Source organism: Nothobranchius furzeri, chromosome 18 (genome assembly GCF_043380555.1).
Source record: "Nothobranchius furzeri strain GRZ-AD chromosome 18, NfurGRZ-RIMD1, whole genome shotgun sequence".
Lineage (NCBI taxonomy): Eukaryota > Metazoa > Chordata > Actinopteri > Cyprinodontiformes > Nothobranchiidae > Nothobranchius > Nothobranchius furzeri.
In genome coordinates, this window is record NC_091758.1 from 10,197,478 (window position 1) to 10,341,656 (window position 144,179).

The following is a 144,179-nucleotide window of genomic DNA, read 5'->3' on the forward strand; positions in this document are numbered from 1 at the left end:
TTAATCTGTGCTTGAATTATTAAGGTTCATTAATCTGTGCTTGAATTACTGAAGTTTGATATGACAAGTGAATCATCTACACTCAGACACAAGGTTCATTAGAGATAAATTAAAGTTAAGTTAAACGTTATGACACATAGATATTTTCTTAGCCACAAATCAGAGCATCTTGTATCTGAAAGAGGCGTGACGTTCTGAGGTTTGCTTGTTAACACCCCTTAACATGGCACGTACCGATTGGCCAAGAAATCATAATATGAGCATTTTAAAACAGAGCTCACTTGACGGTGAGTCAGTTCTAGAGGAAGCTACAGACAGGCCATCCGGAGCAAACCCTCTTTAACCCAGAGCTCTCGACAAGCTAAAAGCTGCCTACAGCTGACAGCAAAACAGTTCCTTCAGCTATTCAGAAACAGCTGTTCTAGACGCAAACAATTTCATCTATCTGTTGTGATCCGGGAGACGACTCTGGACCGACTTGATCGTACTGCGGCCTTTTCTACGAACTCCGGTACCTTGGGGTCACCCGACCCCCCTCCCCGACATCTCGGATCCGAAAGGGAGTCTCCTCAGGGGTACGTAGAATGCAGCCAGATTGCGTCTGATGCTGTTTCGATAAGAACCAACTTCATAGTTTGTAGCAAACCAAATTCCTTTTCATACCCAGAACTCAGTTCTTCTAGATACAAGGTTCTGATAAACACACACCATTCAATCACCATACATCACATCCCATCCTCTTAGATTCATCCATCACAGTAGCCTTGGTTAACTTGTCATGTTTTTATTTGTTTGGAAAATGAATTTCTTATATTTTATAAACCTGACTCTGTCTGAATTTAGACAAATTGTGTTTGATCCCTGGAAAAGCAAAGAATCCTAGAATCTTCTGACTAAACATCCAAAGACTAATAAGGTTGATATTCTATATTTATATAGAATATCGAGCTGCTTGGTCAAAAGTAAAGGTAATATATTAAGCTAAAAAGCAGCAACATTTACCCCGTACAAGACCAAAGTTTGCTTTGCAGAATGAGTGAAAGATGACCTGTTGCTATAAACCCAATTCTTGACTTGATTTTAGAAAGTAATGGATTAATGAGAACGTCAAATGAAAGTGTGCTTTCAAGCCAGATACCCAGAAACTTATAGGAACTGACGAGCTGTAGTTCTTCACCATCCAGGGAAACAATACTAGGGTGGCAGGTTGACTGCGGTAAGTTACGGTTGAAGATGAGCTTTGTTTTACTTGTAATTCTCTACTGCCTCTTGGAGGGTACAGATGCTTTTCTTTCTCCACCCTTATCTTCCCAAGGCTCTATCCTGGCTAAACAACAGTTACACAAGAGCATGGCACAACACAGTAGAGCCACCTCTTCAGGTCAAGACTCTGCAGTCGCCGTACACCTGAAAGACAAGCGACACACTTTGAAGATGAGGAAGTACACATTCGGGACAGAGAAGATGGTTTGAGAGAGGAGTAACAGAAGCTATCTGTGTCAAAGGTTAAAAACCTACTTTAAATGGGGGCGGGGGACTTGGGTTTCACCTTTCCAGCACCTGTAATGCAGCTTTGACTCTTGTCCCTAAAGCCGGGTGGATACTGTGTGACTCGTTCACTCGTAGCGTTCAGGTTCAGCTGAAACTGTACGACTTCCTTGCAGAGCAACACGTCAGACCTACAAATATGCTAAAAATAGCTGTTTTTATACAGCACTCCAGACTTTTTTGTGTTGATGTCTTCTTTTGTATTCTGTTGTCCTTCAGGAGTGCTGCAGGAGGACACACAGTGATTTATGGGGGTTGGAGCAGTAAGACGAAAGAAAGAAAGAAAGAAAGAAAGAAAGAAAGAAAGAAAGAAAGAAAGAAAGAAAGAAAGAAAGAAAGAAAGAAAGAAAGAAAGAAAGAAAGAGTAGCGTCCACAAATGGTCAGTTTTTCATCTACAGTTGACCTCTTCAGTGTCGGGTCATATGGAGACATAAGTCTTAACTGGAACCTTTAATCTGCAAGAAAGATACTGTTGCTTGACCAAGGTCCCTCTCAAGTTTCCTCTCATCTTTATCTGCTTTGCTTCACAAAACAAGAAGAATGAACTTTTATAATAATGAACCGTTATAATAACGAATACTGGATGATGCCATGAAATACGTAAATAATCATATGGTTGAATGAATAATAATGGCTGAAGAATAATAATGTTTTGATGAATCTGTACTTAAATTACTGAAGTTGAAATGAATATTATGTTATAATCAGTGAAGTTTGATTTAACAAGTGAATCACTATCTACTGACAGCTCACACACTCAGACACATGACGATGACAAGGTTAAAGTAATCTCATCATGTAGGGATGGGTACCTTTGACATTTGAATCGATTCGGTACTAATTCCCGGTACCTATGAATCGATACCGGTACTTAACGGTACCAATTTTCGATACCGATTTCGATTTCGATTGTAGTTTTATACGCTGATAATTAAACTGAAGCAAACATCTTTACTGTGAACTAAATTTACTGTGTATCTTCATTCCTTTTGCCGCCCTTTTTCATTTGATTTTTCCTACTGGGAAGTTAGAATTTCCAAGGAGAAAGCGAATGCACCATTAGCTGATAACAATGGTGGCAATGGAAGCTAATTTATCAAGCTAACGTTATCTTTAACAGTTTGTTAAGCTGCTGGAGCAGATTAAAACGATGATGCCTCACACTTAGATCGTTGTCGCTGGTTTCATCTTCACCCAATCACCTGTCGCATTTAGTAAAGTGAAGCCAAACTTTAGAGCGCGTTCATTTTCTAGCCAGAAATTCTGAGTTCCGAGGAGAAAGCGAACGCACCATTAGCGGAACGGAAGCTAACATATCAAGCTAATGTTATCTTAAACATTTTATTTACCAACCGGAGCAGATTAAGGTGAGGATGTCTCACTTAGATCGTTGTCGCTGGTTTCATCATCACCCAGTTACCCATCACATTTAGTGAAGCGGACCCAACCTTTAGCGTTCGTTCTTTCTACCATGCTGCTCTGTTTACAACTCGCTCACAGCGACCGACGACATAACGCTCTTGCGCATGCGCAGCTGTCTAGGCAAGTTCTCGTTATGAAGGATGGGTACCGAAATGAGGCACCGTTTCAAATCACGTGAATCGGTGCTCGGTCGGTACTATGGAATTTGGTCGGTACCTTAAAATGTACCGAATTCGGTACCCATCGCTAATCTCATGACACATTGCTTTCTGTTCCACAAATCAGAGCTCCTGTATCTGATGCACGGTGTGGTTTCTGGGGTTTGTTGGCAAAACCCATTTACATGCCACATTCTGATTTGTCAGTAAGTCAAAATATGGCAATTGTTAAAACAGAACTCACTTCCTCGTGAGTCAGTTGAGCTTAACTCTGGACTGGCCACCGGAGGAAACCTCTTCTCCCATCGCATCTTTTTACAAGCTGTCAAAACCTGTTGCACGCTACAGCTGACCACAAACGGTTCCTTCAGAATAAAGCTGACACAGCTCCAACTCCTCAAGAGTCCTTCCATAGACGCAAATAACTACCTGTTGTGACCTGGAGACATCTCAAGACCAGTCTAAAGGTGCTGCAGTTTCTCCTACGGACTTTGGTACCTTTGGAGTCCACGGACTTCCTGACATTCCGGATCTACAACTGGGGGTCTCGGAAAGGGTTTGTAGACATGACAGCGTGCGTCTGATGCCGTTTTATTAGAAATCAACGTTCTAGTTTAATGCAGACCAAATTCAATCCCACTCAGAACTGAGTTTCTTCAGATACGAGGGTTCTGATAACATCACATTCACACATCATCACACCTCACATTCCATCCACTGAGATTCATCCATTACATAAAGTGTTTCCTAGTTGTCATGTTTTCAATTGTTTAGAAAATAAATGTCTTACGTTTTATAAACATGACTCTGTCAGAATTAATACGAAGTGTGTTACGATCCCTGAATATACAAAGAATCCTAATTCTTCTGGTTAAACATTCAAAGATCAATAAGGTTGATACTCTATATTTAAATAGAATCATCACACCTTATTGATCATAATCAAAACCCAAAATACATCTGTAATCTAACTCTACAAAAGTAAATAAATCTTTTATCAGTTTAATTTGACATAAACACGCTTTCTTGACAATCCTTGTCATTGTGTGTGAAAAATAAGTGCATAAATAAAAATGACTGGCGTGTGTTAATAGGGAAATAGCTGGAAAGCTGTCTTGATGCATGTTTGTGCATGCACCATGAGCAGTTCTGGTACTTTTTGGGCCGCAGCTGTTCGCTGCACCGCTTCAACAGTGTGATCCCCTCATGAGGGATGAGCAAAATATCAAACATGCCAGAAATTGGTGCGAGCTTACAACTGCCGATTGGTAGCTGGTCCCATGGTGTTAATCGCCTCGCGTAACCCCCTGTATATTATACAACATTTGACCCGATCTTGTAGATTCTCGCACGAGGGGAAAATCGGCTCAAAAAAAGTGAAAAGACCTGCATGCATATAAAATGATGTCGTCTGCCTATAAATGTGTATGAGAACTGTCAACAGCATGAACAATGTTTTTAATAAATATTTGGAATAAGGCTGGGCCCAGTATCAACCCTTGAGGCACACCCATAGACAAAGGCAGAGGAGCAGATTGGTAACCCTCTGTTCTCACTGTTTGCGTACAGCCTAAGATATTACTTCTGAACCATGCCCCGGATGCCGGAGAAAGTCCTGTATGTTTGAGTCTGCTAAGTAAGATATTACGATCCACAGAGTCAAGTCAACAAACTCAGCCACACAATGTTCCTTATTGTCAATGGCACGTATGATGTCATTTAGCACTTTGAGCGTTGCAGAGACACATCCATGGTTAGTTCTGAAGCTGGACTGCATGGTAGGGATGCACCGATCAGGTTTTTTGCTGCCGATCACTGATACCGATATCAAAGAATGCTGATCAGCGATACCGATCACGTGGATTGGCCAGAAATTTTCTACAACATTATAATGAGTGGTACAAACTACATAATCTGGGAATAAAGGAAATGTAACCTAATCTAAAATGGTCTGTATTAAGGTTGTCACGGTGTGAAAATTTAACCTCAGTTATTTTGACCAAAATTATCACGGTTTTCGGTATTATCGCGGTATTTTTTTTAAACGTGCTACATTTTCCCACAATTGAATAAACCCTGTATGTCAGGAAATATTGTCCTCAGTTTGTGTCTAAATTTTGCCTAAAATGTGTTATTTTGTAATTATGTTGTTTATTTGTTTACATTTTTTCCCTTTGGTCTTTAAATACCAATATTTGCCCGTAACTTCTTATTTTATGTCTGTTTGATGTCATCATTTTAAAAATATTAGACCACATGATACTCAGTACTCAAGTAGCCTTCTAATCAGATACTTTTTTTTTTACCCTTACTTGAGTAATAAACCCTATATCAGGAAAATATTGTCCTCGGTTTGTGTCCTTCCAGTGAGCTTTGCAGATGTGGGAAAATGTCATCAGGCAGTAATCGTTGTTAAATTCATAATTATTCTCGGAGAGAGACCAACTCTTATCTGCCCCTGGGAGCCCCATAATGCATAGCGTCATTTCAACATGGCGGTGTCCGTGACACGGTTCATATGCAGGTAGCGGCGCTGCGGCTGCTTTATATAGCGACTCGTTGCATTCTCCCTCAACCCAAATCCTCGGATCACTTATTTTAACTAAAACGCTAACGTTAGCTTGCCTTGCGTTGACTGTAGAGTTGTGGGTGATGGTCACGCAGATGTGTCATGAGATTTGAAGCGTTGCTGCCTTTCACAGACTCTTTTTCCGCACGTGCTGCAAACAGGATAGCCATCTTCTATAAACTCCCTCAGCATTCTTCAAATATCTAAAATATGTATGCCTGTACTTCCGACTTTATCTTCTTTGAGGGATAATAAATGTCCTCCTGAGCGCTGCCGTCTCCTCCTTTGGCCATTATTTCAGCTTTAGCTTCAAGAAAGTTTTGGTTGTAAACAACAAAGCGCGCATGTGCCGCCGGCAACTTCAGCAGATGATACGGTGGCTGGTAAGGGTCACCGCGCCTACACCGCAGCCACGGTAAACCCACAAAGATAATATAGTTTTTTAAAAAACAAGACGGTTATTATTATTGTCAATTCTTTTTTTTACCGGGGTTTACTGCTACACTGGTTACCATGATAACCCTACCTGATCGGTTTGCTTTGATCTGTTTTGAAAACTCTGATCAAAACCGATAGGGGCGCTATCGGCCGATTACGATCAAATGCCGATCCATCGGTGCATCCCTACTGCATGGGGGTGATAATCCTGCTGGATTACAGACAGTGAGTTAGCTGTTTGTTGACTAAAGCCCGGTCACACCGGAGGCAGATGCGTAGCTCCGTGCCCGAGATTTTGAGAAGTCAAGTGGTCACACAGGACGCGCCACGCCGCTAAGTGCTTCTTGGAAACTTGTGTGATAGTCCCAACATCACGCAGAACTTGAGAACAAGAAGCGGGAAGCAACTCTATTATTTATACATGATCAGACTTGCCGTCGTGTTTTGTGAGACTCAAATTCATTAAAAATGGGTAAGTACTCTACGCTATCTATAGAATATTTTGAGATCAAAGTTATTAAAAAGATTAAAGTTATGCCATAGCTGTGCCATGAAGCCATGCCACGTCATGATGTCTGTCGTAAAGTACTTCACAGCCGCCGCGCCACCTGAGACAGATCTGGTGCCTATCTGCAGCGCCTCGGCGCGGCGCTTCCCGTGTGCCCACTTTCATTACCTATAATGGCTACAATGGCACACCTCCAGTGTGCCCCAGGCTTAACTTTTCAACAACTTTAGAAAGGCTAGCCAAGATAGAGATAGGCCTATAACAGCTGTAGCGTTAAGAATGTCATCTGCATGCCTAAAGTTCATCAGGCATTACACTATCGAGACATCTTCATTTGACCAATAAACGGTGTGCCTTCCAAACCGGCTGCAAGTCACAAGACGACTCCAGGAGAAGACATGTGCCCAGACCTTATTAAAATAATCATATTCTTTCTATACAATTGTTTTCTCACTTCACAGGTAATAACAATCACAGAGTGTTTCATCTAAGGTGAATTAAATTTTTAAGACTTGATTTCTGGATTGTAATGATTGAGTCAAAACAACTGTTTGTTGTTGAAATACATTATTTTATATCTTAAATACACCAAATGAATCTACTTAATGAGTTAATGATGATTTTATTATCCGTCATGTCACATATTATTATCAGTTTATTAACAATGACATTTATATCACACTTAGACCACGATAGTACGTGAAATAGTAAACCCGGACTCCTGTAGGACTTTTTTATTGGACTTGGTGAGGTTTTATGACACGGACATGTTGGACATGGACCTGGTTATTAACACGGTGCTCCTCCTAAGGGGAAGAGCCCTGCAACGGGCCAGCCGTTATTTAGATCAGAATCCTATTGAGGAGTTAGTTTTTTGGGACTTCGCTGAGGATCGCAGGACGCTTGCAGCAGCCCACAGTTTCCCTCCTTCTCTGAGGATTTTAATTTGTCAGCAAGCGCTGTTGTAAGAGCTGCCTTCTCTGCATCTAAGAAGCACCACACCTCCCCGTCTCAGACCGTCAGAACTGGAGTCATCTCATTTTCCCCTGTCCACATTGGTGCCGTTTCAGCATTTCGGATGGGCTCAACCACCACACCCTCATCTGGTCGTGACAGCGCCGCCGGATCTTCTCCGGTGGGCTGTAACCCCTCCTCCTCGACTGAAATTGGCACCATCTCTGTTTCTCCGATGGGCCGAACCACCAAACCTTCACCAGATCCAGTTGGCGTTGCCGGCGTCATTTCCACATCTCCTAAGAGCCACTCCCGAGGTCGACGTCGCCGCCATCACCAGCAGTCTCCTGAGGCCAGAGTTGTGCCGCCTACCCCAGAGGCCCCTGCTCTTCTGCCCGAGCCAGATCTCCTAAAGCCATCTGCTATCAGAGTTGTGCCACCTATTCTAGAGGCCCCTGCTCTGCAACCCACGTCTGAGTTCCATCTGCCATCACCACATCCAGCTTCAGCGGTGGTCCCGGAGGACGCATCGCATCCTGCCTTGGCGGTGGTCCAAGAGGACTCATCGCATCCTGCCTCGGCAGTGGTCCAAGAGGACGCATCGCATTCTGCTTCGGCGGTGGTCCAGGGGGACGCATCGCATCCTGCTTCGGCGGTGGTCCAAGAGGATGCATTGCATCCTGCTTCGGCGGTGGAGGACGCACAGGCTCCGGTCCAGCCCGTCCAAGAGGCTCCGTTCCAGCCCGTCCAAAAGGCTCCAGTCCAAGGGTCGATGCCTCCAGTCCAAGGGTCGACGCCTCCAGTCCAGGGGTCGACGCCTCCAGTCCAAGGGTCGGCGCCTCCAGTCCAAAGGTCGACGCCTCCATTCCAGGGGTCGACGTCTCCAGTCCAAGGGTCGACGCCTCCAGTCCAAGGGCCGACGCCTCCAGTCCAAGGGTCGGCGCCTCCAGGCCAAGGGTCGACACCTCCAGGCCAAGGGTCGACGCCCCCAGGCCAGAAGTCGATGCCTCCAGGCCAAGGGTCGACGCCCCCAGGCCAAGGATCGACGCCCCCAGGCCAGAAGTCGACACCCCCAGGGCAGAAGTTGACGCCCCCAGGCCAGAAGTCGACACCTCCTGTCTCGAAGTTGATGCCTCCTGTCTCGAAGTTGACGCCTCCTGTCTCAAAGTCGACGGCCCCGTCTCAAGTCTCGACATCGTCGTCTCAAGTCTCGACGTCCTCGTCTCAAGTCTCGACGTCCTGGTCTCAAGTTTCGACGTCCTCGTCCCAAGTCTCGACGTCCTCGTCCCAAGTTTCCCCACAAGTGTTCCAGTTCCCACAAGCGTTCCAGTTCCCACAAGCGTTCCAGTCCCCACAAGTGTTCCAGTCTCCACAAGTGTTCCAGTCTCCACAAGTGTTCCAGTCTCCACAAGTGTTCCAGTCACTGTCCCAGTCTCAAGTGTTCCAGTCACTGTCCCAGTCTCAAGTGTTCCAGTCACTGTCCCAGTCTCAAGTGTTCCAGTCACTGTCCCAGTCTCGAGTGTTATAGTCACTGTCCCAGTCTCAAGTGTTCCAGTCACAGTCCCAGTCTCGAGTGTTCCAGTCACAGTCCCAGTCTCGAGTGTTCCAGTCACAGTCACAGTCCCGAGTGTTCCAGTCACAGTCCCAGTCCCGAGTGTTCCAGTCCCAGTCCCAGTCCCGAGTGTTCCAGTCACAGTCCCAAGTGTTCCAGTCACAGTCCCAGTCCCCTGTGTTCCATTCTCCTGAGTCCCTTCCTCCTCCTCCTCCTCCACCAAAGCCCCCGATCCCTAGAGTTTCCTGTTTCCGCCTCCTGGTTCCCCGTCGCCAGCCCCCAAGACTTCCCTGTTCCCGCCTCCTGGTTCCTTGTTGCCGGCCCCCCAGAGTATCCTATTCCAGCCTCCTGGTCCCCCGTCGCCAGCCCCCTAGACTTCCCTGGTCCCGCCTCCTGGTTCCCTGTCGCCGGCCTCCCGGGGTCTCCTGTTCCCTCCTCGCCCGCCCTTGTTGGGTTGTGTTTTGTTCGTTCCCTCCTCTCCCTCCCTCTGGTTTTCTCGTGTCCTGTGTTGACTTGTCTTGTGCTTGTTGTTGTTTGTTCGTGTTCAGGCGTCTGGTATCTGCCCCTGTCATGGTCTGCGTCTGTGTCTTCCTTCATATGTCTCCTGATGTTTCTCCATCCCTCTCTAGATTCCCTTCTGTGTCTCATAGCGCCCTCGTGTGTCTTTTGTCTGCATCTCAGTTAAAGTTTCATGTTGTTACCCTTATAAGATCATTCCTCCCGGGTCAGCTCCAGCCTCTTAGTCCTCAGCTCAGTGTATGTGAGTGTGAGTTTTTGTGTGTCAGTGTGTTTATGTGTGAGTCCTTCCCTCAGACTTTAGGTTTAGTTTTTGTGTTTTAGGTTTATCTGTCCTCCTTTGGTTCTGTTTCCCCCATTTAGATAAATTATTGTCGCCTGTCTTCCCTCCAGCCCTCACCCCACACACCTGCTGCCATTTTCCCTAATTACTCCTCCCTGTGTATTTAAGCCCTGTCTTGTCTCTGTCTTGTGTCGGTCCATTGTTTGTAATGCTGTCAGTCTCTTCTCTCTTGGATCATTAGGGTTTTTTGGTCTTCTCGAGTTCTCTAAGGTTTTTGGATTTCCAGATTGTTATCTGGTTTTTGTAGTTTGGCTCCCAGCCTTGGATTTACTTTTTTTTTGGCTCACCTTTAAATGAAGGATTTTACTTTACATCATCCCCTGCCTCGTGTCATCCTGGGTACTGCATTTTGGGTCCTACCAACACCGTATTGTGACAGTAGTCAAGGGACATTTGACCCTTGAATACCCCAGAAGACCAAAGTTCAAGACTGGATCTGTTCAAGATGGTTGGATCTTCCTAGAGATCTCATCACTGGTACAGTAGGCTCTGCAAACTGGCGTTGGATAGTTATGATTAATTGATCACTAATCAAACATCACTGATTTCAGCCATATTATTTCAGACTTCACATATTTCCTAAGACACTTAATTAGACTCGTGATAACGCCCACGATCATGTTTCATGAAAGGACAAACTCCGCCGCTGTCTTCGTTGTTTATAAGAAACTGAGCATCATTGTGTGTGACGTCCGCGACGCTGTTGTTTTTTAGCTGTAGTCAAAAATGGCGTCTGGCGACAGCACAAACATCTTTCTTTAAAAGGAATGCTTTTAGCATTTCTACTTGTGGTTTTAAAGACATTCAAGTCATTTAGTACAGAGGAAAGAGCCGCAGCGAACTCCACCTCATTCGCCAAGTTTATGACAAACTCAGCGTTATGGTGTGTGACGTATGCTACTCAGCTCTGATTGGCTCATTTAGAAATCTCAGGGGGTGGGGTTGTTAGAATAGGAGAGTTCCCAGACCCTTTCCCTGTGCAGAATTAAACAGAGGAGGAGTCTGGCAGGCCAAGCTAGTGCGATGTGAGTCTTGGGGTGACGGGACGTGATCATTATTGCCAGGCAAACATAAAGTATTTAGAAATAATTACAAACTGAGGAAAAGTTAAAACATGCACAAACAAAGAATATTAAAGTTGGACTTACAAGCGCAATGGAATGATCATTAAGTCTGCATTGGGGTGGGAATCGAAAACAAGTTGTTGTTGAGAACCGGTTCCTATTGTTTAAATTACTAGGAATAGTTTGCCATTTTTGCTAACGATTCCCTAACCATTCCAACCGGCGCTAATGACGTCACCAAGCACGTTATACAGCTTATACAATTAGGCCTATTCAGCAAGAAACGTGGCACCTAAGCAGCACAAGTGCTCGAACGTTTGGCTGTATTTCATGAAAAAGGATGACAACAGGGCAACTTGCAAAACTTGCAAAGTAGATACTTCATCAAAGAGAGGAAACACTACAGACATGCAACAGAATGTGTGAGTGAAATATGTGATAATTTAAAGGGATATTCCACCTCAAAGAGAATTTTTGTCAATTACCACATTTTCCAGAGATCCATTAGTGAGAAAAAAATTGTTTTGTAACCAGTGCAGTAATTCTCCTGGTTTGGCAGCTGTTTGTCTGCTTTAGCTTAGCATAAACAATGGAAGTGAATGGGAACTAGTAGCATTTTTGTTGTAAATGACTTAATAATGATAACAATTATGCTCGGTGAGCTCAATAATCATGTCGACTGCAAATGAAAATTAAGAAGTAACACGGTGTACTGGCAGGAGCCGATTTAGACTTGGGACTACAGTGGTGTGAAAAACTATTTGCTCCCTTCCTGATTTCTTATTCTTTTGCATGTTCGTCACACAAAATGTTTCTGATCATCAAACACATTTAACCGTTAGTCAAAGATAACACAAGTAAACACAAAATGCAGTTTTGAAATGATGGTTTTTATTATTTAGGGAGAGAACTAAATCCAAACCTACATTGCCCTGTGTGAAAAAGTAATTGCCCCCCCCTTGTTAAAAAATAACCCAACTGTGGTGTTTCACACCTGAGTTCAATTTCTGTAGCCACCCCCAAGCCTGATTACTGCCACACCTGTTTCAATCAAGAAATCACTTAAATATGAGCTGCCTGACACAGAGAAGTAGACCAAAAGCACCTCAGAAGCTAGACATCACGCCAAGATCCAAAGAAATTCAAGAACAAATGAGAACAAAAGTAATTGAGATCTATCAGTCTGGTAAAGGTTATGAAGCCATTTCTAAAGCTTTGGGACTCCAGCGAACCACAGTGAGAGCCATTATCCACAAATGGCAACAACATGGAACAGTGGTGAACCTTCCCAGGAGTGGGCGGCCGACCAAAATTACCCCAAGAGCGCAGAGACAACTCATCCGAGAGGTCCCAGAAGACCCCAGGACAACTTCTAAAGAACTGCAGGCCTCACTTGTCTCAGTTAAGGTCGGTGTTCACGACTCCACCATAAGGAAGAGACTGGGCAAAAATGGCCTGCATGGCCGATTTCCAAGGTGCAAACCACTGTTAAGCAAAAAGAACATTAGGACTCGTCTCAATTTTGCTAAGAAACATCTCAATGCTTGCCAAGACTTTTGGGAAAAGACCTTGTGGACTGATGAGACAAAAGTAGAACTTGTTGGAAGGCAAATGTCCCGTTACATCTGGCGTAGAAGTAACACAGCATTTCAGACAAAGAACATCATACAACAGTAAAACATGGTGGTGGTAGTGTGATGGTCTGGGGTTGTTTTGCTGCTTCAGGAACTGGAAGACTTGCTGTGATAGATGGAACCATGAATTCTAATGTCTACCAAAACATCCTGAAGGAGAACGTCCGGCCATCTGTTCGTCAACTAAAGCTGAAGCCATCTTGGGTGCTGCAGCAGGACAATGACCCAAAACACACCAGCAAATCCACCTCTGGATGGCTGAAGAACAACAAAATGAAGACTTTGGAGTGGCCTAGTCAAAGTCCTGACCTGAATCCTACTGAGATGCTATGGCATGACCTTAAAAAGGCGGTTCATGCTGGAAAACCCTCAAATAAAGCTGAATTACAATGATTCTGCAAAGATGAGCGGGCCAAAATTCCTCCAGAGCGCTGTAAAAGACTCGTAACAAGTTATCACCAACGCTTGATTGCAGTTATTGCTGCTAAGGGAGGCCCAACCAGTTATTAGGTTCAGGGGGCAATTACTATTTCACACAGGGCAACGTAGGTTTGGATTTAATTCTCTCCCTAAATAATAAAAACCATCATTTCAAAACTGCATTTTGTGTTTACTTGTGTTATCTTTGACTAACGGTTAAATGTGTTTGATGATCAGAAACATTTTGTGTGTCAAACATGCAAAAGAATAAGAAATCAGGAAGGGGCAAATAGTTTTTCACACCAGTGTATATCACGACAAAGCACCACTGTAAGCCGCTGCTGCACGGTGCATGGATATAACTCAGTGGTCCAAAACACAAGAGCCGCTTGGCTTCTGTAAACAAAGATACATGCTCGATTAGTGAGAAAAAATCATTTTGTAACCAGTGCTGTAATTCTGCTGGTTTGGCAGCTGTTGGTCTGCTTTAGCTTAGCATAAACAATGGAAGTGAATGGGAACTAGTAGCATTTTTGTTGCAAATGACTTGCAGAACTTTTGCAAACATTTTAAGACTTTTAGGAAAATCCTACATGAATGCTGTTCACAGTTTGATTGTAACAAAACCCCAATTCTACTCAAATCATCCCTGTTTTATTATTTTATTATTGCAGGTACAGCCTCCTCTGTAATGGCTGTTTATTGCACTCCCCTGCTCCATGAAGTCTTGAAACTTTTTTTGCGACATTCTTCGTAAAAACATTTGATCCCAGCAGCCGTTTGGCCTGTGTGTGCATGTGAGTCCCTGTCAAGCAGCCCAAACTGGGCAAACATCCAGAGAAAGTTCCTCTCAAGAAAATAAACTATTTGGTGTGTCAGCCATGTTTTATTCTGACACCTTTGGTCTGGCCTGGTCATGACTGACTCGAATCGCTTGGTGAAACCTGAGTCAACGTCAACTCTGAATCCCAAAACAAGAGGTGAGGGTGCATCCTTCGCCAAAGCCGATACATCTGTGGGATGTTTCTGTGGCAGCAAACCGTGACTCTCACCATTCTGCCATGCTTCAACTTGCCAAGGGGTTTTAGAAAACGTAGACACAATCTTTCCCTCTTCATTTGTTCTAACATTACTAACAATATAAAGCACAAGTCTTCTAATCCCAGAAGTGATCAGTATACGTGTTCAGAATCACTGTGAAACAACCTTTTTAGTCATTTTTGTGTTTATTAAGATTGATGAGCTGTAGCAGCCATCTCAGACCGGCTTGTCTCCCAAACCACTGCTGAGTTAGAAAAAGTTCCTCAAATGTCACCCACAGACTAAAGGGGTATATGTTAACATGTGTGTGTGTGTGTGTGTGTGTGTGTGTGTGTGTGTGTGTGTGTGTGTGTGTGTGTGTGTGTGTGTGTGTGTGTGTGTGTGTGTGTGTGTCTTCTCCATCCCCAGTGAGTCATGTTAAAAGGGAGTTTTCCTCTCCACTATCGCTGCATGCTTGCTTAGTATGAGGATTGCTGCAAAGACTCTGACACTAGTCAGTGACTCGATGCGACCTGCTGCGTTCCTCATATAGGAAGCTTTTTTGCTGGCTGGCATGATGGACTGAACTCAATTAGAATGTTTTACTTTGTGAAGTGCCTTGAGACCACTCTCGTGAGTTGGCGTTATACAAAAGAACTGGACTGAATTGAGTTGCATCTGTGTAGCATTCAGAACTGGTGATGTGGATGACTCTCACTTGCTAACACCCCACGTTTTAGCTCCCTAACCCTTACCTCTAGTAGCCATTGTTCCATGTGCTGTGGTTGACTGGTTCAAGCAGACATCTGGACTCAAATAGACCAGTTAGTTTCCTCCCAGTGTAGATTTTCTGGGAGTTTCATTCAAATATTCTTACCTTTCAGCTGACGGGGATAAAATCATATATGTATATTTTTAAATGAAAGAGCTCTTTGGTAAAAATCTGGTTGTTTAGAGGCAGGATGGGAATGTTCACTCCCACTGAAAAGGGGAAGTGGTCTGTTTGCCTCCACAACACCTTCACTTGACCTCCAGTTTAGAGCAGCTGCATGATATGGCACCTTCATGTCAGCATGCGCCAGACTGCTGGTTCATTCTAACAGAGGTTTTAGTTAGCGGCACACGTGGGAGTTTTATTTTAAATAATTTACTTCTGAATTGCTTGTGTGCACAGGTTTCCTCTAAAATTAACTTCACCCGCTCTGAAACCCACCCAGGTGCCTTATGGCTCAACTTGACCAGCAGGTTCTGTGCAACTAATTAACCTTTTATCTTCCTTCAGTTTAACGGCGTGAGCACCGTTTCACATCCTCTTTATCTCCTCTGATAAGAGATGTCATAAAGAATAAAACCCAAGAAATGTGTGTCGGTGTACAGGCATGTGAAAGGGTCACATGTTCACAAGCGAGAGCTAGTGACAAAACGTGTGTGTGTGTATGCGCGTGCGGGCGTGTGTGTGTGTTTGTGTGTGTGCGTGTGTTTGTGCGTGTGGGCGCGTGAGTGTGCGTGTGTGTGTCCATGTGCGTGCGGGCGTGTGTGCATATGTGTGTGTGTATGTGCGTGCGGGCGTGTGTGCATGTGTGTGTGTGTGTGTGTGTGTGTGTGTGTGTGTGTGTGTCTATGTGCGTGCGGGCGTGTGTGCATATGTGTGTGTGTGTGTGTGTTTGTGTTTGTGTGTGTGTGTGTGTGTGTGTGTGTCTATGTGCGTGCGGGCGCGCATGTGTGTGTGCGTGTGTGCGTGCGTGCGCGCGTGTGTGTGTGTGTGTTTGTGCGTGCGGGCGTGTGTGTGTATGTGTGTGTGTGTGTGCGTGCGTGCGTGCATGTGTGTGTGTGTGTTTGTGCGTGCGGGTGTGTGTGTGTGTGTGTGTGTGTGTGTGTGTGTGTGTGTGTGTGTGTGTGTGTGTGTGTGTGTGTGTGTGTGTGCGTGTGCGTGTGTGGGCGCATGTGTGTGCGTGCGGGCGTGTGTGTGTGTGTGTGTGTGTGTGTGTGTGTGTGTGTGTGTGTGCGTGCGGGCGTGTGGCAAGCATCTGCCTCCCTGGATAAAAACACCTGCTGCTGGGTGTCACAGACCACCTGTCGGACTTCGTCCTGCAGCTGACTAACATGTCTGTAGAGCTGATCCAGATCCAACAGAAGTCCGAGCTGCAGGATGAAGGTTTGTGTGAAAACAGATGATTGTGTTATTAGATAAGCCACAATCTCAGGCAATTCTGATACTAGAGTGAAACATGAAAATGGCACAACATCTTCTCTTCAGAAAGTGAAAGTTACACTGAGTCACGGGAAAACTTGAAACAGTTAAATGCATTTCCTTTGCATGTAAACACACTCATTTGGGATGGTATGGGGATAACCTAAACAGCAAGTCACCCCCTAATCGACTTTGGTTTCTGATAAATTGTACAAATGAGTGTTTACTCGAGCTGTAGACTTGTGTAGTCATTGTATTAGTTTTTCAGTGCTTATTTATTAAAATTTTAATAATCAGCCTAAACCCATCAGTGTGGCGCCCTCTTCTTGGTAAAATAAGTAGCACAGTGTGACATTAGCCCTTACCATATGATGTCAGCTGCACTGGCGCTGCGGGGTATAACAGTAGCTGAGTCTCGGCCTCAGCTACTCCTCTGTGGTGAGTTGGAATAGGAAGAGAGTGTTAGCTTGGAACCAATGGCCTCGGGCAAGTCATGGACCATCAGTAAAGCCTGGTTTATGCTTCTCCGTCAGCTCCGCAAGGGACAGACACGCACGGATTGAGGGAAGCGTTTTGCTCTCATACTTCTCCGTCTCCTGGAGAGTGTTGCAAAGCAATTCCCCGGCAGGACAACAGAGGGCGTAGCGCTGTTCTGTGGTATCCTGTCATGTATCGGTCCAAGATAGTGTGTTTATATTGTGTTTTTTGTGTATATAAGAGACTTTTAACACGGACATATTTGTCTCTCATTCTCCCACCTCCTCATGCGCTCCCCACCTCTAAACCCACGTTTCCTGTCATTTCCGTCCACAAATAAAACGCTTGCTGCGCATCTTTTCACTCCTCCAGTCACGGGGGAATTAAACGTTCATATTTTTTAGTTTTTTCGCGAGGTATTCTTCAAGCTTCTCCATGTCTGCCGCTAGTTATCCTCAGCTCTCTTTGCAATGGCGTTGTTGTAAACAACAGCGGTGTCCTGACCAATCACAAGCTTGCGTAATCTGTCTCGTTCGACGGATGTTTAAAACAGTGGGCTCGACTCCGTACGTACTTGCGTGCCTGCCGGAGCCCTACGCAAGGACGGATAATGGCGCTGCGTGTCTCCGCACTGACGCAGACGCAGAAGCATAAATCAGGCTTAAGTAACGATACGGCTTAGGGCCGCTTGCCTCCTCAAAGGGCGCTCACACACCTGAGTGAGTACGGTCAGGGGAGGATAACGTCAGTGTGGCCTCACACGATCAGTGTATTGTGCACATGTATTTCCAATGGTGTTCTTAGGAATGCGGAAATCCCCGAGCATGCGGGTGACGTTTAAGAAGAAAGTCCACGGTGTTCCCCTTAAGAAAAACAGAGGCGGGTGTGAGCTGCGCTGCTTTTAGACACTCTGAACCACATTATTTTAGTAATTTGCTCCCTGTTCTCTCAGTGCCGTGCACGTCAGAGACGTTCACGGCTCAGAGCGGGAGCTCTGTGCCAGAGTCAGAGATGTTTCTTTAACAGTGTCCAGGGTGAAAAGTAATCGTGCGTGCATGCACCCCCGCTGGCTGATTCTGTTCGCCAAACGGAAACAGTAGGAGTGAATTTCAGCCACTTAGTCCGTCTGTGAGTCACCTCAGTCCCAGTTGGACTTCCGAAAAAGAAGTCTGAAAAAGCAAAAACTAAATAGAAAAAATGAAACAAAGTTCTGCTCCTGTACCTGACTGTACTGAGCTTGATGTGCATGCACCATAATAACGTGTCCCTCCCCACTGGTGAAGGAGGTGGAGAAGGGGTTGGCAGAGTGTGTCAGTCGCAGCTTAGCCCTCTCTGCATGTCTTCAACATTCCCACTATCCTAATGGGTGTGACCCCGCCAGGAGAGCTGACCACTGAGCAGGATTGATGGTTTATCCCTTGAGGTCCACGTGGCAGGGGTGAGGAGTGACCACCTCACCCCTGCCACGTGGACCTCAAGGGACCATCAGTCCTGCTCAATGGTCAGCTCTCCTGGCGGGGTCACACCCATTAGGATAGTGGGAGGGTTAAACAGGAAATGTGGGTGGAGGAAGGGGGGTGATTTACTCTTAAAGGCAACAATAGCGTAAAACTGATAATATTATTATTGTAATAAACAGGTGTGCCAAGTACAGTTAGCTTGTTGCTGAAAACATTTTTGGAGACCTTGGAGGGGGGGCTGGAGAGCACTCCTTCCGGTGACTCCCTCGTTCTGCTGGGAGACTTTAACGCTCACGTGGACAACGACAGTGAGACCTGGAGAGGTGTGGTGGGGAGGAACGACCCCCCTGATCTGAATTCGAGCCGTATTTTTGTTATTGGACTGCTCGTCATGGATTGTCCATAATGAACACCATGTTCAGACATGAAGGTGTCCACGTGTGCTCTTGGCACCAGGATACCTTAGGCCGCAGAACGATGATCAACTTTGTTGTCGTTTCATCTGATTTTCGGCCGCATGTCTTGGACACTCGGGTGAAGAAAGCGGCAGAGCTGTCTTCTGACCACTACCTGGTGGTGAGTTGGCTTCGATGGTGGGGGCAGATGCCGGTCAGACCTGGCAGACCCAAACGTGTTGTCTGCTGGGAACGTCTGGTGGAGTCCCCTGTCAGAAGAAGTGTCAATACCCACCTACGACAGAACTTTCAAAACGTTCTTGGACGTGGGCCACGTTCTGGGCTGCCATCGTCGAGGCGGCCGACCGGAGCTGTGATCGCGGGGTTATTGGTGCCCGTCGTGGTGGCAATCCCTGAACCCGCTGGGGAACACCGACGGTTAGGAATGCCGTCAAGCTGAAGAAAGAGTCCTATTGGGTCTTTTTGGCCTATGGGAGTCCAGAGGCAGCTGATGGGTACTGGCTGGCCAAACGGAATGCAGCCCTGGTGGTTGCAGAGGCAAAAACCTGGGCATGTGGTCCCATTGTCTTCATGAGAACGTGATCTCCGGCTCTCACTGAAGCGGTACGCAGCCGAGTGTGAAGCAGCTGGGATGAGAATCAGCTCCTCTAAATCCGAGACCTTGGTCCTGAGTCTGAAAAGTGTACAATACCTTTGTCATGTCAGGGACGAGGTCCTGCCCCAAGTGGAGGAGTTTACGTATCTATGGGTTCTTGTGCAAGAGTGAGGGCAAGCTGGAGCGTGAGATCGACGGGCAGATTGGTGCTGCATCTGCAGTGATGCGGGCGTTGTACCGATCTGTCGTGGTGAAGAGAGAGCTGAGCCTCGACATATATACCACACAATTCATGTCCACAGGCTCGAATTACAAGGTTTTGTCACCAAATGGGAGGCTAACACCACCGCCATTTTGTCACATGTCCTGTCACGCCCAGACAGTCCAAACATGGGAAAAGAGGTGGAGCTGAAGGCGGGGCTGTTACATTTCGAACAGGGTTGGACCAAATGAACCAGCGAAACTACAAGCTAACTTAGCCCAAGAAGCTAAGAAGAGCTACTTAGACCAGGGAACCCCACCTGCATGGCAGACTGTCTTTCGTGCGAGGCTGTAGTCATGCTGGTCACCTGTGGAGATCTATTTTGGACCAGGACACTTTTAGTTATTTATTTAGTTGGATGAACGTCGACCAGGGGCGCCATTTCTTTTGCTAGTTGAGCTAGTTGAAGCCATGCTGTGCATTGCAAACAACAACACCAACAAAAGAGCCTTCTCAGGGGCTACTTTTCTCTTTGTTAAATACACGTTTCACGCAATGTTTCTATGCTTTTGCCATCCAATATAGTGGACCTACGTGATCAGGTGACGTAGGTGCAACGGGTCAATAACGGCTGCTAATTGCATGGCAATACGCTTCGTGGATGTTTGCTTACAAGTCTAAAGGCCCAGTTCATCAGTACATTAAATGACTAAGAAAACATTTCTTTATTCTTGATGAAGCGACTAGATTATTTTACCAAATGCTACCAACATAAATAAGATTTCCTGCCTTTTTAAAATAAAACAGAGTTTTGCATTAGCTTCTGCAAAGCTAACCCTAAATAAAAACTGTATGCACTGAATAAACTTATCTTCCAAAGGGTCCTGATTGTGTCGGGCAGGTTTTCTAAACAAACTGTGCCAGTTTGAATACTTTAGAGAAGGCGTGGGGAACCCTGGTCCTCGAGGGCCGGTATCCTGCACGTCTTTGCTCCAACACTTCTGATTCAGTGGTTGCTTCGCCTGTGCAGCAGCTCATCAGGCTCTGCAGGAGCTTGTTAATCACCTGCTGATTGAAATCAGGTGTGCTGAAGCAGGGTTGAAACTAAAATATAATGGATGGCGGCCCTCGATGGACCAGGGTTCCCCACGCCTGCTTTAGAGGGTTAAATGAGACCCAGAAGTCTGTTCCAAAATCAGAAAACAGAAAAAAAAATCTCCCGTCTGTCTGAAGCACTTTTCGGATTCTTGTGTCTCACAATGTTTTGAGGCCAGTATTAAATGTAAACGCTGCTTTTCCTTCCACGGGCTTTGTGTGATGTTGTGGGATTCTGGGTTTTATCATCCCACAAACAATTTCACCTTACAAGCTCATTGTTCTTTAACGTTAACAAGAATTTTAAATTTTAAAATTTTACAGAAAAATGTAAATATTGTTCATGAAAACACAATAAAACGGCCTAAACCACTGATAGTGTGTGTGTGTGTGTGCGCGCGTGCGTGTGTGTGTGTGTGTGTGTGTGCGTGTGTGTGTGTGTTTGCGTGCGCGCGTGTGCGTGTGTGTGTGTGTGTGTGTTGCCGCTAGAGGGCGATGTTGACCCTGTTTCCTCTGCCTAAGGGGCGCAGCACTGAAACAAGCTCCATGCACTGCCAGGTTAAGGTAGAGGGTGTTTTTGACTTCTTATGAAAATAATGTCTAAAAGAAGTAATTTCTTTAGAAAATGAAATCTTACGCAACGAGAGTCACGGCAACACTTGCACAAACTCATTTATAAGAAACCCTCAGAAATAAATCCACTACGCTGCCGCTCCCGCATCAATCCCTGATTGGCTATCATCGGGGCTGTTCCGCCCAGCTCGCGTGTGATTGGTCCGCTGAGCTGCCATCATCTGAAAAACCCGCTCCTGGCTTGGAGCAGCAGAGACGCACCACTGCTCCTCTCTCCTGCTGCTCAGTGTGAAGAGGAACAGAGGGGAGCTGGCTGCGCGTCCAGACAGCAGCGGCGCAAGTTTCCTTTCCGAGAGCCGCACACACCCCGGGCAGCAGCCCCACATCCTGCGGGAGGAGGACCATCCTGCGTCTCCCTCTGCCTCGTTATCTCCGACCCTGCTGGTGCAAACGGACCTTCTACGTTCCTCTGATGATGAGCAGCTGGAGTCATGTGGAGTAACCCAGGGACGGTGCAGCGCTTCTCGCTGGTGTGTCTTCTCCTGACTCTGTGTGTCGAGGTGAGAACTTCATCCGTCTTCTCTCATCCCCGTCTGGTTACCGGTCCATCAGACGAGCCTTGCGCTCGATTTTGCAAAGTTAAATTCTAATTTTATAGTTTTACAGTCACAACCCTGGAATAAAAGTGCAGTTTTCGTAGATAACTGAGTTTTACAATCATCAGATAGTTTATTTAAAGAATAACTAATAATTATAATGTTCCACTTAATAATAATAATGGCCTAATAATAATAATAATAATAATAATAATAATAATAATAATAATTATTATTATTATTATTATTATTATTATTATTGATGCTGATGTTGATGATGTTGCACATTACTGCACACATTTCCTGATCTGCACGCCTTTCTTTTCGCGGAAAATCCGTGTTTGGATGTTGCTGTAACACATTTCCCAGAACGGTGAGAGCGAAGCAACAAGACAAGAAAATAAAAACGAGATGAAACCAAACGATCCTTTTTGTTTCCATGCAGCTTAGATGTAAAAGTTGTTTTCCAGGCTTGTTGCCACTGACCCCGCTGACCCGCCTCTCCTCTTGCAGGTGTGCCGGTGCAGCGGCTACTTCGAGCTGCAGCTGATTTCGGTGGAAAACCCTAAAGGTCAGCTCCTGAACGGGGACTGCTGCGACGCAGAGAGGAGCGCCGCGGACGGCCTCTGCGGCGCGGACGAGTGCGACACCTACTTCAGAGTGTGTTTAAAGGAATACCAAAAGGAGGTGACGACCAGCGGACCGTGCACCTACGGCTCGGATACTACTAAGGTTATCGCTGGGAATACTTTTCAATTCAAAGGCGGGCCGAGTCGGCACCATGACATCGGGAAGATCGTCTTTCCCTTTGAGTTCGCGTGGCCGGTGAGTGAATCCAGATTTTAGTGGCATAAAAAGTCATTGTCGGATTTTAGGGGTTTGAGGTTGTGTGTTTGGGACAGAAGAACAGACTCAAAGTTGTGCGTTTTGTGGTCGCCGTGGCGCAGTTTGCTGTTTTTCTGCTGCTGGTCTTCCTTCAGTTGTCTCAGAAAACCTTATTTCCGTTTCATCCGTTTGGAAAAAATATAACAGAACCGAGATTTTGGAAACATTTCGTGTTTCTACAGCTGAATCCACGAGCGCGCCTGACGCGTGACTTTTACGCACGGCATGCGGCCGCAGTTGCGTCTCGGTTAGTTTTGTCCAGGGTGAGGAGGGTTTTTCAATCGGTGCTGGTTAAGAGGTGGCAGGTAACTCATTATCTTCCTCAAAGAGAGCAGCTCCTCACGTGCAGAGCCAGCTCCAGTTGGATCCGAGCTGCCAGTCAGAGCTCTGTGAAGGTGTGAGATCCAAGAGCGACCAGCTGGTGAGGAGCAGGACCTGAATGAAACTAGATGTTAGTTACAGCCTGTCGTGTGTTTCCCTTACAGCTTCTGTGTGAACAGGTCTAATTTGGCTCTTAGAACAACCTCAGTTTGGAGAAACATAGATGACTTCAGATGAGCTAAACGGTTTCTAATGTCTTAAAAGGTCTCTAATCTAAAACATAAAGGTGGTAGTAGTCCACGTGTGAGGATTATTCGTACGCTACCTTCAAACTTCTGGTTTGCATTTCATAACAGATCCGTCTGAACAACCAGGAAAGCCAACATTTATGGAAAAGTCGGTTCAAAGTAACATCAGCACAAACTGGTGTGAAGTCTGGAGTTGGTGGAGGATACTGGTGCCATTTAAGTCCAGTCAGAACTCTTTTCTATTTCTCCAAACTGAGGCTGTTCAAACTAATAAACCTTTCATTTCAAGATTGTTTTTTTAAAATTAGACTTATATTTTTGTGTTTTGGGAGATCTGACTCGCAGCTTAGAAACATCACTTTTGACTCCAGGCTCATCAGATGCATCAACAACAACACAATCCCCTTCCACGCATTCATTCAGCAGAATCTCCATCAGGTCAGAATGCACTTTGTGCGCCACGGCAGCTACACCACCGCTCCATTCATCACTCCTCATGGTCAGCTGTCAGCGGAGGGGAAGATGGAAGGAGTAGGTTGGGGCCCTGTGGGCGGATCTGGTTACCACAGACACAGGCGGTGGATATTGGTGTCACCAACTACTCAAACAAGTGAAGATTCTTGGTGAATCTGGGCTGTGGAGGCCTTTACCTCGCGGCCTCTCAGGTTCAAGCGGTGCCTGCTGTCGTTTCATTGTCTCACCCGGTGTGTGTGGGGGGTCAGCGTTTTCCTCTACCTGCCTGGGAGAGGCGGAGGAGTGTGTAAACGAGTGTCAGCCTCCTCTTTTCATGAAGATGTCTAGAGCAGATTCAGATGGATCAATCTGGCACGCTGCTTCTGCTTTCAGCTTTGTGGTTTGACAGATTCATATTTGGATGCAGGGCTTGGGATCGTGTGGTAATGACCCACGCGGCCGCCATTTTGGCGGCTTCCTTGTTATTTCAGACAGCGCGCTCAGTCTCGTTCTTGCGACTTGATTGAATCTATCATTCGTTTGATCGGTTAGGTTACGCATCTACGGTAAATCGTTGCTGCATTGTGGAGTGCAACACGTGATCGCCAGGGACAACGGTGGAAAACGGGCAAACTTCACACCGTTTTCCTGCTTGGAGGCAAAACCGCGGAGACCAAGTATCTCAGAGTCTCGTTGGCTTGCTTGGATCGCAGCTACAAGCTGATCAAACGTCCCCTTCAGAGGGTCCTGGTCGTTGTGTGAAAGTGTATTCTCATAAGTTACAGCTGGCGTACGTTTTTTATACACCGTTTCTTTCCTTCAGCCGTGACACACACACACACACACACACACACACACACACACACACACACACACACACACACACACCGGTAGGCTAATGCGGGCGCGCTGACACACGCCACAGCTTCTCCTGCTACACTTCTATAGGATGACAGTTTGATAGCTTTACTAGAAAAACCATCAGATGAGACGTTTACATCCGCTCACACACACAAGGTCACCGAGCGTGTCCGTTACACAAAGCCATGGTGGCAACAAGTTGTCCCGGGTGCTCCAGTCTTGGGTCTTTCACTTGAATCCTAACAATTTAAAACGATGATTCTGTCCCCGACGTCTTTACGTAGCGTATCCCCGTGTCTTCCACATCCTTTTCAGGATTTTAACATGTTCTTTAACATCTCCTGTCTGCCAAATCTGCTTCCTCTCCGCAATGTACAGTTTGTTTACGCGGTTTGTTTACAATGCTGAAGCTACCAACATGTCCACCACGTCCCAGACGTGGGATCACGAGCCCTCTTAAACTGGGTTTATCCAACTTTAGCTTCAACACTGGAGACGGAGTAGAGTTACAGAAGTTTTTATGAGACGAGCATCAGATCTGCACAAGATCTCTTTTATTCTTCTAAAACTGATCGTCTCTAGCAGGAAATGACCTGCTATCGTTAAAAAAAGACTGCACGAGTAATAGAACACAATCCTGTTAGCGGATCTATGACTCTGGCCCAGAGACTGGAACTTTATTCTGAAGGAACAAACCTTCTTAGCCACCGTGATGGCTTCATGTTTCTGCTAGAGCTGCAGCAGAGCGGCCGCTGCTGGAGGCTGCAGTAGACACGATGGAATAATCAGGCTCCAAAGTACTTCAACAAATACTAGTTTTATCACTAAACACAGTCAGTGACACTCATTGTGACGCACCAGCCGGAGAGATTAAGACCATTCTGAGTTCACCTGGAAACCGGGACTCCTGGACAGAAAACGGTGGTGAGTTTGGTTCCTGTGGGATGTTTTACACGCCGCGACAGTTTGCTGGAATTTTGGATTGTTTTCCCAAAAGCATTTGCGTGAGAGCGAGTGGTGATGTTGGAGGAGGCCTGCTGCATCTCTGCTCTAACTGGCGCTCTGTCGGGCGAAGGGTGGTGACGCAGCAACGTGCAGCTGTGGCCCCCAGTGGCTGCTGGACTGGACTCCTCCGGTCGGCCCCAGAATCTGGGCCAGCGGTCCTGACATGAATTAGCTGCAGAGAAAAACACGTTGTCCTCCCTCCTCGTCTCCGGTCCTCTCCCCTCCGTGTCAGATGTTCGGGTTGTAGTTGCATGCTTTCCTATGGGGGGGGATGATGGGCAGGGAGAGAAAAGAGGAGCAAGCGGGTGAGGAGTACTTTAAGGACTTTTCCTTCTCCCTTTTCTCCATCTCCGTCTCTTCCTCTGGGGTATTTTTAGCGCTGCTGTCCTCCCCTCACCCTTCTGTGAGTAAATGAAGGATCGAGAGTTTTCCTCCCTGTCTGCCCCCCTCCCAGCCTGGCAGCGCTGCAGGAGCAGAGGTGGAGCAGCTGTTGTTTGGAGACCTCCTGCTCCTCCTGCTAGAGTGAACGTTTCAGTGAAACAGCATCAGGAAAACAGGCCATGGTTACAGCCCTCTGATCACCTCTCAGAGGAGTATCAGTGGAATGCTGGACGTCGGTCACTCTCTTGCCTCGTTGTCCTCGGATGCTTGGCTCACGGTGTCCTGCTCCTCTTTCAGGAGCTGCTGGTTGTTGGGCTGAGTGGTTTAAGGACAAGACCTGAGGAGGAAGACAAGCCCACTGGGACAGGGGGGTCACGTTCCATCAGAATCAAGGTTCTTGTTAATCCAGCCTTGAACCCTCCCACCTCCACGTTACGGGACTTCTGAGCACATCAGCAGTTTAGACTCTGACCTGTCACCAGTTTGTTGCAGTTTAGGGCCAACGAGTCCAGAAGATCACTGGAAAATCCGTAAAACCTTTCCTGAACTGGTTCTAAAAACATCTTCATTATTGACGTGTTTTGTTCTGCGATCTGGTTCTGGTTCTGTGCCACCTGTTCAGCTTTGGGTCTAAACACGGGGGCAGCTCCGTTTGCTGCGCTGTGATCTGCATGTTGTGACCATATGAAACACATCTTTCAAACATCTGTTTGTTTTCTCACGCAGCACGAGCAGAATCCGTGCTGCCCGTGGTGACGTGGAGGCGACCGTCTCTCCTACAGCAGCACATCTCACTGATGCTACTTTGGTGAAAAACACAACTTTTAGCCAACTTTGCTGTTTTTTTCCGTCTTTTATGAGCGGTGACGTTAGATGAAGTTAGATGAAGTAGAATAGCAAGTGTCGTAGCTCATCGAGTCCTTCAGATGCAGCTGGTGTGAGGGTGTTTGAAGAGCGTGAACTTTTATCGTTTTCTACTGAACAGAGAAGCGAAACTCGGCCCACCCTAATAAAACGTGTGTTTTTATAGACGTCCGTGTTCTCCGCGTTCTCCCTCCATGAGAACCACCTGTAGCTAAATTTGTTTTGCATTACAAAGCATTTGGCTTGTTAGCTTGTTTTGCGAGCTCTAAGGGCGTCCGGGCATGTTCGCCTTGTCAGTTTGACTTTTTGTCTCAAAGCAAAATGGAAAAAATATAAAAATGTTGCAGTTCCACAATTAACTCCTTCAGCACCGCTAAAAGTTGCTGCGAGCTGAAGTCCTGCTGACACACAAACATCGACGGCCTGTGATGAAGAGGAAAGTACTTGAGTGAAGTACTGTGTAGCCTACGGCAGCGGTGCTTTTGTTACGAATGTGCAGAATATGAAGAGGTACTAAACTGCCATGCTTTTGTTCTTTTTAAACACAGAAACAGTTTTGTTTACCTGTTTTGTTTACCTGTTTTGTAGCTACAGTTTCGCCGACGGCTGCCGGCTTCTTCAGGCTGAGCGTCAGCCTGAAGAAGCCGGCAGCCGTCGGCGAAACTGTAGCTACAAAACAGGTAAACAAAACTGTTTCTGTGTTTAAAAAGAACGAAAGCATGGAATTAGAACCACGACACAGCAAGAACACACCTGAGAGGTACTAAACTGATTTAGGCACAAACAGCCTCCAGAACTTTTAAATGGGTTGTCGAAGCTTGGGCACTTCTCTCTGAACGGTGACACCAACGGTTATGCTTTTTAAACATATTTAAGACGTATTAAAACTGAATTCAGTGTGTGTGTGTGTGGGGGGGGGGGGGGGGGGGGGGCATGCTACCCCAGGCCACTCTCTGGACACACCGCTGCAGTGTTTAGGCTCCATCCTGGAGGAACGTTTGTCATGGTGGTAAAAAACCGAGTTCTTAAATTAAAATCCCTGCGAATGCTTGATTCTCGGTACTCACAAGTACAAACACGGACTTCTCTAATCTCACTGACCACTCCGAGATTGTAACACTGCGAGCTGTATTTGCCCATTCACACACACACCCGTTAGTTAAGTGTCTTGCCAAATGGCACTCCGGCCTATGTTGGGGGAAGCTGGGACGGGACTTTTTTTTACTGACAGATGACCATAATTCTGCCTGAGCCACATGGGGGTGGAATAAACGTTCAGAGCCTTTATGTGCTGCTCATTCGCCCACCATCTTCTGCCGCTAACTGACTTGACAGAAACGTCCTCAGATTTTGCACCAAAACAAACCAAACGTGTGCACTGTGCGGCCAAAACGATAAGTCACCACCTGGATCTAACTAAGCTAATAGGTAGGAGCCTCCTATTGGATAATTACTGCATGGGTGATTATCTTTCAGCTGACAACACATGATCTAACCCAACTGGTGCAATGTTGCTTCTCATTTCTTACAAGCCTGTGGGGGCAGTGCTATGATCTGGGCTTGCTGCAGGTGGTCAGGTCTAGGTTCAGCAACAGGATGTGCTCCAAGAACGAGGTCAGCTGACTACCTGAATTTGCTGAATGACCAGATTATTCCATCTTCCCTGGTGGCACGAGCGTATTCCAAGATGACAACGCCAGGACTCATCGGGATCAGATAGTGAGAGTGGTTCAGGGAGCATGGGACATTTTCACACATGGATCGGCCACCACAGAGTCCAGACCTTAACCCCATTGAGAAACTTTGGGATGTGCTGGAGAAGGCTTTGTGCAGCAGTCAGACTCTACCATCATCAATGCAACATCTTGGTGAGACATGAATGCCCCAGACGAGCTGGTTCCCAAAGTCAGAGACTCTCTTGGTCAGCTTGCTTCTCACACCAAACCTTCTGTCAGGAGTCTTGGTGTGACCTTTGACCCAGCTCTCATCCTGGATTCTCGTGTCAGTTCTCTTGTTCGCTCTTCCTTCTTCCATCTCAGGAACATTGCTAAGCTGAGTCCTATTCTGTCTCGCTCTGAACTTGAGACAGTTCTCCTCAGAGGGGCGACGGTGGCACAGGGGTTAAGTGGTCGCCCCGTAATTGGAAGGTTGCAGGTTCGAGCCCCGCTCAGTCTGTCGCTGTCGTTGTGTCCTTGGGCAAGACATTTAACCCCTCTTGCCTGCTGGTGGTGGTCGGAGGGACCGATGGCGCCAGTGCTCTGCAGCCTCTGTCAGTGCACCCCAGGGCAGCTGTAGCTACATCATAGCTCATCACCACCAGGATGTGAATGTGTGAATGACTGATTGTGTTGTAAAGTGCCTTGGGGGTTCCAGGACTTTAGAAGGTGCTATATTAAATACAGGCCATTTACCATTTGCACCTTCATCTCCTCACGCTTAGACTACTGTAACTCTCTTTTCACGTGTCTGAGCAGAACCTCCCTGAACCGTCTACAGGTGGTTCAGAATGCCTGTGCTCGGCTTCTGACCAAGTCCTCCAAACACACCCACATCACCCCGCTTCTCCTCCAGCTTCACTGGCTGCCAGTCAACTTCAGGGTTCATTTCAAGATCCTGGTTCTGGTCTATAGGGCCTTACATGGACAAGCACCATCTTACATTGGTGATCTTCTTAGTCCCTACACCCCCAGCAGGTCCCTGAGGTCCAGTGATCAAAGCCTACTGGTTGTGCAGCACCAGGCTAAAGGTCAAAGGTGACAGATCATTTGCTGCTGTGGCCCCCAGACTCTGGACCTCTCTCCCCCTGAGCCTGAGATCAGTGGACTCAGTGGTCTCCTTTAAACTCACCTGTTCAGGCTTTGGTGGGACCTTCATCACCTCCCTCTCCTTATTCTGCTCTTCCAAACAGTTCCACCTTTCCCGGGATCCACTGATTTCCCACTTTCCTGTTCGTTTTCTCTCCCTTTCCGTACATTTTTGAATCACATTTTTGTTTGTTTTTGTGAAGCCCCTCATGCTTTCATCTTGAGAAGTGCTGTATAAATCACCCTTTTCTTTCTTTTAATGCATTACTGAATGGAAATATATCTGGTGACGTTGCAGAAGTTCATCGAAACACTGCTGCAGCGAATGTGTGTCGTAATCAGAGCTAAAGGCGGTCCAACGAAATATTAGAGTGTGACCCTTTTTTTTTTTTTTTGTGGCAGCCCGTTTTTTGGGCCGGGTGGTGTAAACGCTCCGGTGGGACTACGCTCAACAAGGACACGCCCTGGATTGTTGCTGTTTTAATACAGTCTTCATCATCATCTTCATTCTGCTGCAAAAAGCGTTAGCATGCACCCTCTCGCAGCTCCAGGGGGATTGGGTGAAGGTTCAGCTGCTTTCTCAACTCAGATGGGACTAAAATCACTGTTGCCCAACATCCTGAAGCTGCTCGCACACACGTCTGGGCCCACAAAGCCCCAACATCACAACTCTTTTGGTGTTTAGTGGAGAAAAAGATGATGAAGGCTGATGGATTCAACACAGAGATCAAACTCAAAGCATGTTTCAGGTCTCTGTCATTTATCTGAGAAATATCCAAGGAGTTAGTCGCAAGAGATGCGCTTGGGTCTGGGAAAAATTCAATTCATGGAGATTTAGAAACAGGATCAGCCATCACTGGTTTAACATCCACAGGTGGAGGTTCAGCTTGAACGTAGAAAGGTTTGCCTGCAAACAGAAGTTCCCGTCTCAGGATGTGCTGAAGGTGCTTTTTGTTCCTACGTCGGTCCTCAGGTGGACCACTGCTGAAGGAGTTGTTCGGGGTTTTCCCGTGACATAAATATCACTTTTCCTCTGAGACTGGAAACAAGGCCGCCTTAAATCTTTTGCTGTTGCATCTTTCAGCAGGAACAATGACATTCTAGCTCAGCCTTTGTGTCTGGATTTTGAGTTGTAGAGAAAATCCAGGAGAGGACGGTGCAGAAACACAGGAACGAACAGAGAGAAACAGATCCAGGTGTGTTGGGCCAAATCTCAGCTGTACATTTGAGAGGATTTAAATAAGTCCCCTCTTGTGCTGCTCTTTGAACAACAACATGATGACATTGGTGTTTATTCCTGCTCCAGACATCAGCGTCTGTGAACTGGTCGCTGCATCCTGTGCAGAATAAATCCATTATCTAACATATTTATGTTTCCTTCTCACATATTTTTAATACGATCGATGTCATTAACACCAGAACCTTTTGGTTGGAGAGCCAACAGATTATATCTCCATCACAACCCCAGACTGAGATTGGTTCGCCAAAGCATGCTTGGTCATAGATGTAGATATAATAGAAGTCCCACTGCTGGAGCAACACATTCTCACACCCTAAGCGTCGGAAACAAACGCTTGGTCAGCCACTCTCCATGTCAGACCCCAGACGCCAAAAGTGCCCTTTTTCGTTACTTATGTGCAAAAAAACAAGAGAACTGACATGAGAATCCAGGGTGAGAGCTGGGTCAAAGGTCATGCCAAGACTCCTGACAGAAGGTTTGGTGTGAGCAAGCTGACCAAGAGAGTCTCTGACTTTGGGAACCAGCTTGTCTGGGGCACAGATGAGGATCTCAGTCTTATCTTCATTCAGCTGAAGAAAGCTCCCAGCCATCCAGGTTTTATTAGAGTCTAAGCAGGTGTGTAACAGCTGCAGCTTAGACATCTCATGGGGCTTAAAGGAGATGTACAGTTGGATGTCATCTGCATAAAGATGGTAAGAGTTGTGCTGAGGAACGGTGGATGTCCCAGCACAGAACCTTGTGGGACACCATGGGTAAGGGAGGTGGTGGAGGACCTAAACTTGGAGACGGCCACAGAAAAGGAGCACTCAGAGAGATAAGAGGAGAACCACTCCAGAGCAGTTCCTGATAGGCCTACCCAGTCTCTCAGCCTCTCCAGTAGCAGGTGATGGTCAACAGTGTCAAAGGCTGCAGTCAGGTCCAGCAGGACCAGAACAGAACAGTCCCCTGCATCACTGTGGGTCAGAAGGTCATTAGAGACCCTAAGAAGAGCTGTTTCAGTAGAATGAGCTCTACGAAAACCTGACTGGAAGCTATCATAGATGTTATGTTCATCAAGAGCAGCTGTGAGTTGTTTAGCCACAACCTTTTCCAAGATCTTGGAGATGAACGGAGGTTTAGAGATGGGTCTGAAGCTGCTGTGGAGAGAGGGGTCGAGACTCGGTTTTTTAAGAAGCGGGTGGATTACAGCGTTCTTAAAGTAAGCAGGGACCTGAAAAGCTTTTTTAACAAAGATGAGGGTAATGTGTCAAGATATGAAGAAAGAAAGAAAGAAAGAAAGAAAGAAAGAAAGAAAGAAAGAAAGAAAGAAAGAAAGAAAGAAAGAAAACATATCACAATCTTTTTATAAAGAGGGTTTCATAGAGTCAACTAGTTTGGTTGGTGTAGGCAAAGGAACAGGAACAAAGCTATCTAGTACGACAGTTCAGGCTGGAGTTCGAATAAGCAGAGATAAAGCTGAAGGAAAGCCAAGTGACTGATCTATTCCTGCCAGCTACACTTAAATGTTTCATGACCAGAGAGAGTTGTTGGAAGAGCTAGATTATCCACTCCACTCATTTCCTTGTCTCCTGCATCAGGCTACATATGGGTGTATGGGGCTCCATGAGGCTGCATGAGGCAGCATGAGGCTACGTGGGGCTGCATAAGGCTGCAAGAGGAGGCATGGGACTGCATGAGGCTACATGCGGCTGCATGAGGCTGCATGGGGCTCCATGATGCAGCATGAGGCTCCATGAGGCGGCATGAAGCTATGTGGGGCTGCATGAGGCTGCACGGGGCTGCATGAGGCTTCATGAGACTGCATGGGGCTGCATGAGGCTGCATGAGGCTTCATGAGACTGCATGGGGCTGCATGAGGCTTCATGAGACTGCATGGGGCTGCATGAGGCTTCATGAGACTGCATGGGGCTGCATGAGGCTTCATGAGGCTGCATGGGGCTGCATGAGGCTACATGAGACTGTATGGGGCTGCATGAGGCTGCATGGGGCTGCATGAGGCTTCATGAGACTGCATGGGGCTGCATGAGGCTTCATGAGACTGCATGGGGCTGCATGAGGCTGCATGAGGCTTCATGAGACTGCATGGGGCTGCATGAGGCTTCATGAGGCTGCATGAGGCTGCATGAGGCTACATGAGACTGTATGGGGCTGCATGAGGCTGCATGGGGCTGCATGAGGCTTCATGAGACTGCATGGGGCTGCATGAGGCTACATGGGGCTGCATGAGACTGCATGGGGCTGCATGAGGCTACATGGGGCTGCATGAGGCTGCATGGGGCTGCATCAGACTGCATGTGGCTGCATGAGGTGGCATGGGGCTGCATGAGACTGCATGGGGTTGCATGAGGCTTCATGAGACTGCATGGGGCTGCATGAGGCTTCATGGGGCTGCATGGGGCTGCATCAGACTGCATGGCGCTGCATGGGGTTGCATGCATGCAGAGCCAGGGGTCCTCAGCATTTCTTTCATTTTTAATGTCTTATGGGGTATGTTTGATTATTAAAGTAAGTAAATTCTTAACCATAATGAGGGTCCCCATAAAGACCAGAGTTAATTAAAATGCAGTTCAGCATTTCCATTTTTTCTCAGTTGCTTGTAGTCCTACCAAGAAAGCGCCATCTTTTCTCCTGCATCCCTGTTGACACCATTCCACCCACGTATCTGTATCTCAGTTTCTCTGAGACATTTGAGTCTGGCTCATCCTGATCGGCTCCTTGTGAGTCATGCAGGGTTTTACAGACACAAGTGGTCTGAAGTTTTATCTGCTGATCTTTAGCAGCCATTTACTCTGTTTATCTCATTATTGAGTTGGTGCTGCAGCCAAACTACTGCACAGTAGCAGACATGCCCAATAAAAGCAAAACAACAGTCAAACAAACAGTTATCAGTGATTGTGGTACGAGGTAAAGTAGTAAATCCACCCAGTCTGGTGGAGGTGCTGCTCTGTGTGTTTCTGAGTATCAGCATCTGATAAACACTTCGATAAAGTGTTAATTAAAAATCCTCAGACTCAAATGTGATCTCCGTTGTGTCTTCATAGCTGCTGGCTGTTTGGGAACAAACAGTACCGTTAGCTCATTATGCAGTAAACCTACTCCCTGTAGGAGAAAATACCTGTTGTTGTCAAACGAACCAACAGGATCTTTTCTCCCATGCATGTGATGAACTGATCCGCTGGCAGAATTCCTCCCTAAAGGAACCAGCATGACCTGGAGTGACAGAAATAGCTTTTCACACGTTTGGTGTGGGAAAAGTGAATTAGGTCATTTCACAATTCTGCAGCTCAGGATGAAGACCTGATTAGATTAGCTTTGATTAGGTTTGCCGGCTGAACCGGGCCTCCGTGGGGAGGATTGGTGCAGCGAGGCCTCCTCAGAGAGAAGTGGTGGTGGTGGAGGGGGCTCTGCTAATAACGTGCTAAATTAACCATCCCATCTCCTCTCTGCCAGGAGCAACATGTTTTATTCATGCTAATAGACTAACAGGTGCAACCTGACAGGTGTCAGCACTGCTGTTTTTCTTCTCGTCTGAAGGAAAGTTGTTAATTGGGTCTTTGGTGCTGCACTGAGTTACAGCTGAAGGTAAATTATCCCAACTTTAGTCCACGTATGTGTTGACGTGCTCATCTGCATGTGGAGAGGAAACAGTCCGCTAATTTCTTGCTGCTGCATCCAGATGTTCTGAATACTTAAAATTTCCATCCATCTCCATATGGTCAGATTAAGGATCGAGTCTCTAAAATGGTTTTACTTCAGGAAGAAGGTTTTGTCTGCACACAGCTCTCCTTAGAGCTCGACTTGATTTCAGAGACCTCCATACTCATCCTCACATAGAGACCCCCACATTTGATAGTCCACCAGATCGCAGTTGGGCCTGAAGATGGTCACACATCTTTTTCCAAGTGTTGCTGTGTTTTGCAGCCTGTGTGAAATGTGTCATGTTGCCGAAGCATGAAGTTAGTCAGGATACAAATGGGGAGGGGTGCATTAAAATGAAGCCCAATCAACCAACAATTCTACAGAAATCGGGTCAATCAAACTAAAAAAAAGGATTTTTGAGACTCAATTGTATTTTAGAAAATACGCAAAGATGGGTAAAGAGATGAAGCTGAGGTTTTACGAAAAATCTGTATTCTGAAGCTGGAGGAGGTTTTTCCGCTAGCCTTTATTTACACAGTATGCTACGGGAAGGTGTTTTGATACACAGTATGCTACGGGAAGGTGCTTTGATACACAGTATGCTACGGGAAGGTGCTTTGATACACAGTATGCTACGGGAAGGTGCTTTGATACACAGTATGCTACGGGACGGTGTTTTGATACACAGTATGCTACGGGATGGTGTTTGATACACAGTATGCTACGGCATGGTGTTTTGATATACAGTATGCTACGGGATGGTGTTTTGATACACAGTATGCTACGGGAAGGTGTTTAACATCATTTGTTTGTTGTGGGTGAGGGCCGATGTTTTAATGAAGTCACACTGGATTAGAAATGTTTCAGCGCTATTTCTCGTTGACTAAATAGGAACCATCTTTATTAGTCCACTATTTAATAACTAATGGTTTAATGTTACCCATGGTAATCAAACATGTGTTCTGTTTAAACTGTTCAGTTGAACAAACTGTAGTGAAACAGTAAAGATAGTGGAAGTGGTCTGAGGATTAAACCCAGTGAGTGGAACAGTGAGCTCCTGCTGGTAGAACACACTCATTCATTCATCGAGCAGGTGAAGGCGTGGAGGAGTGGCTGATTTCACCTAATGAAACTCAAATCTGACTGCCTCACGCACACTCAGAGGAACCTGGAACAGCAGCAGCTGGTTTCTGTGACTTACTTCACCGCTGATATTGAACAGGCCTTATCCTTAACAGCGGGAGTTTTTGGACTGCCCCTATGAGGTAGCTTGCCTTTTGTCGTCAAACAGGTGGTGCTGAGGCCAACTGTAGTCCTCAAAACTACTATTGGGTGTCATGAACTGAACTAGAAGGACCCGTGATGACACCAAACACAGTGAAGCTCCTTTAAAAGTCTTCATTAGACGTGGCGTACCCGATGAGGGCGAGGCTGGAGACAGAGTCGGAGAGGAGGCGTGGGTCAAAAACCAGAACGAGGCGAAGCAGGTTAGTGGAGCAGGCTAGAGAAGAGGTCCAAGACAGGCGAGAGTCCTAGGCAGGGGTCAGGCGTGAAAACGAGGTCCGGAGGCTGTGATCAGACAAGGTGAACGGCTGGAAGATCTACTGACAAAGAGCGCTCAATAATCTGGCAGGGAACTGGTGGCTGGCCAGTGAATATATAGCAGGGGGAGCAGGTGTGTGTAATGAGCTGATGACAGGGTGCAGGTGAAGGTAAATAAGTGGCTGAGGGATTGAGGAGGCAGCAGAGGCAGAGGAGGGTGTAAGCCTGGGAGTCGCGACAACTGGGTCTCTTTTAGCTGGTACTGGGCTTCTGATTAGTCCAGCATTATTTAAATAAAGCACCTGCAAATACAAAAAAAAAACCCACTGTTGGGGTTATTAGGAGCGAACAATTCGTAAGCTTTAACTTACTTTTGGATTCTTCAATAAATTCTGTAAATATGGAACTATTTACTGATTTATTAATTAATTAAGATATTCTTAGATATCTTCGGGGCACCACCCTTTAATTAGAAAGGGAAATGAATCCAAAACTCTTATCAGTCTTTCTTGAAGTTCGTAGAATCCTCGGAGCAGAGACTTCTCTTCGACACAACAAAGCTACTGGAGACGAAAATCTGAATTTTATAACATTTAATTAACAATTTGTCAAATGAATAAACAGTGGAATAGATGAATAATAACCGTGTGATATGATTGAAGATGGATGTGTTTGCATGTGATGGAGGATGTATGAATGGGGTCCTTTGTTCTCACAAAGGAGTAGTGTGTGTGTGTGTGTGTGTGTGTGTGTGTGTGTGCGTGTGTATGGATTCAAAATGGAGTCTTGAATACAAGATGGCTGACCCCTTTGTCTGGCTAAAGTGTGGGTGGCAACTTGCACTTTAACTTCCAAAGCACTTAGAATCAGTAGTAACTTAACCTTAAATCACTCAAAACATTTCAGAAGATCATGAAACAACACAAAAGATTAATCACAAATTAATATCTTTTAGTTTCAGCCTGGCCATGACAGAAACCATTTTAAGATACCAAACAATGATCAATAAGCAGTTTATTCTTTCAAAATGACCCGACGGACGTGTTTGGGACGAAAGAGGAAAACACGAAGCTACTTTTTAAGCAATAGCGCGATTTTATTGCTTATTCTGGACTATAGAGGAAACGGGAGAAGAAAAGGAGAGAAAAAAATGAGTTTTCTGATCACCAAAGCAGCAAGGCGTCCCCCGCTGTTATGACTTGACGGTTCTCCGTTTTTCTCCGCAGTTTCCAGCGTCATCCGTCGGTTTGATGCTTTCTCCGTTGTTTGGCGTTCACGAGTGTTTCTCCACGGGCTGGACAGAGACAGCAAAGTTTCTTTCTGTGCTGAGTTATAACTTACAGCGTGCTTGATGGAGTTGTTGCTTTCCTCCGCAGTTCTGTGTCCTCAAACATCAGCTGGAGGGGAGCAGAAACGAGCAGATCTGATGGGCTTGCAGTTTAGTTTCCAGCCGTTCCGTGGGCTCAACTTGGCACTTAGAGCTTCCGCGTGCTCAAGTTGTCGGAGCGTTGACAAGCGTGTCCTTACCGCCAGGTATCCTGGGCAAAAGAACGAGGTTTCTTTGTCTCTGCTGAAGATTTATGGTCTTAGTTTGCGGGAAAAGCTCCACGGCTTCCCGCACATGCGCAGAACGTGTTTCTGGTACTAGGCGGTGACGTCATCACAATGCTTCCGTGTGCAAAGCATCATGGGAAATGAAGTTTCTTGGCGCTGATGTGATTATTTGCTTTTCAGAGCAATTTAAGCACAGTCATTTTGGGGAAAATCACTGCATAGTAATTTCCTCATGAGGTCAGACCTTCAACATTCCCCCTTTTGGTTTCGGGGATCGCGCCCAAAGCTCGATCGTCGGAAGCACAGATGGGTTTGTTCCTCATGAACGTAGGTCGACTTGATTGTCGGAAGCACAGGTGGGTTTGTCCCTTAGGACGTTGGTCTCCTTGGACGCCTTTGTCTTTGGTCTTTGTCTTGGATCCTGGCGCCTTTGGTCTTTGATCCTGGTCAGGCACAAAGAGGATAGGAAACGGGATAGTCCCCAACGCGCATAACGAGAAGAAGCCACTCACGCAGGTGGTACGCAATGATGATGTCGTCCATGCGAGAGGTAGTAGTGTAGAAGGAGGAAGGTCGGTGGGCGGTTAACTCCACGAGTGGACACAAAGGCATCTCACCGCCGGCCATACAGTTCAGTTTATGGAGCACGCGGTGATGTACGAGGTCCATAGTCCGCAAACGCGCATTGACCTATGTGGTCCCAAGATTCCCCCCTTTTTGGTCCAAAGGGTGGATCAGGACAGTCTTTGGCTAAAACAAGGACCATAAAACTAAGAGGTACTACAATGTGCTGGTGCGTCAGACAGAGTCATTGACAGACTGAGCTGGGCCGGCACATAACCACTAGTTAATATGTGACCAAGTAAGAAACAAAAATACAGAAACCCCCCCAAAAAAAACATATAACATCCAAGAAAATTCATAGCAACCTTGAGGTCTCATAAAATACATTCTTAGGTCATACATTCAGTGTGTAGCTTATAAAGAATGTGACATACTGCAACACTCAGATAAATATGTGAGGTAGACTAAAATGAGAACTACTCTTAGGGTTACAAAATAATAAAGAAAACGTTGCTCACCCCCTTTAGACAGGTGTGGTACATTCACGCTTGGAGTCTCCCAGAACGCGGTCACGAGGCACACCGTAGGTGAGCAAGTGCATCTTATCTTGGAGTTTCTTAACACGCCTGTAGGCGGAATAAGCTATCACGGCCGTGATGAGCCATTCCATCCCCAGGGCGACCAATGTGCAGATTAAAGTCGTATAATTTGTCAATGTAGCGTCTTGGGCGTCAAAGTAAGTTCACGCGGGTTTTGTGTGAACTTAACAAATTTGGTTCCTTCAATCAGTAATTGTTGGTCAATTTCTAAATCGAAGGCAAAGTTATAACCCAGGAAAGCGTCCATGATCTCAAACTCTGAGTCATGCTGTTCGAGGTTGAGGTGATGGAGTGTCAGGTTTCTAGTTCAAAGTGGAAATGCCTACCGTCCTTTCAAATACCAATGTTCAGCATCGACCTAAACCTATAGATGTGAGGTGTCACAATTATGGGAACGTTTAACAGGAAACCGAGTTCTAATTTTTTTTCCAACGTGAATGGGCACTACTTAGGCTGTACGCTAGGTGGATTTGTGAAAGGTGCACAGTAGAGGGGTAGCAGCTGTCAAGCTAACTTTGAGCAGGTCCAGTGGTACCAAGTACGGGGAAATACGACTTTCAACCAAGCTGTCCAGCATGGAACTTACTTCCCTGAGCAGGTCCTACATCAAATCTCTCACCACTCGTGTGTACACAATATCCTGAGGTATGGTTTCAGACAAAGTCTTGATTGCACGTAGAGATTCATTAATCAGAGCCTAGAATAGGTACCAGAGCACCCTGTAAGGTTTTAGTAGGTACATCCTGTTAGCGGTCTAGGAAGGAGTTTCTCTTGGTTAGTGAAAGTGATGGCGGGGGGGTGGGGGGGGGGGGGGGGGCTGGTTCTTTGTCGGTTAGTACATGTTAGTGGGTTAAACGTGCACTTCCCCCCCTTTTCCATTTCCATGCATAGAACTATGTAGCGACTGCGTCTACCTCCTGCGGGGAGTCTGGTCTTTGTACCCGCGGGGATGGTTTGACGTAGGGTTTGATTTGGTTTGCATGCACCCATTTGTAGACAGGCTCCTGTCTCGCTTTGGTGATGCGTAACCTGTATGCAACTGGAGAGAGTTTTGCCACGATCTCAAATGGTCCTGACCAGCAGGGCAGGAACTTCTTAGCTTTGCGTGCCGGTTGGGCGAACCGAAAGTAGAATACTTTGTCACCCACCTCGTATTCGCGGCTGGTTGTCTTTTGGTCGTAGTAGGCCTTAGCGCCTTCTACGTTGGTCTCCAGTTTCTTCTGAGCGTGCGCGAACGTAGCTCTGAGGTGTGTTTTCAAGTCTGCCACATACTGATGAGCGGTATAGGCGGTGGCAACACTGACATCCTCTGGGTGATACAGGAGGTGCAGTGGTAGAGTCATCAGTCTGCCGGTCATCATCTCAAAGGGCGTAACCCCCGTGGATCGCTGTGGAGTGGACCGTATGGCCATCAGGACCAGAGGGAGCTTGACGTCCCAGTCCTTCCCAGTGGAGCAGACGTACTTTTTGAGCATAGAGACGACCGTGCGGTTCATCCGTTCTACCTGTCCGGATGACTGTGGGTGATAGGGGAGGTGGAATCTCACTTCCACTCCCAGAAGTTCAAACAGGGACGTCATTACACTGCATGTGAAATGAGTTCCTCGGTCAGAGTCAATGCAGAGTGGAAGTCCCCATCGACTGAAAACGTGGTTAATCAGCAGTACAGCGGTTGTGACGGCTGTATCGTTTGGCGCTGGAAGGCACTCAACCCACTTTGTGAAACTGCAAGTTACAGTTAGCATATATTTGTTTCCTCTTGCCGATTTGGGAACCGGTCCAACCCAGTCGATCTGCAGGTGGGACCAAGGGAAGGTTATTCCCCTGCGTTGCAGTGGTGCTCTAGCAAGCGGCTGGGAGGGTTGAAACTGGGCACAGATGAGGCAGCCTTGGACATAGCTGTGTACGTCCTTGGACATCGACGGCCAATATGCTACTTCTGTCAGTGACGCGAGGGTAGCTTTTGCTCCGCGGTGACCTCCAACCGGAGTGTCGTGGGCGTAGGCAAGCATCACTCCTCTGTGGTCGAGTGGAACAACCCAGCGCGGCGGGCTGTGATCGTCACGTATGTAAACTAACAAATCGTTTTGTAGTTTCAGATGCGCGAGTTGACGATGCAGGGTTACCAAATCTCGGCTTGCGCCAGTAGGTGGTGACGGTTGTTTAGACATCGGGCCCTTTTGGAGAAGCTCGCGGATGAGCTTCAGGTCAGGATCTTGTTCCTGCATGGTGACTAAGTCCGCGTCCTGTGGTTGTCTGCCTAGAAACACGGGTACCTCAACGGTCCGAGGTTCGTCTGCCTGTTTAGCATGGCGATGAGTTATCGCGCAGACCTCGTGAAGGGCCTTGGGTGGAAGCCACTCGTCTTTGAATTCCCAACAGGTTCCCTGGTCAGCACCGAGCTTAGCAAGGCGGTCAGCTTCGTCATTACCATCTTTCTCCGGACCTATGGTCCTGGAGTGACCTTTGACCTTTTTCCAGTAGACCATTATGCCTTTCTCAGTGGTGAGCAGATCACACGCTAGGAATAACTCCGAGTGTTTCACGTCTCTGTTCCTGGCGTTTTTCATGTGGTTCTCCTTCCACATGGGGAAGTGAGAGATGAAGCTGTGTCTAGCGTAGTTTGAATCAGAGCAAAGGACGATTTGAGTGATGTCCAAGGCTGCCGCCTGCTGGAGGGTTATCAACACTGCAGCAATTTCGGCGTACTGACTAGACTTTTGGCCCAACCGGTAGTGATTTGGTTGCTTAGTGTCACAGTCCACCCAAACGACTCCAACCCCGGCACGGAGCTGGCCTTCGTGAAGGTAGGCGCATCCGTCAGTGTAAACTTTCGGAAGCCCTTGGCAAACATTCTCATCAAAGTAGCGATGATTGGATGCGGTTGGGTAGACTGCGGCAGGTGTGTCCAGGGGGCCCATGACGGAGTCAGAGTCACAGTGCTGGCAGCCTGCTAGCCCTTGTCCTAGCGCTAGCTTGGTGTTCTGACCATACTTGACCTCAATGTTATATCCTTGGAGCACCATCATCCACGTCGCAATGCGGCTGTTTGACACTCTTCCTTCGCGCAGACGCTGGCTGTTTAGGAAGGTAACAGGCTGATGACACGTTTCAATGATCACTTTCTGTCCACCGATGTAACTACGAAAGTGTTCGACGGCCCAGACTGTAGAGAGGAGAGCTCTCTCGCAGTCTGAGAACTGGAGTTCCACCTTGCTCAGAGGCTTGCTGGCGTATGCCACAACTCTCATGTCCTGATCGTGTTTCTGGTTCAAAGCAGCGCTCAGGCAGTGAGAGGAGAAAGTAGCCTCTATGTAGAACTCTTTATCCTTGTCTGGGTAAGCCAGACAGGGTGCGGACGCCAACTTCTGTTTTAGGAACTGGAAGGAGTGTTCTTGGGGTCTGTCCCACACGAAAGGTGTGTCGTTCTGAAGCAGCTCAGTGAGGGGCCTCGCTATTTCAGCGTACTCCTCAATGAACTGCCTGGAGTAGTTGCAGACTCCGAGGAAGCTCCTGAGTTCGGTCAGATTAGCTGGGGCTTTGATGTCCTGAATGGCTCTAATGCGTCCCGCTTGGGGCTCGACTCCATTAGGGCCAACCAGCAGTCCAACATACTCCACTTTGGTTCGACACCACTGTCCCTTGAGAATCGCCAATTTAGCTCCGGCGTCAGCGAGCTGTTGCAGCACGTGACGGAGTTCGGCCAGGTGCTCCTCGAAGGTTCGACTCCTCATCAAGATGTCATCGACATATATGAGGTTCCCTCTGGAAGCAGCATCTGACATGGCTTTGTGGAGGAAGATGTTGAACTCGGCAGGTGAGTTAGAGTAGCCAAAGGGGCAGCGGTTCCAAGTATATTGGCGATTTCCAAAGGAGAAAGCCAGTTTATACTGGTCCGCCGGCTCAACCTTCATGGTCCAGAAGCCGTTGGCTACGTCAACCGTAGAGAAGAAACGAGCATCTCTGACTCTGGCTAGCTCCTGATCTAAATGGATCATAGGCCACCTGGAGAGAGGTACTTGTTTGTTCAGTGCACGATAGTCTATGGTGAGACGCCATTTCCCAGTCGGTTTCAGAACCGGCCAGATGGGAGAGTTGTAAGTGGAGTTACACTCTCTGATGATGTTTTTCTCCTTCAGCTGATCGAGGATCTCCTGGATCGACTCATAAGCAGCGAGGGGAATCTTGTACTGACGTACAAAAGTAGGAGGGGCATTCGGGTTCGTTGGAATGCGAACCGTAGGCAGGTTTGTGAGTCCACAGTCCAGGGAGTCCCTGGATAAGATGGACTGAAACTCATAGAACAGGCTTCTAAGCTCTGCTCTCTGCTCCTCTGACTCCAGCGCATCCGCTTTGTCAAGCTGCTGGCTGACTTCGGCCTCGAAGCCGTCATAAGGTTCAGAGGAGGAGGGTCTCTGGTGTTCCGGGCTTTCAACCGGTGACTCAGAGGGTTGAGTATTTATTGCAAAAACCGTTAGACACTGACCGCCGTCAGTATCTAAGGTTGCACTGCAAATGGGTTCCTCAGGAAGGGCTTCATGCCGCTTGATGGTAATCATTTGTGAAGGGAAAGTACTGAATGTGTCTGCACCAACCTGTCTGTCATTCAAGAACAACGGAAGTTGTCCGATCACGGGGACTGAAAGTTCGAAGTCATGGAATGAGCTATCTATCAGCATGCCCAAGGGCTTTCCTGCCGGCATGTGGATAGGACTCCGGGTCGGATTTTCGACCAACAAGTAGGCAGAACGATTGTTCAGCTCCAAGAGTGGCGTGCCACAGACGGCTAAGTTGAGCTCCAAGAAGTGTGGTGATGGCTGGAAGAAGGCCTGTGTGCCTGGCAGCTTCTGATGCTTCATCAGAGTCAGACGAACAGGCACTCCTTTGACCAGTGGGGGCAGAACCGTGCTGGCCTCAACCACTGCACGGCAGGCCTGTGGAATGGTCTGTCCGGACAGCAAGTGTTCACGGCCTTCTGAGCGAGGCTCAGAGGAAGGTGTGGCCCGGGCCCAAAGGACTTGATTGCAAGTGTCCAGCTGGGCACCTAGTCGAACCAGCAGATCTGCTCCAATGAGTGCAGGTGGATCAAGCTGTGGTATGATGCTGAATGTATGTGTGAGCTGTCTTGCTCCAAGTTGGATAGTCAGAGAGCAGACCTCTGGCGCTTTCAGGAGCCTCTGCGGCCAAGTAGGTGACAAGAGCCGATGGCTACGTGTCACACTGACCAGAAGGGGGTCCTTCTGACGCAGGTGTTCAAACGTCTGCTGGCTGATGGCTGACTTTTCAGACCAAAGAGCAAGGCGAGCATCTGAGATGTGGGTGCAGTTGATGGTAAGACCACCAACTATGTGTGGTGCATATGGCTGCAGGCTGACGTTCTTCAGCGAGCAGAGAAAAGATGAATGTGTGCGGAACGGAGTTCCAGGAGCGGTTTCATGCCTTTGCAGGCGGACATCGTCTGTGGGAGCCGTAGGGAGGGGCATGACCTTGGAACAAGGGTTTTGCGGCTCACTTATGCTGACCTCAAGAATGGAGGATGGTCGGCTGCTATCTGGGTTCCAGGGCTTAGGTGTGTCCACCTGGGCCCACAGTTGACCCTTCTGGCAGTCGATGAGGGGAGCTAGACGTTCAAGCAGGTCCTGACCAATGAGAAGTGGTTCAGTGTCTAGCTGGCAGACATAAAACGGGTGAACCAGAGTCATGTCTTGGAAGGTGATATCCAGCCACGCCCGGTGAGTGATACACTCCCGGGTCTGGGTGTAGCTGGTGATTTTCAGGTCACAAGGTTCAACCTGGACTGGTTTCCCGAGCGACCGCATGGTGTCAGACACGCGATGGAACAATGTGGAGCACATCAGGGTGATTTCTGAGCCGGTATCCAGCAGAGCATCAACTTGTATGCATCCACCTAGATTGGTGCTACAGTACAAACGGCGAGCATGATCATGGTTTGTTAAGTCACCAAGGAACTTCAGAAATTTAGTATCTGGTTTCTCTGGGGGGTAGATTTCAGGAGACTCCTGTGGTCTACCAGTAGTGTTTCCCCAACTGATCAGGTAAGTCCTGGCCACGCTGGGGGGTTGAGCCACGCCTAGTCATGCGGACGTTGGCTCTGAGTCTGGCTTCTTAGAAGCAGACTTTGGTGCAGGGGTCTCATCTGCAGATCTCAGCTGTTCCTTCTGTTTAGCTAGGAACTGCTGAAACATCTCCTGGAGGTCGGCTTTGGTCAAGTACTCACCTGCGGACTTGTGTTCGGGACCTACCTGTGGGCGGCGCTCCTTAAACCTTCCACTGTTCCGACCTGCCTGCCGTTGGTTTTGGTTGGGCCACTTCCTGTCTGATTGTCCAGACCTAGGCGGCCAATCAGCACCCCCCTTCCCCTGTTGAGGAGATTGGGACTGCTCTCGCGGTTTAACAGGTCTAGGTTTAGCAGATTTTGGCTTAGTGGGTGGAGCTTCTGTGCCTTCAAGCTCCAAACGCGGCTCGGCGTCGGGAGCTAGGTGCATGACGCGGTGATGTGCGTCAGGCTTTTGGGGCTTTCCGCCGGCTTCCCAAGCCTGTTGAGCGTATCTCCTAATCTCCTGAGTTGTCAGTTTTTTCATCCGACAATACATTGAGACTTCGGAGCGAACACACTCGTGCAGGTTGTGAATGAACAGGGATCTGAAGGCAGGGTCTTCCTCGAGCCCAGGGCCGTTTCGACCTTGGAAATAAGCACTTTTGAGTCGGCGATAATACTCTCTGGGGGGTTCGTTCCTCCCGTGTTTGATGGAGAAGGCCCCCATTGTAGCTGACGCAGAGTCTGCATACGTGGCGTATTCATCTCTCAACGCTCGGCAGAGCGAGGAGTACCGATCACGAATGTCAGGTGGTAGAGTTTCCATGAAACCGTGCACCGTTCTAGATGTGGTTTTCCAAATTAGCTTGAGCTTTTCCCTTGAAGAGGGTGCTGGAAGATCAAGCAGACAACGTTCTATCTCCCTGAGATAATCGTCGACGTTGGATTCATTGGTGTTAGGATCAAAGCGTTCTATGTCTTTAGCTAGCGATTCAATTTGACGTACACGGAGCCCTGACTCACGGTACGGCGCGTCATCCTCTGACTCTGACCCACGGTCTGTCTCAGAAGGCGCTGGATATCGCTGGTGTGCTCTGGGCTCCCAATGTTGACTCCTGGGGCCCAAATCGGGGTTCGGCATGTTGTGGCGGGCTGCTGGCACGTCACGTGGGTGTCTTGGGAGGTCCTCCTCCCGGGGCACGTCTGCGTAGTGCAGCCTGCGTCTTTCAACTGGGGCTTCTGCGTAATACGCTCTGTCCGGGTACGGACTGGCGTATGATGCTTGGTCATGCAGCTGGTTATCGGCATGCCGAATACCGGAGTAGCTAGGATGGGTGGATGGTTGAGGTGCAGCTTGGGGTGCATAACCCCAATCGGCACCTTGCACCCTTCGTGGACTGGGGGAGCGGTCTAAATAGAGGTGCCGCTCAGCTGGTCGACTTCTCACTGATTGAGAAGGCCGTGAAGATGAGGGTCCAACCTGGGATTCGAGGGTGAACTGCTCTCGGCCCCTAGGTGGTCCTGAATGCCCTATAGTGTGTGTAGGGAACGGGGCCGAAGGTTGGAACAGATGAGCTTCATCTCTCCCCTGCGGCGTGCGTCCGTCCAGAGAGTCCTGGTGTTTCCCCCCTTCCCACTGTCTGTTGTCATCAGCAGAGGGGGGCGGGGTCTCCTCCCCATCTTCCCCAGAATCGGTGCGGGTGTCGTCTTCCTCGATCAGCCTTCCATTTCGCTGTTTTTCAGCTAGCATACTCTGGAGGTTCATGATCTTCTGACCACGTTGGAGTCCTCTCTGATAGAGGATCAGGGCTAACTTAGCTAAGTGAACCTGGATTGGTTTTGTACCATCCGGGTTTTCTATTTGATCGATTACAGCTTCTAGCTCGACGCTACGCTGTTCTTCAGTGAAATCCCTAGAAGGGTAGTCGGGTTCTCGAGCAACCGCGACCAGTTTGGACAATATTTGTCCAGAAAGTAGGCCAGGTTCATAGTCGTGGGCCGCAGCGCCACCTGGTTGCTGGGAGTTGGTCAGTTCACTACTCTGTCCCTCCATTTTAACAACCGAACCAAAAATAGCCTAGTAGAGCTTCTGCAGATAGCTCAAGCTGCACCTTTTGGGCAGCAACTGCTAGCTTTGTAGCAGAAAAACACTAAATTAACCTTTGTGCGCACAGGTTTTAGCGTTTTAAGATTGCACGGAATGCCGTGACTGATGCTTAAAATACTATTCCTTTCAGTATTTTAGCAAAAGCTGGTGCGTTGCCGTAGCAACGTCTTACAACACTTGCAGTGTTAAATATGCTAGTTATTCCTTCAGAATATTAGCAAACAAGGTGTTATCAGTCTTTGAGTGAAGGTTTCAGTTAGTTACAATAGCCACTGTGAGTTAAAGTCGCTAAATTAGCAGTTAATTTTAGCCTAAAAGGGTTAGTCAGAATTACTTACACGCTGCACCTTTAATGAGGAACTGAATTTTAACCTAAAAGGTTAGCCAGAATTAATTACACGTTGCACCTTTAAGGAAAAACTGAATTTTAACCTAAAAGGTTAGCCAGAATTAATTACACGTTGCACCTTTAAGGAAAAGCTGAATTTTAACCTAAAAGGTTAACCAGAATTAATTTACACGTTGCACCTTTAAAGAAGCACTGAGTTACTGGTGAGAGTTCGATGCAGCTTCCTGCTCAGCGAAATCAGCACCACTCTGTTGCTGGTTCAAGGCTGAACAACGGATTATTTTTAATTCAAGCTCTTTGGATTTATTTGTTTGTTTGTGCCGGATAGAAATCTCTGTGTATCCAAGCCTCACACGGGGCACCAATAAAATGTTGGGGTTATTAGGAGCGAACAATTCGTAAGCTTTAACTTACTTTTGGATTCTTCAATAAATTCTGTAAATATGGAACTATTTACTGATTTATTAATTAATTAAGATATTCTTAGATATCTTCGGGGCACCACCCTTTAATTAGAAAGGGAAATGAATCCAAAACTCTTATCAGTCTTTCTTGAAGTTCGTAGAATCCTCGGAGCAGAGACTTCTCTTCGACACAACAAAGCTACTGGAGACGAAAATCTGAATTTTATAACATTTAATTAACAATTTGTCAAATGAATAAACAGTGGAATAGATGAATAATAACCGTGTGATATGATTGAAGATGGATGTGTTTGCATGTGATGGAGGATGTATGAATGGGGTCCTTTGTTCTCACAAAGGAGTAGTGTGTGTGTGTGTGTGTGTGTGTGTGTGTGTGTGTGTGTGTGTGTGTGCGTGTGTATGGATTCAAAATGGAGTCTTGAATACAAGATGGCTGACCCCTTTGTCTGGCTAAAGTGTGGGTGGCAACTTGCACTTTAACTTCCAAAGCACTTAGAATCAGTAGTAACTTAACCTTAAATCACTCAAAACATTTCAGAAGATCATGAAACAACACAAAAGATTAATCACAAATTAATATCTTTTAGTTTCAGCCTGGCCATGACAGAAACCATTTTAAGATACCAAACAATGATCAATAAGCAGTTTATTCTTTCAAAATGACCCGACGGACGTGTTTGGGACGAAAGAGGAAAACACGAAGCTACTTTTTAAGCAATAGCGTGGTTTTATTGCTTATTCTGGACTATAGAGGAAACGGGAGAAGAAAAGGAGAGAAAAAAATGAGTTTTCTGATCACCAAAGCAGCAAGGCGTCCCCCGCTGTTATGACTTGACGGTTCTCCGTTTTTCTCCGCAGTTTCCAGCGTCATCCGTCGGTTTGATGCTTTCTCCGTTGTTTGGCGTTCACGAGTGTTTCTCCACGGGCTGGACAGAGACAGCAAAGTTTCTTTCTGTGCTGAGTTATAACTTACAGCGTGCTTGATGGAGTTGTTGCTTTCCTCCGCAGTTCTGTGTCCTCAAACATCAGCTGGAGGGGAGCAGAAACGAGCAGATCTGATGGGCTTGCAGTTTAGTTTCCAGCCGTTCCGTGGGCTCAACTTGGCACTTAGAGCTTCCGCGTGCTCAAGTTGTCGGAGCGTTGACAAGCGTGTCCTTACCGCCAGGTATCCTGGGCAAAAGAACAAGGTTTCTTTGTCTCTGCTGAAGATTTATGGTCTTAGTTTGCGGGAAAAGCTCCACGGCTTCCCGCACATGCGCAGAACGTGTTTCTGGTACTAGGCGGTGACGTCATCACAATGCTTCCGTGTGCAAAGCATCATGGGAAATGAAGTTTCTTGGCGCTGATGTGATTATTTGCTTTTCAGAGCAATTTAAGCACAGTCATTTTGGGGAAAATCACTGCATAGTAATTTCCTCATGAGGTCAGACCTTCAACACCCACATTCAGCATCACTAAAGACCTGCTGTTTAAGTTTTTCTTGTGCTCCTTCAAAATAAAATCTGCTAATAAAAAAAGCAGCCATGATGCACAGTTATGATCACTGTTGTGGGTGGTGAAGGTTAATAAGAGATGTGGCTGAGGTGAGGTGAGGATTCTGTGGTTTCATGTGAACCAGAGCTCTCAGAAACCTTCTTGCCTGAGGAGATGATGCAGACGTGAAAAGCCTGGATGATCTGCATCTGTCACGGTGCTGGTGCATCACGTCACACCATCACCCAGCAGCTGAGTCTGCCATCCTGCAAGGACACCAACATAAGTCAGTAGTTGCAAACCCTACAAAGTGCAGTTTGGTTTGAGACGTTATTTTAGGTTTCATTCATTTGGTTTGACAGGTTTGGTCTACCTGACCTTTGTTAGAACCTCGCAGAACCTCTGATGTGGTTTGTCATCCCTGTGACAGACGATAAAAAAACTGTAATAGCAGAAGTTAGACTGCGTTCACCATGTCTGCATCATTGTGGAGGTTCAGGAGCTCAGCAGATGTCAGATGTAGGAGGACATCAGGGCTCATACCTAGTGCCCTTTTCTCTTTGACTTCCAGATGTCATGAGGTCTTCTGCACGCTTTTCTTGGGTTGTTCAGCGTCATGGTGTTCCAGACTGGTCAATCTTCCAGTGATGCTTTACTTCATTAGTCTGTTAAACATTAAATGAAAGGCAGACACTTTATATTGTGGGTATTGTAAATTAAATCAGATAAAATCAGCGTTTAATCAGTTTTGTTGGCGTTTGTCAAAAAATACAATTTCTGCCTAGTTTATAGTTCAAGAGCCCTGATGACCATAAAAGTTTGCAGAAGCATTCGGGACTCCCTGTCCTCTGAGCTTGTAGAAGTGTAATGTGGACTTAAGCACCTTGAATGAACCCCAACAATCAGACAAAATCACCTATAAGTACCGTTCTTATTCTCTTTCCTCTCGTTTGCTTCCACTGGTCTCAGTCTCTCATCTCTCTCAGCTTGTTCTCTTCCCTGCAGCCTTCAGTCTCTCTGAGGCACCTCTGGGTCATGGGAACTCAAAGCTGTGCGTTCGACCCCATGCAGTCGACACTTAAGTCCATCTGGGCCTGTTTGCTGATGCTCCTGAACAACGAACACAAGTAAAACGTGCACCTGGAGTTTGTTGACGTGCAGTCCATCTCCTCTGGAAAGTAGGGCATAGTGTAGAGGCATGCTGGGATTAACACGCAGCATGATACAAAACTCCATGACCCTGAACGATCGGTGATGGATTAAAAAGATGGTTTTGTTCAAATAAAAAGACTAAAATCATCTTTTATACTAAAAGGACTGAAGCTGAACAAAAGCCAGCTACGTGTTTCATTACCTGTCTCAAATTCTAATTAACTTTAAGAAACACTTAACTTACACGTCAGTGGGAAAGATGTGTCCTGTGTGCAGCATGGACGCAGTTTTGACTTTAGAAGTGTGTGTGTGTGTGTGTGTGTGTGTGTGTGTGGGGGGGGGGGGGGGGGGGGGGGGGGGGCTAGAGGCTCTTTTATGCAATCTCAGGACTGCAGACCTGTCAGGTACACAGGTGGCAGGAACGACCAATCACACGTTAGCAGTTATCAACAGAGCCAATAGATGAGCTTCTGGATGGTTCTAATGGGAAACGGGTCCTCTTGGACCTAGTGCATACCAGAGTCTGTTTCATTTAGTGTACTGTTGGGTTTGGACTGTGAAACGTGCAGGGGACAAAAACTAACTTTGGAAAAAGTGGAGGGGACATGTCCCCTCTGTCCCCCCCCCAAAAACTACGTTCATGGTGTGTAGTAGGGCGCAGGACCATCGCCCCCCCCCCCCCCCCCCCATCTCCTTCATGTAATCACATGGCTCCACGTCCTTCTGTCTCACACATACATTTATTCTAACCCTAAACTTTGTTTTCTAAGTTCTTTTAATTTCTGGTTATTGAATTTTTCAGCCACGCGTCCAGAATCTCACGCAGACTCTTACTTCCCAAGTGTTCTGCTGGAAACATGATGTTTCAGGATTAAATGTTGCACACCGTTGTTGTTCCGGGACGCGTTTCTAATCCATACTCCACAAATGACCCAAGTAAACACGTTTTCTGGTTTAAACCACAACAACGCCATGGGCACCACCAGAACCCCGTCCAGCTCCCACACTTGCAACCTTCCAAAGCTAAAGAAATGATTACATGATTGAGAATAAATCCCTGCCAAGTAAGGAATGACGAGATTAGCAGATTAGCTCCAGGCCCTGAAACCAGATTATGATGATGAAATGAGATAAAAGACCCAAGAAAACGTGAAATCAGATTGGATTTGGTGGGAAATGTGTTGTTTTTATTCTATAATAAACGAACTAATCCCATCAGAGCTGGATTAAAACTCATCTATTGAGTCAAATATAATAAATGTTTGTTTCTGGTTTCCCGGTGAATGTTTTGCTCTTTGATGATCAGAGGCTTCATTTGGTAACTCGCCCCAAGCACATGGGAGCTAATCAGTGGCAGCAGTGTGGGAACAACACTTATTTTCCCACAGTTCTTCACTGTCAGAATCAGTGTGTGTGTGTGTGTGTGTGTGTGTGTGTGTGTGTGTGTGTGTGTGTGTGTGTGTGTGTGTGTGTGTGTGTGTGTGTGTGTGTGTGTGTGTGTGTGTGTGTGTGTGTGTGTGTGTGTGTGTGTGTGTGTGTGTGTGAAGAGTTTATGAGTGACAGTGGCTTGTATTAGAGTTTCTGTGTTAAAGCCACGTCATACACACATCTTGAAAGGGAAATGTTGGAGTCCCACCAGGTGTGTGTGTGTGTGTGTGTGTGTGGGGGGGGGTCGGGGTGTGTGTGTGTGTGTGTCCCATCTTTGTGTGCAGTGTGATGACCTCTGCCCTTCTCTGTGTTGCAGCAAGACTACACTCTGATAGTGGAGGCGTGGGACAAGGACAATGGCACACACAGCAACGGTAAGCCCCGCCTCCTTTTCTTCCAAGGTGTCCCAAAATTTATTTAATATTAAACTAACGAACAGAAACAAAGTCAGTTCTGCTTAATCCTGGAGCTGGTGTTGGTGTGTCTTCAGTCAGGTCCAACACACACACACACACACACACACACACACACACACACACACACACACACACACACACACACACACACACACACACACACACACACACACACACACACACACACACACACACACACACACACACACCTAACTGAGAATCATTTCTTTACCAACCTTTGGTGTTTTGGGACTGTGGGAAGAAACGGAGCAAAGACACTCGTGCACTGGGACAACATGCACGCTCACTGGGATTTGAACCTAACACCTTTTTGCCAGGTGGCTGCTGCTGCCATGCTGTCCATTCATTCTAGGATGTAGAAAACATCTGGTTACCTGTACGGATTACCTGATCATCACTGAGTTCCTCCATCTGCAGCCTTCAGGCTCGCCCTACGGTCCAACCCAGCGGGTGTCCGTTCGACGGTTCAAGTAGAAAAACGACCAAACCAAGCTGTCCTACGTGAACTAGACTAACACTGGTGATGTTTTTGACAAACAACCAAACATATGTTCAGTCTGTAGGAATTGTTTTTCTGAGAATCTCGTCTTTAAATCTAATCTCATTGTTCAGGAAACACCAGGGCCGCCAGAAGACATGAGGAATGATCGTGTTTACGGCAGACGAGGGGCTCGTTTTAGCTCTCTTCATCTGCTTAACGGGAAAAATCCCAGAAATGTTGTCAGAACTGAACTGTGTGAATTGGAAGACGTTGGAGGTTCTGAGCTTGATTGTACTTTATGCAGCTTCATCCTGTTTACACACGCACGTCTGATTTCCACTAATCCTGGAAGGAAGAAGGTTAATGGAGGATAGATCTATGTGATTAGATCTATGTGATAATCTTGCGTTAGATTTTAGGAGAGGACGTCAGAACAGTGACTCATTTTAGCTTTGCTTATTGCCTGCTTGTGTGGGCATCTGCTACCCTTGGTATACCTGCAGCTGGACTTGAGGTCTACTGGAGACACTTCAGTCCGTGGTCCCTACCAGAGACCACCATGCCCTGCTGGTGACCAGGGCTAATCCCCCCTGCATAATCATTTAGTCAAATAAAGATCCTGCACATTAAGTGAGTTTCTGGTTGCGTGCGGTCACACCCACGTCTTGGCCTGGGAATTCCTGCATATTGAGAATTACTTTCGACAGACGTCACAAAGCAGGCAGCAACCTGCAGCATCCAGTTGGGAGTTTTACTTTTACAGGTGGAGCTCGCATTAGTGAGGTGGTATCATAATTATGGAGAGAGGGAAAGTCACTTACCTGTCCAGGTGCACGCAGGGATCGTTTCCACGAGACGTCCTGCTCAGGTTGTTGTTTTCCCGAGCTTTGAGGGTCATCGTGAGAGTTGTGGGCCGTGATGACAGAGGCCTGCAGGATTTGTATGTGAATAAACACGTGCTGTCTGAAGTTTATTAGCGTGGTCTCACCGCTTCCAACAACACACTCCTGTTTCATCTGAACAACCAGGAGTTCCAGCACTCACCCCGGCTTTCCACCGGAGCCGTCAGCAGCACGTTACTGCAGCAGCACGTCATAGCTGCTGATAGGAACCACTGTGGTCAACAGAACCTTTTCCACCGGAGCTGTCAGCAGCGCGAGTCGGCCGCGTGTCAGGAGCAGCATGTCGCGGCCTTTACGCGCCGGTTCTATTTTCTACGCGCGACGCCTCTGAAACGGGTCAAGTTCGACATTTTTGGGGAAGGAAAGACAGGAAATCGGACGCGGAAACGGAGAGAAGCTCCCGAGATTTTCATAATAAAGAAACGTACTGCCTTCCGGTTGCTTTACTTTTAAAAAATAGTTACTAACTGTGCGTCCCCGTGAGAAGCTATCACCTAGCTAGCGGTCTCCTTTGTTTTTCAGGTCCGTATTGGCGATTATAAAACCGACAGAACATAAAACACAAACCTTTTGGAGCCATGTTGTACTTTTCTCCTGCTTGTTGTTGTGTTTACTGACGAAGTCACTTGTGTGACTTCGTGCTCTGTTGGTGACAGCTGCTCCCCTGCTGCTTCGCGTCTCGTGGGAAGGGCCAAGCAGCAGTTTACGCGAGCAAGACACGCTGCTGCAGTAACATGCTGCTGATGGCTCCGGTGGAAAGAAGGGTTTGCTGACCCAAGGAATTTCATATTAACACTTATGTATGGCTTCCCGAAGGGCCTCTGTTCAGAGAAATAGAGTCCATGTCTGACAGGACTGATGAGCTAACAGCTAGTTGTATCGTAGCATGAATGCTGGCAGTTTCAGACTAGCCATTAACTTATCAGTCCTATGGGATATGAACTGTCCATGATAACCCTAACTCAATGATATTGGTATCATTGTGCTTAAACAGAAGTAGCTTTTGAAGAAGCTCCACCCCTTTGTGACTCAAACATCCAAGCACATGCGGCTGTAGCTTCTCGTGAGCAGGTTGGAAAGGCTGTTGGAGGAAAAGTGTAAACAGAACCCACAGAGGTTGTCTGTGCTTCAGGAAGCCCTCGCCTGCCTTAAACAAAGCCGACGGGACAGGGCTGAAGAATGGAGCTGCTGTCGAACTACGTGAGCCGGTGCATTGTTGGCGTCTGTGAAGCAGAGCGAGATGTGCTGATAATGAGTGCATCTCGTGTGTCTATCAGATAGAGGTAGAGAAAAGAGTCAGCGACGCCGTGCAGATAAACAAGGCTTCTGGAGGCGGTCAGCATCTTTATTCCTGCAGGACGACGATGGACAACAATCACAATGAAACATAAAACACTTTCTAGTAAACCAGAAGCATTTTCATTACCATGAGCTTCTGCTTCTGACCAAAGAACTGAGCTCCATGTTCACCATTAAAGCTGGTTCACTTTCCTTTACAGCAGATGCTGGCTGTTCTCCAGAATCACGAGAAGTTAAACCTGAACACCACCCCTCATGAATATCATCCTAAAGGGATGCGTTGCAACTCTTTCATCATCTTGAGTCGTTTTCTTAGTTTGTTCTAAAATGACCCTTTACAGGGCTAGCCCAGCCCCAGCACTTCCTGTGGCCAGAATGTTTCACCTGAGCCTGGTGGGCCTCTCCGCTGGGACTTAGAGAACATCGAGCTGACCTGGCGCTGCAGCCTGGTTCCAGATTTTTTTCTGCTTGTTTTAGATCATAAACACTGTTTTTTTCATGAAGTGACGAATCACTCCCGTGGACACTGAGGAAGGCTGGGAGACGTTTCAGCTGTTGGATTAAGGTTTTAAAAAGACGAACGCACAGCGAGGAGACAGGTTTTGTTTTCGGTTCTACAAACAGACACTAGAGGGTGCTAAAAGCAATCCTAAACCCCCCTTTGAAGGTCTAAAACTAAGCTAAGAATAAAGTTGAAACTCCCCGAAAACAATTTAAAAAAGTGTTGTTATTCTCTGGAAGAAAATAAATTTTTTTTAAATGTTTATTTACTTTTGTTATCAAGAGCTGTGCCTGGTCGTTTAGCTGTAGAACAAACCCAAACCATCAACCCTCCGCCACCGTTCCGACAGCTGCTGCAGGTCTGTTGGGTTTTCTCAAAGCAAGCTGCCGTGCATTATGGGTAGAAATCTCTGTTTTGGTCTGATCTGGAGATGATTACCAAATTAGTCAAATCTTTTCTTTGTGCAATCAAAGTTTTACAATAATGTTTAGAGATGTGGCGAAGAACTGGTAACCTGTACAAGGAGCAGCCCACCTGCTGGCCCAGGGACTGCTGGAGATGGGCACCTGCCCCTGTGACCCTGCGTGGACAAGCGAGTATAGATAATAAATGGATGGATGTTTAGAAACGGCAATGAAACCGTCCCAGAGACGGGGATGATGTGAACACACACCTGTATGCTCCAGACCGCTACACTGGAAAGCCGGACACGTGTTGATGACTTTCTGCTGCTTAGCTCATTCGTTTCGTAACGTACAACCTGAGACGGTCTACTGCTAAGGTTCGGTGCTACAACGATGAATCAGCTGGACTTTTTTGTTTGAATGAGTGGTTTTTCTGTGCTGATTGACTGCAGCATGAGTGATGTTCTGGCACGGCTCCTCGTTCCAGGTGTAAAAACGACTTCGCCAGGTAGCAACACCTGGTGTTTGATAAAGCAACAGATTTCACAAGAGGCCTTTTGCAGTGAAACTCGTGTCTTGGTGAAAATGCAGCTGAAGTTGCTCATGCCCACATGTCTGATCATAGTTCACAACCAGCTAGAGGAGACAGCCAGAGAAACAAACGTTCTGTTTTTAATCTGGATTATTCTTAATTTCATTATTAGTTATTGAGCAAACGGTGCTGGTAATGAAGTGAAACGACATGCTTGGTCCCGAATAACACACTCGTAATCTACGTGGGAAATGGCTGCAGCTGTTCACAGCTGATGCGAGGTGAAGGTAAAAGCCTTGACTTAAGGTCAAAGGTCAGCATTGTCACAGGCTGCAAGTTGTAAAGGAGTCGTCGAGCCGCAGCCCCCCCAGCGAAGCCCTCCTGTTGCGTCGTAACTGGTCACGAGTATCCAGAAAACCCAAATGATTGGAGTAGCGTGTCGCCTCATCTGTGAAACAGGCTTCAGACAAACACGCTGCTCTTGACACCATCAGCTGCTCGGATCTGAAGCACCTCGTTGTTTATGTAAGCTAGTCTTAAGTGCCCCCCCCCCCCCCCCCCCCCCCCCGGCTCTCCCTAGTAACAACGGTCTCTCTGAGCGTATCTCTTCCACTTCAGAGGGAGCTCATGATTGGTCTATATTTTTATATCTAATTGCTGGAGATGAGCAGCCGTGAGTGAGTGCCTGGGTGGTTCAGGTGGGGGTGTGGGACTGAAATCTGTGGCAGTGTGTTAGCTCGCACTGAGACTGAGGAAATCAGGACAGCGTGAAAACGGAGACTCGCTATCGGAGGTTTTTACGCTTTAGGAAAGAATGCACACAGACACCTAACAGACTATATTAAAATAACATTTCAAATAAGTAAATAATCTAGTTGTTTGATTCTAAAACACATCTGAGTTCATCTAAAGGTCTTAGAAGTGGTAGAATAATGAATTTTGCTCTGTGGAAGAAAACAATTCAGACCCTCCTGTTGTTTTGTTCTTACGTTAGAGAGCAGCTTCACTAATAAAACCACTTTAAATGAATATTCTGTTCTAATGGGTCACTCTGAGTGTCTCATGCAGGCTGAGCATGAGAATAGTCTCCTACACCTATCTCCTGCAGTAGCTTCTGATAGAAAACAGACGGTGAACCTCTAGGTTTAGAAAAGCCTGACAGATCTACGTCACACTGTCACCAACATTCATGGACTCACCCATCTGGACTCACGACGGGGAAGGCTGTTGTTGGTTTAGCGTCCAGGGAGCAACAAAGAACGTCTCTGCTAGCAGATGGTGTCTGTTAGCATTAGCAACTCCACCACACAGCAGAACTCCTCCAGGCGTGTGTTCTAAAACATCAACGTTGCAGAGCAAATGGTCAGTGGTAGAGTTGCTGTTAGCCAGTCAGAGCTTAGATGTCCAAATATCAAGAAACGGGTCTCCAAATCCTGCCGTCTGAAGCTCCTTCCTCTGTCAGCTGACTTAAACGTCCTGAAACAGCGTGGGATTTCCCCCCGGTGAACAGCTTACAAGGCATTCATGCAAAAGATGTAAATTGGCTCCAGGCTCACACTTACTCTCTGATTTAATGTACAATCTAATACAAATTGTAAGGAATAGTCAAAAATTTTGTTTCTTTAAAAATTTGCTCCAATTATTCATTATGGTGCCTTTAATGGTAGCTAGCAAGGATTATTATGAGTAAACTCTATATTGTTGTTATTTATTTTCTTAGTCCGACAGCTTTTCCGCTGGCTCCCTTTTCTTCCACTTTTATTGTATTATTGTAAGTCAGATTTAACAAATGTTGTTTAGACATAAGACACATGACAGGAAGATTCACTCAGTCAAAATAAGGACAGATGCACATGGTGTCCTCTCTGACTTGAGGTCCATTAAGGGTTTTGCATCTTTAATGGGTGCAAATAAAACATTTTCTCATCCATCTTGTGTGCAAAGACCAGGCAAAGGGACATGTGCACCTCAAACTGCACCTAGGACCAAAAAGCATCTCTCTGCTGATGGCACTATGCATGCATTTAAAGGCAAACCTGCCCATGTTTGTGATGGACGTCCACTTAGAGATTGTGCAGTGAGACAACATAACTTTATGGGCCAGTTTATCATCAGCACCATTTGCTTTGTAAATCTGACTGAGAAGGAGCAGAATTTTGGTGCAAATGATGCACAAAAATGGACTAAAAGTAGCTGCTGAGCACAAATCTGAGCTTCTGTGAAGTCACTTTGCTTCTGCTCCTTGTGAACAGGCTAAAGGGGTTTTCCTATGTCACTCTTCCTCGTCTCTTATTATTTCCTTCCTGGCTCCGATGGAGTCCGGACTGAACATCCTGAGAGAGCGAGGGGGCGGTGGAGGACGGAGACAGAAAAGCGTTTCACCAAGCAGGAAAACTGAAAAAGCTTTTTGGTTATCAAGCTCTGGCAGACCTCGCTCCAACACCCTATGTTTGTGTTTTCCTAATTTTCCTATTCTTTTCCCTCTTCTCCACTTTTCCATTTGTATGTAACAAGGGGAAGTTTGACAGGAGGTCACACCCCCCTCTGATCTGTGTTAACAACTGGCATTCTTCAAAAGCTTTATGGATGGTCTAAACACCAGGTTGTTGGAGGTCAAGTCCCACAACTGGAGTCAGCTTGAGTCACTTGTGGCCAAAAAACGGACAAGTTTTATATTGTTTAATGTATTTATTTAAATATTGAGCATATTTTATTATCATTTAGTTTTGTAGGTGCTCCACCGGGATCCCTCGGAGAGCTGCTAATGTTCATCTTGAAAGTGTTTCTTCTCATGTTTGCAGATGACACTATGCTGTATTTGTCTAATTTAAAGTTATTGTTATTTTTTTATTGTTTTAAAGATTTGCTGCTTTTGTTTTTGTGTCCAGATGATGAACTTCTGATCGAGCGAAGCATCCACAAAGGAAAGATTAACCCCGGAGAGGAGAAGCAGGCGGTGGAATTCAAAAGCTTGATTGCCACCATTAAATATACCATCCGCTTACGTTGTAACGAAAACTACTATGGCATCAGGTGCAACACGATGTGTCGTCCCCGCGACGACTACTTTGGTCATTTTGTGTGTGACCAGTTTGGAAAGAGGCACTGTATGGAGGGCTGGAGGGGAGAGGACTGCAACACAGGTGAGGCAAGGCATTCCTTCTTGTGTGTGTTTGAGTCTTTTTCCTTTGAAACTGAAAGAAAACACGAAATCACATTTGTTTCTGCAAATATGTTTTTATGATCAAACTCATCAAAAGAGTGGCAAAAAAGAAACCACATGACATGATGAAGTTGACCAAAAGGGAGCTATTATTCAAAAATAAACTACATGTCAATTATATTTTTTATTAATACTAATTTTGTTGCTTTATTTGCTTATTTGTGAGTCAATGAATTCTGTTTAAAACATAATTCACACTTTTAGCAGCCAAAAAAGATCACAGTGTCTCCAGCTTTTACTTCCTCGCTGCCTTTTCAGAGGAAGCTGACGGAAGTTCATGTGAAGTGTAACTTAGTGAGAATTTCAAGAATGTTGTCACCGTTCAAAGTCCCTTTACTGTCTGCTGGAAACAGGAAGGAAGTCAAGCTTTAGTGAACAAAAACATGTTTTTGACATAAAAGATTTGTATTAATGCATGTACTCTTTTCCTCTGAAGCAATCTGCAAACAGGGCTGCAACCCTTTACACGGGACGTGCAAAAAGCCAGGGGAGTGCAAGTGAGTCAACTCTGTGTGTGTGTGTGTGTGTGTGTGTGTGTGTGTGTGTGTGTGTGTGTGTGTGTGTGTGTGTGTGTGTGTGTGTGTGTGTGTGTGTGTGTGTTGTTGTCCATGCATGTAAAACATGATCCTTTTTAGATGAAACCAGACAAAAGCACCATTTCCTCCATCCCAGGCTTTTAAAATCTCTCACATCTCCACCTTCATTCTCAGCTAATCTCAGATCCAGAGGTCATTGTTCTGCTTCTGGTTCTGAAGCTGGCCCACTTCTGCCCACACACAAAACAAGAGGCTTTCATTCTGCTACTCGTTTCCTTTTTATCGTTCACCAGTGGCATCCCCCACCCATCCACAGTCGCCCTCTAATGTCTGCAGCCCACATCACCTCTTCCTCTCCAGGACCCTGTTATGGCTAGTGGATGCATGTTAAAAAAGGCCAGAAGCTAAAAACCCACACGGCTCTTCTCCATCGTCCTTTGACAGCAGAAAGCTTTGTTCTGGAGAGAGCGCCGTGCTAGCTGGGCCCAATGTAGACGTTGAAATTGTTTCTAAATTACATTTTACTAACAAAGGCAGAATGCACATATGTGTTTACATCAGCAGGTGGTAGAGTTGTTAAATTTAGTTTGACGGAACCATTTGCTTCTTATGCAAACGCCAGAGGCTCTTCTGCCTCTATAGACACCCAAACATAAAAAAATCCATCCTGTCAGAGTTTGGAGACAGGAATCACGCACGCTTCTACGAGCCGTTTGAAAAAGTCACAATGAGAAAAATTCACGTAGAACATCTCCTATTCTGTTGATGTTGGAGGAGCAGCAGCTCTACACTGAGCCCCAGCGCAAATTCAAGCTCCTCACCCACAGACACATAGATGCCCTGTGGACTGGCGCTGCCTACTGGAGCTGTCGTAGTGGCCGTCCGCCATTTTACATGGGTCTCCATTTGCCCCGAGTGCCTTCGTTTCTACTGAGGAAGGTGCTTACTCAACTGAAAACGCATTTTATCGAGCGTTTTCACAAAATCAGACACAAGGCATGATAATTTAAATATAAATATAATCCCATGTAACCGTAGGCTGCACATAGACGGACATAGTTGTCCACTCTGCATTAACTTTGGAAAGTGAGAAGACCCATCCAATATGGCGGTGACGCTGTCATGCTCTCCAGCACCCAACAGGGCATCTAACATGACAGTCCTACATCCTCACCTGTTAGCAGCCTATCAGGGGATGAGTGGGCGTGACCAACTCCAGCTTGCTTTCCTAAAGTGACAGAGCCCTGAAACGGCTCATTCTGGAAGGTACTGAAACTGTCAAGAGTAAAACTGCTGAAAATCTTTTACACGAGAGGGATTTAGAGAAAAGAAATTCATGAACATGTTTTGTGTTGACTGTAATAACTAAAAAAACAAAAGTTATAATGTCGCCTTTAAAGTTTGAAGTGACTTAAAACTAGCCATAGCTCAGCTTTGAGAGGTTTTATTCAGCAGAGCTGTAGCCGATCTTCACGCTCAGTCACGTCACATGATTAGGTCGAACTTTGCTTCCCATCTGAAGATCTTTCGCAGTCGTGTGCAGACGAACATGTCTCAAAAGTTCAGAGACTCAGCAAATACACTAAACCCCCCAGAGCCGAAGGTCTGAGAACGTCAGAACGGTGGAGAGGAGTGAAATGTTTAGGTTTTTATAAGGACGCAGGTTTGATTTAGTCATAGGAGCTCATAAATAATGAGGCTGACATTTCCCATTGGAAATGGCCAGAGGACGGGCAGAGAGGAACACCCAGGAATGTGTCTCAACATGTGATCAGAGGCTTCGTAGCTACGAGGAGCACACACACACACACACACACACACACACACACACACACACACACACACACACACACACACACACACACACACACACGCACACACACACACACACACACACACACACACACAAAAGAAGACAAGAAGAGTCTCTGTGTTAGTGATTTATGGGGGAAAGTCTGAAATAATCCAAACGGACACGAGTTCCAGAAAGATGCTTTCCCAGTGAAGCGAAGAAAGGGAAGAACATTTTCCTTTGGGGTCTTTTAAACTTTGGACATTATTTGTTGTTTTTAGCGTTAGCTAGCCGTTCAATAAGGCAGTTTTTAACATTAAAATCCACAGTTCAAGTGCCCTAAATTTAGGTTTTACCTTTAAATCAATCATCAGAAAATGTGTTCTTTTAGACTAAGCGGCTTTTTGACTAGCAGAATTATTCCAGGAGGTTTTAACTAAACTGGTGTCATTAATGTAAACTCTGTGGAGCGCTCGCTTCAAAAAAGCCAAACAACCATCCTGTATTACTGAGTGGTAAAAATAATGCTCAAAACACTGCTAACTGGCTCTTCTACCAATGAAATCAGATTAGGGTGAAATTACACCAGATAACCAGCAAAGTTAGGGAACATTTACAAAGACAAAGCTGAGAAACCCACAGAGAAAAGCATCTTCTCCTGGCAGAGGAGAACCAGAAATGTGTGTTTAGTGTCTTGTTTCTTCCTCGCAGCGCATTCACATCCTACTCTCCCTCACGTGACACTAAAACTGTAGCTAGGCAACAGCAGGCTAAGTCCGTCTGCTGGATTCGGGCGCGAGACTTTGCTGTAAATAATTCAGTGGTCCCACATGCACACACGGCCTCTCCACAAGCCCCTCCACCTCGGGCCCGGCCCACCGTCCTGTCCTCTGGGTGTGGCGTGTCTGAGGGACGGCGTTAAACTGGCTGTTGTGGGCAGGCGGGGGTATTTTAGGCTCTGGCTGGCCCCCAAAGCCCTCTTCATTGATGGGACGTTGCTGGGTATGCCACCCCCTTGGCTTGTGGCTGCCGTTCTCCCACACAGCAGCCAGACAGACTGTCCACTGGTCCACCGCTGCAGCAGGGCTGACAGTGTGCAGGGCAGCGCCGCCGACCACAGAGCCACACAACACACACACAACAATGCAGAGCCCTGTCACACACACGCGCGCACACACACACGCGTACTTACTGTATGCTCACAGGAGCACACATTTATGTCTTCATGCATTCAGTGAAAGTATGATTTACCTAATTAAATCTGGGAACAAAAGTAGACTTTATTTGTGTTATACGTAGAAATGTGTCCCCAGTTTGAAAAGGGACCATATCACTGAAAGCGTTTTACCATGTGATAATGCTATTTCCTCATGAGAAACACCCCCAAACCTGGTTTTAGCTGCATTCTTGCACTTTCCTGCCTCAGCTTTTGGTCCATGTAGAGATTTTTCATGCATGGAGGAGAAAGTAGCCCACATGCATCACCAGTCTGAAGCTGCTCAGGTCTTGGTTCTGAAACCTGGATATTGTGATTAATTACTGCTGCATTGGGGACAAAACACCGCTGTAAAAACCACACGTCCTGTCTACAAAGACACATGTAATGGCCTGCACAGGAAATGTGTGTCAGCATGTAGTTTTGTGCAGGTTATCCTCCCGGTCACTGCAGTAACCGGTTTTTCTTCTTTTTCAGCTGATTTCAACTCTTTATTGGTAAACTGTTTAAAATATAAGGACTCTTTTGTTTTGTTTTTCACTTTGTTTATTAGCCAGTGTGAGTCCATGTGAGGTGAGCAGAGTGTCAACTGAATTGCTGCTTGGCATGACCGAATTCAAACATCTTTAGAGACATAAAATCCATTAATTTTCACCCATTTATCCGGAGTCGGGTCGTGGGGGCAAAAGCCTGAGCAGGGAGGTCCAGACCCTCTCCCCAGCCACTTGGGTCAGCCCCTCCGGGGGGGATCCTTGGTGTTCCCTGCCCAGCCGAGAGACATAGTCCCTCCGACGTGTCCTAGGTCTTCCTTTAGGTGTCCTCCTGGTTGGACACGCTGGCTAACCTCATCAGGGAGGGGTCCAGGAGGCACCCAAATCAGATGCCCGAGCCATCTCAACGGGTTCCCCTCGATGTGGAGGAGCAGCGGGTCTACTCCGAGCCCCTCCCGAATGACTGAGCTTCTCTCCCTACCTCTAAAGTAGAGCAGCCACCCTGCAGAGAAAACTCATTTTGTCCTCTTGTGTCCACTATCCTCGTTCTTTCGGTCACTACCCAAAGCTCGTGACCGTAGGTGAGGGTAGGAACGTAGATCGACCGGTAAATCGAGAGCTTTGCCTTCCAGCTCAGCTCTCTCTTCACCACGACAGACCGGTACAACGCCCGCATCACTGCAGACGCAGCACATATCCACCTGTCGATCTCACGCTCCAGCTTTCCCTCACTCGTGAACAAGACCCCGAGATACTTAAACTTAATCATTACTAGACAAAGTTATTAAAAACCATTATGGAAGCTCCAAAGAGCCACTTTTGGCTCCAGAACTGCAAGCTTCAGAGCCTTGACCTGAACCCAAACGTGCCAAGCTGAAGAGTCTTAGTGAAACACTCTTCAGGTCCGATCAAAGAGCCTTCTGTCTTGTTTCCAGCTCGCCATCAGCACATAAAACCTCAAGGCAGTAGCACATCACCCCTGTTTGATGGGCATCTGTTTGAGTGTTTTTGAGAGTCGGAGGAGGTGGGGTGGGGGAGCTGAAGAGGGAGGTGGGTCTCTCCCAAAAATAGGCCCAACGGAGAACTGACAGGACAGGTGGGCGAAATTACCACAGGCCTTGGAATAACAGAGTGCTGCCATAAACCAACAGATTAGCTAACCCTTCGCAGGCCGACTAACCCTCGCTCCGCAGAACCATCCGCTCATTCCTGGTCTGACCTCAGCCGAGCGACAGAGGAGTAGGGGGGGGGGGGGGGGGGGGGGGTGCCACAACGAGGGGGCCTGAAATATATTTTGTGTGCCACCATCAGCTTCATTTATAAAAAAGTTGATGCCTCCAAAAACATTATTATTAATAATAAGACGACTTAAATAACAGATAAGCAGTTGTACCGACTGAGACTTTTGTGAGGAAACGTCTGGCAATAGATGGTGATGAACAGGACTGATGAGCTAACAGCTAGTCTAAAACAGCCCAAAACAAGGAGTTTTGTCATCTTCTTACAACAGCCTGTACAGGTTCAACTGGAAAATTAGAAGATGATGTAAACGTTCATTCATTTCAGTGATTGACTGTGTCTGGTGCTGAAGTGCTGCAGAGATCAGAGATGATCTTTTATGGATCAGTGAGGAGAAGTCAGTGTCACAGGGTGGGTTAGGGTTAGGGTCAGGGCCTAACCTTCTGTTCTAACCCTAACCCCACAGATTGTCCGCAGTTAGTGCTTTTCAGCCTCAAGTTTTTGAGGAGAAGCAAGTCAGTCAGCGTGTCCAATGGCATTTAAGTACGTCGTAATGTCCCATGTGTTTTTGCTAACACGGCAACATTCATGAAACATGTCTAAATCCAGCAAACAATCAAAGAAAGAGATGCTTTAGATCATGTTCTTGCTGCTTATTAAAAACTCCATTTCTCCAAACAGAGGCTGTTCAGGGCCTAAAATGGGTGAGATCATGATTATTTGTCATTTCCACACAGAAATGCACGTGCAAATGTCCAAACACTTAGATGGACCATCTTCGTTAGATCTTGTTTGACCTGTGGCTAGAACATTTACCGTTGGTCTGCAGCTGGAAAGAGACAGAAACGTGTAACAGCTCCGTCTTTTGGTTGAGTCCAAACAGACTTGGTGTTAGCATGGTTCATATTAGCTGTTCTGAGATCTGTTTACCAGTGAAACGCCGCCAGTGGCTTCCCTGCTCATGGGTCTAGCTTTGTAGAGCTCTTGTTCCAATTATTCATGCATATCTGTCCTGTACGGCGCGCACACACACCACACACACACACACACACACACACACACACACACACACACACACACACACACACACACACACACACACACACACACACACACACACACACACACACACACACACACACACACACACACACACACACACAGACTTCAGGAATGTCCTCTGGTGGTGTGATGAAGATGTCTCAGCTCTGCAGGGACATCACACACTCCTCTCTGTGGCTCCATGATGTGCAAGGACTGAAGTAATCACAGCTTTATTTTCGTGTTTCCTCGTGGTAAAAAGTCCGGCTGAAGCTGCTAACGCTTTCTCAGATAGCTTGTGATTAAAGGCGTTCTCTGAAAACGAAAACAAGCTAACACCTTTAGCCGCCGTTGGCCTCGCTGAACTCCTGGTTCTGACTATCGGAGGCAGGAAGGATTTTAAATGTCAACCTCACAGAAAAAATATATTTTTAATCAATATTTCTGATAATTATCAGTCACTCTGAGTTTTGCACACAGGCTGAACATGTAAATAGTCTCCTACACCGATCTCCTGCATTAGCTTCTGGCAGAAAACAGACGGTGAAACTCTGGGATTAGGAAATCCTGACAGATCTACGTCACACCTTCGTGGACTCGCCCGTCTTGACTCACGATTGTTGGTTTAGCATCCAGGAAACAGCAGAGAGTGTGTCGACTATTAGAAGCTAACTGTTAGCATTAGCAACTCCACCACACAGCAGAGCTCCTCCAGGCTTGTGTTCTTTGTGGAGATAAAACATCAACATTGCAAACTGAGTCAGTGGTAGAGTCATGTTTCTGTTAGCCAATCAGAGGAGGGATCAGGAAATAATACCGCAAGTCCTGCGTCTGAAGCTACTTTCTCCTCCAGCTGACTCGTTGACTCACAAGGCATTCATTCCTACTAGAGACCACTGTGTTAAAATATGAGCTTGGTTTTATCCAAAGTTCTGGATTTGGTCAATGACGAGTCTCAGCATCGGTCAGAACACAACTAAATGTGTGACAAAGAGGGGCCTAACCTTCTGTACTCGGCTGTGGGGCTGTGCCACCTACGCAGAGCGAGGGAGGAAGGATGTAAGTGGAGGAGGGCAGAAAGAAAGGAGAGAACCCAAACAAAAACCAGAACGTTTGAAGAGAGGAGTGAAGGAAATCTGGGGTAAGGAAAGAAAAGGTTGGGTGGATTTTAAAGGAAGCTGAGATTTTAGCTGTCAAGGCCAGTAGAGGTTGTGTTGTTTCTCAGTTCCCAGCATGAGTGATGACACTTGAGTGTTTTAAATGATGTAACCAGCAGCGCGGTCCTCCCACTCTCTGAGCGGCTCCTCTGCTCTGCAGGTGTAACTACGGATGGGACGGCCCGTTGTGTGACCGGTGCTTGCCGTACCCCGGCTGTGTGCACGGTACCTGCAGCGAGCCCTGGCAGTGCACGTGTGAGAAGAACTGGGGAGGACTGCTGTGTGATAAAGGTCGGACACTAAATAGAAACTATTTGAACTCTCTCACTTCCACAACAAGAGAAATGCTATTTAAAATGTATTTTCTTGCATTTTTTTTAATTATGAAGAGGAAAAAGATTTATAACATGTGAGATGATACAAACATCAATAATAAGATGGTAATATTGATGCTCATCTTTTTTACTTCAACGTCTTTTTCTATCTGCTAAATTTCACCCGTGTTCAGATACATCCATACATAGAGAGCCAAATGGGGTCCCGTCATTGAAACAATGATGACAGAAATGTGGGATGGTGTCGGTTTTGCCCTTATTATGGGCTGGTGTTGTGCTGAAAAATCCTCCCCTACCTGGGAAGCAGCGAGATGTGTAGAAAACGACTTGTTTGGTGGGAGAGAAGAGCATTTATATCAATGCTAAATGGAATATTTTAAAAATTAAAACTAATTAGAACTTTTTTCTGCAGTTATTTGACAAATGAGCAGTTTGAACGTTTTGTGGCTGATATGTTGGTTTGACAATCCTGGCTGACTCTAACTGCTGATCAGATCTGAACTACTGTGGGACCAACCGGCCCTGTAAGAACGGAGGAACCTGCATGAACACGGAGCCAGACGAATACAACTGCGCTTGTCCAGACGGCTACTCGGGCAAGAACTGTGAGATTGGTGAGTTTTTTCATCAAACACCTGAAAACTGTGTTTCGCTGCACTTTTAGTCCAGAATTGGTCTGATGTGCTTCTTGTAGCGGAGCACGCCTGCCTGTCCAACCCTTGTGCCAATGGAGGGACATGCCACGAAGTCCCCTCTGGGTTTGAGTGTCACTGTCCTGCTGGCTGGTCTGGGCCTACCTGTGCTAAAGGTGAGAGGTTAGATCAATCAAACGATAGACTGTTAGGCTGGATTCACTCAGCTGGTGTCTGACATCTAATCACATCAGAGCAGCGTGTCGGTAAACAGAGACTCACCAACCAGACAGACAGATTTAACCAGGCAATTGTGATCATTTATATTCCAGACACGGATGAATGTGCGTCCAGCCCCTGTGCTCAGGGGGGGACCTGCATGGACATGGAGAATGGCTTTGAATGTATCTGTCCTCCACAGTGGACAGGCAAGACCTGCCAGATCGGTACGTGTCTCTCTCTCTAGCTGGGGTCAGGGTCGGCAGCCTCACGCTGTAAAACTTCTTGCATGGTGGGTGTTCGGGGCGTGTTGCGTGTATGATGACTGTCATGTTAGCTAACCAACACGAGTTCATTTTACGTGTGTGTGCGTGTGTGTGTGTTTATACGCATGCTCAGCTGAGGCACTCGCAGGGTTTCATCTACAACTCGAGCCAGGTGACTTGAGTAAAGCTAAAAATAACCTCCAGCCTGGCAACTGCTAGCCTTGGGACCATATATACTTCACTGGGAGCGGGGAGGGGGGTTGGCTCCAGACAGGGCTAACAGCGGAGTGAGTGCACTATGGTGAGGCAACGCCTCAGCTCAGTAGACCCTCACCCCCCTTTCACTTCCTAACCTGTGATCGAGTGCAGCAGAGAAAACAAAGACCAGCCGCTTTCCTGTTTAGTGTTCCCCGAGTCAGTGGGCAGGGAGGTACCTGGGGGGGGGGGGGGGCTCTGGGTGTTTCATTTCAGTAGGCCAACAGGTGCTGCTCACCTCCTGGGAGTAGTATTAATGCACTGTGTTGGTTATAGTGGGTGCGTTGGAACAGCAAGCACCGCCTCTGAAACTGACCACTCGGAATGCCACAGGTTGGCCTTCAGGGAATTCCATAGAGACATGAACTCAGAGGGGTGGGGGTCGGGATCCAGTGTCACGGAAAGCTGCTGCAAAGGTTCCGATAATTTTACAAGTCTGACAACTTCCATCGCTGTGTCGCTCTGTAGGAGACCTGATCTAATTCAGTCCCTCTAATGAGTCGTGTCATCTAGGGAACACTGTTGGAGTCAGTCTACAATAAGTTTAAACCCTTGTGTTTACTGGGCTTGTCTGCTGGGTGATGGGCTTCTCACCCTCTTGTCCTGTCTCTGTCTTTGGTCTCCACTTTGCAGACGTTAATGAGTGTGCGGGGAAGCCTTGCCTCAATGCTTACTCTTGCAAAAACTTAATTGGTGGATATCACTGTGCCTGCTTTCGTGGATGGGTGGGCCAGAACTGTGACATCAGTTAGTATCAGCTCAAACATCGGTAGTCTTATCCTCCTCCTGCCTGCCTGACACCCAGCCCCTTCACTCACAACTGTGACGGCTTTTTCTCTCATGGAAATAAGTAAAACGTGTTTCCTGTTCACATTTTAGGCCAAGTGAGGAGAGCAGGGGCAGCGAAATCAGAACATTTCACCTCAAATTATTCCTGATCTAAAGAAAAAAGTGAAAAAAGAATGTTGAAATAAAGAAAATCACTGAGCAGCAGATGCTGTTGTGCAGTGAAGGGTGCTGGACTTCTTTCTTCCATGCTTCCAATGACTGATTTGATCTAGATCTTGGTTTTGTGGCTAAAACTACTTATTTCCAAACTCTTGACCCCTCTTTCCCACTGAAATCTTCATCTTTATCAGGCACTCATGACTTTGCTTTGATCACTTCCTGTAGCATCTGCATGTCGCTGTATGGCTGAATCTGTTTGGTCAAAACCAGACACTAACCTTTCCTTTTCTCCTCAGACATGAACAGCTGCCATGGGCAATGCCAGAACAGGGGCATCTGCAAGGTGAGACCGAGTTTTTACCCCTGTAGTGAAAAATATGAAGCTTCCTAGTTGATTCGGACCCACAGAGTTTCCCCAAGCCCGACGTGATGTAGTCAAAAGTGTCGATCACTCGTTAATTTTACTTTTTTTAATAAATCAGCTATGGTCTCTAGTGAATGTCTTGGGATTTGTCTTCTGTGGATGAAAATCACTCCCGCGCTTAGTTAGTCGGAGGAGAGAGGGGTTGAAAACCTTCACTGAGAAAACATTTTTTACTTATTATTGAAAATGAACTATGCTGAGTGAACTACGCTGAGTGAACTATGCTGAGTGAACTACGCTGAGTGAACTGAATGAACGTGGACATTTCCTGCATTAGCTTCTGATAGAAAATAGATGATGGGATTTGAAAAGCCTGACAGATCTACATCGAGCTCTTGGCTCACAACAGGAAAGGCTGTTGTTGGGTTAGCATCCAGGAAATGGCAGAACACTTCTCGGCTAGTACAGCTAACCATTAGCATTAGTAACTCCACTACAGCCTTGTGGGGGGTACTCTGGGAGTATGGGGTACCAGGCCCTCTGATCCGGGCTGTTAGGTCCCTGTATGACCGGCATCAGAGCTTGGTCTGCATTGCCGGCAGAAAGTCGGGCTCGTTCCCAGTGAGAGTTGGACTCCGCCAAGGCTGCCCTTTGTCACCGATTCTGTTCATAACCTTTATGGACAGGATTTCTAGGTGCAGCCAAGGTGTGGAGGGCATCCGTTTTGGTGGCCTGAGGATCGGATCTCTGCTTTTTGCAGATGATGTGGTCCTGTTGGCTTCATCAGAACGTGATCTTCAGCTTTCGCTGGAGCGGTTCACAGCCGAGTGTGAAGCAGCTGGGATGAGAATCAGCTCCTCTAAATCCGAGACCATGGTCTTGATTCAGAAAAGGGTAGAATTCCTTCTCCGGGTCAGGGATGAGGTCCTGCCCCAAGTGGAGGAGTTTAAGTATCTCGGGGTCTTGTTCACGAGTGAGGGAAAACTGGAGCGTGAGATCGATAGGCGGATTGGTGCTGCATCTGCAGTGATGCCGGCGTTGTACCGGCCTGTCGTGGTGAAGAGAGAGCTGAGTCAGAAGGCGAAGCTCTCGATTTACCGGTCGATCTACGTTCCTACCCTCACCTATGGTCATGAGCTTTGGGTAGTGACTGAAAGAACGAGATCGCGGATACAAGCGGCCGAAATGAGTTTTCTCCGCAGAGTGGCTGGGCTCTCCATTAGAGATGGGGTGAGAAGCTCGGTCATCCGGGAGGGGCTCAGAGTAGACCCGCTGCTCCTCCACATCAAGAGGAGCCAGTTGAGGTGGCTCAGGCATCTGGTCAGGATGCCTCCTGGACGCCTCCCTGGTGAGGTTTTCCGGGCACGTCCAACCGGGAGGAGACCTAAAGGTAGACCCAGGACACGGTGGAGGGACTATGTCTCTCACCTGACCAGGGAATGCCTTGGGATTCCCCCAGAGGAGCTGGCCCAAGTGGCTGGGGAGAGGGGCTACTGCCCCTGCGACCCGACTCCGGATAAGCGGATGAAAATGGATGGATGGATGGAACTCCACTACAGCAGAACTCCGTTTGGCGTGTGTTATTTGTGGAGATAAAACATCAATGTTGCAAAGCAAACTATCAGTGGTAGTCATCTCGTCTCGTCTCGTCTTCCTCCGCTTATCCGGGTCCGGGTCGCGGGGGCAGCATCCCAACTAGGGAGCTCCAGGCCGTCCTCTCCCCGGCCTTGTCCACCAGCTCCTCCGGCAGGACCCCAAGGCGTTCCCAGACCAGATTGGAGATGTAACCTCTCCAACGTGTCCTGGGTCGACCCGGGGGCCTTCTGCCGGCAGGACATGCCCGAAACACCTCCCCGGGGAGGCGTCCAGAAGGCATCCTGACCAGATGCCCAAACCACCTCAACTGGCTCCTTTCGATCCGGAGGAGCAGCGGTTCTACTCCGAGTCCCTCCCGAATGTCCGAGCTCCTCACCCTATCTCTAAGGCTGAGCCCGGCCACCCTACGGAGGAAACTCATTTCGGCCGCTTGTATCCGCGATCTTGTTCTTTCGGTCATTACCCAAAGCTCATGACCATAGGTGAGGATTGGGACGTAGATCGACCGGTAAATCGAGAGCCTGGCTTTCTGGCTCAGCTCCCTCTTCCCCACGACAGATCGGCTCAGCGTCCGCATCACTGCAGACGCCGAACCAATCCGCCTGTCGATCTCCCGATCCCTCCTACCCTCACTCGTGAACAAGACCCCGAGATACTTAAACTCCTCCACTTGAGGTAGGACCTCTCCCCCGACCCGGAGGTGGCAAGCCACCCTTTTCCGGTCGAGTGGTAGTCATGTTGGTGAAATCCTCCAGCTGAATTCTCCGTGCTCAAACAGGCGCACCGGAGCTGTTTTTCCCCAGGCCATGACTGACAAGGCATTCAGTCTTACTGGAGACCACGGCAAATGCATTAAATTATGAGTAAAGGGCCTCTTTAATAAACATCTAGCCTCCAATTGGCTTCCAGCAACTCTTCTTTTGCTCCTTTTTCTCGGGTAAACAAAATGCAACGTTGATGTTTCAACTCCCAAAACAACATAAGCCTGAAGGAGTTCTTTCATGTTGTGGGGGTGCTAATGCTAACCGTTAGCTTCTAGCCGAGACACGCTCTGATCTTTGATGGACACAAAATCAACTCAGCATTCCATGGCCGCAAGCCAAGGTGGGCGGGGCCACGATTGCTTATTTTCCCCGTGACTTAGAAACGGGCTTTTTTCTGACCTTTTTCTGTTCTGCGGCTGATGTGGGTGATAAGGGTTGAAGACCATTTGTGATACTCTGTCAGCGATTATATTTCAAAAATAAATAAATGTTTCTCAGAGAATGACCAATAGTTCATCTGTACCTCACTTAGCTTGCTTTATGTGCCTTACTCTTTGAATCCATTGTTGCTTCATCAGATAGAATCAAACATTTTTGGTTGTTTTTGGAACCAGAACATGGCGAGAGGCTACCAGTGTGTGTGCCAGCCAGGCTTCGTGGGTCGACACTGCGAGGTTCAGAGGAACCGCTGCTCCAGCAGCCCGTGTAAGAACGGCGGCCGCTGCAGCGTCCTGCTGGACGGGTTCATGTGTGAATGTCCACAGGGCTTCACGGGGACCACATGTGAGGTGAGTTCCACGTCCAGCCTGAAAACACCAGTTTTGAAACGACATCTAGTCTGTTTTGCTGATAATCGGAATGTGGCCCAATCTTTGCTTTGTGAAGGTGCAGAATGACCCTTGTAGCCCAAACCCCTGTCAGAACAAGGCCCAGTGCCACACCTTGATGGGGGACTTCTACTGCAGCTGCCCAGATGCTTATGTGGGGAAAACATGCTCAGAGCTCAAGGACCACTGCAAAACCAACCAGTGTCAGGGTAGGGCCCTCATTTCTCGAAACCTTCAGTGGAAACTGGTATAAAAAAAAAGGTCTAACTGTGCTCGCCTTTGTTTTTTACCCAAAGTTATTGACAGTTGCACGGTTGCCGTGGCGACCAATGACACCCAGCAGCAGGTGTGGCACATCCTGTCCAACATCTGTGGACCCCACGGACGCTGCATCAGCCTGCCTGCTGGGAACTTCAGCTGCTCGTGTGATCTGGGATTCACTGGCACCTACTGCCATGAGAGTGAGCCATCATTAACTTGACACTCACACACACTCTACTATATTTATCACGACTTACCGACACTGGGAAGCACAGGTCTTATGGTAATTCAGGTTCAGGTTACATTAATCATCACTCGTCTCAAGTTTGGTTTGGAGCAGAGGGAAGAAACACAAGAAGGAACTCCAGAGGAAAACATGGAAACTTCAGAATGATAAGAAGATGTTAAAATAAAAGCCAATCAGTGGACATGTCTCCTTTAACAGGCACACAACAGACATGTTTCTCTCCTTTGCATGTAAAACACACTCAAATGGAGGGATCACCAAACCTTTCCTTCATACAGTTGTTGGATTCAATGTGTTTTGACTCGTTTTCATAACTTCCTCGAGTTTAAAATCCCTCCTTTCTGCCTGCAGACGTGAACGATTGTGCATCTTCCCCGTGTAAAAACGGAGGTACATGCATTGATGGGATCAACTCCTTCGAGTGTGTCTGCCCAGACGGCTGGGAGGGAACCATATGTGAGGCTGGTGAGTGTGTGTGTGTGTGTGTGTGGGTGGGTGTTCTTTAGAGAGGCAGATCGGGGTCCATGTGAGCAAGAACAAAGCTTTCCAAGCTGTGAGAAGGAGACGTGCTAGCAAAGTGAGCCCAGCTTACATTTTATTTTCTCTAACTGGGGTTCAAATACAAGCCACCCTTGTTAGGAAAACGGGATTTTCTACAATTTTAATCTATGTTTCTGTGGAAGTGGTTAAAAAACAAATGCCTAACTTTAAGGTAGCTTCTTGAATGGCCTCCGGTTCAATAGGAAATAGCTCTGTAAGATGTAAATTCAATGTATTTCATCTGAGACATCAGAGAAATACCAAGAAGTGAAATAGTAAATATTGATGAATATTTTAAAAAATGCCTAAAAATTCCTTTAATACAAGAGGAAAATCATTAAAGCGCAGGTCCTCAGAGAAACCATTTTTATTTATTGTTTTAGAAAATAATCGGCCACGTGAGTTTAAAGGGAGACGAGGCACTTTTGCTTGCTTTTAGCACCGCTATAGTGTCTGTTTGTAGAAGTGAAACCAAAACCTCTCCTCGCTGTGCATTCGTCTTTTAACACCTTCATCAGCTGAAACGTCTCCCAGAGGTCCTAACTGTCTGGAGCAGTCATTCATCACTACATTAAGCAGATCAGCTGCATCCGTGATCTAAAACACGCAGGAAACATGCTGAAGCCAGACAGCAGCATCAGGTAGGTCAGCTCAGCCCCAGTCCCAATAGAGCTCCGGACGTCACGTGACTCTCAGAGAGCAGGCGCCATGTTGGCAGGCAACAAATGTTAACAGAATGAACGGGATCGGCTTGGATTGTACTTCGTCGGAGTTTACTTCACACTTTAAAACCGAAGAAATCGTTTTATAAAGTCAGAAATTAAATAGACTAAACATCTACGACCCTTACCGTGCCCCTGGGATACTTTTTAAAAACGCCAGAAGCTGTTGGACCTGGCCAGGGAACACCTTGGGATTCCCCCGGAGGAGCTGGCCCAAGTGGCTGGGGAGAGGGAAGTCTGGGCCTCTCGCCTTAGGCTACTGCCCCCGCAACACGACTCCAGATAAGTGGGTGAAAATGGATGGATGGACAAATAACATAGATTTACATGTAAGTAGTTTAACTAGAGTGCTGTGCTGTTTTAATGTATAAACTGAACACCAAGAGAAATCACTAGTCTGATTCTTTTCCGTGAATAAAATAAATATGTCAGGCAGGAGCGTCTCAGGATCTGTCTGAGATCTGTCTCGGTGAGACAGATAATAGCAATCCAAAGTGCTTTTTATCTTGACAATTGATCAACCATTGCGTAAAAATGAAATACAGCTTAGCCGGTTAATTGCTGTGATCATAAAACACGTAAACGGCAGCACGCAGAACTCACGAGGCAACGTTTTACGTGACTTTTACTTGTTGCTGTGAGTAATAAGACAGAAAAAGCCACGCCAAAATAAGTTTAGGAAGCCCACTAAGAATCATAATAAGAGCATTTAAAATAAATACCATACACAGTTGAGGAAACGTTGGTTTAAGTACCTGATATGAAGCGGTCGCTGCATAAGCGAAAACCTTTACTCTCGGGATCCCACAGTTTCATTTTAGCGAGGTCACTAGCGCGTTTTATTACAATGATCCAACGTTTGCGGCGCTCCGGATCTTGGGGAATCCTGTAGATGGCTCATTCCTTATGTCGTCCGCGTCTGTTCTGCATCCTGGGGCACAACAGGAATCTACCATATTTCCTGTTTGATTGAGTTTTCTGACAACAGCAAATAGTGCAGCTGCGGGCTTCTGCCTGCCAATATGGCGCTGTTTCAATTTGAACTGTTGCATGCTGGGAGAAGTGACGTCAACTCCCAGAGCTTCTATGGACCAGACTGGCAACTGTGAAGCTACAAATGGAATATTCTGGCCACAGGGGGCGATAGGGGCGGAGTGGCCTTTCATTAACCCTTCAGAGGGTCATTTTAGCTCATAACTGGCTCAAGAAAATGATTTAAAAACATGAAAAAGTTGCTAAGTAGGCCTTTTTCATGCAGGCTGAACATGAAAACAGTCTCCTACACCTTTCTCCTCCATTAGCTTCTGATAAGAAAATAGATGGTGAAACTCTAGGATTAGAAATCCTGACAGATCTACGTGTGGACTCACCCATCTTGACTCACGACGGGGAAGGCTGTGGTTGGTTTAGAGTCCAGGAAACAGCAGAGAACGCCTCAGCTAGGAGAAGCTAACTGTTAGCATTAGCATCTCCACCACACAGCACATCTCCTCCAGACTTGTGCTACTGGTGGAGATAAAGCATCAACGATGCAGAGCAGAGTCAGAGGTAAAGCCATGTTGCTGTTAGCCAATCAGAGGAGAGATTTTTGCATATCATGAATAATAACGAGTAGGACTACAAATCCAGCTGTTTTCTGTTCTGTTTCTGTTTGGCGTTTTAGGCTGGTATGTATCATCATATCAAAGATATTTTACTATTTTCATTGTGTGGGTCAGAAGCTGAGACGCGGGGAACCCCTGTTCTAAGTATAAAGTTAAAGACAATGTTTAATCTTCATTTATTCTACAGCGATCCCACAACCTTCGCCCAGAACATGAACTCTTGTGTTAAAATGTTGAAAACACAATTTCTCAGAAAAGTGTCTTTTAAGACGTTATCGCTGCTTTTCTTCGACTAGCACAGAACAGCAAAATAAGAAAAGAACAAATGCTTTTAAATGCTAATTTACCGACTCTAAGCTAATGTTGGGCTATCCAGTTTTGTGGTGAATCTAGATTTTCTCAGTGCTGACCTCCTTCTCTGCTTTTAAATGCTAATCCGGATTGTGAGTTTTGGTCTTTCTGACTCGAACATCTGGGTTGTAGATGTGAACGAGTGCAGCGGGACCCCGTGTCAGAACGCAGGTCTGTGCATCGACCTGGTCAACGACTTCTACTGCAGCTGTGTCGATGGCTGGAAAGGGAAGACCTGCCACTTACGTGAGTTCAGACCTGCAGTCAGCCTCTTTTCTGTGAACATTTCAAACGGTGCCAAGCATCAAAAGTGTCCATCTGCTCTCATATTCTACCCGCTCTGACAAGTCCAACACATTCTCACACCCAAAGCGTCTAAATATGACGCGTGTGACCGAGCCTCAATATATGACGATTCCAGATGCCCCAGCGCATCAGGGAGGACATTCAGGGACACGCAGCGACACGTGGCACCGCTGGCGTCCGTATGTGACCCGCAGTCCAACGGCCATTATTACACGATCTAACCTTCCCCTCACCCCAGTCCTAACCTTAACTCAGTAACTCAGTTGAGTTAAGGTTAGAATGGGGGTGAGGGGACGGTTAAGTAGGCCTCAAATGGCTCTAATGTCCGTCTCACCGCGGCCGTCGGACACCGACGCTCTGGGGCGATGCGTCCTCTCCTGGCGCGCAGGGGCATCCCGAATCGTCACATATTGAGGCTCGGTCACACGCGTCATGTTTGATGCTTTGGGTGTGAGAATGTGTTGCCAAGTCAGGTCTGATTTCTGAACCACTTCTACTCGAACTCATTCTGAGGAACAAGAGCCAAACAGACCCGTTGTGTTCCTCTGATGTCATCGTTGCTGCAGACATCTCAGTCTTTTACTGTCGCTGCTGTCCAGGTGAGAGCCAGTGTGACTCCATTACCTGCAGGAACGGGGGGACATGTTTTGACCACAGCGACTCATTCCTGTGCAGCTGCTCCTCGGGGTGGGGTGGAAGCACCTGTAACTCAGGTGAGACACATGTTAAGACAGCACAGCACAAAGGGCCAACACCAGACTGTATTTGAACCCGTCTGGGTTTGTCACCAGCCAAAAACAGTTCCTGCGACTCGGGTCCTTGCGAGAATGGAGGAACGTGCATCAACGGGGGCGACACTTTCACCTGCATCTGCAAGGACGGCTGGGAGGGGCCCACTTGTACAGAAAGTACGTCACCTTTAGATGCCCTTGTTTGTTTTTATTCAGAAATCACCTAGAGCTAACTATAAAAGGGTTTCATTAAATCAGGAGTAAATGTTTTCTTTTTGCTCTCCTTCCCTGCAGATGTTAATGACTGCAATCCACATCCCTGGTAAGGAAGATTAAACCATGAATGTGACATTTGTCGAAATTTAAAGATCTTTGTCTTTTTCTTGAAGATATTACAAAGTTCAGAAGTGATCAGGAGTAAAACGGCTTAAAAAACATTTGTCTGTATGGAGTAACGTAGAAGCTCGCGTTTCTACCTACTCTTTAGGTTTTTCTTTCACATTTTAAAGTATTTTGCTGCTGGGATTAAAGTGCCTTCTGAAGCGTTAGGAGATTCTGTCCATTACAAAAGCCCCCCCCCCCCCCCCCCCCCCCCCCCCCCAAATGACTGACCGGCGGATTAGTGGTGGTTGAGGTTTGGAGAAGAGAGTGTGTAAGAGGAGAGAGACAGAATAGCCTCCAATGCTAGCTGGGGGCACTGAAGGTGGTCCGTTGGTGGTGGGGTGGCAGATCTGGGATCAGCTAGAGCTTCACTCTGCTGCCACTCAGGAGGGGAGAGAGAATGGCGAGTTTCTGAGTTGTCTCCCTCTGGTTGCAGCTACAACGGCGGCGTCTGTGTGGACGGAGTCAACTGGTTCCGCTGCGAGTGTGCGCCTGGATTCGCTGGACCGGACTGCCGCATCAGTGAGTCTCTGGGAACCAAAGGGGGCTTGTGGTCAGGGTCAAGTGGGCGGGGGTCAGGGGTGAAAGGTCGTGGCAGGGGAGTGTGAGCCGATTGTTTCAGGGCGACAGATTAGGAAGTGTTTTAGGAAGCTCTCCCCTTCAGAGCTGGGCTCGGCGGCAGAACGGGCCTCAGAACTAGAACTCGTTTGAAAAAGTAGACTTTCAGTCAGGATTTTTAACTAATCATCATATCAGCTTTTTCATAAAAGGATCAGCACAGGAATCCGTTGAGTTGCCCCAAGTTGTTCAGTTGTTACTTCATCAACATCAGAAGTGAATACGTGTCTTTACCCAACTAAAATGTCTACTTCTGCCTCGTGTTTGTCGCTTCAGATATAGACGAGTGTCAGACGTCTCCTTGTGCTGAAGGGTCCACCTGCGTCGATGAGATTAACAGTTACCGCTGCGTTTGTCCTCCAGGACACGCTGGACGTCTCTGTCAGGAGTGTAAGTGAAATAAAAATCATCACGTAGAGATGACTCCATTCCAAATGTCCCGGTTGCCACTTTAACGTAGAAATGGAAGCAAACCGCAGCAGAGAACAGCTGCTTGATTAGCAGCAAAGAGCCAGATGCCGTTCTTCTGGCGATGGCAGTGAATTTGGACCTGGGTTTGTATTGCAGTGTGAGGGGTGTCTACGGAAGTAAGTCTTACATCTTTGCTAATGTCCAAACAGCTACTTCCTGCTTTAGCTTGGAGCATACCGTGACTCTGAGTGGACTTCTGATGTAATGTGACCAACGGAGGCAGTTCAGAGGCTAGGGGACCAAAAATCTGGTTTAGTGGCAGACGACTTAACATGGGCTTCTTTTTCATCATGAGGTCGCCAACCTTTTTAAATCTTTACAGCCGTGGGATGTGGGATATTCCTCCTTCCTGTTTGTGATGAATTGCATTTTCTTCCACTCCAGTCATCGGACTTGGGAAGTCCTGTCACCACACTGGCCTCCAGTATCCCCACGGTAGCCGGTGGGAGGAGGACTGTAACACCTGCCAGTGTTCCAACGGGGACGTTCGCTGCTCTAAGGTTTCCGACTTTACATTTTAGACCATTTGAACTAAACGGTTCAGATCTCTGTGCCAGAGAGGATTACCTAATCCAACAACCTCATGCTGTCCTCTCTTAGGTGAGGTGTGGTCGTCAGCCCTGCCTCCTCCCAAAGACTCTCCCAGCTGCCAACTCCAACCACCAGTCCTGTTCCGGAGGTCAGGAGTGTGTGGAGCATCCGTTCCTCACCTGCTTCTCACAGCCATGTCATCAGTGGGGGGTGTGCTCCACACCCGACCCTCCCACTCCTCTGCACACCCAGTGTGAGCCTAATAGTGATTACCTAGACAACAGCTGTGCCCACATCACACTGGTCTTCCAGAAGGATAAAGTTCCACAGGTAAGGAGAAGGTTCTAAACACCAGAACTTCAGACACCTACGGTGCCTTGCATCGGTCCGTGTTTCGGCTGGTCACAAGCAGAACATCAGAGCAACGTTCTGTGATCCTGTTGGGCCATTAATGCAGACATTAATGTGTGTGTGTGTGTGTGTGTGTGTGTGTGTGTGTGTGTGTGGCAGGGCACCACTGTAGAGAACATCTGCTCAGAGCTGAGGTACCTGCCTGTGACTCGGACTCTGGCTGAGGAGCGAGCTCTGCTGATCCTCTGTGACCTGTCCTACTCAACTAGGGATGCTGTGGAGGTTGCCATGGTGATTACTAACTACACTTGCACACAAACATGAGTTTGGACTGTAATGTAGAGTTTTTACTACAAACTACATTTTTGGAGAAAGATCTGCAGGAGATGTGTCAAATGTTCATATGGAGAGTCTAATTCACCTTTGAGCTCAAACGTTTTGAGAGTGATCAAAGAAAATCGAAGCATTTGTGATTTTGTTTCTTTCCTCTTAGTTTGGAAAAAAGGCAAAGAACAAAACCGTTTTAGTAACATGTGGATGTTGTTCTGGTGAAGCATCTCCCTCCACATATTGATCCTTTTACTACCTGCTTTGTTTTCCTTCTCTCCCCATCGTGTCTTTTTGCCATAGTTACCTTCTGTTTTGCTCTCCTCTCTCTTTTGTCGTGCATCAGGTTGCCTCTCACCCAGACTTAAAGCAATTCTGTCGCTTTGGTGTTTTAAGCTTCTAATAGACGGGCTAAGCTCTTGAGTCTATGATGTTAGTGAGGCCGTTATGAGCAGCAGATGTAGGAAAAAGGAGTGGCGGGTCTGACATCCACCCAAATCCCATAACAACAAGGCTTTGATACAAAAACAGCTTGTAGTGGGTGCTTGTGGCAGCTAAGTGTCAGCGTCTACTTCTTAAATATGGCAGAAAAGAAAAAGATTTAGATTAGCAATTGTTTTGGAGGGAAGGCGGAGCAAAGAGGAGGTTCCAGGGCTCAGGTTGTGTACAAGGCGACAAATGAAGACACTTAGAGGAGATGGAAGTAATGTTTGATCTTAAAATATGAACTTCTGGACCACTGAAGCAGTTGTTGCTTCTGGCTCTGGTCCATGGACCCAAACATTCTGTTTTGGTGCAAACAGCCGTTAAGGAACTATGATGTCTTAGCTCCACCTCTGACCTGACCTGACCTATGACCTCATGTGCATCAAAAGTTTGGATTTTGATGGCTTTGTTTTTAGGACCAGAAAGTGATGAGACCATTTTTGGTTCTTTTTAAAACTGTAGCGTCACGAAGGGCCTCTAATTTGTGACAAAGGTCACATTTTCCCATTAACACGCTACAAAACAAGGAAAGATTTTTCTTTACCTTGCTGACGGTTTTGTTTGCCGACTGCAAAACATCCTCAGAGCTGACGCTGATGGTGGCGTCACTTCCTACTCCGTTTATCCGCGGGCAGCAGAGGACGTTGTCGCCCTCTGCAGCCTGCTCTCCACTTACTTCACATATGACAACACAATATACAAACAACTGGAAGGCTTCGCCATGGGTAACCCGTTATCAGCCACCCTGTGTGAGTTTCTCATGGAAGACCTAGAGCAAAAAGCCATAGCCACCGCCCCCCCGAAACTGTAAAATAAAACTATGGAAACGTTACGTAGACGACATACTGGAAATCATACCAAAAGGACTAACAGAAACACTAACACAACACTTGAATAACATTGACGACACGGGCAACATAAAGTTCACTTACGAGTCAGAAACAGAAGGCAGCATAGCATTTATGGACATGAAAATAACCAGGCAGACCGACGGGACCCTAAACATAAACACATACAGGAAACCAACACACACAGACCAATATCTATTATGGACATCAGAACACCCCACCATACACAAAATGTCAGTAATCAGAACATTATATCACCGAGCAAACATAATAACAGAAGAGAGAGACCGTAAACAAGAGGACAAACACATACAACACGCTTTAAAGACCTGCGGGTACCCGACATGGGCAATAAACAAAGGAAAACAACAAACAACAACAGAAAGAAAAGAACAAGCAAAGCAAAGAACCAGAAACCCAGAAAGACAAGAACCAAAACCAGTGATAACCCTACCATACATCAGAGGCATAACGGAAAAAATAAGAGCAACAATGAAAAAATACAACATAAACACACCAACAAAGCCATACACAACAGTTAGAAACAGATTAGTACACCCAAAAGACAAGATACCAGCTGGACTTAAATGTGGAGTCATCTACGAAATCCCATGCAAACTCTGCAATAAAACATACATAGGAGAAACCGGACGCCAACTCAACACACGGACAATAGAACACAGAAAGGAGTGCGAGAAAGAGGCAAATCGAAAACACACAAGAGCAGCAAAAGAAGAAGCAGAAAGTACAATAAAAAAGTCAGCCGTAAGAGATCACCGCACAAGAGAAAACCATGTAATGGACTAGGACAGCACACGGATCATAAACACCGAACAACAGAAATACAAAAGATGGATAAAAGAAGCATTCGAGATAAGGAGACGTGGATGTGGGACCATGAACAGGGACGATGGAGTTTACTCGTTGGATCGTGCGTGGGACTGCATCATCGGAGAGGGGAGAGCGGGCAGCAGAGGGCGACAACGTCCTCTGCTGCCCGCGGATAAACGGAGTAGGAAGTGACGCCACCATCAGCATCAGCCTGAGGATGTTTTGCAGTCGGCAAACGAAACGTCAGCAAGGTAAAGAAAAACCTTTCCGTGTTTTAAAAAGAACCGAAAAGGGAATTAGAAACTAAACAGAAAGAACACACCAAAGAAGTGATGAAACCATTGTGGAAACGTGGTGTCCGTGGTGACAAGGCCCAAACATCCTTCAGTAGCCTAGACACGCCCTGTTCTACCCTGATGGTAGATTTTAAATGCCACTGAGGAAGACTGAAGACCAAAGCAGGCGTGTAATCCTTCACCTGTGTTCCAAGTCAAACCAAATTCCTGTTTTGGACAACCCCGGGGACCCTGCAGGCACACGTTTCCTGTCTGAGTCTTATTAATAATCATTCCCAGACTCCACATGAAGGTGTTGTAGGTCTTCGGCCCTCTGCTCCTGTGTGGTGATCCGTCAGTCATTCAGAGCGCCGTGGGGTCACGAGGATGTGAACAAGCTGCTGGTGTCCTCAGGAGAAGAAAGAAGCCCCCGTTTGTCCCCCAGTGAACAAGGAGCACAGCTGGCCTCTTCCCTATTGTGGGTCCTAATTGAACTACACAGCTAATCCCCCCCGCCTCACCCTCAGCACCTTATTAGACAATTAGCTCCACCTTCTGTGGTCTCAGTAGGGGAGTGGGGGTAGGATGAGAATGTCTTTTATTCTGACGAATGAATGTGGGTTTTCCTCTCGTTTCTGTTGTCTTGCTAAGTTTTGCCCGAGGCACCTCGTTTTCCGTCCCTCCTGCTCAGGCTCAAACTCATTCCACTCACAAGAAAGGGCGAGAAAACTAAACTCATATGAGGGGTTTGGTAAAAAAAATGTTAAAAAACAGAAAGAGTTTATTGGTGTCCTCCGTGTCTTTGTCTCTGTAGTCCTTTGAGATGGATGGACGACAGAAGGATGGCGAGTGTGAACGGATCCAGAAGGCTGCCAGTGCCGTTACTGATGCGCTGTCGAAACGCCACAACACCACCTTCCTTCTGGCTGTGCTGGAGGCCAAAGTGGAGATCCACGTGGAGTGCCCCCCTGTCGGTGAGTTAGGCCCTGTTAGCAACGCCAGGGACACAACAGACTGTAGCCCGGCCTACAATCAGTACCCCTCTAACTAGGGTTGGGCATCGTTTTATTTTGAACGATTCCAATTCCAATTCCTCATTTCGATTCCGGTTCCGATTCTTTCAAGACATGACCTGTTTACATGAGCCAGCTAACCACAGGTCCTACTGATAAAATAACCTTAACTTCAACATGAATTTTAATTCTATGAACAACAACATCACCTTCATTTAGACACAAACATGTTTTGGAGGAAAAAAGAAAAAGACTTGCAGCACAACCAGTGTGTTTGTTTCTGACCACAACCAAAGTCTGGAAGCAGCCTCTGGGATGAGAGGCTAAATGTCTCCAACATATCCAGAAACGTGCAGCTGTTTTCAGCTAAAACTCTCAGGATGATCATGTCCAGGATGACTGAGAACTACACCTCCATGCTGCTGCAGCGTTCAGTCAGAACAGGAAGTGAAACTTAAACGAAGCTGCTGTCAGTAACAATCTAACAGATTTAAACATTAAAATTCAACAGAAATAGTTCAGAAAGGAAATTAAAACGTTTATTATTATTATTATTATTATTATTATTATTATTATTAATTATTATTATTATTTATTATTTATTGTGGCAGAAGCTGCTGTGGTCCACCACAGAGCAGCTGCTCTAGCATGATGACTTTAAGTATTCTACAGGTTATTGTTTAGCCTTCTGACGCTCACACACACACACACACACACACACACACACACACACACACACACACACTCTATACGAGTGCAGGTCATTTATCAATCACATTGGTTTGTTGGGCCAATCACAGCGCTCTATCGGTTTGCAGACCTGCCAACCTTGTCAAAATTTTTGAATACCACTTGTGCGGCGCTGTTTGCAGACTTTTGCAACTCCATTGCTTTTCATGCTGTAATCTCCCCATTCACTGGATGTAAAAAAAATTTACACACACACACACGCGCGCACACACACACACAGTTTACCTTACCAGAACAGCAGCGAGCGGCGAACCGGAGGGAGAGAGGAGCAGCGGGCAGGATGAAGCAGGGAGGAGGGGGGCAGGGGTGTTACGCTATAGGTTAGGCCAGATAGCTTTTCAACGATGATTGGCTTAAACTTCTTCACCACGCCGCTGAGTCGTGTTGTCAGACATGAGTACCACACGTGCATATTTGCCACAGAACTCAACTCATGTATCCGCAGCTTTTTGCATAGTTTAGAGGGGTGAGTCATACCAGCGTAAATAAATGCCAAATTGCGTACTGGCTACACAAAATGCGTACAGGTTGGCAGGTCTGGGTTTGCTGGGCCAATCACAGCGCTCTTATCGGTTTGGTGAGTGGGATGGTGCAATGGAGTGAAACAACTAAGATGGGAATGCTCATTTGAAACAGCTTTGGCGTGAACTCACGACTCTTTAAACTTGGTTTTTTTTTTGAGTCGTAAGCAAATGAGGTACTTTAGTTCTTTATTTTAAAAAGGATGTCCTTGCATCTTCCACAACAGTGTATGGTGGACAACCATAGCATTAAGTACGTCACCACTATGGCATTAGATGATGTCCAATAACGTGCGAAGACACTTAGAAAGACAACCATAGATAGCTCCGTCTGTGGATTGTGGCCAGACTGTGTATTCACACATGTAGGGTGACTTGCCAGGCTGCAGGTGAAGGACATCCAGGAATCAGTTTATGATAAAAATTATTCCCACATAATGCCCCTCATCAGTTGGGACTTTGCTTTAGCTCAGCCTCTCTAGTCCAGATCTTACATGAAGTACTTATAGTAGAATCTCGATTTTACAGCATAATGTCACTATTTTGTCTTCTGGAAACGGTGTACTTTATTTTTCACAGAGAGTACCTCCAAACCAAGTACAAACACTTTTTAATGAATTGATTCCTTTTCTTGAGCTCAAACTCTTCCTTAAACTCTCTCCTGTAGGTTACCTGGTGCCTGTGCTCTGCGCCGTTTTCAGTGTTCTGTGGATCTTCTGCCTCGTTGTCTGTGTTTGGTGGACCCGTAAGAGGAAGAAAGAGCGTGAGAGAGCAGCGCTGTCTGAGGAAACCACGGTCAACAACCAGCTGGAGCCGCTGAGGAGCAATCCCACCAAGAACAACTGCAACAAAGACATTCGGTATGAATGCAAGAAGCTGATGGGCCCTGCTGACAGGATGTGTGACGGGGCCGATGACGAGGACGAACGTGATCGTGAGGGAGAGCGAGAGGATGATGAGGAGAGGGCGCTGGGCGTGGGGGATAAGTGTCCCCCTCAAAGGTGCGCCAGAGGGGAGGTGCAGGACAACGGGTGGATTAGTAAGGGCGGGAGGATCTGTACGACACGCAGCGGTCCGATGAAAGCACCACATCGGACAGCGTACAGCCCCAAAGACAACCGGTGTAAAAACCTGGTTGCTGCCAAGCTCAGCGAGGACATTAAAGACCACTATGTGTGAACAGGGACACCACTGACTGTTCAGCTCTTGAACGCACCACAAGTGAAGATTAACAATGCTTTAATTTTGTATTTTTGTTTGTCTATTTTATTTAAATATTCTTTTCTGTGGCATGGAGGCTTATTTTACCACTAAGCAAATAAAAAATACCTAAAAAAGTAAGCATGGGAAAAACATCACAGCTCCTGGATTTCAGGAGGTTTCTTATTTTTCACTGTGCTAAAAATCTGTGTTCCTTTGTTTCTTTTGTCTGTTTACAAGCACTGTGTTACACCATCCTAAAGAAGACTTTAGACTTTGGATTGAATCAAACCAACCTAGGCTGGCAGCTGTTCCAAACCTGTTTTCTGTCCTGCTTTTGCTCAAACCTGCAGGCGTTTCCATGTGAAGCCATGTCTTTTATCAGATTAGTAAAGTTGCTTCTGTCGTATCCATGTTGGCACAAAGAACCCTGCCGTGTTACGCCTGACGAGGAGATTTTATTTTCTTTACGTTTATAAATGTTTTTATTTAATTTCCATTTACGAATGCTGATCCTGTTCTCTTTTCGAGGTTTAACGACTCCATGCCTCCTGAGCATCGCGATGGTGGTCTTACAGTATTTCTCCTACCAAAGTGCCTTCAGCCACTAACGTTCTCCTTTTTTACTCCTGAAATGCATAAAGGGAAATAAGTTTTAATAACAAACTTCATATTGCAGTAAAGATTTGTTTTATCGTGATGTACAGTACATATGTAAATAAACAAATGACTGTGTATATTTGAGTTTAGTAAGTTAAGTGAGGCTTTGTATCATAGTTATTCTAAAGAATACGGTTGTTTTTGCTCTTTGTTTTAATGTCATTCCGTTTATTTGTGTTCGACGATCCGACATTCTGACTATTTTCTGATTTAGCCCCCACTCAGACCTGAATAACTAGTAACTATTTATTCTGACTGTCATGATTAGAAATGGTGTCTGTCAACGTGGAAGGATATTATTGTATTTCAACACGCCAAAAGAGATATTTGCTGTGATTGAGGTGATAATACCTTTTAGTTTTTTTATTTCCACCATAAAATCTTATTTTACCAAACTAGATGGTATTTCATCTTTCAGACTTTCACCCACTGGTTCCAGTATTTGCGCATAAACCCACCGAAATGACACAAACTGGTGAAAATGTCGTTGCTTTGATCTACTTGAGTTCAGAGTGGTTACAGTTCTTGTATTTGCCGCTGGTGTTAGCAGCTTTGGAGTAGGTTTGCAGCGACTGTCCCAAAGAATCACAGCAGCTGATATTTCTGCTAAAAACCTTGTTGCACTAAAGGAACTAAATTCAGATATTTTTTTAAGGAACTCCTGAAAGCTTTTTTGCTCATGTGTCTTACAGAAACCACTTTTCATTTCTGCTGCATAACTGTACGCAATCATCAGTGATGCACAACAGAAAAGTCTAAGGCCTAGTCCACACGTAGCCGTTTTTTTTAAACGAATATCTGCCCCTCCAAAAACTTGCATCCACACCACCTCGTTTAAAAAAAAAACTGTCCACACGTACCCGGATAAATACGTTGTTAAGGACATGCCAGACCTGTAGGCGGCAGTACTTCCCCCGTTCTTAACCTCGTCCTTCGTCTGTGGTCTTCCGCAAGGAGCAGTAATTCCGCTTGCAAAAACAAACAAGCAGAAAGTGCTTGGACAATTGATAAAGCGAGCGCAGCTCTGAGATCATCCATGCTGTCGGCTAGTGTAAACACAGGTCGCGCACGTGATGTCAGCATTTTTCTGTCGCGGAAAGTGACGTTGCGGACCTTAAAACTCCGGTTTTGTCCGTCCACACGCAGACACCCAAAACGGAGAAAACGCAGATCTTCACTTTGGCCGGAGTTTTTAAAAAGATCCGTTTTCGTGTGAAAAAACTCCGTTTTCGTGTGGATGTCAGGCCAAAACGTAGAAAAATATCTACGTTTTGGCAGATCCCCGGCTACGTGTGGACAGGGCCTCAGTAGAAAAGTTTGTCGTGCTTTTAAATCAGACCACTTTATGCAAAAGTGGTCTGCTACTTATGCGCACCACGCAGAATGGAAATGTTTTGCATGAGATCTTGATTGGTGCTTCTCTTCATATGAAACTATTGTGTTTTTTATATATATCTGGAGGTTTGAAACTGCAGACTGATGGAAAGGTCTTCTGAGTTTAGATTTCTGGACACCAGACAGCTTTAAAGAGATATGGCCTGAGCATTGGGTCTCAAACCGGGAACCCTGTATTCGATTCCTATTTTCATTTCACACACGTTGGTCACAGGGTCCAGACTAGCTCAAAGCATCGCTGTCAGGCTCTCGGTAGTCTCTTTGTACTTCAGTTACAAATGCACAGTTTTACAGTCTGTTGACGGTGGAGACGCCACACAGAGCAGCTGGGCGCTCGGCGGTCATCCACCTGCAGGAAGTGATCTTTAGCGAGCTCGTCTTTATAGAATGAAGAAATGGTGCCTGATTGCAACTAGAACCTGCCTGTTGTAATGAAATGTACTCTTCGTTTGTCCCCAGTTCTCTCCGAGTCGTTTCTAGTTTAATGAAGGGAACAAGTTTCATGCTGTTCATGGTGCCACTTTTGTGAATGCTCACAGTAGTAATGGGATAATTTGAGTCAACACTTTCCTTTCTGTTTCTGCAATTTAAGGAGAACCTAAACTGTTTTTTCATCAGTCTTTTTTTTTAGCTGTAAGAAGAACTGAATGTGCTGAACATTGTAATTATTTTGTACAAAATTTGGTTAAAATGTTGGTTTGTTAGTGGATTTTTTGTTCTTAGAACAATCATATAATTTATTAAAGTATTTTATATCAACTCTTTTAGGTGTGGTCATCATTCATGTCATCTGAAATGCGGGTGTCTGTTTAGGGACTCTTGTTGCAGTTAGAAAATGGGACTCGCCTCATCAAGATTTGTATTTGTAGATATTTGGACACCTCGCCTCTGATTGACTAACGGAAACACGACTCTGCCACTGACTCTGAACGTGAAATAAATCTCAGTGAATGCCTGGAAATTCCTCAGGAGAGTCTGAGAAAAAAAAATCTCACATTAGTTCAAACCAAACAAGAATCATCAAACGGAATAGCTGAGTTTGTTAGTGTAACTCTCTCTTGCAACGAATGCCCCAAATCTGAATTTAAAGGTCATATTTTGAATAGTTTAACAGTTTGAAGGGTTACTGTTAACGCTTTATTTTGAAGGGCGAGTTAAGCGGGCGGGAAAACAAGTTGTCGTTCCGGTTTGAGGCTGTCCCTATTGTTGGTTGGCTGTAAAAAAGTTACGGGTTGAATGCTAACTTAGCTGAAGCTAAATGAGGCTATGTTTCTTTTCATCAGAGAGCTAAGAGCTGTAAGGCGTGGCAGTATTAAATACCTCTAAGAGCAAACATTGAGTCAGAGACATTACGATACATTTGCAGCAGTCTGGTAGGAATGAATGCCTTGTAAGTCGTTCTCGGGGGGGGGGGGGGGGGGGGGGGGGGGGGGGGGGGGGAGCTCAGGTGCCCCTGTTTGAGGATGTAGAAGTAAGCAGAAAATAACAGAAGGCGACAGGATTCGGAGACTTATTTCCTTACATATAGACATCACTTCTCTGATTGGCTAACAGCAACACGACTCTACCACTGACTCTGTTTGCTCTGTAATGCTGATGTTTTATCTCCACAAATAACACAAGCCTGGAGGAGTTCTGCTGTGTGGTGGAGTCGCTAATGCTAATGGTCAGCTTCTAGTAGATGATGTTCTCTGCTGTTTCCTGGAAGCCAAACCAACAACAACTCTCCCTGTAGCAAGTCAAGATGGCTGAGTCCAAGCGACAGGTTGACGTAGATCTGTGAGGCTGTTCTAATCCAAGAGTTTCTATGTTCTATCAGACGCTAATACTGGAGATGGGTGTAGGAGACTATTTTTATGTTCCGCCGGATGTGTCTCCTCAGATTGAGCAGAGAAACTCTCACACCATTGGTGTTCTGTTGCAAAATGTGCAAGCAAGTAATGAATGGAGGACCCGGGTAAGTTTGATGAGACCAAAAACTGAATGGTCTGATAGTTGCTTTCGGTCCGAGTTGTTTTTAGAGAACCATTTCATTAGTTTCTTTAATTTTTTTTATCTCCACAATATATTCATTGCTATGTTAGAAAGTTGTTAAGAGGCATGAAAACAACGTTTGAAGCTAGCTTGTTCTGGAGATGTGCTTTTGCAGCTTTCAAGCTTGAAAGTATGAATGATTAGGGGCGTGTCCTTTTATTCACAGGCAGCAGGTGAGCTCTTTGTCCTCCTGGCTGTTCCAGAGAAGGCCTCACCTTAAAAGTGATACAGTCAAGAAGGCACAGGGTAGCAAAGTCACTCAACCATGGTTGTCTGGCTGTCAAACGCCGTTAGCTCGTAGCTACATTGACTCAGAATTTGTTTGGAATCAATCGTCTGCACCAACCCTCCCAGCCATGTTTAACTTCTGTGAAAAACAATTTTTATGGATTCTTTAAATGACTGTTCAAATAAATGTACTATTGAAATTGTAGGTTTTTCTTTATTATTTGACAAATGTGCTAAATCAGCAGAAGATTAAATAATTATTCCACTAGAGGAAGAAGTCTGTCCAAGTCTGGATACGAGACTTATAACAGTTCTACATCAGCTGGTAGCAGTTGGAACTATACACTATACACTATAATACAAAAAGAACATACCACACAAATACGTTCCAGTAAAAATATAGCCGGGTAAGTTTGGGGCCTCACCTTCACACAAACCAAAGGGTAGAACGACTGTGGAAGGGGTTTGCATTTAACCTGCAGATTAGAACGTATTTGCGGAGCGTGTGGTTGAGGAGCTGGCTTCTCCTTCCCAATTCTTCATTTCTGTTGCACAGCTATTCTGTCTCTTAAGGTAATCACACACTAGCATCAGCTCCACTCCGCCTGGACCGGGTGAGAGTGTTCTCCTTTAGGTAGCCTTGGATTTTCCCGCTCATAACCGGATTTGTTTTCAGCCCTCGTCCTGAGGTGGTCTGCCTGCAGCCAAGCAGGGCTGACACACCCACTGCTAACTGATTGGCCGGCTCAAAATGATCTTTAAGGGGAGTCTCTGATTGGCAGATAGAATCAAGCTGCAGGGGCTTCTCGCATGTGTGATTCATCATCATTGTGGAGTTGAGCCTCTGACGGAAGCCATTTTACTCTCTCTCACTGCTGTGAGGAGAAACACACACACACACTCACTCACTCACTCACACACACACACTCACTCTCACACACACACACACACACACACACACACACACACACACACACACACACACACACACACACACACACACACACACACACACACACACACACACACACACACGTGGAGTTGAGCAGAGTAGAGCCGATGCTAGTCCCTTATAGCCTAGTGAACTAGACCAAATTCTTGCTTTGCAAAGTTTGGTCAAGGCACGCTCCATTGGAACCTCAGCAGCTCCTACCAGGACTCTGGCTAGCCAATCACAACTCTCTAGAGGGGTTTCAAACACACAAAGAGCTGTGATTGGTCCATAATGGTGGGCCAATCATAGTGCTCTATCTGCTTAGTGAACAAATCACAGAGCTTTATCCACCTTGTGGGCCAATCAGGACTCTCTATGTGCCTGGTGGGTGGGATGATGCAACAGAGTGAAACAAGAGTATGTCACATTCATTGTCCAGTGGAATGCGGAGATCATTTGAAAGACAACGGTAGAACCCGCCCCACAACCGAGAGCCGTCAATGGAGCATGGCCAGACTAAATAATACATTTATTTAGTCTGGCTTGCCAGGCTAAGTCCCTTATCATAATAATCAGAAGACTCAGCTGTGTGATCCCTCCTGTCCTCCTTAACTTTGGGGTTAGGGCTAGGTTAAAGAGCAAGTTCACTGAGAAACCATTTTCAGTTATTATTTTTGAAAAAGATGGGTCACTCTGAATTTGTCATGCAAGCTGAACATAAAATAGTCTCCTACACCTATTTCCTGCATTAGCTTCTGACAGAAAACAGACGGTGAAACTCTGGGATTAGAAAAGCCTGACAGATCTACGTCAACCTGTCGCTTGGACTCAGCCATCTTGACTTGCTACAGGGAAGATTGTTGTTGGGTTAGCGTCCAGGAAACAGCAGAGAATGTCTTGGCTGGTAGATGCAAACATTAGCATTAGCAACTCCACCACACAGCAGAACTCCTCCAGGCTTGTCACTCTGAGTTTGTCATGCGAGCTGAACATAAAAGTCTCCTACACCTATCTCCTGCATTAGCTTCTGATAGAAAATAGAGATGGTGAAACTCTGGGATTAGTCACTTAACATTCATGGACTCACCCATCTTGACTCACGACAGAGAAGGCTGTTGTTGGTTTGGCATCGAGGAAACAGCAGAGATGAAGGCTAGTAGAAGCTAACTGTTGGCATTAGCGACTCCACCACACAGCAGAACTCCTCCAGGCTTGTGTTATTTGTGGGGATAAAACATCAGGATTACAGAGCAAACAGAGTCAGTGGAAGAGTCGTGTTGCTGTTAGCCAATCAGAGAAGAGATGTCTATATATCAGGAAATAAGACTCCGTATCCTGTCGTCTTCTGTTATTTTCTGCCTACTTCTACATCCTCAAACAGGGGCACCTGAGATTTTTTCGTTCCCCAGAGAACGACTTACAAGGCATTCATTCCTACCAGAGACTGCTGCAAATAATAATAATAATAATGCATTGAACTTATATAGCGCTTTTCTAGACACCCAAAGACGCTTTCACACACTCTCACATTCACACACTGCTAGTGATGGTAAGCTACTTGTAGCCACAGTCACCCTGGGGCGGTCTGACAGAGGCGAGGCTGCCATTTGGCGCCATCGGCCCCTCTGACCACCACTAACACAGGCAAGTTGGGTGAAGTGTCTTGCCCAAGGACACAACAGCAGGATACCCCTGGCGGGAGCTGGAATCAAGCCCATGACCCTCCGATCATGCGGCAACCCGCTCTACCACCTGAGCAGTAGCGGTTTTAGGCATGGGCAGACAGGGCAGTTGCCCGGGGCGGCATTTTTTCATGACACAAAAGGGGCGCACAAGTGCGGAGTAAAAAAAATAAAAAAGAAAGAAATCTGCGCCGCACCGAGGTTTTCTACTATCTGTCATATGACAGTGTCTGGATTGGAAACAGCAAGTTGGCGCCCCTGCAGCTGCAGGCGCTCCTGCTGACTGAGAGGGTTCAGGTGCTCCGTGCGTGTATGAAGAAGAGGAAGGGGAGGGATGCGGCGGGGGAATTCACCTCTGGGTCTTCCCAAATGAAATGAGCGGGTAGGGGCTGAATCAACTGTATTAACACGGCTAAAGTCAATCACATCTTGATGTTCTTCCATTTAACGCATATTTCATTCATAATATCATAAACACAGGCCTATTGTTCTTTCAGGTTTTTCTGGATTGTGTGAAATGACCGAATAAAAAAAGGAAAAACAAAACGATTTTGTGGTCACCCCCCCATCAAGGTCAAATTGTTTAGTCCTGACTAAAGGAAACTTACTGAGTCAAGAGCCAAACAGAAGAGATGAACATAAAAAGGCTAAAACCACCAGGTGCCCCCATTCAGGGGGAAAAATAAGAAAAAAGAGGAGAAAGATAAAGGTATGTAGCTCTCATGATGCATGTTTTCAGTTTTTTGAACCAGTTAACTGGGATTTTAACGGTTAAATTCGGTCAGCTAATTGCTAACAGAGCTAATAGGGCTGAAATATTGAAACGGATATTCAAATGGTTCAAAAAATTCCTTGAATCGTTTTTTACTGGTTTCAAACTAGGATTTGTTAAATGCTCGCTGCAGCCTGTGGCCTGCCTGAACAACAACAAACACATGTTGATCATGTTCACATAATAATAAATAAAACAACTGTACAAGCAGAAGAAAACTCCCCAGTCACCACTAACTATCCTGTTTATTTATTGCAGATGGCTGCACTGATTATTTTTTACATGATTTGTTCTGTAAAAGTTGGCATTTTTGGTAGTCTACAGTTTTTTATGTCAGTTTAAATTACAATTTCAGAGGCCATTCTAAAATATTATGGATCATGAGCTCTATTGGAGATCTACCCCAACTTTTGGACTGCTCTGCCAGTCACTGTGGCTCAAGCTGAGAGGAGCTTTTCAAAACTTGATCAAGTCATACCTGAGGTCACCTATGTTTCAGGGGCGGCTCACTCACCTGGCTCTGATTAGTATCGATCACTCAGTAGGGGAGCAGATTTCATATGATGACATTATTGATGACTTTGCATCAAGGTTAGGTTTTAATTTTAGTTTGTGTTTTCTGTTCTAAGTGCAGTGCTGTAGTGATTATCTTTAGTTTGTTATGTGTGAAATATTTTTGCTATATAGAATATTTATTATCTATTATGTTCATATATTCTTAATATTTAGTTGTTGTTTTTGTATATTTGATTGTATATATTTTGATACAGTATATAATGTATATTGCTTTACATTCTGACAGCTTCATAGTAATTAATGTAAATATGTGCAATAGGGTTGTCACGATACTAAAATTTCAAACTCGATTCGATACTGGAAAAAAAACTCGATACTCGATTTTGATACTATTTAAAAACACCAATTTATTGAACAAGTTTATTCAAAAAATAACATTCCTCAATTTATATTGCAAAAATTAAATGTTAAGAATTAAGTGTGTAAAGTGCTTAAACCTTTCAAGTATCAGCATTTTTTAAAACGTGCATACAAAAACTGGTGAAAATTAACACTTTAAAACATGAATTGTCTCACTATATATACACTATTTGCAGAGTGATGTTTTGCTGCTTAAACTCTGTTTAAGGTGCATTTTTGTCATAAGATGTAATGCCATATGTTTTGTTCTGTACTTTTGAACAACTCTGTTGGTCAGTAAAGGGAGAAAACGAATTTCTCCACAGTAGGACAAAGGTACATCTACCGGTAATCTTAATAAAAACAGATTGGCGCACGGCAGTGACGTCATTAAAGGCGCCGGTTAGATTAGCCGTGGCCAGTCTGTTTACGCCTAGAAATCCCAGACCCGCTCCAAACGAACAGGGGGAATCACGTTAATGATTCCTAACAAAACCTTTCGACATTGAGAGGTTTTGGTGCAGATAATGTCTTATTTCGAGGCTGCACCATGGGTGCCCGTCCGCACCCGTTATATGGATATACACTGATGGCGATTCGCCGATGGATCTAAATACCCCGGGGAATCCAAGTAGCACCAAAGTTGTCAGCGTGAGTAAACAAATGTACTGCATGCTAGAAATTAAGTCCGGGTTGCAATAAACGGGAGTTTCCTTTAAGCACATAAGCGTGAATATACAACTACGTGTCGGACTTGGTATGCTAATTAAGTTGGGCTGTGAAGCGCCTCCCAAATTCGCTGTTTTTGTTTTTGTTTATTTATTTGACAGACAAAACTTGGATCGGAGACAACTCGCGTGGGAAATTGCAATGTAGCCATGCGGCGTCTTCTTCTGTTTGTCTGGGAGGCGGAGGCTGCTTTACGGCATCTGGCTGTCGTGTGTGTCGGTGTACTTGAAGAAGGCTGTGTATAATAGTCCATAATATCGATATCACAGGGATGGAATATCTCATTTAGATACCACTTTTAGCATCAATTTATATCTAGGTATAGATTTTTTTGACAACACTAATGTGCAACTTAGAAAAATGAATGTTCAATAGTCATTCTAATAAAACATGCCTGTTTGTGGAAAACATGCGTGTGTTCGTGCAGGCGGGGTGGTGTGGTGGTGGTGGTGGTGGTGGTGGTGGGGGGTCTCAAAGGGGGCCTCGCCCGGGGAGTAATTCCATGTAGAACCGCCACTGCACCTGAGCTACTGCTGCCCCCAATGTATCGTAATGTCTCTGACTCAATGTTTGCTCTTAGAGGTATTTAATACTGGCTGCTGTCGGCCGTAAGCCACGCCTTACAGCTCTTAGCTCTCTGATAAAAAGAAACATAGCCCCGTTTAGCTTCAGCTAAGTTAACATTCAACCCGTAACTTTTTTATAGCCAACCAACAAAAGGGACAGCCTCAAACCGGAACAACAACTTGTTTTCCCGCCCGCTTTACTCGCCCTTCAAAATAAAACGTTAACATTAACCCTTCAAACTGTTAAACTATTGAAAATATGACCTTTAAACTCAGCTTTGGGGCATTTGTTGCAAGAGAGAGTTACACTAACAAACTCAGCTATTCCGTTTGATGATTCTTGTTTGGTTTGAACGAATGTGAGGATTTTTTTTCTCAGACTCTCCTAACTGAGGAATTTCCAGGTATTCACTGAGATTTATTTCGTGTGTCGAGCTTTTTAATTGGTTTTTCCTCAGAGGGAGCATTTCTCCCTCGTTATTGTTTACAAAGCCTGAAGCAATGCAGCACCTGTTGGCACCTACTCAGCTGTCACTAAATCTCCAGTTTCCACCAGTAATCCAGGATGTTCCCAAAGGCCGCTGCTGCTCCAAAAGTGATTCAGAAAATGCATGAGAAAATGAGTAAAGCCAATCTAAGGACGGGTACAATCTTAAAACAAATGCATAGTTCTGCTTGGTATGTTTCATCAAATGTGTCTTAACACCTCAATAAACCGTAGGAGCTAAAACTTCCAGTTGTATCCAGTCTGCCATTTCTTTCCTCGCGGTTTATTTAGCGCCAAGCCAACGATGTGAGATCTTTGCACGACTCCAAACAGCCCTGTAATGACACTGTGGGAAATGATTAACGTTAGGGCGCTCCGCATGAAAGCCTTCCAACAGCTGTGCTGGATATCCCTAAAGCTTGGCGGGACGTTATGTGCCACGCTGTGTGTTCATTAACCCGTCAGTTGTTTTGGGAAGAATGGGAAATGTGTTTGGAATCCTAGATGGAGTAGTATTCAGGTCACATGCTCGTACAGTCCACCACACTCGCTGACCAACTTGGAGGGAAGTATGATGAAGGAGGATGAGGCGATGGGATGAGGGGGAAGCCATGATGGATAGTCTGATCCAAAATAGTCACCAGTGCTGGGTCTTAGAGGGCTCATTTTCTCATTGCTGTACATTTCAGACCTTAAAGGTGTCATTTACTCCGTTTTTAACTCAGTATAATACTGTGATCTCTGATATGAATAAACCCCTTGAGAGTCGTTTTCTGCAGTGAGAAGCTCTCATCAGAGGAGCGGGGGACAGAAGACATGAGGGTTACAACTCATTCATGATATGCAGATGATTGGCAAACAGTAATGCGACTCTTCCACTGCCATCGTTAAAGGGAAACTGTGCAGTTTGTGCACAGTTATTAATTCACCGTCGTAAAACCGAAACTTAAACCCTCTTCCTGCTGTGTGTTTGTGTTTTTAGCACCTAAAGCTAACAGCTGAAATGTCTCCCCAGCCTTCATTAGTTTCTATAGAAGCAGTTCATCAACAAATCAAACAAATCAGCTGTGTTCACGATCTAAAACATACAGGAAAGGTACTGGAAGCACACTCCAGCGCTAGCATGTTGGCTTGCTGTTTACTATTGATTCATTTCTGGTGAATAATTTGACTCATGATGGGAGAAGGAATCGTGTGGCCAAAGGTAAAGGCTGTGGTGTGTGGGCAAACCCAAGCAGACATGTTACTCTACATGGGGTTTTACCCGTTTCTTTTAGGACTTGTTACTCGTTACCTGGGTGGCTAACTGATCCAGTTGTCTGTTCGTGCTTGGACAGCACTACTTCATAAGAGGAACATCACGAATCAAAGCCCAGTCGATGCTTGTCTCCTTGGATCAGTTGATGCACCAAAACACAAAGTCAACTCTTTAGATACAACACAGGCTTTGTTTTGTGTTCCTCTCAGAGTAATCTCTCTTTGTTGCAGAGGCATGAGTCACTGCTTGTTCTAAAACTTAGGAGAGAGTTAGATAATACAACAACCACCAATAACTGCTGATCAGCTGGGTTTCAGACTAATCAGGAAACATTGTTCAATGGAGACTTTGTCAACAGGATATTGTTTACAGAACCAGTAGAGGCAGGCCATCTTTTGCTTCTACACTGCTAACTGTAGCCATGTTGTGCACACATAAAACTCTCAGCTCACCCTTTTCCACATGGGTGGCTGCAAGTATAGAGTCCTCAGCCAGCGGTCTGGAGGCTTGAGGATTCCTATAGTGCATCAGCTGTTTCCACAACTGCACTCTGCTGGATCTCCAACATTATTCCTGGGATATGTTGGAGCCTCTTTCCCAGTTTGGGGGTTCCGGCCTCTAGGGTTTCACTGGAGGTCATGACTATTCATAACTTGTCCATTTCCAGATTTTATTTTATTTTAAAACAAGCATCAATAAAATGTGTATCCATCCATCCATCCATCCATCCATCCACCCATCCATCAACCCATCCATCCACCCACCCATCAACCCATCCATCCATCCATCCATCCACCCATCCATCCATCCACCCACCCACCCACCCATCCATCTATCCATCCATCCATCCATCCATCCATCCATCCATCCACCTCCTCCTAGGGAATCTTGAAGCGTTCCCTGGCCAGACCCAAAACGTGACGGTCCCTCCAGCATGTCCTGGGTCTTCATTTAGGTCTCTTCCCTGTTGGATGTACCAGGAAAACCTCACCAGGAATGCGTCCTGGAGGAATCCTGACCAGATTCCTGAATCACCTCAACTGGCTCTTTTGGATAAGAAGCAGTAGCTGATCTTATTGTCATTGCTATCTGCTAACTGCAACCGCTTAAACATGTACAGGAAGATGCCCTCTACAGTGTGTATCTCACTGAGCTGATGCTGCCGGTGACAAATTAAATTGAAAAATTACAAGAAGATTTCCAAAATGCCTTGAAACATTCTCAATTTTCAAGGATGAGTCATAGGACGTCTTATTTAGCCAGAATGTTACACAAGTTCAAATGTCCTACATCAAGTAGAGGAGTCTAAGAACCAGGGTCTTATTCACAAGAGAAGGAAGAAGGGAGCTCAAGTGGATCGAGCAGAGGATGAGAAGGGAGTCACAAAATCTAATAAATATGTGAAATAACTGAGAAGGGCTGGTGAAAAACATTGAGAATATAAATAGGGGCAAACTGTAAACCAAGTCAAAGTAAGGAAGTAGGGCTCCGCCCACTATTGGACAACAAACAACGGGACACATTCACAGATACGGACGTTAGTCAATGGTTCGCCATACACTGTTAAAAAAGAAAGTAAATACATCCCTTTTCTAAATAAACAAACTTAAAGCCTCTGCTCTTGACTCAAAGAAAGGCTCAAATCTCAATACTCCAAAGTTAATGTCAAAGCCTTTTCAAGTGAGTCGTCCACATCTTCGATCCGATCAGCTGAAGCAACATCCCGCCCACCAAACCAAGGTTCCAATGGAGCATGGCTGGACCGACATGCAGAGCTAATTCATTTGGTTTCGGCAACTGACGGTACGGCTTTCTAGGCTCGGGAAACGTGGATTTGGAGGTCAGGTGTTTGCAGGTGTCAGATTCAAGCAGCATGCCTTGATAAAATATTGCAAGGAAAACTCTGCATGCCAGTTTTTTGTTAATGAATACATTTGAAATCAGTTTTTGCCTTCAAGAGAAAAGCTTTGAATATTTTATAGTATGATGTCATTTCTGTAAACATTGTATTTTGTTAACAATGTGCTGAACCTTGTTTAGAAGAAAATCATGAATCTAACTGAAATTACAATTTCTGCTAAAAAAAATACACAATTCAGTTATTTCCTAAAATGGTTCTGCCACATTAAAACGTCATCACCGACCTGCAACAGGACATTTAACACAACTCTCTCAACAATTGCCCTTCTCCAGATTGGTCACATACCACATGTGACCAACACGCACACATGAGGCTTTTCACTATAGTGTTGTGCACACCAATTGAGTGCAATTGCAAATCAGCTATTGACAAATTGTTGCTGTTTTTTTTTTTGTTTGGCTAATCAACAACAGTTGCAGCCCGACGAGCTAACGGCTAAAGATCTGGGTCAACTCTTCATGTTGATCTAAATTTAGGATTATGAGGCTTGACTGAAGCATGTGGGCTCAGAATCATCTTAATTTAAATGAGATTTGAACGTAAAAACATTTAGAAAGACACTTTAGCTGAAAGAAGCTTCAATCATCCGCTGTGAAGAAAAACATTTTAAACAAAAGAAAACGAGGCATTGATTTTAATGTCAATCATAAAGGATCACTTAAGACTATCTAGAAAGCAGTGTGAACCAAACCAACCATTTGGATAAACATCCATTTTTCTTTTTCATTTATTTATCTTTTCATTTATTTATCATTCAGTCTAAATCGTCTATTACAGTCGAGTCAGTTTTACAACACATTAGATGGATGTAAGGAAGCTTCCACCGAGACCAGGAGAGAAGAATAGAAGCAGGAATGTTGGAGCAACCACACCTCGGCTGCTCTGCTAGCTGTAAGCCCTCTGACTCTTCCCAGCGTTTGGGCCAAGTCCACATGTTCAAACGGAGATGAAAGGCCCCTGGTAGGAAGATCTGCTGATGCCAACACCAACCGCCTGCCAAGTGAGCTCAGCTCAGCACACTCCTCCAGATGTTCCTTGAGCAAAATATGCTGCTTCTTGACTCACCCTGGAGACGAGGAGGGAGCCTCCGCTTGACCCTCGCACTTCAAAGTGTGGAGGAGGACTCAAAACAATGAGAGCTGAGAGCTATGTGTGTGTCCAGAGGGAGAGGATCCATGATGCTTAGACAGAAAGGGTTGGGCCTCTCATCACACTTACTGACATCAGTGTATACCCACAGAACAGACACTGAGATGTCTGTTCACTGAACACCCATACGTCCATGTTTTTCAGTTATAGTAAGAAACTAGAGGAATTGCATGTTTGGCAGAAATGCTGTTTGAATGCTGAAGTCTGAAACTGATAGATGACGATGTCTAAGAACAGAACTAAAGCAGAAATTCTGTTCTGTTGTCAAAGTCACCAGAATGTAACGAAAAATATTACATTTTAGCAGAAAACACCACTATTACATGAAGAGCTTAGAGTAGATGAAAGTTGGTACCAACAAATATCACAAACAGCAGAAAGCATAAACCGCTGATCTGCAGCTGAGCTGCTTAAACAGCTGACATTTCAGCCGAAATGTTGTCGCTAAAGAAATAAGAGTCATTATAAGCTGAAGTGTCAAGTTAGGAGAATTTAGTAGAAAATTTAAAGCAGTTTTTGCTGTAAAAAATCTAATGTTTCAACTACTTCAAACATGACTAAAACATGAAGTTTAACATTGTAAGTTAAGTAAGTTAATTGAAAACAAATGTTGTCTTTGTTTTGTTAAAGTTTGCTGGAAAACCACGAGTGGAACAGAAGAAAACGGTGATAGAGCTTAAAAGGTATTGAAACTGCTGATGGGGGAATCGTAAACAGAAGAACGCAAATACCTTGTCCTTAAGCTGCAGTGTTGGGAGTAACGCGGTACAAAAGTAATTAATTACTGTAATGCATTGCTTTTTTCTGTAATGTGGTAATGTAATGCATTACAGGGAAAGAAAATGGTAATATTTACTCGGTACAATTGTCAGTAACGCGGTAATTACAATGCATTTTTAAACCCAGAATCAAGATGTGGGTTTCCTAAAAAATCTAACTGCGGGAAGCCTGAAAAAAGATCCAGTATCTACATATATGACGTCATTTATGGACTCAGCTTTGCGGGCATTCTATGAGCAGAGAGGACACAGCGGTGATGGCTCAAATACTCCAGCTGCTTCCTGCACGCGGCCGCTGTTATATTCACAAAATCGCTCCACCAAAACAAAGTCATTCGTTTGCGATCGTTTATATCAGCCCATATTCTCTGGTACGTCATGTACTTTTCAGCTGAGTTCATAATTTGTGCCCCGGCGTTTTCAACTCATTGCTGCTGGAGCGCAGCGCATATTAAGCTTTTATTTATTTATTTATTTATTTATTTTTTTTTTTTTTTGCGTTCGGTAGATCCTTTTGGCTGATTAGTTAGAAAGTAGGAAATCTAGTTTACAGTTTTTCTGGAAGACGGAGAAAACATGCAGCATGCAGGAAGGTTAGAGAGAGAAAGGGCAGGAAATTATTCAAATCAAATCAAGAAAACAAAACAAAGTGCTTGAAAAGAAAAAAGTAGGTAGATTTATCCCCAACACACATTTTTACCAGTGAAAAGCAATAATATATAAGCATTTAATATTTATACATGTGATAGAATCAGATCACCCCAGAAGTCAGTCCCACATCCAGGGCCGTATCAAGGCATTTGGGGACCAAGGCAAATATAGGCTTGGAGCCCCCACCACAGAGAGTACAGATTGTTGTTGCTTTTATTTAATAAACAATCATTTTAAAGCACTGTTATTACATCTGACTGTTTTTAACAACAATCCTATCTCAGACACCACATCACTTTCCACATATATGTCATGAGCTCACTGAGCGTCAGATTACCAGATTCATACTGAAGTTGTATTGGTGAAAGTAACTTAAAGTAATGCAAAAGTAGTGTAATGCTTAACATTTGAAAATCAGTAAAATTGTAATGTAATAAATTACTTTAAAATGAGGGTAACAAGTAATAAATAATGCATTACAGTTTTGAAGTAACTTGCCCAACACTATTAAGCAGTTTTTGTTAATGGTCCGTGATTTTTTTTCTTGTATCGCTTGTCGGGTCCGTCTTTACAACTTCATACGTGGTGCTGTCACTCAAAAATTTGTTTGTGTGATCTCTTCTACTAGCCGTACAACTTCCCTTGTTGGCAGATAAAATTGCGATGTTCTAGTCTTTGCTGAGGGAGGAGATGGCTTTTCTTTCTTGTGGGGACATGTTAGAAGGTAGAGACTTAGCATTCGAAAGAGCTGCTGTAAACTTGATCCTCAGTTCTTCAGCTTCCGTTTCACTTAGGTTGTAGTTTCTTATGGCAGATTCTGTGGCAGAGATGAGATCTACTGGGGGGATGTGTTGTGGTCTACAAAGATCAGGCTGTTCTCTGCGGACCGGCCGAGCTCTGACTCCTGCGGTCGGATGCAATAGTAAACAGCTTTTGAGTCTCCACAACAGTGAACTGGCTCATTTCTAACTGTACAACTTCATTAATGGATTTTTGTTGTCTAATTTGTCACCTAAAAACATTTCAAAATGTCTTTTAGATTAAACGAATAACTTCTTCATTTCTGAAATGATCTTCACTGACTAGTGGACAGATACTAGGGGTGTACCGAAAGGAAAACTCTTGGCCGAACCCAAAAACCTCAAATGAGGAAACCAAGGTCGAATACAGAAACACAGAAATAAATGATTATGTCAATAATTAAAGCCATAGCATTTATGGCTACAGTGTGGACTAACCTCACTAAAATCAAGGCACTGCAATAAATCAATTACAAAACCATATACATATATATATATATATATATATATATATATATATATATATATATATATATATATATATATATATACATATATATATATATATATATATATATATATATATATATAGCACTGTGGAGCATTAAGGATTAGCTACATATTCATTCAATGATCAATAAGCTGTGATTTTCCATATAAATATGAAATATAAATCTGATTGGTCTTTGAATGTTTGATGAGAAGACTAGGTTCTTTGACCAGGAAACACACACACTTCACATTAATCCAGACAGAGTCAAGTATGTTTATGTTTATGTATTTAGCAGACGCTTTTGTCCAAAGCGACTTACAATTGATAATCGGCATGTTGCCCTTGAGGCTAACAACAACAATAACAACAACAACTTGACATCAATCATGGAGAGGAGGGAACAAGGAGTGGACGATAGAGAGGGCGGACGGGTGAAGGGAGGGTGCTAGTTTAGAAGATGCTCTCTGAAAAGCAGCGTCTTCAGGAGTTTCTTGAAAATTGAAAAGGAAGCCACTGTTCTGGTAGTGCTTGGAAGATCATTCCACATTTGTGGAACGATGCATGAGAAGAGTCTGGATTGTCCTGAGCGTGGTGTAGGCACTGCTAGCCGACGATCCTGTGATGACCGGAGCAGCCGGGCCGAGACGTAAGCCTTTGCAAGAGGATTCAGGTAGATGGGAGCCGCACCATCTCGGACATTGTATGCTAGTGTTAGCAATTTGAATTTGATGCATGCTGCTAGCGGTAGCCAGTGGAGCTCGTGTGCTCTTTTTGGCTGATTGAAGACCAGAGGCGCCGCTGTGTTCTGGACCATTTGAAGAGGTCTCACAGTACAGCCTGGAAGACCAGTTAGAAGGGCATTGCAGTAATCGAGGCGGGAGATGACAGTAGATTGCACCAGGAGCTGGGTGGCATGTTGTGTTAGGTATGGTCTGATCTTTCGTATGTTATACAGCGCAAAGCGGCACGAACGAGCAACAGAGGCAACATGATCTTTAAAGGTCAGGTGATCATCAATCACAACACCCAGATTTCGAACTGCCTTTGAAGGAGCCAGAGATAGGAAGTCATTTTGGATTGAGATATTGTGCTGTATGGATGGTTTTGCTGGGATGACAAGTAGTTCAGTTTTAGAGAGGTTGAGTTGGAGATGGTGGGATTTCATTGTAGCGTTATGAATATGCCATTTCTGCCCTTAACAGCTGCCCTTTGACACAGTGACAGTGTGCATAAATTGCCAAGGTCGTGTGCTTGCTTCTGATGTTTACATTCCAGCAAAGAAGACAGAAGAAGGACGAAGAACGCTTTTCATTAGTTAATCAAAGAACTTTATTTTAATAAAGCTAATCAAAACAACTGTTGGTCAATAATAATCAGGTGACCAATTTGTGAAATCACAATGTTATGATTTATGTGTTTAATGAATAACAGACTTGGGCTAACTGAGCTAGACACCCTGATCCACATAAGGTAAACACATGACACATTGTTCACTCATCCAATCAGAACTTCCTTTCTGATGCGTGGCAGAGCTCTGTGGTGTTTAGTTAATCTGTCCACTCCGATTCGCCAAGAATCATAAACAACTAGCTTAGTAAAACAGAACAACGCCATTTTAATTCAGTTTTCAACGTAGTTCCACCGCAAGTTCCACCGCAGTTCCAACGTGAGTTCAACGTAGTTCAACTTGGTTCAACGCAGTTCCAACCAAGTACTCGACCAGCTCTCAAATCCATCTGATGTCCATCATCGCTAAGTGAAGTACAGACTGGCCAGCTGTATTTTCTACTTTTAAGCTGAGAACTGTCAAGCTGGAAAACTCTGTCGTTTTATCAACAAGACGACGGTTCCTTCAGAATAAAAGCTGAACTCTCTGACCCAATAAAGGGGGGTCTCTACGTGACGCTGAAACCTGCCGTTGTACCGGGAGGCGATCCTCAGACTGGTTTGTCGTGCTGCCGACGCTGTTTCACCAGTTCCAGCACAAGGAGGGTCCGAGGACCCTGGCATCCGGATCTAACACGGAAGTCTCCGCACGGTACGTAGATCGGCATAGATTGCATCTCATGTCTTCCTCCTGAAGTCCATCGTCGGTCAGTTAGGGCAAACAACATCTCGCACTCAGACTCGCCTCCACCAGATGGAGATTCTGAACTGATACACACACACCAACACTTCAGCATTACATTCATCTGCATCCATCATTAGAGAGTTAGTCCTGGAGATTGTTTCAAATAATAATAAAATAAATATTCTGAAACGTCCCATCTCTCTCTCTCTTCTTGTCTCTAATTCAATACAAGGTGTTTGAATAAAATTCCCTGTGGTGAAAACAACCTCTTTTGATTCTAAGGGCCCGGTCCAGAGATTAATGATCCAGCCCAGGTTTGGATCAGTGATATCTCTGGACCTTAATAAAAGTGTATATTCCGCTACATCATCCATTTTCATATGTCAGAGAGACAGTTTGATATTCGTGCAGAGACAGTGCGGTCGTCTGGTGGAAAAGACAGATAGAGCTGGGTGCCGTCTGCATAGCAGTTAGTAAAATGATTTTAATTCTATTTTCTAAACTAAATGATGGTTCACGACAAAAAACAAATTAAATGATGTTTGTACAGGTAGCAAATGATGAATGGAATGATGGAATGGAAGCTAGATGTTTTAGCAGAACCTTGTGAGGTTCTGACAGAGAGCTTGTGGGTTGTAAAATCTATCTGGCTGTATGGTGTGATAACCTAAACTTTATTTAGTATAAAACCATCCAATGCCAGTGTGCAGAGTCTACGGTACCCTTGTGAGACTGTCGCTCCTGGCGGACCAGAGGAAAGGCGACCCGAGTTGTGAGTTCACCGGACCTCGAGACCACAAGAACCCAAAGAGTCGTAGCTCCCATTGAATTCAGCTTTCACCGACCATGAGATGCAACCAGGGCCTGCAGGTTAGATGTCTGTCAGAGGTTTTGAGCAGCTCTTAAAAGAGCTGTTGTGTTTGATATCACTCGCAAGTGAGGCTTTGACCTTGAGGTAAAAAGAATGCATGGCCTCAAAATGCCGGTTCACCCAACTGGCCTTATCAAGTGAACGGCAAAGAGTATCTAGATCAGGAAGTGTTCTCGCTTTTATTAACTTTTGTTAATAAACGTAGCCAAATCAGACAGGTTATAGGGCATTACCAAAATACCTCAGAAATCACGCCTTCCCTCAGATATTCAGAGAGATTAACTCTCAGTGTGAAGTGCAAATGTTATAACACTTATGGGACGTGAATGTTAATCTTAATATTAATCGTATGATGTATGAGGATACTGATAGATTAACTTGTTGAATCAACAAATACTGATCTGGTATAGTTTAAGATCTGAAATGAATCATTGCAGGAAAAATATTCATTTTAACATATCATTGATTAATGCACACATTATTCATACACTTGGGATTTAACAAGAGATGATTATATGACACTTATGCAAATATCACATTTTAAAAAGTCTAAAGATGAACTTTATTCAGAGTGGAAGTAAAAGTCTCGTCTCCCACATGATGTATGTTCCTGCCACGATAAGGTAGCTGGGAATTATTATGTCTCCTTTATCCGGCGACAAGGCCTTGTGCAGTGCTTCTTGTTTGGAGGCCAGACAGATGGGGTGTATGTGTCTGCAAATTAAAAGTTAAATCCTGTACATTTTGATGAAATACTTTACCTTTGGGTAAGCTACAACTGACATTACAACAATACACAATATAAATTAGGACGCAAAATAAAATGTTTCACTGACCCCACTCGTATACATTAAATAAAACAGTTTTTCTTAATTGCTAAGACACATTTCTTGAAAGGCACTCTCCTTTTCTATAAACCAGGGGTGTCAAACTCAAACTCACACGGGGCCGAAATCAGGGGCGGTGTTAGGCCCGGCTATTTGGGCTGAAGCCCCGGATGTTTCATGGAAATCCCCGGATCTAAATCGCAGAAGTAACATGCAGTACCAAAGTCCAACAGAGAGGGAGCAGCTGGCAGTAGTTTGTATACAGCCTGCTTGAGCCTCCACCACTGTAGAAGAAGCCCTTCAGCAGCTGGCTTCTTCTACAGTCCCTGCCTGAAACGCATGAGTAAAAATGGACATAAGGACGTTTTTTAGACCAAAAGTACGGCGACAGAACCCCAGCTTTGATGAGACTGGTGTTGACTCAGGTTTGTGAGTCTTATTTGAAAATATTTGTTGTGCTGCTGGTTTGCCTAAAGTTAGCTTACTATCAGGTAAAGTTGTTGGAGAAAGAAAGGGAATATTTACTATCATCTCACACTAAACACTAACAGGAACAATACTCTGCCCTGAATATGCTTAATATGTAGCTTCAGATTAAAAATTATGTGATACAAGACATGTATGATGTTGACTAGTGTGTGTCATGTGTGTGTGTGTGCGTGCGCGTGTGTGTGCGCGCGTGCGTGTGTGTGCGCGTGTGTGTGTGTGTTAAGCCCGGGATCTTCTTCAGTCCTAAATCCGCCCCTGGCTGAAATGAAACTCTGGGACGGAGTCGAGGGCCAAACTTAATATTTTTTGAAAAAGTGACGGCAAATTTGCACATTTTCTTTATCAACATATATGCAATTTTGAACCTTTAAATTTGGAAACAAACTTATTTCTGCATTAACACTGAATGTGGAATAACCAAATTACACACGAGCAAGTCCGTTTTAAATAAAAGGCATCAGTGGTATTCATTACTTGTGGTATAATCAGCATTTTTGAAATCTATTCCAGATTTATGTTTTCTTGTTGTTTATTCATTTTTCTTATTTTTTATTCTCCTTTTTTCTCCTGTAATAAGTGTCATCGCTGCTGTGACATCTAGCTTTCCCCACTGAGGAACAATGAAGGGATTTTCTATTCTATTCATCTATCTGCAGCCTTTCCACTTCCTGTTTTACTGTAGGTTAAATCTTTTCTCACGGGCCAACAACAAAATGAAAATATCATTTTATCTTAAATGAAAATGCAACATCTCACCTGTTAACTTTCATGTTTTGGAGCAGAAAAAGAGCATAAAACCAACATATTTAAAGCTCAGTTTGCTCCACTGGTTTACTGTGATGCTCACCTGTTCCAGCCAGATACCTGCATCATGGGGTTGATCTGAGCTGAGGAGGAGACTCCTGTTGTTTTGTTCATCTTCATCATGATAATGACAACATTAGATGACAACAGGTGCTCACATAGGTTTGTGCTGCTGAACATGTCTGAGCAGCTTGACCACGTTGTTGTGTGTCGGGGAGGAAACACAACAGCAGCCACAGAGTTGTGCTGGTTTGAGCGTGTCGCTGCTCTCTGGAGTTATATCAGCTCTGTCTGGACGTTAGTTGGAAAACTTTCTCTTTCAGTCGTGAACACATTACTGAGCAGCTAGAATCTCAGTTTCTGGGCTTCAACGTCAGAAAATAGCTGAGTGAACTCGGCGCTGAGTGAGAGGAGTGTTTAGTTTGTCCGAGACAGCGGAGCTGCAGAGACCGGCAGCAGACGCTGGAAAAAACACAAAGGAGGGGCGCTTCGGCTCCGTGCTAACGCCACAAAGCATCTTTGGAGTTGTAGTCTTTGCAGTAAAATCAGCCAGTGGGTTAGTTTTAATATTTTTTTGATAATTATCTCGCGGGCCACATGAAAATGCTCCGCGGGCCGTATCTGGCCCGCCGGCCTTGTGTCTGACACATGTGCTCTAAACTGTGAACACAAAACCCAATTTTCAAGCTAATCCACAAAACCTCTAGCCTGGCAAGCCAGACTAAATAAATGTATTATTTAGTCTGGCCATGCTCCATTGACGGCTCGCGGTTGTGGGGCGGGTTCTACCGTTGTCTTTCAAATGATCTCCGCATGCTACTGGACAATGAATGTGACATACTCTTGTTTCACTCTGTTGCATCATCCCACCCACCAGGCATATAGAGTGCCCTGATTGGCCCACAAAGCGGATAAAGCTCTGTGATTTGTTCACTAAGCAGATAGAGCACTATGATTGGCCCACCATTATGGACCAATCACAGCTCTTTATGTGTTTGAAACCCCTCTAGAGAGCTGTGATTGGCCAGCCAGAGTCCTGGTAGGAGCTGCTGAGGTTCCAATGGAGCATGCCTAGACCATTCTTTGCAATGCAAGAATTTGGTCTAGTTCACTAGGCTACAAAACCTCTGAATCTTCTTGCAAAACCAAACTTTCACCTCAAAACAGTTCAATCTGTGCTCAAAACTGAACCTTGTTGTGAAATCGTGGCCCGAGTCAATCAATGTTAGAACACTACTGAGCAGTCACTAAACACTATGTAGAAAAATACAAAGCTCAGGACCTGAAGCTGGAGAAATAATTGGTAATTGTTCACTGTAAGCAAAATTCATGTTACAAAGCAAAAATAAAACATTCATTCAGCACTTGTACAAACAGCATAACAATGAAAACAAAGGTTATGTCTAGTTATGATACTTCCAAATGGTAGCATGAGTAAAGAAAGAGCAGCAGACCAAGAACTGATCCCTGAGGAATGCCACTGGAAAGAGAGGCTGGCCACCTACCATCTCTGTGAAAGTCCTACCTGAGAGATAGGAAGCAACCCATTTTAAGAATTTACCAGCAAAAGTCTTCAAGGCACAAGACAAGAATCTTATAATCAACCATATCAAAGGCAGCCGAAAGGTCCAACATGACCAGCACAACTGGCTGCCTATTGTCCACCGCTCTAACTATGTCATTATGAACCTTCAGGGGAGCCAATTCAGTGCTGTGGTGATTGAAAACAAGATTGGAAGGGTTTTATGATAGAATTGTTGTCTAGAAATTGTTGAACCTGATTAAAAACAATCTTTTCTAGAACCTTAGATAAAAAGGGAAGATTTGAAATTGGTCCAAAATTCGAGAGAATAGAGGGATCCATATTGGGTCTTTTGAGTAAGGGCCGGACCGTAGCATGCTTAAAACCCGATGGAAAAATACTAGAACTCGGAAGAGTTAAACAGAGCATGGGTAAAGTCACCAATGACTGGAAAGACACCCTTACACACTTTAGCCGGGAGAAAATCTAAGGGGCAACCATAGGGTTTCCTTTGTCACAGGAGTGCAGATAGTGAAGAGAGCAACACTCTTATAAACAGCATTTGGAACAGGACAGAGAGTTGTAACTGTGATAAAATGCATTCCAACCCTGTGCCAAATGGGAAAGATTTTGTCCACAAAAAACTGTTTGAATTTCTCACAAATGTCTACAGAGGAATTGAACATGGATTGAGAAATGAGTCCATAGTCTTAAAGAGTATCTTTGGAGAGTGGTTATTGGTTGTGATGATTTAAGAGAGATACTGAGAATTTGCAGTTTTAACAGCCACCTGGTAGTGGACCAGACCCTCCCTGAGCCTATCCAGGGAGATTTGTAAATGGTCCTTCCTCTGGACTTTATACCACTCTAGAGATGCCACCACTGAGAGGTGCCGAGCAGTGCTGGGCATACTAGTTGCCCCTCATCTTGGTTCCTGTACATTGGGGTTTACCCCAGTGAACGAGAAGGTAGCCTCCCTCCACCTACTCATAGGGGGACAGGTTCTGACTGTTCTCTGTGCTTATTCACCAAACTGCAGTTCAGACTACCCACCCTTTTTGGAGTCCTTAGAGGAGATGCTGGAGAGTGTTCCTTCCGGTGACTCCGTCTGAATTTGAGTGGTGTTTTGTTATTGGACTTCAGTGCTAGTCCTGCATTGTCCATAATGATCACTATGTTCAAACATAAAGGTGTCCATTTGTGCTCTTGGCACCAGGATACCTTGGGCCGCAGCTCGATGATGGACTTTGTTGTTGTTTCGTCTGACCTGCGGCCATGCGTCTTTCACACTCAAGTGAAGAGAGGGGCGGAGCTGTCAACTGATCACTACAGCAGTGCGCTACCAACAATGTTTATAGTGGGGACGGTGTGCTGCTGAACTCTACTCGGGATGTTGTGGATCAATGGGTGGAATACTTCGAAGATCTCCTCAATCCCACCGGCACGTCTTCCAGCGAGGAAGCAGAGTCTGGGGACTTTGGAACACTGGGCCAGCTTTATATCCTTGTGGGGTCCTTGAGGGTACATAGGAGTTTGCCCAACCAATCTACATGTGTTTTGTGGATTTAGAGAAGGCGTTCGACTGCGTGCCTCGGGGGGGCCCAATGGGGGGTACTTCGGGAGTATGGGGTACCAGTTCCTCTGATATGGTCTGTTAGGTCCCTGTATGACTGGTGTCAGAGCTTGGTCCGCATTGCTGGCAGTAAGTTGTGCTCGTTTCTGGTGAGAGTTGGACTCCACCAAGGCTGCCCCTTATTACCATTTCTGTTTATTAACTTTTAGTAACAGGATTTCTAGGTGCAGCCAATGTGTTGAGGGGATCCTCCACATAGAGAGGAGCCAGTTGAGGTGACTTGGGCATCTGATTAGGATGCCTCCTGGAAACCTCCCTGGTGAGACTTTCTGGGCACATCCAACTGGGAGGAGACCTAAAGGAAGACCCAGGACATGCTGGAGGGACTATGTCTCTTGTCTGGCTAGGAAACATCGTGAGATTCCCCCAGAGGAGCTGGCCAAAGTGGCTGGGGAGAGGGAGGTCTGGGCCTCTCTTCTTAGGCTGCTGCCCCCATGACCCGACTCTGGATAAGTTAAGGAAAATGGATGGCAACACTTTCCTAAAATATGATCAAGGACCACATTAAATGCTTCCTGTATAAACTATTGTCAGCAAAATTCAACAAAACGCTGTGTATAAAATAAGAATAGAAAAACAATTCAATCAAACAACTGCCCATTTTTCGTGTAAGTCAGCCAGCTGCAACACATAAAACAAATCCCAGGGCTCTTCTTTTACCTGCAAACTCATGTAGCATCATCAAGATTCTCTAATTTGTGGCAAAGGTCACATTTACCCAGCTGAGTCAAGCTGTAACTTTTAAGTCCACAGATTAACGCAGGAGTCATGATGTCTGCTGAATATCACCATTATCCGCTGCTGTTCCGTCCAAGAAGAAGGACACTTCAAGTTCACGATAATAATTAAATAATAATATTAATAAACTCTTTGACTTTATTACTATTTATTATAATCATCATAAATAATCACTTGGTTCAGTATAAATGTATTTTAATTACATGAAATGAATTATTATGCTTTGGGTATAAGATGATTATGGTTGATGACAGTAATGTGTTCAGCAAATCAGAAGGCCAGCTTCCACCTTATCCATCCAACACAGAGTTTATCCAGAGTAAACAATAACTGCCAACACATGTTTCTGATGCATGACCAAAGCTTTCTTGCTGAGAGTGGGTGTGTTCTGAGGACTTTGTAAACTAACCTGCAACAGCTTTCACGCCAGTTCTTGAACCAACACCATCCTGAGGAGACGGGTCGGCCGCCCGGTTCCTCTGCCAAGCTGTTCTGTCACGCCGATAAGAATAGCAAAGAATAAATGTAAACTGTAACCAGCTGACGAAAAACTACTTCCAGAGTTATTGATTTCTGAGTTAAGATGCAAAAACTCCTTCAGAGTTACGGACTTTGAGACGCCAATAGTTTCATCAGTCGTGTGACCCACGGAGACAACCCAGGACTGATTTGGTCGCATCGAGGTCCTTCTACCATCCTCGTGCCCGGAGGAAATCATCTCCACTTGACATCTCGGATCCAAAAGGGGGTCTCCGGAAACTGGGTGAGGTAGACACTTTCAACAGATGACGTTTGATGTTGTTCTTTAAGTAATCAACTCAGGTAGCTGCAAAACATAATTTCCAACCCAGAACGCTTTCTTCTCTCTGAAAGAAACCTTCTGATAATTCCATTCATGCATCCAAACTCGTATTTTCATTTAGCTTTCATCCAGCCACAGGGTTGCCTTTTAAAACAAGTTTATTGTCAAAGCTGTTAAAATTTGTCATTAAATTGTCATCCATGAATTGTTATTCATAATTGTCATTCATAATTGTCGTTCAAATTGTAAAGTTTTAAAAGTGTTAGTAATAAAATTCTTCATTTTTAAACTTGCCTCATTATTGAAATGAAACACAGAAAGGTATCATTATTTCTGGTTATTGAAAAGCAAAGATTCCTAGCTTCTGATTCAAAAATAAACTTTTGCTATTAAATTGAATTACCTTAAATTAACCATTAATCTTTGGATTAATAATAGACCAAACTGGTTAGTGTATGAACTTAAATCGATATGATATAAGCTTCGTAGATTATTCTGCTTGGTCATTTTCAGAATCTACAACTGAATAGCAACAGGTGTTGATTCTAGTATGTAGTTAACCCTACACTCATTTGAAAAAAAAAGAGTTTGTCTTTGTGAGGCTACTGAATTTGATACCAGACGCCCACAAGACCCACATTACTCAGAAGACAAGGGGACCAGGGATCCGGAACATGGAGGCACAGGGGGTTTCGGAACAAGGACACAGGAACACTGGAGACTCGTGATGTAGACTCGGGACCTCGGGGAAACACTGAAGACTCGGGACCTCGGGGAACACACTGAAGACTCGGGACCTCGGGGAACACACTGAAGACTCGGGACCTCGGGGAACACACTGAAGACTCGGGGAACACACTGGAGACTTGGGGAACACACTGAAGACTCGGGGAACACACTGGAGACTCGGGGAACACACTGGAGATTCGGGAACACACTGAAGACTCTGGAACACACTGGGGACTCTGGAACGTGGAACTCGGGAACGTAGACTCTGGAACTCGGGAACGTACAACTCTGGAATGTAGACTCTGGAACTCGGGAATGTGGAACTCTGGAACGTAGACTCTGGAACTCTGGAACGTAGACTCTGGAACTCGGGAACATGGAACTCTGGAACATAGACTCTGGAACTCGGGAACGTGGAACTCTGGAACATAAACTCTGGAACTTGGGAACGTGGAACTCGGGAACGTGCAACTCTGGAACATAGACTCAGGAACTTGGGAACGTAGACTCTGCAGAGGCTGCAGCTGCGGGACTCCAACGATGCTGCAGCGTAGGAGGCCTGCAGAAGTAGACCCTGTGGGTGAAGACCCTGAAGGTGTAGACCTTGCAGGCGTAGACCCCGAAGTTGATGAACTGAGGCAGCGACGCGAGGAAACCAGGATCAGCGGCAGGTACTCGACAAACGGTCAGAGCAAGTGCACATAACGATCCGCTGGGTCCACAAGCGAAGGCTCGGGTGAAGGGAAGCAGAAGAGGACCGGGGAGACCAGCCCTACCACCCCGGAGAATGTTGGCATGCGTAGGGGTTTTTTACTCCACCAAAACTCCAGGACCTGCAGCTTCCTTGGAAAAAAAACAGGACGGGGCAGACAGCAGGAGAGGAGAATGGGTTCGACCACCCCGGGAACAGGTAGGATGCGTCAAAAAAAAAAACTCAATGGGTTCGACCACCCCGGAAACAGGTGGGATGAGCCGAAAACCCCTCGAGTCAGAATCTCCTTCCGCTGAACGGAAACAAATAATCCTCCAGGCAGATGTTATAGCTCCCCACTGGTCCAGGTTGGTCGGATTGTTCTGTCACGTTGAGGTGTGGGTGGTGGCGGACCATGTGTGGTGGAGCTGACCAGGAGGCAGAAATGCAGGCTCAGATAACATAAAATGGATTTAATGATAGAGGATACAGCAGGAGCAACGAGACACCACAACAAACTACAACAACAACAATGATCCGACCAGGGACACGTGGAAGATGGGAGGTATAAATACACAGGGAACAATCAGAAACACATGGGCAGGTTAACAAGGGGCAGGTGAGATCAATAAAGAACTAATCTGGGGCAGGAGAGAGTAAGAGTCAGAGGGGGTAGGAGCAGATCCTGACAACGATGCATTCTTATGATCAGCTTATGATGCTCAGCATTTTCTAGACTCTAGAGAAGTGCTGCTGAACCAGTGGCGGCGCCAGGGGGGCGCCAGGGGGCGCTATAGCTACCCCTGGATTAGTCATAGCACCCCCAAGTAAATATTAGATTTTTTTACACTTTAATTTTAACATAATATTTAACATACAACACAAAAATAATCAGTAAATTATCATATAGATAGTAAAAACTTAAACCAAAACAGGAAATTGATGTTAACCTTTGACCTCATTTTCCACCTGTGAACGAGTGAAAGGTAGAGCGAGCGGTAAAATGGATCGGATTTTGTTGCCCACATTTCCGCAGGTTCAGTCAGAAACGAATGAATGTTTGGAAGTGATCTCAGACCCACAAAAACCTACAGATCTGGATGAAGAGAGTCAACCCTCAACCGCTGCAGCAGTCGAGGGTTTTGCAGCTAGAAACGCTAACACTAACGTTAGCTAACCTTGCAACACTATAGATGGTTTTCTGTGTGGCTGTATGTGTTTATGATTTCATGGAAAAGTCAATGATTGTTCATATGTTTATGATGCATATTAATGATTGTTTCAAGTGTTGTTGAGGTGTTGTGCTCGCATGTGTATCTGCTAGTGTTGAAGGTGTTTTAGAGAACAATAGGTACGCATAACCACTTCCTTCATAGCACCCTCAATAAAAAGACTATCTCCTTCATAGCACCTGCAAAAAAATATTTCTGGAGCCGCCACTGTGCTGAACTAACAGTAATTAACTCATTCCCTTTGGGTTATCTTTTCCATGTTTGCCCTTCTCTGTTTGAAAGGTGACTGGTGCCTATTCCAGCTGCCAGCAGGTGGAAAACACACACAAAAAATGTGTCCAATCTATTCAGATTTAAATTCATGCATGAGCAGGATGCATATGCAACATGCATAAAGAAAACATACCAACTTCAATAAGGACAACATTAAAGGGCTCTCCTGTATATTTAAATCCAAAACTTGACAGGATGTCCAGACAGACTTCTGAATCCCTCTGTCAGCGCTTCTCCTTGAGAATGTCAAGACACGTTTCTCACCTCCACTGACTCAGTCATGTAGGAGGCAGATTTAATGCAACGTGACCAATCAGGCTGAAGTTGCTTTAAAAAACGTCTGATATTTATTGGATTCAGTACCACATATGAAAGTGATCTGGATCGGATTTTTGCTGTTCAGACTGTCACAAAAAATCAGATATACTGTATGGGTCGCACGTGGGGGAAAAAAATTGGATTTGATGCACTTTTGCCTGCAGTGTGAACATACAGCCTAAGCTCATCTGGTGTTAATGTCCCCAACAGGCAAAGACTAAACCTAATCCTTTTACCTTGTCTGAAATGTAATGGTTTTTCTGTGCAAACAGTTTGCTTCCATATTTTAATTGGACTTTAAAGACCAATTTACTGCTAAATTGTTTATATGGGACTTTCAGAATAACTAAGTAAAGTTACCAGGTGAGGTGTTTAGTCAGTGAGACGGAACAGTTTGACATTTTTAATTTGCTCTTTGAATCTGAAGAATGGTGTGGCACGCCTGGCTTACACATACACCACCCAAGGCTACACATTTTATAGACAAGCCTCAACTCAGTAAGGAAAGCCTTGAGTCCCAGAATCAGCCAGTCATTCATCACAGCTAATGGACGAGATCGCTTCATGTCAGCGTTGTACACAATAAAAGTTGATGTCTCTTCCTTTCAAAGGTGAAAGTGATTCTTGCGTTACAGAAAAACAAGATGGTTTTTGCTAAGTGTGCATGTGTGTGTGTGTAGCGGTAAATACGTAGTCTGATATGGGCTGGTAGGGCTTTTATTACGTAACAAAACAGCCTGAAGGTGAAAGAGAAAGTTCAACAATGGTTGAGCATCGTAAAGCTCACATGTGAAGACTCAGACGTTTGATGGCCCTTAAATTGTTTCTGTACTAGGAGTCTGCCTGTCTGCCCTCTGACCCCAGCAACCAAACCAGTCATCAAACACAAAGCAGCAAACAATCTCTTTTATTTGTAGAATGAATAAAGTTCATGAAATGCTTCAGAGACATCTACAACTCGGAATGTGTTGTTGTTCAGCTCCATGAGTCTGACTTTTTTTGTTTTGTTTTGTTTGTTTTATGGTTAGCCTAAAGCTACAAAGTGTTCCCCCTTTCAGGAATTACGTTTGGCTTTTATTGAAATCCCTAAAAGTGTTATGGTTTGGGCAGGAGTCTAACCCAAGACATGCAGAATCACAACACCGTACACAGATTGATGGAAAAGTAAAATTGTTTTATTAAAAAAGGGGAACTGAGGGTGCGCTGGGAATCCAGCGGATCAGGAGAAAACGGGAACCAGGGTCTGGAGAGAGAGCGAGCCAGAGGTGAGTCCAGGGGAAAAGGTCGAGGCAGGAATACTGAGAGGAGACTTACGGGGAGTGATTGGGTTTGAGGACGGAGGGGAGGTTGAGAGCCGGGGAGGATTCAGAGGTGAGTTGTTCTGAGCTGGAGAGGGAGCGCAGGGTTGAGAGTGAGAGCGGGTCGGTCTGGGAGGATGATGAACGTGACTGCAAGAGGAGTCCAGGAGTCCTATGGAGGTTGAACGAGTAAATCCAGACGAGCAGTAATCCTGACGTAGGTGAGTCCAACAAACAGAAATCACACTAGGATCCAAAAACTCTACAGTCAAAAATTCACTAGAGAAATTACGAGTAACCAAGAGAACATGAGGCTGGAGACTACCAAGTAGTAGTAATCATCCGATGTCGAGTAGTGTGTTCACCATCTCCTTAAATAGTCGACCCGCTAATCAGCTGATCAGGTGCAGCTGTCACTCCCTCTCCTGCAACACTCAGAGATGGTTAGGAATGAGAGCAAGTACTCACCCCGGCTCACGACAAAAAGTTGTAGTTTTAACCTGTACTATGATATAATGTAGGCCGTCCCCCATCCTGTAGAGCTCCGTGCAATTTGAGCTGACCACCGATAATTAGTTAATTACTCAACAGTGCTAGACATTCGTTTACGTTCAGACGTCAATCACAGAGTGTGCACCAGGGTTTGAAGAAGTACCTATACAGATGCAGAAATGATGACCTTTCTCGTGGACAATTAAATCTTTGATTTATCAACAAAATTCCCATCTCAGTCTCCGCGGGTGGTCTCTTCCTTCCAAGCTCGGGTCCTCCACCAGAGGCCTGGGAGCTTGAGGCTTCTGCAGTAACTTAGCTGTTCCTAGAGCTGCACTTTTCTGGACTGAGATGTCTGATGTTTTTCCTGGGATCTGCTTTAATCAGTCCTCGAGTTTGGGGGTTACTGCCCCGAGTTCCCTGATGTCTGCGGGCACCACCGACGTCTTCACTCTCCAGGCATTCTCAAGTTCTTCTTTGAGGTCCTGCTACCTTTATCTAGTTTCTTGTATTCCTTTTTGCATAAACACAAAAAATAAAGTCACCACCTGGATTGAAACGTGGGAAATGGACCACAAACACCAAAGCAACATCTAGTGTGTATGATGTTGTAATTGCAGCAATAGAGCAAGGTTTTCAGCCGTGGGATACCAGGTTTGCTGCAGGTATCACCTTAACTCACGCTTTAGATCTTTTAGATCTCCGATAACAATGTACAGGCACATCTGTCCATTATTCATGCTGTCTAATCAGCCCCTTGACATGCCACACCTGTGAGATGGTATGGATTATCCTGGTAAAGGAAAAGTAATTACTGACACACATGAGACAGATTTCAGAACAATATCTGAGTCGTGGCTGTTTTGTGCATGTAGAAAAAGTTTCGGATGTTTGAGTTCAGCTCATGAAAAATGGGAGCAAAAGAAGCTACACAATTTGAGGCTGGGTATGAAACATATGAGAGACAAGTTATAGCTGTTAAAGCTACTAAAACAAATCTGGAAAACAACTGAGATTAAAACATTTTTTCATGTCTCTCAACAACATTCTAACAGCATCTTTAAAAATATGTTGTGGACATTGAAAAAAACAAAAAATAATCTAAAACAACCATTGAACCATCCGTTGTTGGTCTCGCTAAACCGCCACTCTTCCGCACTTCCTCGGACCCTCCACTCATTACTCACTCATGTATTTATCAACAGAACACCACAGGTGTGAAAGGTTATCCACTCAATAACATCAGAGAAGGAGAAATAGCCGACAGTTACCACTTGAGCTTTAGGACAAACGACCAGAGTCCCAAAATGGAAAAACACCAGTCGAAGTCACAGACAACAAAAGGCATTTGGACCTAGAAAATGGCAACTGGTGTTTTGCGCTCTCTCATTTCCTCTGGTGATTCAGGTTTCTGGTTCCGGTGTTCCGACTATCCGTGCCACTCGTCCATTTGTGCTACTTTGGAGAAATGCGCATGCGCAGACCAACTATTGCATCACAGGCTTTTCACCTGAAGATACGCGCCACCTCTGGACGTTGTTATGTTGCTGCTTGTTGTATGCTCACCTGACAGTTAGCTTGTAGAACATCGTTATTATGTAGTAAACAAAAAATTTCTCCCATTGTTTACCGTCATTCACAAAATCATGACAAACACGGTATTTTTCATCAATAAATCCCCACAAACATTGTATATTTTTGAGAATAATTCTACGACAGTTCTGTATTTTTAAGTGTTATCACCCATTTTAAAAAAAACGTGCTTAATAAGCATGTTACTATACTGTAAACAAGAGCGAATCTGTCATAACACGCTGTGGTAGGATAATTCTACGAGGAAGCACGGATAGTCAGAACACCGGCAGTAGCATCTCAGGGAAGATTCCCGAGGAGAGGGGGAGCTTTCTGTGACCGTGTTTGCTTTCAAAACCCATCTTGTTTGCAGATTGAAGTATTTAGTCAACCTTTTCTGCAGATTCGCTGTAACACCCGTAAGTGCGGTCACATCAGCAGGAACAAAACTACTCTTAGTCTGGCACCTTCATTATAAAATATCCAACCCAATGGGAAAAGCACAACGTGGCTGTAGGGGGTGCGAGGTATTTCCAACAGTAAAGTTACCCTTTACACCTGGCAGCTGTACAAAGATGCTACTCTGGTCTTTTTATCTGCTTCAGATTTGCTCGGCATAACCACGACACTAAAGAAAAAGGCACAATGCTTTCAGTAAAAGAGTGGTAAAACATGCGGTTCTACGACTAAGAAAAGATGCCAAGTTTTTCAAGCTCTACAATCGCTGCTGACCCATCTTACTCACTTCATAGATGTTCTCTTCAAAAGTTAGATGCCTATCAATAATTGTCCCAAGATATTTGTACAATTTCACATGCTCAGTGGTTTGGCTTTTAATCATAGATGCATCTTTCTGATGGAGCTTTCCTTTTCAGTTGATGAGCATTTTTCACGTTTTAGCAGATTTAGTTCAAGCAGGATTCCTCGCAAGACAAAATCCTCAAAAACTTGTCTAAGGCCACTTTCACCCTTCTTAAGAAGACTTCCAATACCAGAATCATCAGTGTGTTCAATAACCTTTGTTCTATCATTTGTTTTATAGAATGTACAAAAACAGGGAGAAAATAAACCCTTGTCAGTGTTTCCCCTAGGAATTTTTCCAGCTGTTGTGGTGGGAAGGGGGGTGGGGGTGGGGGTGGTGGGGGGTATTACACGTCTCACCTTTATGTTAATATTGTTTTATTCGATGCACTCCACTTTGAACTGCACCAATCCAGCAACTGCTGCATTTTATTAACTAGTATTAAAGGTGAATACACCAATATTGGCACAAGAATAATTTTTGTTTTAAACTCTCAGTGACACACTTTGCAGGGGAGTTGGCATTTAATTTGTCTTGGCGTCTGGAAAAATATCTCCTTCTGCCCCCCTTTATTTGACTTTCTGCCCCCTTTATTTTGGCCCAGGCTGGCCCTATTAAACACGTTCTACACCCCTGCTTAGTAGACTTAATGAAGTATTTTTAAGCCAGTATAAAAATGACTGAAACACAAATATACATATTTGGCATTATTGACCAATATCTATAATTAAATTAATAAACATAATTTAATTTATTTGTTAAGAACATCAAGATGCATTACAGTGAACATTATAATGAAGTACATTTTTCTAGTGCAGACAGGAGACGACCCATAGAAGCACTGATTTGACCTCATTTCAGAGAAAAATAGAACAGTTCAGATGCACCTAATAAATAAAATTAGTAACAAATTCAGGAATCTGTTTCTTTGCTTCATTGTTCTGGTGCTGAAAATATCACTAATGCGGATCAAAGGAGATACACAGGTGAATGCACCTTATTATTAGGAAATTAGTGGGTGTGGTTTACATCAAAACATTATTTTAAATCTGAAACTGATGTGGATTGATCAGAAGTTGTTTATTTAAAAACTATTGTTTATTTGAAAACTATTTACAGAGCAGCCTCAGAATTTAGATTAAATATTTTTGATCACAATAGTAAAGGAACTATTACAGAACAAGTTTTTCAGTAAAATCTGAACATTAATATTTAAGTGCATGAATTAATGCATCTGAACTCATGCAGTAGGAACTAGGAAATATGAAATACTAGAACCAGACACAACTTTTTATTTATTTTAATTTGATTAAACAGAGTTTTTCCTAACGTTGTTGGCATTTTTCCCCACACTCAGTTAAACAAAACAATCTTTATTAAGGTGTGTGTGAGAGAGAGATAGAAAGGGAGAGAGTTAAAAAAAAATTTTAAACTCCACCGGAGCGGAGGCAGTGACTGACGCAGCACGAGCTGTTTTCAGCTCTGTCTTACGTTATGAAAAAAGTAACTTTAAATATTGAACTGAAAAAGAGGCGAGCTGAAGAAAACCTGGGGAGTCCTGAAGAAACGTGAGCAACAGTGAAGCAAGCACAGAGAGATCCGTTACTGTCTGTATGTGTGTGTGCGTGTGGATGCCTGAGCCAAGCTGACTGAGCTCCCGGCTGCAGAGTTTTGTGTGTAGGGAGGGGCGGCGCTCTATGTGACTGGCCAATCACAGAGCGTGAAGACAGTCAGTTACCCAATGAGGATTTTCCTTCAGCACGATTACAGATATTTACGAGTTTTACTCATTTCATGCTCGTATTCGTCAAAAATGCTTTATCCGTACCGGATAAAGTATCCGGTGTCGGTACAGGATCTGCTTGGGTGCAAGATCGGCTCGGGGTACTTCGACTGCCGATGACGTCAAAGTACGGCAAACCCACTCTGACAAAATACACTACACATCTATACTGTTGGAAAGAATTTAGCAGTTTCATTATTAAAATAATGTTTCTTATGACGTAAGTTTGTGTTTATAATGGTATTTGTAAAATAAAACACTATATTGTATTCATAATGTTGAAGTCCTCTTTGAGCACATCCCTTGAAGGATCATAGGTATTAGCAACACCTGTGAAATTGTATTTGCAGGAAAGAAGTGTGTCCCGTTTATTGAAGCATTTTGTGTTTAGTTTTTGACGTCTTGTCCATGCGTAGTTCAGTTACGCTCATAGCTGCTAGCCAAAACTCTGGAGTTAAAAGTTTTCTGGCTTTACTAAAATACCTGTCTGTACTTATTTGATTGATGTAGTTTTACTTTCTATTAGACTCCAAATGTAATCATTTGGCACGTTTCTAATTCATAATTTGTAAGAATGGAATCGGTGATATTAGCATTAGCATTCCTATGGGTTTTTCCATGTATATTAGCATTGCGCTAACCACTTGCTGCCAAATTGCAGCCTTTGCGATTAGAAAACCTCCTTTTGTCACATTGCAATTTAATTGCACATGCAATTAATCGTTCAGCACGAATATACATGCAGTTCTATGCTAAAAGTGTATTTTCAAAGAGGTAATGATGGATTTCTTTGTAAAAGTTGTCCATCTTTCCGACAGAAAGATTTGCCTGGACCAACGTAACGTGATAACAACATAACGTGATTACGTAACTTCCGTAAGGTTCATGTTCAGCCAATCAACTACTTTGACGTCATCGGCAGTCGAAGGACCCCGAGCCGATCTTGCACCCGAGCAGATCTTGTACCGACACCGGCTCATCCCTAGCTATAACCATCCTGCCCTACCTCCTCCTCCTTGCTGCCTGCTGGCTGTGATTACAAGCAACAACACAGTAGTTCCCGCTGCTTCTTCGGGAAACGGTGCAAAAATTGGTAATCCATAAAACTTGGGATCTTGTAGGTGTGGCGGTGGGATTTCAGCCATGGCGGGGGGGGGGGGGGGGGGGGGGGGCTGTCTTGTTTGTGTCACGCCTAGAGGCTTGTCCTTGGTGTTGCCTGACTGAAACTCTTTAATTTTGGTCAAGATTTAGTTATCCAGTTGGTTTTAGCTAACTAGTTGACTAAATGAAAAAAGTGCTATAATGTTCTTTCTTTTTTTTCTTCAACATACAATGTTTCTTTTTCTTTTGTAGAAACAGATCAAGGTTTGTATTAACCTTTACATGTTTCAACAGCACCACACCCACCACATTGTCATTTGCCTTCCTAATGACACGTCTGAGGAAGACCACAGATGCTGTCAAAACATGTAAAGGTAAATAGCTAAAAACCTTCATCTGCCGTTGCGAAAGAGAAATAAAAAACATATCAATTGAAAATAGTTAATTCAAAGCCATATATTTACATAAAACTTGCAATGCAATATTTTTCACCATCTCTAAAGGAAATGGCAACTATATCGACTTGAAGCTATAATGCAGTATGAAAAATTCACATTTCACACTGTAGATTAATAAAACTATATTTATCTGTGTCAATAAAAACAGCTGATGGGAAATACCTAAATGGTCATTGACAGTTTGAAGTTGTGTCCCTTCATTTTAATATAGTACAGCGAACCCTCCCTGTAGCGCAGTTCACCTTTTGCTGCCTTGCAGTGTCGTGGATTATTTTTTGATGCAATTTTGCATGTTTTTTTTGTTGTTGTTTTTTACAGTGCATTGTGTTCTATACAAAAGTTTAATAGACAAGAGAGAAAAGTGCATACATGTTAGTGAGAAAAGTGTGTAAAGTGTGTAGTGAGGGCTTTTATAGCCTTAAAATATTACGGCGGTGCGCTGGGACAAGCACGTCTGTGGGTGGGAGGAGAGAAGAGTTTCTGTGTCAGCGTGTTGACTGTGCCATGGCTGGAGCGCATTAATAAGTAGCACTCCTGTGTCTTTATGTACAGAAGGAGGGTTGATCACCTGAAACTAGGGATGGGTACCTTTGACATTTGAATCGATTCGGTACTAATTCCCGGTACCGAGGAATTGATACCGGTACTTAACGGTACCAATTTTCGATACTTCTGAGTGTTTAATATTTTAATTCTCTTTTATAATTAAATATATATTTTTCTCAATATATAACCATATTTGATAAATATCACGATAAATAACATACAACTGTTTGTATTTTAACATCGTCCTTGTAGTTTTATAAGCTGATAATTAAACTGAAGCAAACATCTTTACTGTGAACTAAATTTACTGTGTATCTTCATTCCTTTTGCCGCCCTTTTTCATTAGATTTTTCCTACTGGGAAGTTAGAATTTCCGAGGAGAAAGCGAACGCACCATTAGATGATAACAATGGTTGCAATGGAAGCTAACATATCAAGCTAACGTTATCTTAAACAGTTTATTTAGCTGCTGGAGCAGATTAAAACGATGATGCCTCACACTTAGATCGTTGTCACTGGTTTCATCTTCACCCAATCACCCATCGCATTTAGTAAAGTGAAGCCAAACTTTAGAGCGCGTTCATGTTCTTCTAGTCAGAAATTCAGAGTTGCGAGGAGAAAGCGAACGCACCATTAGCGAAACGGAAGCTAACATATCAAGCTAACATTATCTGAAACGTTTTATTTACCTACTGGAGCAGATTAAAATGAGGATGTCTCACATAGATCGTTGTCGCTGGTTTCAACATCACCCAGTTAAGCCGGGCGTACACTGTGCGACTTTTTCACTTTTTTGAGCCGATTTTCCACTCGTGCGAGAATCCACGAGATCGGGGCGAGTTTTGCGCCGAGCGGTCGTGTAGTGTACGGGGGTTACGAGAGGCGATTAACACCACGTGACCAGCTACCGATCAGCAACCATGAGCTCGCAAAAACTTCTGGCGTGTTTAATATTTTGCTCGTCCCTCGTGAGGGTATCACTCTGTTGAAGCGGCGCTGCGAGCAGCTGCGACCCAAAAAGTATCAGAATCGCTCACGGCACAAGCGCAATCCTGCATCAAGACCGCTCACCCGCTATTTCCCTAATAACACACGTTGTTCGTTTTTGTTTCTACACGTTTTTTACTCACAAAGATTGTCAAGAAAGCGTGTTTGTCGTGTTCATGTCAAATTAAACTGATCACTAAACACAGATTTACTTTCTTTATTTTGTTTTCCTCCTCCAACCCCCATAAATCCCTGTGTGTCCTCCTGCAGCGCTCCCGAAGGACAACAGGCAAAACAAGACAAAAAAGTCTGAAGTGTTGTGTAAAAACTGCTATTTTTAGCATATGTTTAGGTCCGACGTGTTGCTACCAGACGTACAGTGTGAGCAGTCAGATCGCATCCGAGAACTGGGTCGTGCAGTGTGAGCACACGACTCGTGAGATCTGCCCTGCGAGGAAGTCGTACAGTTTGAGCTGAAGCTGAGTGCTACGAGTGAAAAAGTCGCACAGTGTACGCCCGGCTTTACCCATTACATTTAGTGAAGTGGACCCAAGCGTTAGCGTGTGTTCTTTCTACATGCTGCTCTGTTTACAACTGACCGACGACGTAACGCTCTTGTGCATGTGCAGCTGTCTAGACAAGTTCTCGTTATGAAGGAAGGGTACCGAAACGAGGCACCGTTTCAAATGACGTGAATCGGTGCTCAGTCGGTACTATGGAATTCGGTTGGTACCTTAAAAAGTACCGAATTCGGTACCCAACGCTACCTTAAACTCTGGGGTGAGTGTGTGCTGTGCAAATAAAACTGCTCATCTATGCAGCTGGAAAAAAACGGTAGAGAAATGGACATTCTAGTGTTATTTTTTCTTGTGTGTGTGTGACCCTGATAGTAGCTGTGAATGCTACAAACATCTATAGTTATTGTACAAAATTGTGCTGACTACTCTGCAGATTTTGCCTAACGCAGGGCTGCCACCTTATCGTGGGGGGGGGGGGGGGGGGAGTTGGGGGGGTTGTCCCAATGATCCTACGAGCTAAGTTGTCTGGCATGCCATTTCTGTACAATAAATTAATCATATGGTATTTTCTTTGGTGTTACTGCAAAGTTTAAACGTTTTTTAATGTGCTTTCTTCGGCTTCTGTAAATATGTATTGTGAAAGCTTACATACCCATGAGCTTTGTGGTGTTATCTTGTTTATCTTTTCTCTTTTTCTTGTTGATGAGTTTGTTTAACTTCTTTATGTGTCTTTTTTTTACTTTTATGAACTCTTTTTCCTGTTTTTCCATCATGTGTCCTTTAATTAGTTCCTCCATTTTTTGATTTAGTTTGTAATTCCTTTTTAAGTCCAGGTATCTTCTTTTCAGTTCGTTATCCACTGTTTGGAAGTTTGGTTACAACGTTTCTTATCCTTTCTTTGAGTAGTGCTTTCTGTGTTCTTTCCATTATGTTCTCTGCTGTCTTGGTACCGATCGGTGTTTTCAGCTGTAGGCTTGTTGGCGTGATGTTTTCACCCCAACATCTTAAATTGAAGCGAAGGTGGTTACTTAGACGTGCTTGTTTTTGATGTAAACGTTCCAAACGGCGGAAGTCCTTTGTTTGTGATATGAATGAGATGTTGATACGGGACCATGAGTAGAGACGATGGGGTTTACCCATTGGATTGTGCATGGGACCGCATCATCGGAGAGGGGATATCGGGCAGCAGAGGGCGACAATATCCTCTGCATCCCGCGTATAAACAGAGAGGGAAGTGACGCCACCATCAGCGTCAGCTCTGAGGAAGTTTGCAGCTGCGAACGAAACTGTCAGCAAGGTAAAAAGAAACCTTTCCTGTGTTTTAAATAAGAACCAACAATACAGTACCTAATCAGCTGACTCTCTCATTGTGGAGGAGCAGCGGCTTATCTCTGAGCTTGGCCACTCTCTGGAGGAAGCTCATTTTAGCCACTTGTATCTGTGATCTTGTTCTTTTGGTCATTACCCAAAGCTCTTGACCATCGGTGGGGGTTGGGCCATAGATTGACCGGACAAGAGCCTTGTCTTCTGGTTCAGCTCCTTCTTCACCATGACACACTGGTTCAGCTTCTGCAGTGATGCAGACGCTGCCCAAATCTGCCTGTTGGAGTTGGCAAGCCATCCATTTACGGTTAAGAACCATGGTCCTGGACTTGGAGGTGCTGACCCTCATCCCAGCAACTTCACATTCGACCGCAAACCCACCCAGCAAGAGCTGTAGGATCAGAGTTTGATGAAGCTAGGTGGACCACATCGTCCACAAACAGCAGGGACTAATTCAAACTCAACAACCCCCACACCACGGCTGTGCTTACAAATGATGTCCAAAGAGTTAATGAACAGCACAGGTAACAAGAGGCAGTCCTTGCGTAGTCCAACCCCCACTGTGAACAGGTCCGTTTTACTGCCGGCTCTGCGGACCAAGCTCACGCTCCTCTGGTACAGGGACTGAATGGCACTTAGCAAAAGACCATCCACCCCACATTCCTGGAGTGCCCCCTAATATGGTGCCCCTTAGGACACATTAATCTCATCCACCCCCAGGGCTCTGCTGCTGCATAGTTGTTTGACTACCTCATCATCTTTTGCCCCAGAGATGGGACATTTCATCCCCAGGCCTCCCAGTTCTGGTTCCTTCTCGGAATGTGCGTCAATGGGATTGAGGTGTTCCTTAAAGTATTCCTTCTACCGTCCAACTATAGCCCCAGTCAACATCATTAGCCCCCCATCCCCACTGAAAACAGTGTGAGCGATTTGCTGTTCCTCTCCGGACAGTTTGTCAGAATCTTTTTGGAGCTGATCAACAGTCTTTTTCCATGTCCTCACCAAACTCCTCCCACGCCCGATATTTTGTCTCAGTAGCTGCCACTGCACAATCGTAGAGCGGAACAGGACCCATTCAGACTCAATGTCCCCCACTGTTCCCCGCACACAGTCAAAACTCTGCTAGAGGTAGGAGTTGAAGACCATCTTGACAGCTTCTTCTGCCAAGGGTTCCCAGCAGAACCTCACTATACGTTTGGACCTGCCAGGTCTGTACAGCATCTTCCCCTGCGATCTGATTCTGCTCACCACCAGGTGGTGATCAGTTGACAGCTCCACTCCTCTCTTCACCCAAGTGTCCAAACAATACAGCCCAAGATCAGATGATACAACTATAAAGTAAATCATCATCCTGCGACCTAGGGCTTTCTGGTAGCATGTATACCAATGGGCATTCTTATGTTCCAACGTTGTGTTTGTTATGGCCAAGCTGCGACTTTCACAGAAATCCAATAACAAAATGCCACTTGAGTTCAGATTGGGCAGGCCATTCCTCCCAATCACGCTCCTCCAGGTCATGCTGTTATTGTCCATGTGTGCATTGAAGTCCCCCATCAGTACAATGAAGTCCCCAGTTGGAGCACAATCTAGCACTTGTCCCAGGGACTCCAAAAAGGGTGGGTACTGTGCACTAGTACAGACAGGACCCGACCTGAAGATGCAGGGAAGCTACCTTCTTGTCCCTTGGGGTAGACCTCAACCTACAGGCTGAGAGTTTTGGGGCCAACAGAAAGCGAACCTCCACCTCTCACCCGCAGCAACTCCAGCAAAAAAAAAATAATAAAGTTAAACCCCTCTCAATGACTTAGGTTCCGCCAATGGTATTTGTTGAGGTAAGTCCGACTATTTCTAAACGGTACCGCTCAGCCTCTTCCACAAGCTTCAGCTCCTTCCCTGCCAGAGAGGTGACGTTCCATGTCTGAATGGCCAGTTATCTTGTCCGGATATCGGACTGCCAAAGCTCCTGGTTTGGTTTGCTACCTGATCTGCAATGCACTGGACACTTCATGTTCCTCCTGCAGATGGTGAGTCCACAGTTCGATGAGCTCGTGTATCTGGTTCGGGCTGGGCCCACCTGGGCCCCATGGGCAAAAGCCAGGCCATGGGCTCATGGGCCCCAACCCCAGGCCGAGTTCCAGGGGCCGGGACACCAGTAACCCTCCAGGCCTGGTACTCTGGCTCTTTTGTTTTACAAGCATAAGGAGTCCTCTGAACCAGTCTTTGTCTTACCATTCACCTAAGACCAATTCAACATTGGATACCCTACCTGAGGCACAAAGTGCGCCACAAAGTGCCCCAGGCAACCAAAACTCCTAGATTCATTGGGGCACTCAAACTCTTCCACCATGGTAAGGTGACTGTTCCTGGAGTAGGCTGTTCTGAAAGTTTGTTTCATAATTGAACACATTGTTTTCTATTTGTTAACCCTCTCAGGCTCAAAATAAGTTCTGATATAAGGACAAACAACTAAGTCCTTCAGGGGTACTTCTGAGTTAAAAAATGCTCATGAAATACGTATGTGGAGTAACCAGGTAGGTAGGTTTTAACGTTGCACATCTGCAACGCCTGCCTCCAGAGGCTTAAGCAGATAGTTAACCATTTGTAGGCTACACCTATTATTTGAAAATGCTGTCTATGCAATTAATAATCTTCAATGCTGTGAAATGCTTTTACAATTAAAAACATCACAGGACTAAGGAATCTAAATCTTTGCCTTTTGGTTCTATTCGTTCTTCAATACTATAGACAATGCATAGAGCAAAATTGTTGTTACTTTAGACTAAAGGCCCCAACAAATGCAAACCTCCTTATCATCAGGAGTTTGCCAAGATATTATATTCATGAGCATGTATGCATTTTGAGATATTTTTATTTTGATTGACATGATAAACTCTGCTGCGCAGTGGGGCGGTGGTTAGAGCTCTTGCCTTGCAGCAAGAAGGTCCTGGGTTCATTTCCCGACATGGGGTCTTTCTGCATGGAGGTTGCATGTTCTCCCTGTGCATGCGTGGGTTCTCTCCGGGTACTCCGGCTTCCTCCCACAGTCCAAAAACATGACTGTTAGGTTAGGTTGATTGGTCTGTCTAAATTGTCGTTAGATGTGTGTGTGTGTGTGTGTGTGTGTGTGTGTGTGTGTGTGTGTGTGTGTGTGTGTGTGTGTGTGTGTGTGTGTGTGTGTGTGTGTGTGTGTGTGTGTGTGTGTGTGTGTGTGTGTGATTGTTTGTCGTGTGTCTCTGTGATGCCCTGCGATGGACTGGCTCTCTGTCCTAAGTGTACCCTGCCTGATTGCCCATTGACCGCTAGAGATCGGCACCAGCCACCCCCACCCCCACCCTCCACCCCCACCCCCACCCTCCACCCCCACCCCTCACCCCCCCGCAACCCTACATGGACAAGCGGGTTCAGAAGATGGATGGATGGATGTTAAACTCTGCCCTGCATGTAATTCGTGGCTCTCTGTCATGGCTTCTATACAAACAGTAGATGCAAAACTCATTGTCAGATCAAAGCTGGCTGAAGGAAGCAATCTTATTTTTCCAGTCTGTGCTAAACATTAGAAACCATTTCAACTGACTTACCCCCAAATTACACTACCTCCGCTCCGCTCCGACACGAACGCCGGAGCAAAATCGGTCCCGTTGTACTCAATCAGAGCAATTCCACTACTGCGGCCGTGCTTCGGCAGTGCGGCGCTGCGCGCCGCCCTCTGTTCCGGCGTCCGGCAAAAATAGAATCGATCCTATTTTTGCCGGACGCCGGAGCACCTCCGCAGTAAATGGACAGAAATCACAACCGCCCAACAGGAAAAGGAGCAAGCACAACTTCCGTTTTTCACAATAAATCGATAAACAAAAGGCGTTTTTTGTTTCATATGCACAGGTTTAACAACTTTTAACAACTATCAATGGCGGCTGAAGTTTAAATGCACAAAGTAAGCCATGAATACAGTTTCTACTATCAAAGTAGTCATACTTTGTTGATCCAAACACTGCTGATCTCTCAACACAAATGATGGGCAGATTAAACAGTTCATTTCGATGCTTCTCCCACACAACGGGTGTTTGGAACTAACTTCTGCGTTTATTGCTCGGACTGTATCGCAAGATCTCGAAAATCCTGCGCATGCTTGTTTGTCCACCTCAGGTCTCCGCACCGGAGCGGAGCCTTTGTAGAGCGTGTACCAAGAAAAATTGAGTTCGGAAGCGAGCGGCTGCGGAAGGCGGGGGCGGACCGGAGCGGAGGTAGTGGAATTTGGGGGTTAGACATTCTGAATGTTTTGAATTGACATTTTAAATCCAAAAAGCTGTGATTTGCTAATTTCTGAACTCTGCAAAAGGAAACATGTTTTAGAAACACAAGGTACCTTATAGCAGCTGTCAAATGAAAACACTGTAACTGCAGACTGTTATTTTCTAGCATGCTTCTGCTTGAACTAATGGATCCTAAATTGGCTTCAAGAAGCTTTTCCTACCCTTGGGCAAAAGAAGCTCTTTGAACATTCTGTTAAAAAACGTCACTAACTTCTGAAGGTCAGTCCAAAAATTCATGTTTCCTAAAGTTCACAAGAAAACAGACTAGGTTAGAGAGAATGAGGATTTCTCCAAATCTTGATACAAAAAATTTCAGCATAATGATTAACTAAAGTCTGATTCCCATGGTTAGATAGTTATTCCAATTTTTGACACTTTTTTCATCAAAAGGTCTTAAAGGTGTGGTTAACTGAAAAGCCTTTTTAAATTATTTTTTTTCTGATTATAATCAGTCACTCTGGGTTTGACATGCAGGCTGAACATGAAAATAGTCTTCTACACTTGCCTCCTGCATTAGCCTCTAATAGACAATAGATGGTGAAAAAGCCTGATGTTCATGGACTCACCCCCCTTATCTCACAGCAAGGAAGGCTGTTGTTGGTTTAGCGTCCAGGAAACAGCAGAGAACATCTCTGCTAAGCAGAACTTTAGCATTAGCAACTCCACCACATGGCAGAACTCCTTCAGGCTTGGTTTATTTGTGGAGATAAAACATCAACATTGCAGAGCTATGTGATTCAGTGTCCATTGCATTGCTGTTATCCAATCTGAGGCGAGATATATAAATATCAGGAAATAGGGCTTGGGATCATGTCGTGATCACCGGCACGGCGGCCATGTTGGAAGCCTCTTTACTAGTTACTTGTTACTTCAGACAGCGCGCTCATGCCGCTTTCACACTGGTAGTGTCAGCGGCGCGAAACGGCAGTGGAACGGTTTACTTGCAAACTTTAAAGTTGTCCTTTTCACACCGGGAGAGCCTTGGCAGTGGCTTGGCTTCCTCTCTGTGTTCTTCGCTGGAGAGCTCGATTATACTCGCGAGATTACACGATCCCTCAAGACTTCAGGTCACGGTTTGTTTATGCAATCCGCCATTAAACCTAAAAGAAGGAAATCACGTTTGATACAGCTGTTTGATGTCATATATGATGTTGTTCCTCTCCACTGCCAGGATTAAAGCCATGAAAACACACTTCTGGAATGATACTGGGAGTAAATAAGCCATTAGGTCACTTGTAAGCTTCATAAATGTGACACTGCATCGCTGCAGTACTTTTATTTTGAAAATGATTAGTGATTTTACACTGAAACTGTGCGTGATTTCCTGTCTAGCCCGATGTTGAATGCAGAAATTGACGCATCCCAGAAGCGGCAAAAATAGAACCCAATCTCATCTTTAGCGGTGTGGTGTGCCGCTTCTGGAAATTGTCGCATCGCTGCTGGTTTGAAACCCTCCATAGAGTATACTGGATTCTATTTGAAGTAGTGCTGTCCTGCTGCCGTTCCGCGGCGTTGATGCTTTCAGTGTGAAACGGGGTCACTCTCAGTCTTACGGCATCATTTAATCTATTATTAATCTGATCAGTTATTGCACAACCATGGTAAATTCTTTCTGTGTTGTGAGGTGCAACACATGATAGCCAGGGCAAAAAGGTGGGAAACGAACTAACTCGGAGGTATAGAAGTCTTGTTGGCTTACTTGGACCACAGCTGTAAGGCAACCAATCATCACTCTCCAGAGTATCCCGGTCTTGATGAGAATGTATTCTCAGTATTTTCCTTCTGGTAAGTTACAGATGGTGTACATTAGTTTATGCATTGTTTCGTTCCTTCAACAGTGACATGCATATCAACACAAATAGGTTGCACACATACCAGTAAGCTAATGATAGCGCCTTGGAACAAAACATATCTTCGTCTGCTACACTTCTTCTATGGAATGATCATTTTTATTGTTTTACCAGAAAAACCAGCAATAGAAACGTATACCTCTCATCTGGACTTTTACATCTGATCATACTACAAACAAGATAGCCAAAAATGTCTGTCATGCAGAACTGCGTTGACAACGTTCACATCGGTGCCCCAGTCTTGGGTCTTTCATATTCAATTTATAACGCTGATTTGTCCGCATATCAGTCTCTGGCTTTCCTATTTAACAAATCTCTGCATGTTCTGCATCCTTTTGGGGATTTAACATGTTGCATCTGCTTCTTTTCTGCAATCAACTGTTTGTGTCCATGGTTTGTTTACACTCAAGAGGCCATCAACATGGCCACCATGTACTAGAATGCAATGCATGATCCCAAGTGCTATAAAACTCCATATCCTGTAGACTGAAGCTCCACAAGGCATTCAGGGGGGGGGGGGGGGGGGGGGAAGATTTGGAGTAGTGCTCACTAATTGACACTGTTAATAGCCAATAAACTGGAAACCAACCAACATCCTTAATAACTACGAATAAACTTCTCTCATGCTGTTTGCTAACCGCTTCATGTTTGAGCACATTTGTTTGGTCATATGACAAGCTCATTTCTTCTTCTGTGGTTGCCCAGTGAACATTTTCCTGCTCTTGTGTTTATGTTTATGTTTATGTATTTAGCAGACGCTTTTGTCCAAAGCGACTTACAAGTGATAATCGGCATATTGCCCTTCAGGCTAACAACAACAATAACAACAACAACATTGACATCAATCATGCAGAGGAGGGAACAAAGGAGTGGACAGTAGAGGGGGGATGGGTGCAGGGAGGGTGCTAGTTTAGAAGATGCTCTCTGAAGAGCAGGGTCTTCAGGAGTTTCTTGAAAATTGAAAAGGAAGCCGCTGTTCTGGTAGTGCTTGGTAGGCCATTCCACATTTGTGGAACGATGCATGAGAAGAGTCTGGATTGTCCTGAGCGTGGTGTAGGCACTGCTAGCCGACGATCCTGTGATGACCGGAGCGGCCGGGCCGAGACGTAAGCCTTTGCAAGAGGATTCAGGTAGATGGGAGCCGTACCATCTCGGACTTTGTATGCTAGTGTTAGCTATTTGAATTTGATGTGTGCTGCTAGCGGTAGCCAGTGGAGCTCAATGAACAGAGGGGTGACGTGTGCTCTTTTTGGCCGATTGAAGACCAGACGTGCCGCTGCGTTCTGGACCATTTGAAGAGGTCTCACAGTACAGGCTGGAAGACCAGTGTAGCGTTATGGATTTATGCTCTTTTATGAAAGAGAAACCATGCTACGTATTAATTCGGAATATTAATTTTAATAAATCAATAACCAAATTTTATATTGTTCTGAAGACTCAAAGGTTGTTTTCATCCATAACTGCCGATAATATCTGAGTGTCTGTGTTTCAGTTCAATGAGGAAACAAGTTTGAAGGATTAAAAGTTTTAATTCTTCAAATTAAACTAATGATTTTGAAAATTGACAAACAGGAAATAACAATCACATTGGCAACTTTGTGGGACAATCTTTTAACAGTTTATATGCTGTTCTTGCTCAAATAGACCTTCTGGTGAATTTATGAAGATTGAGAATGTTGTGACATGAATGCGTGTGTGAGTCTGATTTTGCTTCAGGAAGAAACAGGTGTCTGAGTGAAGTGATGGTTTGGATAAACTTAGGTCTTATCAGAGAACCGCATCAAACGCTAAAACCGTGCTCTGTCTCACCGAACTCTTGTGGACCCTCTTTCGGATCCGGGCCGTGGAGGATGTTGTGGTTCATCCAGATGACACCGGCGGCTGACAGGAGACGTAGGTGTCGAACGGAACCGGTCCAGAGTTGCCCTCGGTACACGTGGATGGTAGAGCGTTTTATCGATGCGCTTTCTTAAGTTAATTCACTCAGAAATCAAAAGACTCCGTAATGAGTCTTCGTTAGAAGTCGCGATTCAGCTATTCTGCCTGGCTTGGCAGAAACAGCGTGAAAGGGGGGAATAACGAGCCAACAGGCTCTGCCCCCCCTTTGGTTTTCAGGTCTGTTCTCTCTCGTTGTCCAACACGAACTGCAATCATAAGACTGAAAACTTACCAAAAACCTTTCTCTTCTCAAAGCAAAACATGTGCGTCATCAAATGTGTCTGGAGTTTACTGTGGGCAGATGTGTGTGGGTGTGTGTGAATGTTTGTGTGCTAGAGTGTGAAGGTCAGTACCACACATTCAACATTATCTACTTAAGTGTGGATTCATTAATCCATTATAATTACCCCAAAGCATAATAGTCATTCATTTGATTAAACACATTTATAATGAGCAAAATGATAATGGTTATTTTAACATTAAAATCAAGAAAAAGAAGTTTAAACTTTATGTTTTGACTTGGTCTGGGTACAACTCATGTAAACACATCTTCTGGTCGACTGCAGGTGGCAGATGTTATGGTTTCCTCCCAGACTCGCTGGCGTTCAGGTCTTAATCTGTGGGTGAAAGTTCTCAGCGACCCAGCTATGACCCAGCTGCGTCCAACACCACCATTGTGACAGAAAACCCATATTTCCTCACGTTACATTCCCCCCTTTTTGTGACGACATGGTGGTCAAGCAGAGGCCACCTGACGTCACAACCACAACAACGTGATGTACTCGTGAAGGTAGACATCCCAGATGAAGGCAGGAACGATGAAGCGTCACCACAGGTCTCGTGTAGAAGGGAGTCTATCCTGATCAGATGATTAAGGCCAAAACTGTTGCAATCATTGTAAAGTAATCCACTTAGGAATCTTGAAAGCAGAGCTATTTCAATAGCAGTTAATTTTCATCAGCAATAATGCAAAGGTATGCAAAGGATAAGCAGCTCGTGTGCCACACGGAGCTGGGCAGGTGATGTATTCCCCAGGCGTAGTCCAGGCGAAGTCCAGCGCAGACCTCGACCCATCTCGAACCACGACCGAAGCCCCATGCGACAGGAACCCAGTTGAAGGATGGTGAAGACGACCCCTCTGATGGGATGTAGTCCATACGAGCTCGGAGAAGGAGACAAAGTGAGACAGCCCACACGATAGATAGCATTTGATGCAAATCAAAGAAATCAATCAAAACCTATCTATGGGTGCCTCTGGGAAAATGTGGATGCCTTTTGTGAATTATCTAAAGAAGAAATGTTCCGCACCCTGCTCTACATGTCATGTAAAAACGTGATGCAGAGAAAACACAAATAAAAGAAAGTAAATCCTAACTGATATGTGAAACTCAGCAGGCTGCACTAAGTAAAGGCATATATAAAAAAAATAATAATCATGAAAATGAAGGGCAAATTGGCTTGTGGCCCTTTAAGGGAAATAGTAATAAAATAAAATTAAATTTGTAATCAAATATAACCATGCTACACAAAGCACTAACAAAAAGATAGAGATGTAAATCAGTTCTAAAAATGTAAATCAGTAGGTTAGTAATCCCTAAAAATGTGAGTTAGTAACAGGACCCTGGCTGGAGGCAGGTAACCTGAAAAAAAAAAAACTCAAAGGATATCACTTTTGTTAAAAATTCATCCCACAAACGAGAGAATTTGTAACGGTCCACCAGTCAGTGGAAAAGAATTCGGTCAGAATAGAGTTTTGAATCTGGTATTGCGGACCCACAGAGACACGAGTTTGGACGTATCTGTGGGAGCAGGCTCATAAGCGATTTGGTTATCAAACTGTTTGTATCTTGTGTTACGAACCCACAGGGAAACTTGTTTGAATTTACCTGAGGGTTCCGTTTGGAACTGGAGTGAAGCTGATGGTTTAACTGTTAAATCAGAACCTGATTTTACCTGCTCAAAGTTGTGTTGCAGCGTTACGGAGGCGACTTTGTTGTGATCAGAAATGGTAGTGAACTGGAAATGCGAAAATGATGCTCGCAAAGCAGGAGGAGGCTCCCCACCCCCCTTTTGTTGCTCAAACTTAAACCGTGTCTGTGAGACAGGAGAAGCATAACATGTCTGTGAGACAGGAGAAGCATAACAAACAGTTCTTAAGCTCTTAAAAGCCCCATTACCAAGAAGATGCACATTGTCACCTGAATCGTGCTGAAAGAGTAGGTGTTCAGATGTCCAAAGACACGGAGGTGTTGGACTTGGAGGTTCTGAAAAGGAGTGATCCAAGGATGGTTGTGTCACGGGTGTCAAAGCAAACCTAGCCATGTTTAGAATCAGATACAGACATGACACTAGCTTTAGGAACATGGTCTGTCCTGAAAACTGAAGTCAAGAATACTTTATTCCCAAGAATGATGGAGGTTCCCACACTGAATCAGAAAAACCCGGTTTAACCAGAGTAGTTACAGACTGACTAGAACTCCGCCCCGTAGAAGGTGCAACACCTAACTCTGGGTTGGAGGTCAAAGTTGTCAGCTGAATTGGAGGAAGGTCAGTGTCGAGTTCTGCAATGACCCGCCCGCTCGGAGGAGGCGTTCCCCCGAACCGGTTGAAGTCCGCCACGGAAAACTCAGAGCCACTCAGCACCCCCCCTTTGTCAGGCGGGGCCCCGAGCAGAGCATCACTGCACGCACCTACACCTCCCGGGCCGGGTTGCCTTCCCGAGCCCGTGAGAGAGGTGTGCGCAGCAACCACCGAGCCACCTTTAATATCGCCACTGACCACAGGACTGCTGGAAACCGCCGGGTTTTCTGTGTCGTCGTGGTCACCTGTAAGAGAAATCACAGGAAAGAGAGCACAGAGGCCAGAGACTAAGTCACACCCCTGTGAAAGGAGAAAGGAATTGGCCACCATATTAGCAGAGGTCACAAACTGAAAAGTGACAAGGTCATTCACATAAAGGTCAAGATGTCCGGGCACAAACCCCTTAAATGGCATGGTAGCTCCGTCCAGAGACCACAAGTGTTTCACGGCGGCTGACGTTCCCATCACGCCCCGATAAAGAAGCTGGTTTGTGCATGAGGCGGACTGACGAGTAAAACAGACCTCTGACTGAAGCGGTGGGTCACAGCCTGAAGATTTCACACCCATGCTGGAGAGATGTTCAGCCTTTAACATGGATGACAGAGGAGAAGCATTAGGAACCAAAGGGTTAAGCACAACCTGTTTGTCAGAGAGGTTAACCATAGGCTCAAGAGATTTATTCAGCTTAAAAGCAGCAGAGAGCCTGGCTGGCTCGCCATTAATGTAGCGTTATGGATTTATGCTCTTTTATGAAAGAGAAACCATGCTACGTATTAATTCGGAATATTAATTTTAATAAATCAATAACCAAATTTTATATTGTTCAGAAGACTCAAAGGTTGTTTTCATCCATAACTGCCGATAATATCTGAGTGTCTGTGTTTCAGTTCAATGAGGAAACAAGTTTGAAGGATTAAAAGTTTTAATTCTTCAAATTAAACTAATGATTTTGAAAATTGACAAACAGGAAATAACAATCACATTGGCAACTTTGTGGGACAATCTTTTAACAGTTTATATGCTGTTCTTGCTCAAATAGACCTTCTGGTGAATTTATGAAGATTGAGAATGTTGTGACATGAATGCGTGTGTGAGTCTGATTTTGCTTCAGGAAGAAACAGGTGTCTGAGTGAAGTGATGGTTTGGATAAACTTAGGTCTTATCAGAGAACCGCATCAAACGCTAAAACCGTGCTCTGTCTCACCGAACTCTTGTGGACCCTCTTTCGGATCCGGGCCGTGGAGGATGTTGTGGTTCATCCAGATGACACCGGCGGCTGACAGGAGACGTAGGTGTCGAACGGAACCGGTCCAGAGTTGCCCTCGGTACACGTGGATGGTAGAGCGTTTTATCGATGCGCTTTCTTAAGTTAATTCACTCAGAAATCAAAAGACTCGGTAATGAGTCTTCTTTAGAAGTCGCGATTCAGCTATTCTGCCTGGCTTGGCAGAAACAGCGTGAAAGGGGGGAATAACGAGCCAACAGGCTCTGCCCTCCCTTTGGTTTTCAGGTCTGTTCTCTCTCGTTGTCCAACACGAACTGCAATCATAAGACTGAAAACTTACCAAAAACCTTTCTCTTCTCAAAGCAAAACATGTGCGTCATCAAATGTGTCTGGAGTTTACTGTGGGCAGATGTGTGTGGGTGTGTGTGAATGTTTGTGTGCTTGAGTGTGAAGGTCAGTACCACACATTCAACATTATCTACTTAAGTGTGGATTCATTAATCCATTATAATTACCCCAAAGCATAATAGTCATTCATTTGATTAAACACATTTATAATGAGCAAAATGATAATGGTTATTTTAACATTAAAATCAAGAAACAGAAGTTTAAACTTTATGTTTTGACTTGGTCTGGGTACAACTCATGTAAACACATCTTCTGGTAGACTGCAGGTGGCAGATGTTATGGTTTCCTCCCAGACTCGCTGGCGTTCAGGTCTTAATCTGTGGGTGAAAGTTCTCAGCGACCCAGCTATGACCCAGCTGCGTCCAACACCACCATTGTGACAGAAAACCCATATTTCCTCACGTTACACCAGTTAGAAGGGCATTGCAGTAATCCAGGCGGGAGATGACAGTAGATTGCACCAGGAGCTGGGTGGCATGTTGTGTTAGGTATGGTCTGATCTTTCGTATGTTATACAGCGCGAAGCGGCATGAACAAGCAACAGAGGCAACATGATCTTTAAAGGTCAGGTGTGAAAGGTCTTGTGCCCTCTAGTGGCAAAACATAAATTACACCCCAGCGCAACAGAAGGACTAGAAGCAGTTAACTGGGAAAAACTATTTTACCCGGATACAACATTGATGGCAATTAACCGGTAACCAGTTATCTGTGTACATCACTAATATTCATGTTATGCAGATATCTCACATCTGATTGGAAAAAAGCAACACAACTCTTCTGCTGCCTGTATTTGCTCTTCCCTTTTGGATAAAAATAGAATGTTGATGTGTTTTTCCACAAATAACACAAGCCTGAATGTGCTCCACCATGTTGTGGAATTGCTTTTGCTAATTATTAGCTTTTACTTGCCCAGATGGGCTCTACTCTCTCCTCGTCGTCGTCGTCTTCCTCCGCTTATCCGGGTCCGGGTCGTGGGGGCAGCATCCCAACTAGGGAGCTCCAGACCGTCCTCTCCCCTGTCTTCTCCACCAGCTCCTCCGGAAGGACCCCAAGGCGTTCCCGGACCAGATTGGAGATGTAACCTCTCCAACGGTTTCTGGGTCGACCCCGGGGCCTCCTGCCGGCAGGACATGCCCGAAACACCTCCCCGGGGAGGCGTCCAGGAGGCATCCTGACCAGGTGCCCAAACCACCTCAACTGACTCCTTTCGATCCGGAGGAGCAGCGGTTCTACTCCGAGTCCCTCCCGAATGTCCGAGCTCCTCACCCTATCTCTAAGGCTGAGCCCGGCCACCCTACGGAGGAAACTCATTTCGGCCGCTTGTATCCGCGATCTCGTTCTTTTGGTCATTACCCAAAGCTCATAACCATAAGTGAGGATTGGGACGTAGATCGACCGGTAAATCGAGAGCCTGGCTTTCTGGCTCAGCTCCCTCTTCACCACGACAGATCGGCTCAGCGTCCGCATCACTGCAGACGCCGAACCAATCCACCTGTTGATCTCCCGATCCCTCCTACTTAAACTCCTCCACTTGAGGTAGGACCTTTCCCCCGACCCGGAGTTGGCAAGCCACCCTTTTTCGGTTGAGAACCATGGTCTCAGATTTGGAGGTGCTGATCCTCATCCCAGCCGCTTCACACTTGGCCGCGAACCTACCCAGCAAGAGCTGAAGGTCAGAGCTGGATGAAGCTAGGAGGACCACATCATCCGCAAAAAGCAGAGACGAGATTCTCCTGCCACCAAACTCGACACACTCCACACCACGGCTGCGTCTTTAAAATGTGATTTATTTTTATTTTTTGTCCTTTTTCTGAAGATTAGTCTTGGAAATGGGGGGGGGGGCGTCTTATAATTGGGGTTATCCTACAGTATATTGTAGATGCTGCTTGCTCATTCCAACTATTTAATTCAATTCAATTCAAGTTTATTTATATAGCGCCAAATCACGACAAGAGTCGTCTCAAGGCACTTCACATAATAAACATTCCAATTCAGGTCAGTTCATTAAGCCAATCAGAAAAAATGTTTCCTATATAAGGAACCCAGCAAATTGCATCAAGTCACTGACTAGTGTCAGTGACTATACAGCAATCCTCATACTAAGCAAGCACAAAGCGACAGTGGAGAGGAAAACTCCCTTTTAACAGGAAGAAACCTCCAGAGAATCCTGACTCAGTATAAGCAGCCATCCTCCACGACTCACTAGGGATGGGGAAGACAGAGCAGACACACACACACACACACACACACACACACACACACACACACACACACACACACACACACACAAAGACAAAGTAATGTGTTTATAGTTGTATTGTGATTTCTTAGTAAATATTACACCACACATGTCAGCTTACTGCATAGTTGGCTACACTAACAGACATGAATGTGAATACAACTTGTTAGCAAATACTTTTGATGGAGACAAAAGGCAAAGATGTCTAGCAGCTGTCAATCAAAAGGACTGGCAACCCTCAAAGTAATGCAGATTTGCACTTTTTACAGGGTAGGTTCACCATTCATGTATTTAAGAGCAAAACAGTGACTAATGTGATGATCCCAAAGCAGGAAACGTGTCTGATAATTATTTAGTATTAATAAAGAGATTAAAGTAAAATAAAAATCCATTAATGTCAGTAATCCACCTTAGACTGAGAGACAATCTAAAGGCTCTGGATTCATTAGCTGATTACAGTGTGACACTTTCAGTCTAGATTATTGAACATTTTCCAAATGTTCTAATTGTCTGTGATTTTGAATTTGTTTTTTTTAGGTGTAAGCCATGATCATCACGATTATAACAAATAAAGGGTGAAAAATCTGACTTTGCATGGAATGAGTCTGTTTCATCCATTGAATTACTGAAATAAAACAACTTTTGCACTGTGTTCTAATTTTCCGAGTTTTACCTGTGCAAAGATCCAGTAATATAGAATAGTCATTAACCCAAGAGAGATTTCTCTCTCTTGGGTTAATGACTATAAAAATAAAACTTCAAAGTGTAAAGTATTAAGAAAAGTCCTTACTTGATTTGAATGAATGATGATGTTAATTTTATATGGACACAGCAATTACATCGGACAACCCAGATGCATTGTTTCAGTGTGTTAGCACAAGTTCTAATTTGCAACACTTGTCCATAGGCACCTTTTCTAAAAAGTAGAACACATTTTTTTTTAAATCTTTATTTCATTCACGATGTATAAAATAAACACAAACAAATACAACATACATTAACATATTGAAAAAAAACATTTGAATGAAAAGGAGCAGATAGAAGAAAAAATCTTATGATTTCTGCCCCTTTTTATGAAATAAAATTATCCGCCAAACAAACACAGTATAACCTCAGTCACTTTCTAATATTTTCATGTCTAATCTTTGACATTATAATTCTCCTTTTCATAATTACTAAATACATTAGATTTTATACATTTTTTAAATATAGCAAGTGAAGTTTATTCTTTAAATTCCTTGTTAATGGCATTCCACAATCTTACACCATTTACAGAAAAGTTACATTCCCTCACTTTGGTTCTGAACCTAGGTTTCTTAACGACATCAGTTCCTTTTAACAGGTACCCACTTACTCTCTTATGAAACATTTTCTGAATATTAGTTGGTAGATTACTCGTATTCGCTCTATTTGCAATATTTTCCACCCTACCAAGTCAGGAAATTTCAGTATGTTGTATCTAATGAATAATTGATTAGTGTGATCTCTATAGTTACTGTTATTATTGATTCTCAATGCTCTTTTTTGCAAAATGAACAATGGTTGTGTAAACGTTTTGCAAGTGGCTCCCCAAATTTCTAAACAATAAAATAAATATGGTTCAATCAGTGAGTGATATAATGTTAACAACCCAGACAATTTTAGTAGAAACTTGACTCTATATAATTCACCTATGGCTTTGGCGATTTTCGCCTTTATATAAAGTACATGTGATTTCCACATGAGACTCTCATCGAACATGACTCCAAGAAATTTGGTTTCTTTTACTC

The 144,179-nt window shown here is 45.1% G+C and overlaps 1 protein-coding gene across 2 annotated transcripts; it reads left to right on the forward strand.

Annotated features, from left to right (window-relative positions):
- The first annotated feature begins 21,420 nt into the window (after nucleotides 1-21,420).
- On the forward strand, nucleotides 21,421-86,738 carry LOC107391631 (protein jagged-2). 2 transcript variants are annotated; one of them, XM_070546926.1, is made up of 26 exons: nucleotides 21,421-21,716; nucleotides 22,266-22,577; nucleotides 52,021-52,078; nucleotides 59,150-59,404; nucleotides 59,921-59,981; nucleotides 67,117-67,247; nucleotides 67,786-67,905; nucleotides 67,986-68,099; nucleotides 68,256-68,369; nucleotides 69,297-69,410; nucleotides 69,908-69,954; nucleotides 72,950-73,123; nucleotides 73,221-73,371; nucleotides 73,459-73,623; nucleotides 74,022-74,135; nucleotides 77,020-77,133; nucleotides 77,793-77,906; nucleotides 77,985-78,101; nucleotides 78,219-78,246; nucleotides 78,742-78,827; nucleotides 79,200-79,313; nucleotides 79,779-79,894; nucleotides 79,995-80,255; nucleotides 80,436-80,567; nucleotides 83,858-84,017; nucleotides 85,995-86,738. In XM_070546926.1, the coding sequence occupies exons 1-26, from the start codon at nucleotides 21,648-21,650 to the stop codon at nucleotides 86,504-86,506; spliced, it is 3,753 nt and encodes a 1,250-aa protein (XP_070403027.1). In that variant the 5' UTR covers nucleotides 21,421-21,647; the 3' UTR covers nucleotides 86,507-86,738. The 2 variants fall into 2 exon arrangements, with proteins under 2 accessions (XP_070403027.1, XP_070403028.1); XM_070546927.1 differs by lacking the exon at nucleotides 69,297-69,410.
- Nucleotides 86,739-144,179: the final 57,441 nt, after the last annotated feature.

What these genes read in the sequence shown, in the direction of transcription:
- LOC107391631 (XM_070546926.1), top strand. Translation starts at nt 21,648, where the DNA reads ATGTGGAGTAACCCAGGGACGGTGCAGCGCTTCTCGCTGGTGTGTCTT. An exon ending in AGGACTGCTGTGTGATAAAG is followed by an intron (nt 67,248 to 67,785) that starts GTCGGACACTAA and finishes ACTGCTGATCAG; the next exon opens with ATCTGAACTACTGTGGGACC. An exon ending in AGAACAGGGGCATCTGCAAG is followed by an intron (nt 69,955 to 72,949) that starts GTGAGACCGAGT and finishes TTTTGGAACCAG; the next exon opens with AACATGGCGAGAGGCTACCA.